The sequence below is a fragment of the Opisthocomus hoazin genome, chromosome 1, assembly GCF_030867145.1.
Source record: "Opisthocomus hoazin isolate bOpiHoa1 chromosome 1, bOpiHoa1.hap1, whole genome shotgun sequence".
NCBI classification, from domain to species: Eukaryota; Metazoa; Chordata; class Aves; order Opisthocomiformes; family Opisthocomidae; genus Opisthocomus; species Opisthocomus hoazin.
The window spans coordinates 3,924,382-4,036,722 of NC_134414.1; the positions used below are offsets into that span (position 1 = coordinate 3,924,382).

The 112,341-nt window shown below is 56.2% G+C and overlaps 7 protein-coding genes across 11 annotated transcripts; 1 reads left to right on the forward strand and 6 right to left on the reverse strand.

Moving 5' to 3' along the window:
• Positions 1 to 535: 535 nt before the first annotated feature.
• LOC142360641 (dnaJ homolog subfamily B member 13-like) lies at positions 536 to 2,236 on the reverse strand. Its single transcript, XM_075415033.1, has 3 exons — positions 2,088 to 2,236; positions 1,765 to 1,868; positions 536 to 906 (listed from the first exon to the last, which is right to left on the reverse strand). The coding sequence occupies exons 1-3, from the start codon at positions 2,153 to 2,155 to the stop codon at positions 674 to 676; spliced, it is 405 nt and encodes a 134-aa protein (XP_075271148.1). The 5' UTR covers positions 2,156 to 2,236; the 3' UTR covers positions 536 to 673.
• A 775-nt stretch (positions 2,237 to 3,011) lies between these two features.
• On the reverse strand, positions 3,012 to 19,573 carry LOC142360642 (proteasomal ATPase-associated factor 1-like). Of its 2 annotated transcripts, none has more exons than XM_075415045.1 (12): positions 19,504 to 19,573; positions 19,380 to 19,420; positions 17,858 to 17,961; positions 17,351 to 17,440; positions 12,799 to 12,897; positions 11,917 to 12,067; positions 9,543 to 9,737; positions 9,113 to 9,204; positions 6,299 to 6,414; positions 5,545 to 5,627; positions 4,892 to 4,974; positions 3,012 to 3,365 (listed from the first exon to the last, which is right to left on the reverse strand). In XM_075415045.1, exons 1-12 carry the CDS (start codon positions 19,548 to 19,550, stop codon positions 3,288 to 3,290), a joined length of 1,179 nt encoding a protein of 392 aa, XP_075271160.1. In that variant the 5' UTR covers positions 19,551 to 19,573; the 3' UTR covers positions 3,012 to 3,287. The 2 variants fall into 2 exon arrangements, with proteins under 2 accessions (XP_075271160.1, XP_075271169.1); XM_075415054.1 differs by having other exon boundaries at positions 4,892 to 4,994.
• A 2,822-nt stretch (positions 19,574 to 22,395) lies between these two features.
• LOC142360643 (large ribosomal subunit protein mL48-like) lies at positions 22,396 to 31,743 on the reverse strand. Its single transcript, XM_075415068.1, has 8 exons — positions 31,638 to 31,743; positions 29,629 to 29,681; positions 29,258 to 29,295; positions 28,191 to 28,276; positions 27,252 to 27,424; positions 25,020 to 25,122; positions 24,124 to 24,213; positions 22,396 to 22,649 (listed from the first exon to the last, which is right to left on the reverse strand). The coding sequence occupies exons 1-8, from the start codon at positions 31,656 to 31,658 to the stop codon at positions 22,575 to 22,577; spliced, it is 639 nt and encodes a 212-aa protein (XP_075271183.1). The 5' UTR covers positions 31,659 to 31,743; the 3' UTR covers positions 22,396 to 22,574.
• A 4,818-nt stretch (positions 31,744 to 36,561) lies between these two features.
• LOC104334944 (putative mitochondrial transporter UCP3) lies at positions 36,562 to 60,783 on the forward strand. 4 transcript variants are annotated; one of them, XM_075415122.1, is made up of 7 exons: positions 49,855 to 50,200; positions 58,377 to 58,518; positions 58,604 to 58,814; positions 59,620 to 59,817; positions 59,904 to 60,005; positions 60,082 to 60,262; positions 60,369 to 60,465. In XM_075415122.1, exons 1-7 carry the CDS (start codon positions 50,172 to 50,174, stop codon positions 60,463 to 60,465), a joined length of 960 nt encoding a protein of 319 aa, XP_075271237.1. In that variant the 5' UTR covers positions 49,855 to 50,171. The 4 variants fall into 4 exon arrangements, with proteins under 4 accessions (XP_075271228.1, XP_075271208.1, XP_075271237.1 ...); XM_075415113.1 differs by lacking the exon at positions 49,855 to 50,200 and adding an exon at positions 36,562 to 36,769 and having other exon boundaries at positions 59,904 to 60,262; positions 60,369 to 60,783; XM_075415093.1 differs by having other exon boundaries at positions 47,986 to 50,200; positions 58,377 to 58,506; positions 59,904 to 60,262; positions 60,369 to 60,783.
• Positions 60,784 to 60,795: 12 nt separating this feature from the next.
• On the reverse strand, positions 60,796 to 67,590 carry LOC142360647 (dnaJ homolog subfamily B member 13-like). The gene is made up of 9 exons (XM_075415133.1): positions 67,412 to 67,590; positions 67,089 to 67,192; positions 66,069 to 66,230; positions 65,414 to 65,571; positions 63,952 to 64,065; positions 63,178 to 63,291; positions 63,004 to 63,080; positions 62,378 to 62,576; positions 60,796 to 61,280 (listed from the first exon to the last, which is right to left on the reverse strand). The coding sequence occupies exons 1-8, from the start codon at positions 67,573 to 67,575 to the stop codon at positions 62,423 to 62,425; spliced, it is 1,047 nt and encodes a 348-aa protein (XP_075271248.1). The 5' UTR covers positions 67,576 to 67,590; the 3' UTR covers positions 60,796 to 61,280; positions 62,378 to 62,422.
• Positions 67,591 to 68,326: 736 nt separating this feature from the next.
• LOC142360648 (proteasomal ATPase-associated factor 1) lies at positions 68,327 to 85,472 on the reverse strand. The gene is made up of 12 exons (XM_075415134.1): positions 85,368 to 85,472; positions 85,244 to 85,284; positions 83,431 to 83,534; positions 82,924 to 83,013; positions 78,150 to 78,248; positions 77,268 to 77,418; positions 74,894 to 75,088; positions 74,461 to 74,552; positions 71,621 to 71,736; positions 70,867 to 70,949; positions 70,214 to 70,296; positions 68,327 to 68,687 (listed from the first exon to the last, which is right to left on the reverse strand). Exons 1-12 carry the CDS (start codon positions 85,412 to 85,414, stop codon positions 68,610 to 68,612), a joined length of 1,179 nt encoding a protein of 392 aa, XP_075271249.1. The 5' UTR covers positions 85,415 to 85,472; the 3' UTR covers positions 68,327 to 68,609.
• A 2,885-nt stretch (positions 85,473 to 88,357) lies between these two features.
• LOC142360650 (large ribosomal subunit protein mL48-like) lies at positions 88,358 to 97,736 on the reverse strand. The gene is made up of 8 exons (XM_075415145.1): positions 97,633 to 97,736; positions 95,622 to 95,674; positions 95,251 to 95,288; positions 94,184 to 94,269; positions 93,244 to 93,416; positions 91,012 to 91,114; positions 90,116 to 90,205; positions 88,358 to 88,640 (listed from the first exon to the last, which is right to left on the reverse strand). Exons 1-8 carry the CDS (start codon positions 97,651 to 97,653, stop codon positions 88,566 to 88,568), a joined length of 639 nt encoding a protein of 212 aa, XP_075271260.1. The 5' UTR covers positions 97,654 to 97,736; the 3' UTR covers positions 88,358 to 88,565.
• Between the last annotated feature and the right edge of the window lie 14,605 nt (positions 97,737 to 112,341).

The following is a 112,341-nucleotide window of genomic DNA, read 5'->3' on the forward strand; positions in this document are numbered from 1 at the left end:
CCGTGCAGATCCCCCTCCGCAGCGCAGACGTGGAGCCACCCCCCGACCCTGCCCAGCGTGCCCCCCCCCTTCAGCCCCACCGCCCCTACCCTGCGCGAGATCTTCATCTTCTTGGTGCAGCCGTAGAAGAGGTCTTCAAGGGAGAGGCAGAGATCCCGCACGACCGGGGGGTCTTGCTTCACCGCTCCTCGTCCTCGCAGCCCTCCGAAGGGCAGGGTCAACTCCGAGCCATCCTCAGCAAAGAACTCTGCAGGAGCGAGCAGAGGTGGGCTGAGGGGGGTCACCACGCTCGCATCAGAGGTCTAGGGGGGTCCCTTGGGGTCTCCTCATCATGGAAGCTGAGCGCCCTAAATCTGCCACCCAGAAACCTGCTTCTGCCTGGGACCACCTTCCCCCTCCAGCTGAAGAGTTTTCCTCCGGGAGCGTTTTTATCTTGCTCACGCCTTTACGGCAGCCTCGCCAACCCAACCCCTCTTTTTGCCGCAAATCCTCGAAGAAAAGGGGCCCAACGGTCGCTGGGGAGAGCTGACGGCCTGAACACGCGCCCCTCGGGCCTCTCACCCGCCTGGGACCGAGGGAAGTCAGGATCTAACCTCCAGGCAGCGGGGGACCAGCAGCCCCAGAGGGACCTGAGAGTAGCTGGGGCAGGGAAACATCTCCTAAAGCTTAAAGCTCAGAGGTGGTGGTGGCCACAGCCCCACACAGAGGGGGAGCCTGGGCCACCCCCCGGAGCCCCCCACCTACCCGCAAAGGGGTTGTCTCCACCAAAGAACTCCTTGAAGACTTTGTCCGGGTTGTTGTGAAACACGTAGCCAGTGCTCCAGAGGTTTTCACCGCCACACTCCAAGGGGATGCCGCCTTTGAGCCCCTCTTCTCCAAACTTGTCGTAGACGCCTTTCTTCGTGGCTTAGGGAAGGAGGAGGAGTTGGGAATGGCCATGAGAGGGGAGAGCCTGAGATCCAGGCTTTGCTTGGGTGGAGGATGGAGACGGGATGGGGCAGGGGGGGAGCACACCAGCTTGGGGACAGCAAGGTGGGATGGAAGCAGTAGGTTAGTAAGCATGGTGGGGATGGGTTGATGTCTGGGCTTGATGATTTTAGACATCTTTTCCAGTCTTAACACTGGAGAGAGTCCAGCGGAGGGCTACGAGGATGATGAGGGGGTTGGAGCATCTCTCCTCCGAGGAGAGGCTGAGGGAGCTGGGCTTGTTCAGCCTGGAGAATAGAAAGCTGAGCTGGAAGCTAATAAATGTTTATAAATATCTTCAGGGTGGGTGTCAGGAGGACGGGGCCAGACTCTTTCCAGTGGTGCCCAGCGACAGGACAAGGGGCAATGGGCACAAACTGAAGCCAAGGAAGCTCCAGCTGAACCCGAGGAAGAACTTCTTCCCTCTGAGGGTGACGGAGCCCTGGCCCAGGCTGCCCAGAGGGGCTGGGGAGTCTCCTTCTCTGGAGATATTCCAGCCCCGCCTGGCCGCGGTGCTGTGCAGCCTGCTCTGGGTGACCCTGCTTCGGCAGGGGGTTGGGCTGGGGGATCCCCAGAGGTCCCTGCCAACCCCCACCATGCTGGGATTCAGTGATTCTAGGATTCTATTCTAAGCAGGAACAGACGCCAGCACTCGGCCCGGCTGCGGGTCACGGAGCTGACGCCACCTGCCTGGGTGCACCAGCAGCTGCGGGCTCAGACCTCAGCACAACTCCGGCCACACCAGAGACCCTTTGCCCCCGGTCCCACTCCCTGGAAGAGAACCGTCTCCCCGCTTACGGTCGCTGAGGATGTCATAGGCCTCCGCCAGCTGCCTGAACCTCTCCGGCGCCCAAGGCTCCTTGCATTTTAAAGGATGGTTCTTCAAGGCCAGTTTCCGATAGCTGCGAAGGGAAAAGGACGGGAGAGCCGGGCCCCGGGCTGCCAGGACACCCCCAGCCTCGGCCGCTCCCTCACGGCTTCTCCCCGGCCCTCACCCCGCCTCAGGCCTGCGCTGCGGGGAGGCCGAGGGCACCCCCGCACAGTGCCCCCACCCCACTCCGCATCGCTCCCCGACCCCCGCACACCCCGCGGCTTCCCCCCGCAAGGCCGAGGCCCCTCACGCCTTCTTGATGTCGGCGAACGTGGCCCCGCGGTCCAGCTCCAGCACGGCGTAGTAGTCCCGGCCCATGGCGCCCGCTGCCCCGTTGCTATGGACACCGCGACGCTTCCAGGCCCCGCCGCGCGGGGCATCACGGGAGCTGTGATTCGCCGCCGCGCGGGGCATCACAGAACCAGAGAATGTTTGGGGTTGGCAGGGACCTCGGGGGGTCACCCAGTCCAACCCCCTGCCCAAGCAGGGTCACCCAGAGCAGGCTGCACAGGACCACGTCCAGGCGGGGCTTGAATATCTCCAGAGAAGGAGACTCCACAGCCCCTCTGGGCAGCCTGGGCCAGGGCTCCGTCACCCTCAGAGGGAAGAAGTTCCTCCTCATGTTCAGACGGAACTTCCTGTGCCTCAGTTTGTGCCTATTGCCCCTTGTCCTGTCACTGGGCACCACTGAAAAGATCTTGGCCCCATCCTCCTGACACCCACCCTTCAGATATTTATAAGCATTTATTAGGTCCCCTCACAGCCTTCTCTTCTTCAGGCTGAACAAGCCAGCTCCCTCAGCCTCTCCTCGTAGGAGAGATGCTCCAGTCCCCTCATCATCCTTGTAGCCCTATGCTGGACTCTCGCCAGTAGCTCTTCATCTTTCTTGAACTGTGGAGCCCAGCACTGGACACAGTACTCCAGATGGGGCCTCACCAGGGCAGTGTAGAGGGGAAGGAGAACCTCCTCACGGGAGTTGTAGTCCTCCCTGCGGCCCCCCCCACTCCATTCACTGCCTCTTGTATTGCATTTCTTTGTTTAAAAAGGGACGTTTTCCTGGAAAATATCTTTTCCACACAGGCGTAACCAAAGCAGTTGCTTTATTTCAGCCCTGTGCTGCGACATGGCCACCTTCACAGCCCCCCCCCCCCCCCAATTTATTTTTATTTGCCTCCCCCTACAAACAGTTTTTCAGCAGTGGAAACAAAAACTGCGGCAACACAAGCTCCTCTCGAACGCCACTCTCCAAATTAAAAACGATCCAAGTTGTGAGAAATGCTACCTGTCACCAAAAACTTCTGTAAGAGCCCGGTCTTCACGGCAGCCTCAGAAATTCCTGTGCACCTCAGAAATGTCCCTATGCACACACACCTCGACCACGCCGCGCAGGAAAACGAGCTTGGAAGAGCTATTTCCACACATCTCGCCGCATTCCGGGCGATCCAAACCCTCAGAGGTTGGATAGTTGGTATCTCCTCACTATCCCGTCTCTGCAGCACGTGTAGATTTGCTTCTCCCAGGAAGCCACCTGAAAAAGAGAGGGAGGGGGGGAAAAAGCAGTATTTAAGCACAGGATCTCTAAAATTCTCAGAGGTCAGCTTTCCTTTTGGACTTTCACGGAGGGAGGAGGCGGTGAGCGGCTCCTGGAACAGCGTTAGTGGGTTTTAAAGGACAGTGCAAGGTGGCACCAGGAGCTTCGGGAGCAGGTGAGTGCTCCCACAAGGGTTCTTCTGTCAGATCCGAAAGCGAAAATGACTTTTTCTCCACATTTTTCTCATGTTTTGCTCACACCAATGAGCTTTGCAGGTCAGATCTGAGCCTCCAGGCGAGGCTGAGCGTTAGCCCTTGAGCGTGTGTGCTGGCTAGGAGAGGGGGGAACTGGACTGGAGAGCTGGAACGGGTTAAAACCAAAAGCTGATTTCCACCAGTGCCACCAGTTTGAGAGCGCAGGTCACCCTCCCCGCTCTGCAGGGCGTCTGGAAACACAACAGCCAGACCCACCTTCTGGTCTGGAGTCACCAGGGGACAAAAAGAGACAGGCAGCACCACACAGCTGGCTGCTGCTTTCACCCCGATGATCTTCCCAGCACAATTAATTCACGCTTCGTCAGGGAAACACAGTTCTGCCACAGCTACTCCAACCACCCAGCTACTCCTCCGCTTCGGTTTTGCTACTGCACGACGGAGATAACTGCCGCCGGATACCGCAGAGGATTTGTTTATGCAAAATATGAAGATTATTCAGGTAGAAAAAAAACCCAAAAGCTTCAAAGTCAGCTGTGTGAAGGAAGCCGCTGTGCGGGCGGCCAAATCCTTAGGGAAAGGCGGCTGCCTATGCACCAGTACAGGCTTGGGGTGGACCTGCTGGAGAGCAGCTTTGTGGAGAGGGACCTGGGTGTCCTGGTGGACGACAGGGTGACCATGAGCCAGCAGGTCAAGGGAGGCTCTCCTTCCCCTCTGCTCTGCCCTGGTGAGGCCCCATCTGCAGTGCTGTGTCCAGTGCTGGGCTCCCCAGTTCAAGAAAGATGAGGAGCTACTGGAGAGAGTCCAGCGCAGGGCTACGAGGATGAGGAGGGGACTGGAGCATCTCTCCTACGAGGAGAGGCTGAGGGAGCTGGGCTTGTTCAGCCTGGAGAAGAGAAGGCTGAGAGGGGACCTTAGAAATGCTGATAAATCTCTTCAGGGTGGGGGTCAGCAGGATGGGGCCAGACTCTTTCCAGTGGTGCCCAGCGACAGGACAAGGGGCAACGGGCACAAACTGAAGCCGAGGAAGTTCCAGCTGAACCCGAGGAAGAACTTCTTCCCTCTGAGGGTGACGGAGCCCTGGCCCAGGCTGCCCAGAGGGGCTGTGGAGTCTCCTTCTCTGGAGATATTCAAGACCCACCTGGACGCGGTGCTGTGCAGCCTGCTGTAGGTGACCCTGCTTTGGGAGGGGTTTGGACAGGGTGACCCACAGAGGTCCCTTCCAGCCCCTGCCATGCTGTGATTCTGCCTGCTGCCTGGCACCACCTTTCCCTACAGCCTTTATTGCGGGCCATGCACCGCTCTCCTTACCTTGTACACAGGGTCGCAGTCCGCTGCCGTGAGATCGAGGACGTGATCAAGGTCCTGCTGGACGATAAAGCAGGTTCCGTCACCTGCATGAGCAGAAGAGATCCTAAGCGAGGAAGAAACATCAACTAATTAGTGAAATGAGCCACGTTCCCAACTACAAGCAGCACCAACAGGCCCTGCAGGAATGCTGAATCGTAGGGTATGGAGCCCCCAGCAAGGGGGAAAAAATGCCGTGAAGATGCCAGAGAGTTGGAAAAAGGCTCTAATAGTCGAGAGGCACCTTTGAGGCCCTGCTTTGGAGGAACAGAGGGAGGTGAGGGGCAGAAATCACAAGGCAACCACGTAATATAGCTCCTGCTACATCGTCTTTTGGCCACACTGTCCAGCCCCCAGTGCTTCCACGTCAGAGGGCAATCCCCAAAGAGCACAAAACTCCTCGATTCAATGATACTGGCCCAGGTTGCCCAGAGAAGCTGTGGCTGCCCCCTCCCTGGCAGTGCTCAAGACCAGGTTGGATGGAGCTCTGGGCACCCTAGGCTGGTGGAAGATGTCCCTGCTGATGGCAGGGGGGTTGGAACCAGATGAGCTTTAAGGTCCCTTCCAACCCAAACCATTCTATTGTTTCTACCGGTGTAACACAGCACTGGAGTTACCCTGGCTGGCAATAAATCCATCCCGGTACGGGAGCAGCGAAAGCACCGGTGCTCCTGATCTATGGATGACCTGGATCGGAGAGCTAGAAAAAGGAGCAGAAACAAGGGATGAGTATTATGGTCTATAGTCAGGAGCTTTCGACACTAATAAAAACTGACCTGGGGCAGCTCCTGCCCTCAGCCACAGCTCAGTTCCAGCCCTACACTGGAATGAGGATCAGGGTGAACGTCAGGATCCTACAAACACCCTCCAGTCTCACCAGTGAAGGGGAGGAAGGGGCTCTTCTTTTGGTGGGAGCAATGCTACTCTTAACGAGTTCTCTGTAAAGCTCTCGACATACATATGTACATAGATTACCCAATCACACAGACACTAATATGTAACATAATATGCACCGTACATTAACATAATTTTATATATACACATACTTAAAAAGCAATAATCTGCAAGGTAAGGCAGTGCCAAGAGCACCCCTGGTCACAGATCGAGGTTTTCAGGAACTAAGGCATCTGCGCAGAGCCCGCAGTCTTTTAGAAGGCACTTTCCAGAGAACATCCCATCAGACTGCCAACACGACCAAGAGTACCCTGCCCCAGCAAAAGAAACATCCCCAGGAGGCTCAGAAGCTCACTGTGCCACAGCAGTGCCTGTACCCAGCCTTTACAAGGGGCACTGTCTGCAGCACCCTCAGCCTGGCTCTTTCCCAAGCCAAAAAACCAGCCAGCGGTTCAAGACTCGCAGGCACGCACTCACTTGGTGTTTCTCACGTCCAGCTGATAGATGTTCCCATCCTGCGTCCCTGCCAGGATGTAGGTACCTGAGAGGAACGTGCAGCAGTTGAACGCGTCAGATCCGATGAAGAGGAACACCTGAGAACACAGGAACCAAGGCAAACGTCAGACACCTGCAGATGAGGATCACGGAATCACAGAATCCCAGCATCGCAGGGGTTGGCAGGGCCCTCTGGGGGTCACCAAGCCCAACCCCCTGCCCAAGCAGGGTCACCCAGAGCAGGCTGCACAGGACCACGTCCAGCCGGGGTTGGAATATCTCCAGAGAAGGAGACTCCACAGCCCCTCTGGGCAGCCTGGGCCAGGGCTCCGTCACCCTCAGAGGGAAGAAGTTCTTCCTCATGTTCAGACAGAACTTCCTCGGCTTCAGTTTGTGCCCGTTGCCCCTTGTCCTGTCGCTGGGCACCACTGAAAAGAGTCTGGCCCCATCCTCCTGACCCCCACCCTGAAGAGATTTATCAGCATTTCTAAGGTCCCCTTCTCAGCCTTCTCTTCTCCAGGCTGAACAAGCCCAGCTCCCTCAGCCTCTCTTCGTAGGAGAGATGCTCCAGTCCCCTCCTCATCCTCGTAGCCCTCCGCTGGACTCTCTCCATTAGCTCCTCATCTCTCTTGAACTGGGGAGCCCAGCACTGGACACAGCACTGCAGATGGGGCCTCACCAGGGCAGAGTAGAGGGGGAGGAGAACCTCCCTCGACCTGCTGGCCACACTCCTCCTAATGCACCCCAGGATCCCATCGGCTTTCTTGGCAGCCAGGGCACTGGAGAAGGAAGCAGTTATTTATTTAGAAGTCAGCACAGTCGTTTCCACGAGTCACAGCACAAACCAAAAACCCAGAGCTAGGTTAAAAACTCTTGAGCTCTGCTCCAGGATACGCAGAACCAGGATCAGTCCTGCCCGAGCTGAAGGCCAGAACTCCAGGATCAGTCTTGCCAAGCAGAGACAGAGCAGTCAGTGAAGGCTCCGAGCTCTCCTTTGGAACAAGGACACATCGCACAGCCACAGGAGAACCGATGCTGAGCTCGGAATGAGCTTCAGACACCCACGGAGCAGCGCAACCAGCTCCACACGGCAGGCTGGCGGGGACCGCTCCTTCCTCCCAGTTCTACTCGCCACAAACACCGCAAGCAGTTCCATCTGCTGTGTCATGAGGAGCTCCTGTCTACTGCCCGGGATGATCCTGGTGAGATCTCTGGCACCTAAGCAGTGTTCCCCAGGGCTCAGGTTTGGGTCCGGTCTTGTTCAACACCTTTATCAATGACCTGGATCAGGGGATCGAGTGCTCCCTCAGTCAGTTTGCAGATGACACCAAGCTGGGCGCGAGTGTCGATCTGCTGGAGGGTAGCAAGGCTCTGCAGAGGGATCTGGACAGGCTGGATCGATGGGCCAAGGCCAACTTTATGAGGTTCAACAAGGCCAAATGCTGAGTCCTGCCCTTGGATCACAACAACCCCACGCAATGCTCCAGGCGTGAGGAGGAGTGGCTGGAGAGCTGCCCGGTGGAAAAGGACCTTGGGGTGCTGGTCGACAGCCGGCTGACCATGAGCCAGCAGTGTGCCCACGTGGCCAAGAAGGCCAACGGCATCCTGGCTTGAATCAGGAATGGTGTGGCCAGCAGAGGCAGGGAGGGGATCGTGCCCCTGCACTCGGCACTGGTGAGGCCACACCTGGAGTGCTGTGTTCAGTTTTGGGTCCCTCACTCCAAGAAGGACATTGAGGGGCTGGAGCGTGTCCAGAGAAGGGCAACGAGGCTGGGGAGGGGTCTGGAGAACAAGTCTGATGGGGAGCAGCTGAGGGAGCTGGGGCTGTTGAGTCTGGAGAAGAGGAGGCTGAGGGGAGACCTTCTCCCTCTCTACAGCTCCCTGACAGGAGGGTGTAGTGAGGGGGGGTTGGTCTCTTCTCCCAAGGAACCAGCGACAGGACAAGAGGCAATGGCCTCAAGTTGCTCCAGGGGAGGTTCAGATTGGAGACTGGGAAAAATTTCTTCACCGAAAGAGTGGTCAGGCCTTGGCCCAGGCCGCCCAGGGAGGTGGTGGAGTCCCCATCCCTGGAGGGGTTAAAAAACCGTGTAAATGTGGCACTTTGGGATATGGTTTAGCAGGCACGGTGGGGTTGGGTTTGTGGTTGGACTTGATGGTCTTAGAGGTCTTTTCCAACCTATGATTCTGTGAGATCCAGCAGAGAGATGGACTGCAGACCTTTCACACCCTACTTCAAACAGCAACTTTACACCTCGGCTGCTTAAGGCAGCCCGCAGTTCCCACATTCACAATGACATCTACTGGCCACTGCTCAAACAGTCTCCCCCTACCTGGGCTAAACTAGTGAGCAGTTCTTGCTCCTCAAACCCCTCCACAGAAATCTGGCCAGCAGGAAGGAGAGGAAGCATCACTTCATTGTACCAGGTTTTAGTTTCTCCTCCATGGAATACACATGTGGGAGAACACCGCAGTGTAGGACCTCGGCCAAATGCAGGCAGATCAGCCCTCCCCTGCCTCCAGCCTGGTCCTGTCCCTTTCTGTTCCACGTGATGAACCTCACCAGGGCACCGGAACGGGATTAGCACTAACCAGTTTATCCATCTAGGTTAGTTTTACCCTGGCTCAATTCTGAATTTTAACCTGGCTCTGTACAGCCACGTGAACAGCAGCTTACAAACCGAGGAGCTGCTGCAGCAGCGATGGAAACGAAGGGACCAACACCTCGGAGGCCATTTTCTAGCAGCATCTCAGAGCTCTCTCCCAGTCAAGCACTTGTGACAGTCTCGGGCTCCTTACCGGCTGCCTGCTCTGCAGTCCCACCCCTTGCAGCTTCTTGTCTTCTCGAGCCAGCAGCAGGATTTTCCCTTCTGTCCCAACCTCACGTTCGCCTGACAAAAGGACAACAGTTAATTCCAGCAGCGGCTACACAAGTCTCGACGGCACAGTCTGGATCACCCCCGCTGCACCTGTAACGGCGTTCCTCCACACCCCAAGGCACCAGATGCAGCAGGGCAAGCCGGTAACCAAAGAGATCGCGCTCTTAAACTGCCTGATCAGGCTCAATTCCTCCGCAGGAGCGCAGGGCTCTGTTCTGGTGACCCCAGCTCCCCTCCCTAGGTGGTACGAGGGCACACAGCAGCAAGCTGCACAGTCAGGATTAGGGGTGACCAAGCTAAGCAAATCGGGGCAGGGGAATGAAGGTGAATTTTATGAGAAAGGTCCTTACTAGGAGCTTTTCCAGGCGTGCCCAGGTTCAGGGAGTTGTCAGCAGCGCCCACGGCAAGGCCATTGACCGGAGAGCCGCAGTCAGCGACGACGCCCAGACAGGAGGATTTTCCACAGTCCCAGAGGCGGGCAGTGCCGTCTCTCGAGCAGGAAAGGACATTTCTCCCCCGATCCACAATGGCAGCGTCCAAAATACCTGCATCAGAGCAAAGGCTGCGTTCAGACACACAGCGTGGAAGGCAGACAGACAAAGCACCTCATTTCCCGAGGCAAACTAACTACAAGCCCCAAGCTACAGTCCCCAAAGTGCCACCAGTCACACACAGCCAAAGTACCTCTCCTACGAGGACAGGCTGAGGGAGCTGGGGCTGTTCAGCCTGGAGGAGAGAAGGCTCCAGGGTGGCCTCAGAGCAGCTGCCAGTGCCTGAAGGGGCCAACAGGAAGGACGGAGAGGGGCTTTTCACAAGGGTGTGTAGTGATAGGACAAGGGGGAATGGCTCTAAACTAAAAGAGGGCAGGTTTAGATTAGATATTAGGAAGAAATTCTTCCCCATGAGGGTGGTGAAACACTGGCCCAGGTTGCCCAGAGAAGCTGTGGCTGCCCCCTCCCTGGCAGTGCTCAAGGCCAGGTTGGATGGAGCTCTGAGCAACGTGGTCTGGTGGAAGATGTCCCTGCTGATGGCAGGGGGGCTGGAACCAGATGATCTTTAAGGTTCCTTTCCAACCGAAACCATTCTATGATTCCATGAAACTGCGCGGGGCGCAACGTGGGGCAGGGAGCCACAGCATCTAGAAGGAGGTGTGTGGAAGGTAGCCAGCCAGCGTCGCTCTGACCAAAGCTCGGTCACACCGCCTGCCACGTTTGGGTTACAGGACATTCGCAGCGAAGCACTTGGAATCCATACAAATAGGTCACAGGAGAACAACGGCAGGTTCAGTGCAAGGCAAGTTTCTGATTCAGTTTTGGGCAGCCAGCCACGGGGCTTATTTACCTTTTTCAATCAAGTCTTGCGCCTTGTGAGACAGGGAAAACACAAGCCTGTACAGAGCAGGTAGGTACTCAGGGAGGAGATTATCTGGGGCAGGGTTTTGGGCATCTGATGCCACATCCACAACTCACTTGGACTTGCTCACGATCATAGAATGGTAAGGGCTGGAAGGGACCTTAAAGCTCATCTGGTTCCAACCCCCCTGCCATCAGCAGGGACATCTTCCACCAGACCACGTTGCTCAGAGCTCCATCCAACCTGGCCTTGAACACTGCCAGGGAGGGGGCAGCCACAGCTTCTCTGGGCAACCACCCAAGTGTTCAAGCTGTCATCCCTTAGGAAGCACCAGCCATGACAAGAAAGCACCACTGGACGCTGTGCTCTGGGCCAGAGGTAAAGAAAAACAGGAGTGAAAAACGGGAGTCAAAAGGGGACCCTGCTTAGGCATTACGCATAAACCCACGCTGCCTCTGAACGAGGGATCCTGGAAACCAAATCTTTTTTCCAGAGATTAACAGAGGCTCTGTCCAGAAATTGCCTCAATCACAGCTCTCAGGAACCTTTCCGGGTAGCTCGTTTTCCATCCCCAGCAGTTCTTCTCTGGGATTAACTGGCAATCAGAGGAGTTGGTAGCATGGTCCCTGAACACAGCATCTAACTGACCACATAAGGTGGCCAGCGCATCATCTACACGAGGACACGAGGAGCGTGAAGAATTTACTCTCATTTTAAGCAGCAAGACCACCAGCAGGCACAGAGCTGAACATCTGCCCTCGTACAAGGGTGAGCAAGCTTATTCCAGCCCTTCTTAAGAAATAATCACTTCAGCATCCTCGCAGCTGCTCTTCCTCTGCCTTATTTTCAACAGCACATGTCCTCGAGGCAGGTAACTCCCTGCATGAGTTCTGCAAGTCCATAATAAACTGCTACATGCTTTTCTGGGCAAGGGAAAAAAAACAAAAGGAAGAGGCTCTGGAGCAACTGCAGGCGAGCAGGATGAACTGGGTGCGAGCAGGAGGCATTCCCAGCGCAGGCTGCAAGGCTACTGAACGCAGGTCAGAGCTCTGCAGAGCTGAGACTGCCCTGGAGGAGCAGAATGCCCTCTGCCTCCACCTCTGGCACTCGCAACAGGCTAATGGACTGCATCCTCCCTCTTTTCACCTTAATTAACGAGGAAAACAGGTCAGCAAGAGAAATACTCTCATCCAATACAGCTACCATCAATCTTTTTCTTCACATCCTAGGAGCTTGAAAAAGCTACTCCGGACATCTACTACAAATGCACAGCGCAGAGTGCAGCAGGGTGGTGACCGAACATTAGCCCTTGGGTGCAACACAATTACACACACGGCAGATCAAGCATTTCAAAGACTAAGTACTCTGTACCTCCTTTGTGACCTTTAAATGTTACTACGCAGCTGGCATCTTCTGCTGACCAGATCTTTAGCTGGGCATCCATTCCCCCACTCAGAACCACGAGGCCCGATGGGAAAAACCTGCAACAATTCACATCATACACATGGCCTTCCAATAGTCTCTGGAAAAACAAAGAACTGCGTGCTAGTTCCATTGTTAGCACCCTCACGCCGAGCAATCTTTGAGCTATGACACCTGAAAACTTGGTATTCCTATGCGGGCAGAGGAATCAAACCCTCCGTGTTTGCGTTCCTGCAGCAGACTCCTCTGAATGTGAGGCAGTCAAAGAGCCAGCAGGTTCGCTTTGGGCCTCCCTCTGCCATCTGAGCAGCTAACGACATCGCAAAGGATACCACATTTCTTGCTAATAACAGGTTAGATGTCTCCATCCTCTGCCAAACTAGCAGCTGGCAGGTCAAGCTCCACAAGAAACACCCGAACTGGGAAGGCAGCCAGCCACGATGTGGTTAATCCATCACGGGCAGGAGTCTTTTTTCCCCACCTCTTCTCTACTGCAGATGAAGAAGAACTCTACTGGTTCTTGGACCACGAGGACTAGCAGCTGTCAGTTACCTTCTGCACTCTAGCTGTCATTCCTAACTACCCATTCTTATTTTCACCCTGGCACTCCTCTCCAGATTGCTGAGCATCATTTCCCTTGGGAGAAGTCACGCTTTCCGACAGCATTGACTTAAAACCTCCGAGATGTCAAATTTCAACCAGCTTTTCAATCAAAAGCCAGATTCTTGCCTGCCCTAGACCACAGCGCGCAGATAGCCTGGCCAAAGTCACGGCCGAATGACTTCAGTCACGTCACAGACAACACACAACATCCACGCTAGACGCTCTTACTCTTATTTCTCCATTCGCAGCCTGCCAGATTTTCATGGTCCCATCTGTGCTGGTAGACACGCCGAGCCCTCCACCACTGGAAATATCGAGACAGGTAATCTGCAGGAGGGTAAAAAACACCCAAATGTTAGCTTTACATGACCCTGTCTGTAGGTATTTCTGCTCAAGAGCCTAACTGGGCTGTGGGAGGCCTGCTAAGTACATCATTCAGTGCTATCATCTCCCCAGGACACACTGCTGGAGTCATTTAAAGCCCCTGAAAGAGTTTCCACATGCCTAGCTTAACAGTTTCAGCCTCATAAGAGTCTTCTAACACTTAATAGCCTTATGCAAGGACTTCACAGGCTTTCTCTCCTCAACCTCTCAGTAAGTTTTAGGAGATATTAATTAAACCCTTAAGAAATAAACACACAAGAGGATCCTGAAGAGCAGGCTTTTTCTACAGGGCAGCATAAAAAGAAATTCTCTTCAGTTTATCTGTTTATACAGATTGCTGCATCCCTGCTTCCAGAGCGAGCTGCTGAGCTGGGCTGACCCGCAGCCAGGGCTCAGACGAGTTGGGTGACTGGAACCTGGCACGAAGCACCCCAGATTTCTCGTAATTGCCAACCAAATTTGACAAAGAAATTGCTATTCTCTGCCTGTGACTCTGCAGACACCTGCAAAGCAGGGAGAAAAAGAAACGCTGAGTCAGGAGCCTGCAGACAGCAGCTGTATTTCAGGTTTACCCCGGGAGAAGCAGAAATGTGGATTTTTCTAGCACCTCCTGGACACAGGTAAGAAACTGAGCCTCGCTGTTCCACGTCAGTCCAAGACAACTGGCCAGCCTGAGAGCACCCTGACTCACAAGCCCACAAGGCACTGTTTGAGAGATTTACAACAGCACAGCCTAAATTTGCCGGAACACTGGCTCCAAACTAGCTCCTTACACAGGCAGGCGAACTGCTCACACAGTGGTATTAACAACTGCCTGCTTTGCACAAAGCCTGGGAGAGCTGAATGCTTGTGAAGAGAGCAGACACTGAGCTCATATTCTTGCGAAAGGGCAGCCTTTCCCGTGATGCCAGACCTCACTGCTGCCTTTTGGGAAAGGCAGACGCATTTCAGTTGTGGATAAATGCAGCTGGACTAGACAATCATCGTAGGTCCCTGACATATTCTATGCTATTCAAAAATAATTTAATGTGACAGGTACTCTAGCCTTGACTAAACGATTACATCTTCTAAGTGAGAGAGATATTTCCACTACAGATTGCAGCAGCACTGAACAGGCTGAAAACAACAACAACTATACAGCTTTTGTTAGAACAAAGGTTAACACTCAGAATCACAGAATGGTCAGGGTTGGAAGGGACCTCTGTGGGTCACCCAGCCCAACCCCCTGCCCAAGCAGGGTCACCCAGAGCAGGCTGCACAGCACCGCAGCCAGGCGGGTCTTGAATATCTCCAGAGAAGGAGACTCCACAGCCCCTCTGGGCAGCCTGGGCCAGGGCTCCGGCACCCTCAGAGGGAAGAAGTTCTTCCTCGTCTTCAGCTGGAACTTCCTCGGCTTCAGTTTGTGCCCGTTGCCGCTTGTCCTGTCGCTGGGCACCACTGGAAAGAGTCTGGCCCCGTCCTCCTGACACCCACCCTGCAGATATTTAGAGGCATTTCTAAGGTCCCCTCTCAGCCTTCTCTTCTCCAGGCTGAAGAAGCCCAGCTCCCTCAGCCTCTCCTCGTAGCAGAGATGCTCCAGTCCCCTCCTCATCCTCATAGCCCTCCACTGGACTCTCTCCAGTAGTTCCTCAGCTTTCTTGAGGTGGGGAGCCCAGCACTGGACACAGCACTGCAGATGGGGCCTCACCAGGGCAGAGCAGAGGGGGAGGAGAACCTCCCTCGACCTGCTGCCCACACTCCTCTTAACACATCCCACTCACGTTGCATCCTGCAAAAAGCAATAGAGCTATCAACTACGTAGTGGAACAGCTGCCTTGCCTTGCACTGTTTGGATACTGGAGCCATGCTGTGTTACCTCCAAAAGCTTCCTAACAAATGCATCCACGCTCCCTGGATTAGAGGAAAACGCTACAGCGGTAAAATCCACTGACAGAAACGAGAAAAGCAGGTGACAGTTCCCTCACTACTCCAACCCCTCCCCACCACGACAAAGCACAGGTTTCTGGTCTCAACCCGCACAGTCTGGTGTGCTTGCAGGTCCCAGCCACCTGGTCAGGTACGTCAGGGGTGAGAGGCTGCTCATCTTCATCCCACGCTTCACATTAAATGCTCTTCTGAACAATCAACTGCTCTTGGACAGGACCAGGCTTTGTTGATCTCCTTGCAGGTGCTCAGCCTTCCCAGGGAAGGAAGTTTCCCAGGGAAACTCCAAGATATCAGTAGACTGAGAGACTTTGCCAAGAAAGACGACAGCTAGAGGCCCGAGACTGAAGCCCTCAGGCAGACCAGGTACCCAACAGACCCGCCTCAATCTCCAGCTGTTTCCAGATGTTAAGGAGGACATCTTACAGCATCCCACTGCTGCACGTGCGTCAGCCAGGGCTTGGGGGGACACAATATGCCACACTTAGAATCTCAGAATCACTAAGGTTGGAAAAGACTTCTAAGATCATCAAGTCCAACCACCAACCCAACCCCACCAGGCCTGCTAAACCATGTCCCCAAGGGCCACAGCCACACAGGTTTTGAACCCCTCCAGGGATGGGGACTCCACCACCTCCCCGGGCAGCCTGGTCCAACGCCTGACCACTCCTTCAGGAAAGAAATTTTTACAAATACCCAATCTAAACCTCCCTGACGCAACTTCAACCAGAAGTTCTCCCATCCAAGTGACTCTGACCAAACTGCTCCCCTGAAAAGCTCTGACAGCTCAAATCACAGCTCATTTTAACAGGGTGCAGGATCAATACTCAACCTCCACTTGAAAAAAAAAAAAAGGGAATTAAAGCAGGAATTAGAAGATTCAAATAAAGGCACAAGGTAACGGTTTAGCTGTTTCAACAGCCATTAACTACGTATCAGCAATGTGAGAAACACATTAGCAACATGAGTGGCATTTTCTATAACAAACCAATCTATGGAAATTTCCTCCCTACTTTAAACAAAAAAAAAGCAGCCTGTGAGGGCCATTCAAGCAGGAACGAAAAGCCTGACCGACATCTGACACATCCCCAGGTTTCCAGGAGGGATATGTACACAGGCAAGGCCAAGCACGAGTGCTCGGAAGCAGCGGTGGCAGGCAAAAAGGATAACTGGAACTTAGTTCACACCAGCTTTAAGCCCATCTACATATCACAGATATTGCTTCGGCTGCTTTCCAGCGGAGAGATCTGCCGTGCAGCTGCCCCCCAGCCCACCCGTCTGACAGCAGACTGAACACTCCTGCCCGCATTTCCATTTCGCTGCGCTTTGAATGTCGATTCCATTCCTCAGACAAAAGGGCAGCTGGGGACTCTCAGGCAGCACGGAGCTCGGAGCAGCGATTCACCTCTGTCTCCGGAGCTGCCTTGCTGCCGAGCGCCGTCTCTCAGCAGAGCCCCGCTTCCTCTTAGCACAGCTGCAGAGACGCGGAATTGCCTTTACGTCAAAACGCACCTTGATTTACGCTGCTTTTGAGCTTCATTAACACCCAGACCGACTTTTCAGCTGGCTTTAGCACAACAATTTACTCAATAAATCATGGGACAATGTGCTAAAACGTCTCCAGGAGCCTTCAGGGGACTCCCTTCAGGGCAGCCAGCTGTACCTGCAGAATACACACTCCCTAGTTACTCGGGCCATTTCCACGCAGCGGTTAAGCGCTCAGCGAAAGCACCGGTTACTTTCCAGCAAAGCCAAGTTACGCGCTTCTCTTCAGTGAAGAAATGGAATTTCAGGTCAGAGTCAGCCGTTCTGTATCGCTGTTCAGTGAGAAGCTGTACTTGTTGCACCCCCAGAGTAACACGAGTGCAGTAAGAAAGAAGATCATTCAGCAAAACGAGCACGGTTGTTTTTAAATAAGTGAGACAGTGGTGCAATTTATTTAGTTTTTTAAATACAAGCTGGGCCTTTCTGGTCTCTGAATTCCCACCAAGTCGAGCTGACACAACGTTCAATTCCCAGCCCCGCAAAGAGAAATTCCTGATTCCACGGAACAAATTCATATGGCAAATACCAAAGACAGATGACTTCACTGCACGGCAGCAAACAGCTGCTACAAACCGGGGACAGTTTTGAACCAGAGGTGAAGGGCTCCGTGCCCGGAACCTCTTATTTTTATCTCCATTTTTGACACACTAATTCACACATCTTACTCCTTTACAGGGGCATCTGTCCCGGGCCTGAAGCGCACACAAATCAGAGCACTTGCAAGAGAACAGTTTAAAGAATTGGAGAGATTATTCCGAGGGGGGAAAGTTAACCACCATCAAATTTCCCAAGTTTCTACGGTCTGGTACGTTGCACTACCCAGTTCACACACAAAGCCATGCTGCGGGCCGCCCCTCAGCACGGGCACGCCGCAGCGGGACACATCGCTTCCAGTTATCTCCCCCGCTCCCTTCACAAGGTTACTTACGCTTTTCTGATGAATTCTGCTAAAAGTTGTGTAGGGGGCCAGGAACTTTGTGGACACGTTTTCATGAGGACAAGAAATGAGAATGCTTTTCTGGAGGAGGAAAGACAGGGGAAAAAAGAATTAGAAGGGCTGTCAGTCCCGCTGAGTCACGGAGGCTGCCAAGGTAGAACTACGATCCGGGCCCGGCTGTGGTTTCTCACAGCCTCAAGACTGACAGAAGGTGCAGCGCTGGGCTCTTCTCCTTACACCTCCTCAACACGCGAGCTCCGAGGGGCAAGCGATGGCCGCTGTGGCCTGGCCAGCCACCAGACACAGCCCCAGCCCCACTACAGGATGCTGCAGACCAGGTCCAGGGCACTTCACTGGTGGGAGGCCTGCGAGAGCTGGACAGGACCATGCAGGGGACTGGGCGACAGCTTCAGGCTGCTGTTTTGACTGGCGTAAGCGTACGGCCCCTTCACGCGTGGAGGGCGGTTACCGACCCCCGCTCCCCCCGAGCCCTGGCACCTTGGTGACTTCCCCAACCACGAAGCCCTCGGAGGCAGCGATGTCGGGGACGCCCTCGGTGCTGAGCCCGCGGCGGGTCAGGCTGCCGTAGAGGGTCGGCTTCCCTGGGGGAGAGCGGCCATCAGCTCAGCTGCCCCTCACGCACCACATCCCCCCTCAGCTCAGCTGCCCCTCCCCTCAAACACAGAGCACCCCCAAACTCCCTCACCCCCTCGAACCCACAAGGCTCCCCAACCTCCCTCCCTCACCCCCAACGCACACGGCCCCCCCAAACTCCCCCACCTTCTCCTGACCCACAGGGCTCCCCCCAACCTCCACCACTCCTCTCCAACCCACAGGGCCCCCGCAACCTCCTTCACCCTTTCTAACCCACATGGCCCCCCCCAACCCTCTCCTAACCCACAGGGGCCCCTCAACTCCCCTCACTCCCTGCAACCTCCCACAATCTTCCCCCCCCCCCCAAACCCACAGGGCCTTCTCAACACCCCGAGCCCTACCCCAACCTCCACTACCCCTTCCTAACCCACAGGACCCCTCCAAGCTCCCTCACTGCTTCTCAACCCACAAAGACCCCTCCAGACACCCAGACTCCCTCCTAACCCACAGGGCCACCCCAAACCTTCCTCACCCTCTCCTAACCCACAGCGTCCCCCCCAACCTCTGCCACAGGGCCGCCACCCCCCCCCAACCCACAGGGCTCCCCTAGCCTCCCTCACCCCCTCCTAACACACTGGGACCCCTCGAGACCCCCACACCCCCTCCTAATCCAGAGAACACCCTAAACTCCCCCACCTCCTCCTAACCCACAACGTCACCCCAGCCTCTCCCACCGGCCCCAACCCACAGGGCCACCCAAGCCTCCCTTAACCTCTCCTAACCCACAGGGCTCCTCCAACTTCCCTCACCCCCCAACCCACAGGGCCCCCCCCAACCTCCCTCACACACCCCCACCCCACAGAGCCCCCTCGAGTCCCCCAGACTCCCTCCTAACCCACAGCCCCCCCCACCAACCTCCCTCATCCACTCCTAACCCACGGGGCACCCCCTAACCTCTCCCACTGGCCCCAACCCACAGCCCTCCCCCCCCCCCCCCAACCCACAGGGCTCCCCCAGCCTCCCTCACCCCCTGCTAACACACTGGGACCCCTCGAACCCCCCAGACCCCTTCCTAACGCACACGGTGCCCTCAACCTCTCCCATCTCCTCCTAACCCCCAAGGCCATCCCAACCTCTCCCACCGGCCCCAATCCACAGGGCCCCCTCCTAACCTAGAGTGCTCCCCCAATCTCCCCCCCCAACCCATAGGACCCCCCCAACCTCCCCCACTCCCCCCCATCCTCCCCCACCCTCTCCTAACCCACAGGGGCCCCTCCAGCCCCCCAGACACCCTCCTAGCCCACAGGGGCCCCCCCATTTCCCTCACTCCCCCAACCTCCCTCCCCTCTCCTAACCCACAGGACCTCCTCAAGCCCTCCCCTCAGCCGCCCCCCTCCGAGGCCTCCTCAGGCCCCTCAGCGCTCACCAGGGCTCCGGCAGCTCAGCCAGGCCTCGCCCTCGTCCCTCCTGCGGACAGAAAGGGCGGCGGTGAGCGCGGGGCAGGGGAAGGGGAGCGCGGAAGGGGAGCGGAGCGGGAGGGCCCTGCCCACCTCAGCGCCTCGCTCCAGTCGCTCTGGATGCGCAGCGTCGCCGCCATCTTCTCCAGGCGCCCGCACCCACTTCCACCTCCTTCCTTCCCGTCACCCCCCGCGGGGAGGCGGAAGCGGAATGCGCCCTCCAATGAGCGAGCGCTCCCGCCGCCACGCCCCGCCCCGGCAGCGCCTGCCCCGCCTCCACCCTTAAAGGGGCCGCGCCGCCGAAAAAAAAAGCAACCGGTGACCCAAAGAGGAAAAGGCAGCGATGGCGCGGCCCGGACACGCCAGGAACCGTCCGTCGCTGGAGAAAGACGAGGAGGCCGAGGACCCGTTGGACGCCATGATCTCGCGGACGGGCTGCGCGAGGCAGCACCGGGAGCTGCAGGAGTGCATGGCGGAGCGGCAGGACTGGCGGCACTGCCAGGCCCAGGTCCGGGCTTTCGGCGAATGCATGGCCCGGCGACGGAGCGTCGAGGAGCCCGGCCGGGCGTCAACCTCGCGCCAAGCCCACGCCGGGCAGTGAAACCGCCGGGGATCCCCGGGAACGCGGCGGCCGCGGCCTTCGACCCTTCCTGGGCGTTATTTTTTGACTCAAGCGGGGAAATCCACGCCGCCTTGTTTGGAAATTACAATCTGTCGGCGTTTGTCGTCCTGGCCGAAGGGCTCGTCTCCATCTGCGCCATCTGAGGGAATTCACTGGCAGCTGGGAGGTTGCGGGGTCGGATAGGGATTTCCAGCCCAAAATGGCCCAAAATCGGGAGCATCCGCACATGGCGCCAAGGCTTGGCTGCGTGACAGCCCCGCCGCGGATTTTTGGGGGGGCTGGGTTAGATGACCTCGAAAGGTCCTTTCCAACCCAAAGCTTTCCATGATTTCACTCCACGTCCTTCCCTGCGTCGTCCCCTTCCCCGGCAGCGATGACCTCGCATCCCACGGGACAGGGTCTGGGGGGGAAGAGGGGGATTGATCTCCTGGGAAGCCCCAGGAGCATTAGGGATGGGGGCAAAAAGGGGCTCTTGCGGGGTGGGATGCTCCTCCGAACGCCACCTCCTAGCAAATAAATCGGGAAAAATACAAAAATAGCGCTTTTCGAGGGCTGGAAAGGGGAGGGCGCCCATGGCTTTTGCCAGGGGGGAGCTTTCCAGGCTGTCTGCCAGGGAGGTGGGTGCTGCTGCCAACGAAGGGCTGGGGTTTGGTGGTGACAGCCAAAAATCACAGCCGGTGCAGGACCACCAATATCCAGCAACCCCCGGGCAGCCCCAGTTCGGGGGGGCAGTGCTGATGAGTTGTTTTCCCTCTTACAGAGCTGATGCTTAGAAGGAGGGGGAAAAAAAACAATCAAACCAACCAGTTTTGGGGCAGGAACAGAACCTCTCTTAGCACCCATCAAACCAGGGCTGAGCTTTGGTTACAACGTACTTCACAGACTCACAGAATCCCAGCATGGCGGGGGTTAGAAGGGCCCTCTGGGGATCCCCCAGCCCAACCTCCTGCCCAAGCAGGGTCACCCAGAGCAGGCTGCACAGCACCGCGGCCAGCCAGGGTTGGAATATCTCCAGAGAAGGAGACTCCACAGCCCCTCTGGGCAGCCTGGGCCAGGGCTCCGTCACCCTCAGAGGGAAGAAGTTCTTCCTCATCTTCAGCTGGAACTTCCTCGGCTTCAGTTTGTGCCCGTTGCCCCTTGTCCTGTCGCTGGGCACCACTGAAAAGAGCTTGGCCCCGTCCTCCTGACCCCCACCCTGAACAGATTTATCGGCATTTCTAAGGTCCCCTCTCAGCCTTCTCTTCTCCAGGCTGAACAAGCCCAGCTCCCTCAGCCTCTCCTCGTAGGAGAGATGCTCCAGTCCCGTCCTCATCCTCGTAGCCCTCCGCTGGACTCTCTCCAGTAGCTCCTCATCTTCCTTGAACTGGGGAGCCCAGCACTGGACACAGCACTGCAGATGGGGCCTCACAGGATGGCACGATTGGGCGTCCTCTCAGCTCCAGCCTCAGAAAAAACAGCCACGTGCGCCCGGTCTCAGAAAGAACGAGGACTGGAGCAAAAACCCCAGCACCACGACCCGTGTGACCCCGTACGCACCACCCGAAAGCCACAGCGCCTGCAGACTCTGGGTTTTGCAGGATGGGGGTAAGCGGCTGAGGAGCTCAGCCAAATTTGGGGCGTCCTTGGTCCCACATACCTCAAAAAAAAAAAGCATTTTCCCTTTTTCCTGGGAAAAGCATCTGGCACCATCCTGGGTTTGTCCTTTCCAAGGCACGAGTAATTCCTCCCTTTCCAAAGGGCTGTTGTAAAAAGCAGACTGACTGCGCGGATCCAGGGGAAATTTTATCCTTTATAGCTCAAAAGGCAAATCAGAAATTAAGGAGAAATTTTGCATACAGCACCTGACACAGCTCCAACCTTCCTGCCTCTGCCCTCCAAGGCTTTTTTTCCTGGCAAGCTGCTCGGGGACGATCATCCCCAACCCTCTCAGGGCTCGGAGGCTCCACTCTCTTCAGCAAAGCTCCAATTTAAGCAGCTCTACGAGAGCTGCCTTCGGCTGAGGAAGAGCAGGACAGTCGCTTCTGTGTCTGGGATAGCTGCAGCACAGCGTTATTAGGGTGGTGAAACACTGGAACAGGCTGCCCAGAGAAGCTGTGGCTGCCCCCTCCCTGGCAGGGTTCAAGGCCAGGTTGGATGGAGCTCTGAGCACCTTGGTCTGGTGGAAGATGTCCCTGCTGATGGCAGGGGGGTTGGAACCAGATGATCTTTAAGGTCCCTTCCAACCCAAACCATTCTGTGATTCTATGATTCTAACTCACAGAGATTTCTGCAGAGTGAAACTTGCAGGAATCCTCACATACTGAAACATAAAGGGGTGGAAGAACTGAGAAAAGCCACCTTTCATTCTGGACTCCAGTCAGATATAAACACCTGTATTTGTTTTTATTAAGACAAGCTGCTTGACAACAGTGGAAATTTCTTCCAATTCACCAAATTATCAGTACAGAGCTCACGAAGTCGCCTTCTGGAGGCTTGAGCGGCTGAGGAGGAGAAGCCTCGCGCTCCCAGGGGCGGCTCTGAAATGGACGGAGCCTTCTTCACCTCAGTTCATCTGCGCTAGCAGCTCTTCAAGTTCGGGGCGAGACTTTAATCGGCTCTTGAAGTCGGCTTCTGTGTGCTGTGGAGGGAGGGGAAAAAACAAACCCTGAGCAAATCAGAATCACCTCTTGAGTACTTTTTGAAATCAAGAGGAGGACAAACCCTCTCCCAGAGAATCACTTGAGTGGAAAAAACAGAGACCTGAATGTCTACTGAAGCCAGGGAGTGGGAAGAGCCGGTGGAAAGCTGCTGCAGACCACGATCTTGCGGGCAGCTCAAGCTGGAAGCTGGTGGCAGAGCTCTGAGCCTCCCCTCTACAGGAGCAGCTGCTGGGGGTAAAGCACCGAGGGCAGAAAGCTTCCGGCAGCAAGCGAGCGTGGCAGCCACGGACACGCGTGGTCACCGCAAAGGCTCTAAAACTCGGCCTTGTGGGCTCCTCCTGAGGTGCCAAGTGCTTTGGGAAAGAGCGAACAGTGGCATCGCGCTCATGGCCAACTGGACACCTTCAGCTCTGCCACTGCTGATCACCGGAGCATCTGCTTCGCTAACGAGACTGGCCACTTTCTCCAGAACTTCTCAAGAGCACCCCAAAGCTTCGCTCTCTCTTCTCGACTGCGAGTTGCACGAAGCCGGCTTGGGTCCCTCCCCTGGGCTTCCTGCATCGGACTGCAGTGACTCTGCGAATGGCGCAATGTCACAGATCTCCCTCCAGAGAGAAAGCCATCAGCCAAAATCAAAAAAAAGAAATGGCAGCCCTAAGGCGGAGACTGGACTGCGACCAAAGCAGAGAAGATTACGGGACTCGGGAGACCTTCTCCTGTATTCCTTCTGGTTTTGCAGAGCTGAAGATAACTCAACATTCTTCAAAGGCCACTTCAGAAGCCACCTGTGATTTCATGTTTGAATTTACTATGCTGCCTTCCCTTTCCAGCTACGAAAATCTTTGAGTCCCTGAATGAAAAGGGCCTCCTGGGACTGTTTTATCCGAATGTAAAGTGACAGAAGCTTAAATAGCTCCTTATGCCTGGGCCACCGGTGAGTGGAGTTCTGTCCTAAGTCCTCAGCACCGAGAAAACTGTTGGGCCTCTCTGCAGAAAGCAAGCTGAATCCCTCCCAGCGCAAATTCCGTCAGAACAGGGCACAGCGTTTGCGTTTCCAGCCTCTGCCGGCTGCTCCATGAAGTTCCTGGCGATTCCCAGGTAAGAGGTGGGGAAGCACTGCTGAAGGAAAGCGTCCCCCTCCGAGTCGCAGGGAACCTGTGGCAGCAAAGGAAAGCACCTTGCAACCTGCCATCTCCTATAGATCTATAGGATTAGCGGGGCCAGTACCTTCTGTGGCACTAATTATCAGAGGCTAAATGGAAAATGAAACACTCATCAAGAATTAATGTTTTTTCACAGACCAAGCGAGGGCCTGGTTCGGGGAGATCCTGGGTATCCATAAGGCTAGAGGAGACAGCAGCCTCAGCACCGGCTCTGTATTTTCAAAGCAAATTCATGTCACGCATCGCATTTGCTTCCTAAATGCAAAGGCACTGGTAAAATTAACCATACCTCCTTCACTGACAGATGGACCCCTTCAGGCTGACTACTCTGAATAACTTCCAGGAGTATCGGAGCAAACGTCGAACTCAAACCGCTGATCTGCAAGAAGAAAGAAGAGCGCTGCAGGAACAGAACACCACACACAAAATGGACTCGTTATATTAACGGCAGAGGAAGAGAGTCCGCTTCGGCACGAGCCTGGGGCAGGCAATCACTTCATCAGAGCAGCACTCTGCTTCGTGCGCACGCCGCTCATACACAGCGCAGCCCAGAGCTCTCATTGCGGCACTCCTCGGTGAATATCGCGCTTCCCATCCCTGCCTGCGTCATCTCCTGCAGGTAAAGAGACCTGGCCACGCATGAAGACCTTCATTTCGGGGAGAGACTAACACAAAGGCTGCCACGGCAAAGCTGCAAGCCCCAGCGTCAGCCACACGTCAGCTCTCTCCAGTGGAAAAAGGCGACCTCTCGGTTTAAAATGCAATTCAGCAGAGGTTCAGCACACGGCAAGGGAACGCACTACAGACTAGCGAAAAGAAGCACCTATTGACCTCAACCCTGGACGCTTTTGAAGCTGGCCCTGGCACTGATGGGATTTTTAAATTTTCATCGAGTTTGTCCAATCATTCATCCTTAAACATGCCTTTTCCACCCCTTGTATGGAGTATTTTGCATAAAATGGGTATTAAATCTTCTGGCTGAAATACAGAACCTGGGAACCCCTCCTCTGCTTCTACGCTGTGAGTAGCCTTTAGCAAAAAATGTAATTAAACTTCTTTGTGCTTCAATTTACGCACAAATTACGCCTCTCATCTGTCCGAGGGACTTCACTCCAACTGTTCAGGGGTTCTGAGAGCCTGCGCTGCACGAGAGCCGCAGTGCTGTCAGCGAACACCAGCTCCTACCTGGACAACCCTCTGGTGGGTAGTGAGGACGGCATCCAGCTGCATCTTGGAACCTCGCTCCTCCAAGAACAGCACTTCGTTGGTTTTGGTGGGCATCGCGTAGCTGCAGGAACCACAGGGCAGTGCTTAGGACGGGGAGGACAGGCTCGCACTGCTTTACAGGAACGAACCAACCTCCAGCGGCAGAGAATGTGGAAGGAGATTAACTTTTCATGAGAAATTAATTATGCAAACAATGCATCTTGCAAATCAAGCACTGGCAGGAGCCGGGTGTTTTACTGGAAAGACGTAAGGGAGCAGCTTGCGGCACTACTGCCAGCAAAAACCTGTTTCAGCTGCAAGCGCCAGCCGGAGAAGAGAGCTTTTAGCTTCTTCATAGTGGAAGGAGACCTTTAAAGCAACGTTTCTGATTTATTTTGTAACAGCCTGTCTGTTCTGATCGGGAACAGAGCTAAAACCCACTGCTGCAACACACCACCAGAAGACATCATTTTCTGTGAATTTAACAGGAATTTAACGGTCAGGCACTGCATCAGATCCTGCCCTCCGGTGAGCGTCGCTCCAGAGACCTGGGCACCTCCATCTGCACAGCACCAATAACAACCCGCTGCACCCTACTGCCCACGTTTTACCCTGGGAATTCCGCTCTGAAAGGGTAAAGAATTTCCTTCCGTGCACACTGAGCTCTGCACACCAAGTCCAGCCTCAGAGGGCACAAGTCTGACACGAGGTAGTAACGCTTTACCCTGGAAGTGCTATCAACAGTCTCAGGCTGCGGGATTTCTCTGCAAATGTTTTCCAGCGCGTTGCTGCCGACAGAATTCGAATTTCTTAGCGTTGCCGGGCATCCCTCTCGAAACAAGCACCTATCACTCACCGATGTGTCAGTTTTTAGTGCTGTTTGGTGCAAAAGACACCACTGAGAGACCACAAGCGACTGATCTGTGGGCACAGCGTTTCAGATCCACGGCTGACAGTTCAGCTAAGCGGATGAACATAAAGAAAACAATTTTTCACGGAATCACAGGATGCTCGGGGTTGGAAGGGCCCTCTGGGGATCACCCAGTCCAACCCCCGGCCGAAGCAGGGTCACCTACAGCAGGCTGCAGAGGACCTTGTCCAGGCGGGTCTTGAATATCTCCAGAGAAGGAGACTCCACAACCTCCCTGGGGAGCCTGGGCCAGGGCTCTGTCACCCTCAGAGGGAAGAAGTTCTTCCTCATGTTCAGCTGGAACTTCCTCGGCTTCAGTCTGTGCCCGTTGCCCCTTGTCCTGTCGCTGGGCACCACTGGAAAGAGTCTGGCCCCGTCCTCCTGACACCCACCCTGAAGAGATTTATCGGCATTTCTAAGGTCCCCTCTCAGCCTTCTCTTCTCCAGGCTGAACAAGCCCAGCTCCCTCAGCCTCTCCTCGTAGGAGAGATGCTCCAGTCCCCTCCTCCTCCTCGTAGCCCTGCGCTGGACTCTCTCCAGTAGCTCCTCATCTTTCTTTTTCATAGGTTTAATCAGCATGACCAGGAACGAGCATTTACACTCAGAGGTACAGTTACAGGTACGCATTTTAGACAATCACCATGAAGCGTTTTTACTGCCTTGTGGCAACGCAGCGCTTCTCCCAGTGACTACAGCTCCTGGGGTGCAGTGCAGGCAGCACCGAGCTGCATCACGCTCCCCAGACTCACTAAAACCAACAAAGCTGCTCTCAGGGTACACCTGCTTCGGAGATCTAGTGTGCAACTGCAGCATCCTCTGCTACTGAACTAAAGCAGCGGGTGGCTCTCCCACAGTCGTCAGGGGCTTCCCAAGCTCATTCTAGCTTGCACAATCATTATCACTTGCTTACTGCAAGCAGAGCCTGGGTGAAACACTATAAAGAAAAAAACAGCAGCAAAAGTCAGCAATACTTAAGCCTACATCCCCGGGCTCAGCACCCACAGGCTTAAGCCTTTTTCTCAAAGGAATGAAAAGTGGCAGCTATTTTATTGCTTGAGATCTGTTCAGTCAGTGCCTGAACAACTCCACTTCAGCCTCCCTTATACGAATAAAGCACTCAAAACCGTACAGACACACAAAAACACCAGGCAGATGACAGAAGATTTGGATTTCCACGTGGGAATCCAGCAGGGAGATCCGATTACGTCCTCGCCTGCAAGGCAGCGTCATCCCCGAGCCTCACGCGGCCCAACGCAACGCGATGGCGAGGGACGACAAACGCAGAGCCGCGCTCCTCGTACCTTTCATTCACTTTAACGGCGAGGCGGTTGCAGAGTTTATGCACGTACTGAGCAAAATGCTCCACGAGACACATGTCATAGGAAGTCATCTGGATGTTGACATCTCCGTACTCATATTCGGTCCCAACATTTATCTCTTTCATCTGCACTTTCTCCTTTCTCTTCTTAGGAGGCTGTATTAAAAAAAAAAAAAAAGGGAGGAAAAAACAGAAACCATTACCTGTTTTGAACAAGGCTGGAAATAAAAACCATTGAGTCTTGCCCACACAGGAGACCACGCTAGGGTACTCTCTTCCTACAAAGGTTTGCTGAACTATGGTGAACATATCCCAGCCCATCTGTGCTCCCTCTCCCTGACTACAGAACCGGGATGACATTATCTTGACAGATGTTCTCGAGTTGAGCAGTTCAGTTCTTGGATGGCAGCACCGCAGAAGTCACACAGAAAATACATGCATGCCATGATTAAATTCTTCCAGAAGAAACCGAGGAGGAGGAAACAAACTGCTTTTTGTTTCAGTTCCTGCCTTCGAGGCAGCTGTCCAGATGAGTTGTTGTTTCCTCCTTCCACAAAAACTGTCGTCTTTCCAAATTGCAGGGAACGTAAAAAGTTTAAATGCAAATAAGACCTGATCACAATATTCCACAATAATTTGAAGTTGGGGCGTTAAATTCAGCATCAGGAAGAGACTCCTTCCTCCCAGAACTACTCAGTAACTTAAACAAGAACGAACCGGACAAAAGAATGCATTTATGCAGTGCTGTGAGCGGGTACTTCATGCGACATAACACTCTCTACCGAGAAAAGCAGCAGTAAACCACATAATCCCTTTTTAATACGATTCCTCTGCTACAGAATTAATAATGCCAACATTTAAATCAGACTTTAAAAAGATGGGTCAGCTAAAAGCAAGCACAGAGGGGAGTTCTTAAGCCTACCTCCTTCGGGAGCAGGTATTTAAACCTCCCAATGCCATGCGTAGGACGGGACTTGTAGTGTCTGTGGCAGCTCACGAGTGCATCACCTTCAAATCAAAGCAGAGCAAACACGTTTTCGGCTGCGTGGCAGAGAGCCCTTCTTCTAACAGACATACACAGGCGCTTCGAGAGCCCCACACCCACACCGGGGGCACGAGTTTGTCCTCGGTTCTTTGACAGAAGGCAAAGGCAGGCTGAGGCTCCGGCCGATCTCTGCCCCACGCAGGCAGCCTGCGCACCACAGCAAGAGTCTTACAATTCACAGTTGGTGACGGTGAACAACAAATAAGGGAGGAAGAGATTAAAAGTGACTCATTTCCCCGGTGAATTCTCAATCAAACCAACAAAAAAACAATGAAACAAAGACAGACTTGTCAGCACCAGTGGATGGCGAGGATACCGACGAAACATCACATCTGCCTCCTCTTCTGTGACAGCAGCGATGCTGCTACGATGGATCTGAGCCCCACTTAATTTCAAATCCAGCCCTGTTCAAATATTCATGTGCTAGGAAGCCAAATCAAAACGGCACCAGCTTTTATTTGTACTTCCTTCTCCAGGGTAAAATGAAACCCTCCATAACCCTCATTTTAATAAACGAAGCTCAGAGCAGCAGAGAGAACCTGAACAGCAAGGATCTCAGCCACTCAGTTACACTTCGCCTCCACAGCAAAATCAAATTCTATTTTAAATTGTAACAGTGGACTCCACCACCTGAATAAATGTTAAAGTGGGACCTCACAGGGGTGCAAGTCCCTTCCTGGACATTAATATAATGAATGGTATCCAGCTGGTGTCACTCCCCAGCGTAACATCATGACTAGGAGTACCTGCTAAACCAGGAACAGGGAAACAGAAGAAAAGGCTAAGAAAAAAGCTATGAAATTGGAAAAACATCCGCTGAGGGTATTTAACCAGTCCAAAATTGGCTAAAAAAATTTTAAAAGGAGACACAAACTCTGCAATATGTAATATTTATTGGGGACAAATGAAGATTTGCCTTGCATCGGATTAATAAGAGGCCTCACCTGCAGCACACAGACGGCTTTCTCTGGGTGTTGCTGCTCTGTAGGAAACAAGACAATCATGAAAAGCTCTGATTTCACCCACCTGTGGAAACACAACCTATCTGGCCAATCTCCTTGAACAAAGGCTCATGCCCCAAGCCCCTCAGACACAGACAGATCCCATCAGCAGAGACTTTCTCTCCTTCACACCATACAGCCCCTTCAGTTCCCAGACATCTGCTGAAAGTCTTCCCTCCACAATTAAAAGATTTTCCTTGGCAAAAAGACTTTTTGATTTGTCATGTATGTTTTCGGACACTGTAAAAGCGACCGAGTGTTTTCAATGCCTTACAGGGTGTTTTACTTACTGGGTTTGACTTCAGACCACTCACCTGCCCAGCACAAACACCTGCTTTAGCAACGCTCCCTTCTGCGAGCACAGCACCTGCAAGCAGCCACCACAGTCAAAATGCAAACAGCATGGCAGACACTCAGTGAGTTTTCACCAGTGCTTGCCCAAATACAGCCACCAAAACAACACCTGAGGCCCTCTGAATGTACCAATAACCCTCCCAATCTCTCCAGGGCCTCCAGCCACTGTCAAGCCCCACAATACCACTGCAACACGGAGGAATGGGATGGAGGAGGAGGAAGATGATGACTGCAATAACCTTTTCTTGCACCCCCTCGTTTTGCTTCAGGATCCAAGCTGGGGTGGGAGGCTCTCCTCCTCTCGGTTACAGATCATACTCATCCCACGCACCGTCCCACGGCCTCCAGGTTACAACAGCCGCGCGAACAGCCTTCGTGCTCGTTCCAGCTCCACAGAGGGAGGGAAACGCAGCTCACCCATCCCCAAGGCAGCGCCAAGCAAAGAGCTTTGCTGTCACCACAACCCTGGCAGGCAGGAGCTGCATCACGTGTGGGGATAATTACCAACGTCCCCAAAGAGTGACCAGAGGGACAGGGAGGACCAGGGATCGGACGGTCCCTGAAGCCAGTGACCAGGCTGTCACGGGCCCTGTGTCACTGGGTGATCCCTGGCGGCCTGAGGAAGGGTGTGGGTGGATCGAGAACTGGCTGAATGGCAGAGCTCAGAGGGCTGTCATCAGTGGCGCTGAGTCTAGTTGGAGGCCGGTAACTACTGGTGTTCCTCAGGGGTCAGTACTGGGCTCAGTCTTGTTCAACTTCTTCATCAACGACCTGGATGAAGAGTTAGAGTGGACCCTCAGCCAGTTTGCCGATGACACCAAACTGGGAGGAGTGGTGGATACACCAGCAGGCTGTGCTGCCATTCAGCGTGACCTGGACAGGCTGGAGAGCTGGGCAGAGAGAAACCTGATGAGGTTCAACAAGGGCAGGGGCAGGGTCCTGCACCTGGGGAGGAACAACCCCAGGCACCAGTACAGGCTGGGGCTGACCTGCTGGAGAGCAGCTCTGTGGAGAGGGACTGGGAGTGCTGGTGGATGACAGGGTGACCAAGAGCCAGCAGCATGCCCTAGGTGCCAAGAAGGCCAGTGGGATCCTGGGGTGCATTAGGAGGAGTGTGGCCAGCAGGTCGAGGGAGGTTGTCCTTCCCCTCTGCTCTGCCCTGGTGAGGCCCCATCTGGAGTACTGTGTCCAGTGCTGGGCTCCCCACTTCAAGAAAGATGAGGAGCTACTGGAGAGAGTCCAGTGGAGGGCTACAAGGATGAGGAGGGGACTGGAGCATCTCTTCTACGAGGAGAGGCTGAGGGAACTGGGCTTGTTCAGCCTGGAGAAGAGAAGGCTGAGAGGGGACCTTAGAAATGCCAATAAATATCTGCAGGGTGGGGGTCAGGAGGACTGGGCCAGACTCTTTCCAGTGGTGCCCAGCGACAGGACAAGGGGCAACGGGCACAAACTGAAGCCGAGGAAGTTCCAGCTGAAGACGAGGAAGAACTTCTTCCCTCTGAGGGTGACGGAGCCCTGGCCCAGGCTGCCCAGAGGGGCTGTAGAGTCTCCTTCTCTGGAGATATTCCAACCCCAGCTGGACGCAGTCCTGTGCAGCCTGCTCTGGGTGACCCTGCTTCGGCAGGGGGTTGGGCTGGGTGACCCACAGAGGTCCCTGCCAACCCCGACCATTCTGTGATTCTGTGATCCCTGGCCCAGGTACACAAGGGTAGGTGACCCAGTGCACTCAGAGTCAGGCCAGTGTCCCCCCAAAAGACACAGCCCCCCCTCCGACCCGAATCCAGGGCAGGGCCTGCGTGTCCCCCCCCGCCCCCGACTCCCCACTACCACGCCCAGGCCTGACCCTCCCGACCCCAGTCCCAGAACCAGGCCCCCGGTGCCCGAGCCTGTCCGTGTCACCCCCCCACTCTCCCGTCCTCCCCCGCTACCCAGCCCAGTGTCCCCAGCGCCGGTCTCGACCCGCCGCTACCTTCGCCAAGGCCGCGCTCATCCCCGCGCCCGGGCCGGAGCCGCGTCCGTCCCTCAAAGCGTTCCCCCGCCCGGGTCCCCGCGACTCCCGCCCCCGCGTTCCGCCCCCCGGGGGGAACCGGCAATTCTTTGGACAACCCGCCCTCGCTGCTCGCAGGGCCCCGGTTTGCTGAAGGAGGGGTGGGCAGGGCGGTAATGGCGGACTGCTTGACCCCGTCCCCCCCCCACCGGGGCCGCCTCACGGAGCGGACGTGGCAACAGCCCCGCGGCGCACCCAACCGTGCGCCCAGCGCCGCCAACCCTGCTCGGCCGCGGACCGCTCCCCGCCCGCTCCTCGCACGCTGATTGGCCGTCCGCCGCCGTCCATCGGCGGCCATGTTGAGCGTGGCGACGCGGCTGTGGTGCGGCCGCCATCTTGAGTGCGGCCTGGCCTGCGGCGGCCATGTCAGGGCTGTGAGGGGGAGCGGGCGTGGAGGACGGCCGGGGCCGGGCAGGGCCGAGGCATCGGCGTTGCGGATCCCTCAGGCGGCTCACGTTGTCCCCGCTGGCTGAGGGATAGAGGCGGGGAGCCAGCGGGGGCTCAGCAGGCCCCTGCTCCAGCCTGGGGACAGGCCCGGTGGGGTGTGAGGGCGCCGAGGGTCGGTCTGGGTGTGCAGGCCTGAAGCAGGGCCAGAGGATTCGGTGCTAAACCTGCGTGGTTTGGCCACGAGCACTGCAAAGGGGTTATTTTGCGGTTGCAGAGGCAGGGCTGGACCTTAACCTGCAGTCAGCAGCCGTGTGTTTGTCCGGGGTTGGCTGTGTCCGTGCTGGCAGGCCGCCACAGGCCTTTGAAATGAAGGATTGTGTCATGGTGAGGTGTTCGGGCTCCACGGCAGGCACGGTTTAGGCTTGTGGGGGAAGCAAAGCCAAACTCTTCTTTCAGCAACCAGCTGCTCCCTCTGAGGACGGGGTGAATCCTGCCTTAGTGCCAGCATTTTGATCCCAGGACATTTTAGGTGGGAAGACTTGCAGGAAGGATGGACGGGCAGGGACCTCCCCAATTTGCAGCAATTTGTTCCCAGTGGGAGCGGAGGTGGGCAAGGGGCTCTGCCTGGCAGGCCAGGGTGGGAAGAGGTGGGCGCTGCGTAGCCTTTCACCACCTGAACCTGGCAGTGTGGACTTGGCTTAGGAAAACGCATCCCTTTGCAAACTGTCCCCTCCTGTCTTTTCCACCTTCCTCTTCTTCACCAGGCCATCTCTCAACACAAACTTTCATTTCTCCTAGGCTATTGTCCACTCCTTTCCTGTCTGGCCCCAGTTTACCCCTTCTGGGTAAGCCCTTCAGCAAGGGCTGGCAGAGGTGATGCTCGAGCGATTTGCGGCCTATGCAGAAAGCTGTTGTAGGCTCCCTGCCTCTTCTCCATCTGCTCTCTATTGTGCTGTCTGGAGGAGTGAAGCGGTCCTGGGAGAGTTGAGATCCAGCCCTGAAAGTCTCCCATTTCTTTTTGGACCTGTGTGATTACAAAAAACATTCAGAAAGCTTTTAAAAATAACCTAGAAGAAAACCTCTGACATCTGTGTCTCCTCTTCTACCTTCTGCAGCTCTTCTCAGGGCCGTGCCTAAGGCCTGCAGGAATTGGCAGGATGATGGATCTCTCCTGGCTTGAGTGAGTGCGGGCAGGTCCCTCAACTGCTTTGTCTTGAAAGCCTCATCCCTATCCCCTGCCAGCCCCGCGGGCTGAAGCCTCTTTGGCAGGCGATGCAGGAGTGTTTCCTTCTCCCAGTGCGAAGAGACAGAATCCCAGCATGGCAGGGGGTGGAAGGGACTCCTGGGGATCCCCCAGCCCAACCCCCTGCCGAAGCAGGGTCACCCAGAGCAGGCTGCACAGCACCGCGGCCAGCCGGGGTTGGAATATCTCCAGAGAAGGAGACTCCACAGCCCCTCTGGGCAGCCTGGGCCAGGGCTCCATCACCCTCAGAGGGAAGAAGTTCTTCCTCGTCTTCAGCTGGAACTTCCTCTGCTTCAGTTTGTGCCCGTTGCCCCTTGTCCTCTTGCTGGGCACCACTGAGAAGCATCTGTCCCCGTGGTCCTGACACCCACCCTGCAGATATTTATCAGCATTTCTAAGGTCCCCTCTCAGCCTTCTCTTCTCCAGGCTGAACAAGCCCAGCTCCCTCAGCCTCTCCTCCTAGGAGAGATGCTCCAGTCCCCTCCTCATCCTCGTAGCCCTCCGCTGGACTCTTTCCAGTAGCTCCTCATCTTTCTTGAACTGGGGAGCCCAGCACTGGACACAGTACTGCAGATGGGGCCTCACCAGGGCAGAGCAGAGGGGGAGGAGAACCGCCCTCGACCTGCTGCTCACACTCTTGTCAATGCACCGCAGGATACCATAACGCTGAGCCTGAGCAAAGCTTTGGTGATAAAAATAATTTTTACCAACAGTTGAGAGTTCTGCCTGACTTGTTTTCCCTGGGATCAGCGGGAAAGATCCCCGAATCCATACTGACACATAAACAAGGACAATATATATATTTAAAATTATGTTGGAATGTTTTGAGCCGATCTGGATTCCATTTCCCTGTGGTGTAGGAGAGCAGCCACACGACCGGTGCCACAGCAAGGGGAAAGCGCTCCCAAGTCGCGGGTGCAAAGCTGAAGGTGAGCTCCAGCTCATATCTTTATTAAAACTTCTTTAAATTTAATCACCTTATTAAATACACATTTTCCCTTTCAGTTCACTGGCAGTTCAAGGCCTGGGAAAAAAAAAAAACCAAAACCTCGGAGAAGCAGTTAATCATGCTGAGGGAGTACAAATGAAATGATCAAAAATAGAAAGCGTAGACCGTTTGGTTTTCAAAACGCCGTCTGTTTCTGTGCCTGGGTTGCGCGCGCTGGTAGGGGTGAGGCTCACGTCTGAGAACAAGGTCCCCGGAGCGGGGAGGTTCAACGAGCGTTTCCGTTCACCAGGCAGAGACGGAGCACGGAGACCGTGGCTGGAGACACCGAACAAAGGACGTTCACGGCCAAGGTGACCTACCTGCAGGCAAATCCTTGCCGAGAGCCTGTGCCCCCTTCGGCTGCAGGGACCATTTATAAATCCAGGACAGGGGGTCATGTGGAGGTGGAATAAGATTAGTTTCAACCCATGATCTTTTTCAAAGAAGAGACAAAGAGTTGGTGCGTGGTGTTCCCTGTAGCGGAAGAGACACCGTGCTGAGACATAGCCCTCAGGCCTTGGAGGGGAAGGTGTTGAGGTGTGAGAGGGCACGAGAGAACAAAATTCACTGGCAGCAGCTATGTTCATGGGGACTAAATCACAGAATCCCAGAATCCCAGCATGGCAGGGGGTGGAAGGGACCTCTGGGGATCCCCCAGTCCAACCCCCTGCCGAAGCAGGGTCACCCAGAGCAGGCTGCACAGGGCCACATCCAGCCAGGGTTTGAGTATCTCCAGAGAAGGAGACTCCACAGCCCCTCTGGGCAGCCTGGGCCAGGGCTCCGTCACCCTCAGAGGGAAGAATTTCTTCCTCATCTTCAGCTGGAACTTCCTCTGCTTCAGTTTGTGCCCGTTGCCCCTTGTCCTGTCGCTGGACACCACTGAGAAGCATCTGTCCCCATGCTCCTGACACCCACCCTGAAGAGATTTATCGGGATTTCTAAGGTCCCCTCTCAGCCTTCTCTTCTCCAGGCTGAACAAGCCCAGCTCCCTCAGCCTCTCCTCGTAGGAGAGATGCTCCAGTCCCCTCCTCATCCTCGTAGCCCTCCGCTGGACTCTCTCCAGTAGCTCCTCATCTTTCTTGAGCTGGGGAGCCCAGCACTGGACACACGGTCATTTCCCTGACCGTCAGAGCAGGAGCAATCTCCCAGATGGGGAAATGGTGGAAAACTGACCCATTTGCAGGTGGAAAATACCCTGTGGAGCATATCGTTGAGTGGATCACAGGAGATCTGCATCAACATCAATGTAAACACAACGGTGGGGCAGGAGCTGCAGACCCCGAGGGCTCCATCGCTGAGCATGTTCTCGTTTTGGGCGGCGAAATTGGGATATTCTTGTGCGCAGCAGGCGATGACCCTGGCAGCTGAAGCCCGGGGCGGGGTGAGCGCTTCTGAAAATCACGTTTTCCGTTCAAATTCAAGCAAGGGAGTATCGAGCGGTGCAGGTTTGCACCAGCGTGGGAGAGGAGCGAGCGAGGCTGCGTGGACGAGAGACATCCCGAAGGTTGAAACAGGAGTGGCCACAATGCCGCTGGGAGCCTCCTCATCTGCTGAACCGCGAGGGCAAGCTGAGAAAAACGGGGAGAAACGGGCAAAAAGTAGCTAAAGGGAGGGCAGGCCCTCTGGCGGGGTTCTTTCCTGTCTGCCAGGTGGGGAGGGAGCACCGAGCCATTTCTGAACGACAGCCGCTGCGGAAGGGTGACATGGAAAACGTCACCCCGCGGTGAGGGATCTCCCAGGGACACCACGGAGAGAGTGTCCCCAAGGAGATGCTCCTCCGAAAGGAACATCTGTAGCGGTTTAGGGCAAGGCCTTTTGGTCATCAGGACTTTGGTTGTTCCTCGCAGCGTTGAGATCCCCCCCCCCTTCCCCCTCGCAGCTCAGCGAGGTCATCTGGAAACGCGCGCAGCCATCGTTAGGCTCCAGAGTGAACCCCCCCCCCAGGCAGAAGCCGGCAAGCCGCGCCCCCTCCCGCATCGCCCCGCCCCTCCCGCGCTGATTGGCCCCGCTGCGGACGGAGTGGGCGGGGCGCGCCGTGCAGCTGCGGGGCGGGGCGGCGCGCGTGCGCAGCGGAGCGCGCGGCCGCGGCGTGAGGCGGCGGGGAAGGAGCCGGGCCCTGAGGGGAGCGGCGGCGGCGGGTAGAGCTCACCCGACCGGCTGCGCCTTGCACCGGGGCTGCGCGCCCGGCCCCGCGCCGCTGCCCGCCGCCTTCGCCTCAGAGCGGTGTAGCGGGGGGGGGGGGGGGGGCGTTGGGCAGGCGGAAAGGAAGCGAAGGAGAAGCGGTCGCGGAGTCCCGCCGCAGGGGAGCGGAGCGAGCCCGGGGCGGCGGCGGCGGCGGCGGCGGAGGAGGAGGCGGCTCCTCCATCATGTCGGCGGGCGGGGACTTCGGCAACCCGCTGCGGAAATTCAAGCTGGTGTTCCTGGGCGAGCAGAGCGGTGAGTCACCGCCCGGCCCCGGCTCGGGTCTCCCTCGCACGGCGGCGGCGGGGCGGGCTCCTCCCTTCCCCCCCCGCCCTCACCGCGGCGGACCCACCCTTGAGGGGCCGGGGTCGCGCCTGAGGGGATCCCCCCCTCCCCCATCCTATGGGGCCGTACCCCGACGTTGTGAGGGGAAAAGGGGGCCTCCGGGGGGTGGGGGGGCTGCCTCTGCCTTGCGGTCGCCGCTGCTTCGGTGATGGGTGTGGGGGGGAACGAGGAAGGGTTTATCTATGGCTCCAAAATCCCAAAACCCCACCGCCCCATCTGCAGAAGCAGCTGCTGATTCATTTGATCCCGGCTGCTCTGGTTTTTTTGGGTGGCAGGGGTCTCAATCCCCGGTGTTTTCTGTGCAAACAGAGCATTTATCGAAAATGGAGTTCTGGTCTTGGCAAAGTGGGACCCAACGCTTTAAATACTGAATTCAGTCAGTGAGATTGTGCTCCCTGTCTTTGGAAAAAAAACCAAACACAACCCCAAAAAATAACCCACCACCCAAACTATGTCTCCTCCCTCCTCAGTAGAAGGCCTCTCTCTCCAGCACTGCCTTTCAAATCTTTCACTTCGGAGAGTTTTCTGAGAAAATGCCTGTTTGTCGGATGCTTTGTGTAATCCAGGTCCGATACGGAGTGATCTTTGACATCATGGGTAGGTGCAAAATATGCTCTGTCTCAGGGCGGGGTATTTGCTCCCTCAGCCACCTTTGGTCTCTATGTGGCAGGAGATGATGAAATAGTAGTCATCTTTTTTTTCCCCCCCCCCCCAAATAATGACTTACATCTTGGTCTTTCCTCACTTATATGTAGATGAGATTGGTGATAAGGCTGCTATTAAGATGTATTTACCTATACATTGGCGGTTTCCTTTAGTCTGGTCCTTCCTTTTTTTTTTTTCCCTCTTCATATTAGGGATTCAGGGAGCACAAGTTCAACTTGGCTATTTTTATTTTTTTTTTTTTTTTAAGTCACCTGATCTGCTTGGTGAGGTGCTGTTTGGCCAGCCATTTTATGAGGATTTTGGAACCAGGGTTCTGTGTAGAAGATGCTGGGCGATTTGTTTGTTTTTTTCCCCGAGGTATTTGATAACAGCAATCTGAAGTATTAGCTATGCGTTTGCAGAATGCTTGGGTGCTTTGACTGTATTTCTGATTTCACAAAGCTTTTTGAATACCTTCATGGAAGGTTGTAGCACCTGGTGCAGATCTTAAATCTCAGCATGGAGCTTACACGTGGATTTCTTGTCTATCTGCTGTAGCAGACATAACATCAGATATCTGCTTCCTCCAGTCGTGTCATCTTTTTTTTTTTTTTCCTCTCAGCTAATCATCTGTGTTTATGCTGGAAGGTTTTAAATAATCCCTGTTCCTAGCATCAAATCTAGGGAGGAGAAAAGGGGTTTTATGGGTATAGCGTGGCAAAATGCTCCTAACTAAATATACATCTCACTGCAACCGCTGTCTTGGCTGTGGCTTATGGATGGATTCAAGCTGATTTGAATCTCGCTGGTTAGGGCCCGGCTAGCAGCTGCGGTGTGGGTTTCAGCCCTGCCTTTGTCTCGGATCCCGGGCGCTGACTCCCTGGCTGGTCTGCGCCGAACCCGGTGCTAAACGTGGTGATGTCGACGGCAGCGGAGCCCTCGGTGTGTCCACGCAGCCCACGGGTGCTGCAGCGTGGGCATGCTCTGATACGGTGCTCGGATGATTCTTCTCTGTGGTGGAGAAACGGCTTTTTTCTGAATTCGGCTCGAATCGCTTCAGATACTGCTGTCATGATGTCATTCTGTGCAATTTTTTTACTGTCCAAAGGGTGAATAGCTCCCATTGCAAATGGCTTCTGGAAGAATAAACGTCCTTCTTCCATAGGACAGAAATAATTACGGAAGCATCTCTGATGCTGCAAAGGGAGTTTGAGTGGGTTTTACTTACACGTAGCTCCCTTTGTCATTCTTTATTTTGAAGGTTAAGGGAAATGTAGAAATAAAGTTTTTATAATAGCAGCTTTCATAAATGAGAAGATCTTTGTGCAACTGTTGCGCTGGATTGCTGCATTCGCCTCCTGTTTAGCTAAAAGGTTGTCTGCCCTGTTGGAAGGCCAGAATTAAAGATACCCTACTGCTGCTGGTAGGGAGGCTGAATGCTGCTGTTTCATTTACATTCAGAGACTTCAGAATGACAAATGAAATGTTACAAAGAGCTACAATGTTGATCAGCTGCCTCAGCAACCGAAGCTGGCTAATATCAGACCTTCTGTGCCAACTGCATACCGTCTCTTCAACAAATGTGTTTGCTATGGCTAAGAAATTCTGAGCTGGAGTTGGTTACTGTGCAGGCTTTACAGCCCTTCCATGCCACTGTGTGAGCAAAGACAGTGTCATTCCATGTGAGATCTGGAAGCATCTCTAGATGTTTGATTCTTATTTGAAAGTGGGATTGCACAGTGGATGCAGTCTGTGATGTAATTTTTTTTTTTTCTTTTTTTTTTTTCCTGCTGGTGTCTCAGCCATATTGTGGGAGTTTAATGCCGTATACCTAGGCGTTCGTGTGGACTGCAGTGATTCTTCCTAGTTACACCATTCATCACTAGCTGCAGATTCTCTTTCCTATGCTAAGATGCAGATTTATTTTTTTTTAAAAGCCCCTTCTTTCCCTGCTCCCCCAAATCTTCTTGTCTCCAGTGTCCATTACTCGCATTGTCTGCCTTTTCTGCCTTCATTGCGCCAACTCCTGGAGCGCTCGGTGCCGCGGCGAGCGAGCTGACACACCGCTGCAGCTCTCTGTCCGTGGGTCCTGGTCGGTCAGCGGTGGTGGTGTGTCTTGGCTAAATGACATCAGGTCACTCACGGCTCCTGACAGGATTTTACTGCAAGTCATTGCCTCTCAGGAGCAATATGGATGTTGTGTCCCCCACGCCCCTCCCCAGCCGAGCCTGGATACTTGCCGCATGTACGGTGGATTCATCACGAGCCTGCAATATAATCCCTGCCCAGCTAGAAGAAGCTTCTCTTTCTTTCTCTCATTTTTTTTTAACTTGTAGTACAAGGATATAGCATTGGGTGGCTAGCAAGAAGGCAACTTCACCAGCGCTTGCCGAGAGAGAGAGGAGACCCCAGCCCCCCCCCCTCAGCGGGAAAGCGGGAAGTGCCAACGAGCAGCAGCTCTGACTCAGCGGGGGCGGAGTCGAGTGTGACAGCGGCCAAACCCCCTCAGGGATAAGAGCAGCCCCCAGGGAGCGCGAGCGACCAGGAGCGTGGGCGAACAGAGCCGGCAAACAGAGGCGGCGCAGCAGCCCGGGAGCGGCGCAGCAGTTTGCGCAGCAGTTTGCGCGGGCAGGGCGAGCGGGGAAGGCGACTGGCAGGGTGCAGCCGCCCCTTCTGGCAACTCAAGTAGTGGGCATCGCTCTTCCAGGAGATACTCTAGCCATGGTTACCACCCGTGGTAAAGCTGTTGCTCGAAGGAGTGTGGGGACCCAGACGGAGGCCCCATGCAAGAACGCGGGTGTCCAGGTCTCCGGCTGCAGGGAGTGCCTGAGCCTGGCGCTCGTACCGGAGGACAGCAGAGACAACGGCTGTGTTCGGTGCGAGCAGGTGAATGACCTGCTCAGCCTGGTGGCAGAACTGAAGGAGGAAGTGGAGAGGCTGAGGAGCATCCGGGAGTGTGAGAGGGAGATCGACTGGTGGAGCCGCACCCTGCCCTCCCTGAGGCAGCGGCAGCAGGAGGCGGCTCCACAGAAAGCAGAGAACCCCCTACCCTCTTGCCACCGAGCAGAAAGAGGGGGCCTAAGAGATGGGGGGGAATGGAAACGGGTCCCTGCTCGGGGGGGCAAGCGAATTTCCCCCCGGCCTCCCTCACCTGCTCAGTTGCCCTTAAGCAACAGGTATGGGGCTCTGGAATGTGAGGGACTGGCCACAGAGGATGTGGGTGAAGGTGAGGCTCCATCCAGGGGGTTGCCTAGAACGAGTCAGACAGCCCCACGTATTACAACTGCCTCAACTAAGAAAAAAAGGAGGGTCATTGTCATAGGCGATTCCCTTCTGAGGGGAACAGAGGGCCCGATCTGCCGACCGGACCCATCCCACAGGGAAGTCTGCTGCCTCCCTGGGGCCCGGGTGAGGGATGTTGCGAAGAAACTCCCTGGTCTGGTGCGGCCTTCTGATTACTACCCCCTCTTGGTAATGCAGGTTGGCGGGGACGAGGTAGCAGAAAGAAGTCCCAAGGCCATCAAAAGGGACTTCAGGGCACTAGGGCGACTGGTTGAGGGATCAGGGGCGCAGGTGGTGTTTTCCTCCATCCCATCAGTGGCAGGGGACAGCACTGAAAGGGGCAGGAAAACTCACCTGGTTAACAGGTGGCTTAGGGACTGGTGCCATCGGTCAAATTTTGGCTTTTTTGATCATGGGGAGGTATACACAGCACCGGGCCTGCTGGCAACAAGTGGAGTTCAGCTATCACAAAGGGGGAAAAGAATTCTTGGCCACGAGCTGGCGGGGCTCATTGAGAGGGCTTTAAACTAGGTTCGAAGGGGGAAGGGGATATTGCCCAGCTCACTAGGGATGAGCCTAGGCTTGGAGTGCCAAGGCCAGGGGTGAGATTGACAGCCCAGCTCAAGTGTGTTTACACCAATGCACGTAGTATGGCCAATAAACAGGAGGAGCTGGAAGCCATTATACAGCAGGACAGCTACGACTTGGTCGCCATCACAGAAACGTGGTGGGACAACTCGCATGACTGGCATGCTGTCATAGATGGCTACAGACTCTTTAGGAAAGACAGGTCAACAAGGAGAGGTGGGGGAGTTGCTCTATATGTGAGGGAGCAACTGGAATGCATTGAGCTTGGCCTGGGGGCGAGTGAAGAAGGAGTTGAAAGCTTGTGGGTTAGAATTAAGGGACAGGCTCATAAGGGTGACATTACGGTGGGTGTATACTACAGGCCACCCGACCAGGAGGAGGAGGTTGATGAAGCCTTCTACAGGCAGCTGCAAGCAGCCTCACCGTCACAGGCTCTGGTTCTCATGGGGGACTTCAACCACCCTGACATCAGCTGGGAAGACCATACAGCTAGGCAGGCGCAATCCAGGAGGTTCCTACAGAGCATCAATGATAACTTTCTGATGCAAGTGGTGGAGGAACCAACAAGGAAAGGCGCACTGCTGGACCTCGTGTTAACAAACAAGGAGGGACTGGTGGAGGACGTGAAGGTTGGAGGTAGACTCGGCTGCAGTGACCATGAAATGGTCGAGTTCAGGATCCTGCGTAAAGGAAGCAGGGCGATAAGCAGGATCAAAACCCTGGACCTCAGGAGGGCTGACTTTGCCCTCTTCAAGGAGCTACTGGGAGGAATCCCGTGGGCCAGGGCTCTCGAAGGCAGGGGGGTCCATGAGTGCTGGTCGCTTTTTAAACAACACTTCTTCCATGCACAGGAGCAATGCATCCCCCTGAGAAAGAAATTTAGCAAAGGAGGAAGGAGACCTGCATGGTTAAACAAGGAGCTTCTAGCGGAGATCAGGCAGAAGAGAAAGGTGCATGGCATGTGGAAAGAGGGACAGGCCACTTGGGAAGAGTACAGAAACGTAGTGAGAGCATGCAGGGATGCGACGAGGAAGGCCAAGGCTCACCTGGAATTGAAGCTGGCAAGGGATGTCAAAAACAACAAGAAGGGCTTCTTCAACTACATCAGCAGCAAAAGGAAGGCTAGGGACAACGTGGGGCCGCTGCTGAATGAGGCGGGTGTCCTGGTGACGGAGGATGCGGAAAAGGCAGAGCTAATGAATGCCTTCTTTGCTTCAGTCTTCAGTGCTAAGACTGGCCCTCAGGAATCCCAGGCCCCGGAGGTAAGAGAGGAAGCCTACAGAGAGGACGACTTTCCCTTGGTCGAGGAGGACTGTGTGAGGGATCGCTTAAGCGATCTGGATGTCCACAAATCCATGGGCCCCGATGGAATGCACCCACGAGTGCTGAGGGAGCTGGCGGATGTCATTGCCGAGCCACTCTCCATCATCTTTGAGAGGTCCTGGAAGACAGGAGAGGTGCCCGAGGACTGGAGAAAGGCCAATGTCACTCCAATCTTCAAAAAGGGCAAGAAGGAGGACCCAGGGAACTACAGGCCGGTCAGCCTCACCTCCATCCCGGGAAAGGTGATGGAGCAGCTTATCCTGGAGGCCATCATGAAGCAAGTGGAAGAAAAGAAGGTTATCAGGAGTAGTCAGCATGGATTCACCAAGGGGAAATCATGCCTGACCAATCTGATAGCTTTCTACGATGACATGACTGGCTGGGTAGACGAAGGGAGAGCTGTGGATGTTATCTACCTTGACTTCAGCAAGGCTTTCGACACAGTCTCCCATGATATCCTCCTGGGGAAGCTGAGGAAGTGTGGGCTGGATGAGTGGTCGGTGAAGTGGATAGAGAACTGGCTGAATGGCAGAACTCAGAGGGTTGTCATCAGCGGCGCTGAGTCTAGTTGGAGGCTGGTGACAAGTGGTGTCCCTCAGGGGTCAGTACTGGGCCCAGTCTTGTTTAACTTCTTCATCAACGACCTGGATGAAGAGTTAGAATGTACCCTCAGCAAGTTTGCTGACGACACCAAACTGGGAGGTGTGGTAGATACACCAGAAGGCTGTGCTGCCATTCAGCGTGACCTGGATAGGCTGGAGAGCTGGGCAGAGAGGAACCTGATGAGGTTCAACAAGGGCAAGTGCAGGGTCCTGCACCTGGGGAGGAACAACCTCATGCACCAGTACAGGCTTGGGGTGGACCTGCTGGAGAGCAGCTCTGCGGAGAGGGACCTGGGTGTCCTGGTGGACGACAGGTTAACTATGAGCCAGCAGTGTGCCCTGGCTGCCAAGAAGGCCAATGGGATCCTGGGGTGCATCAAGAAGAGTGTGGCCAGCAGGACAAGGGAGGTTCTCCTTCCCCTCTACACTGCCCTGGTGAGGCCTCATCTGGAGTACTGTGTCCAGTTCTGGGCTCCCCAGTTCAAGAAGGATGAAGAGCTACTGGAGAGAGTCCAGCGGAGGGCTACAAGGATGGTGAGGGGACTGGAGCATCTCTCCCAGGAGGAGAGGCTGAGGGAGCTGGGCTTGTTCAGCCTGGGGAAGAGAAGGCTGAGAGGGGACCTTAGAAATGTCGATAAATATCTGCAGGGTGGGTGTCAGGAGGACGGGGCCAGACTCTTTGCAGTGGTGCCTAGTGACAGGACAAGGGGCAACGGGCACAAACTGAAGCCGAGGAAGCTCCAGCTGAAGATGAGGAAGAACTTCTTCCCTCTGAGGGTGATGGAGCCCTGGCCCAGGCTGCCCAGAGGGGCTGTGGAGTCTCCTTCTCTGGAGATATTCCAACCCCGGCTGGACGTGGTCCTGTGCATCCTGCTCTGGGTGACCCTGCTTGGGCAGGGGGTTGGGCTGGGGGATCTCCAGAGGGCCCTGCCAACCCCACCATGCTGGGATTCTGTGAACCGTCGCTGCTCCCATGCAGGAGTGGAGCTGGGAGTACTGCAACCCGCCCCCCCCCCCCCCCCCAAATCCTCCAGCACCCCTCATGGGGTGGCAGGGATGGAGCCGACTCCTCGCTGAGGCCCAGGGGAAACAGGCACAAGGGTGCTGCGTTTTGGGGTGCTGGGTGCCGGGAACCCCCTCTACCTGCTCCCAGGGCTTTATTGGAGGGAGGGCGGAGGCCGTCGCTCCCTAGGACAGGAGAGCGCTTCTCAGGAGCGTCTTCTTCTCCGGCGTGAGCTTCTTGGGAAAGCAGATGTTGAAGTAGATGAGGAGGTCACCTCTGCGCCGGGGGTCCTGGAGCAGCGGCATCCCCTCCCCCGGCACCACTTTGCAGTACGTGGGGCTGCGAAGGGAAGGACGGAGCTGGGAGGAGCCGCGGGACCCAGCTCCCCGACCGCAGAGCCCCCCCATCCCCGCACGCTTCCCAGCGGGTTTCTCAGGGCGAGGTTGCTCCTCCAGCTCCAAGCGGAGGCCTGCCTTGTGTCCCCAGGCTCCTCGGGTCTTCCACCCACCCACACCAAGCCCTCTCCCAGAAGATCAGCCCGTGGTGGGCACCCTCCTCCTCCAGGCTGGTTTCCCCCCAGCCCCACAGCTCCTGGAAAAGCTTTGGAGCACCAAAATCGCGCTAATTCCGGCAACGGGGACGCGCTCGGGAAGCGCCGAGCTCTCACCGGGGAGCAGCGCGCCAACGCCGAGTTTCCTCCCAAGCGCCCCGTCCGCCTCCTCGGCCACCGCGCCGGCCCCGCAGCCGCTTGCCCCACGGCGCTTACTCCACGATGTCGTTGATGGGGATGTTCAGCAGCCTCCCGTCCAGCGTCCTCACCTCCACCGCGCAGCCGACCAGCGCCTGCAAGGCACACAGCGGGTCCCGCAGCTGCCACGCACAGCCCCAGGGGGCAAACGTAAGCCGGGGCCGGCTCCGGCCTCTCGCTTGGGCTCTTTACCTTCCCCAGGGGGACGGTGGCGATGTACACGAGGTTGTCGTTGGCTCTTTTGAACCTCGGGTGGGGTTTCTCCTGGACAATGAAGGTGATGTCAGCTGGAATGACGTTTGGGCCCTAAAATTGAGAGGAAAAAAACCCCAAAAATGAACATCGTGTGGAGTTTCTCCTGCACAACGAAGGTGATCTCAGCTGGAGTGATATTTGGGCCCTAAAATTGAAGGGGGAAAAAAACCAAACCAAAAACTAACATCACGTAGAATTTCTCCTGGACAATGAAGGTGATGTCAGCTGGAATGATGTCTGGGCCCTAAAACTGAGGGGAAAGAAAACCCCAAAAACGAACATTGTGTGGAGTTTCTCCTGCACAATGACGGTGATGCGAGCTGGGGTGATGTTTGGGCCCTAAAATTGAGGGGAAAAATAAGATATCTGGATTTTTTCGGTCTAAACCATATGATCTTACAGAGGGAAAGGTGACACGAATGCCTGTCCCTTGGTGGCTGCTTTCAGCTGGCTACGGAGAAGGGGAAGGTGTTTTGTTCATTTAATAAAACAAAACAGCCAAGAGAAATCAGACCGGGGTTCACAAAGGTGACACCAGGCAGCAAACCACCCCTTTTCAATTCTGTTTTTAACCATCCTACGGAAAACCCGGGCAGGAAGGGTTCCTCAGCGCGTTTCTGAGCGCGGTGACGCTGGATCGCCCCGTTCGCCGCGCTGCCGACCGCCCGCAGCAACGGGCAACCCGCAAAGAGCTTCCGCCAGGGTCGTTACCTGGTCTCCTTCCTTCTCGAAGGTGATCCTGGTGCCCTGCTTCCAGCCCGGCTGCACGTCGATCGTGAGGATTTTATCTCTGATGGTGCTCGTTTGGCCGTCTTCGTTCATCACCTGGGGGGTAGATGAGGGGGTGAGCAGAACCGGGTGCCCTTGGGAGAGGTTGGGTCTGCGGCCAGGTGGGAGCTCGGCTCGGCCGGCAGAGCAGCCAGCACCGGGCTCCGGTTCCCCCAGCCCGGATGAGGACCCTGCGGTGCCGGACACGGCCCGGCTGGTGGGGCAGCCACCTCCAGGCTGTCACAGAATGGTTTGGGCTGGAAGGGACATGGCAAGGCCATCCAGTCAAGGCCCCTGCCACAGGCAGGGACATCTCCAACTGGATCAGGTCGCTCAGAGCCCTGTCCAACCTGGCCTGGAATGTTCCCAGGGATGGGGCATCGACCACCTCTCTGGGCAACCTGGGCCAGGGCCTCACCACCCTCACCATAAATTAATTTCTCCTCATATCCAGTCTAAATCTCCCCTCTTTTAGTTCAAAACCGTTCCCCTTGTCCTATGCTACAGGCCCTGCTGAAACGTTTGTCCCCAGCCCCCTTTAAGCACTGGAAAGCTGCCTTCTCTTCCCCAGGCTGAGCAGCCCCAGCTCTCCCAGCCTTTCCTCCCAGCAGAGGGGTTCCAGCCCTCGCATCATTGCTGGGGCCTCCTCTGGCCCCGCTCCCACAGCTCCAGCTCTGTCCTGTGCTGAGGGCTCCAGAGCTGGACGCAGGACTCCCGGGGGGTCTCAGCAGAGCGGGGCAGAGGGGCAGAATCCCCTCCCTCACCCCGTGCCCACGCTGCTGGGGATGCAGCCCGGGGCACGGTTGGCCTTCAGGGCTGCCAGCGCACACTGCCGGGTCCTGGCCAGCTTCTCATCCCCCAGCACCCCAAGTCCTTCTCAGCAGGGCTGCCACCCCACCGAGGGACAACACAGAGAGGTGATCTGTGACGCCATGGTGCCCAAAGACAGGGTTGTAGCTGCTCTGCTCATCCAGCCACACGTGAGCCAGTGGTGACAAGGACGGCTCCTGCTCCACAGCTAGGCAGCTGCAGGTACAAATGGGATCAGATCAAGCAGGAGAAACTCAGGGCTGGAACCAGGAGATTTGGGACAGCGAGAGGAGGGACGCAGGTCACTGGGAGCAGAGAGGAGACACAGCGCGGTGTAAAAATTCAACTGTGCGAGCCCAGGAAACGCTGTGCTGCTCCTCACCCTGCTCCGAAACCAGCCCTGCCTTCCCACCAGCTTCCACCTCACCCCTCGCGCCGAATTCCCTTTGGCAAGCCAGGAGAGGAGAGCACCCGTTCGGATCCTGCCGGTGTTTGTGCCGGGTTCCGTGCAGATCCCCCTCCGCAGCGCAGACGTGGAGCCACCCCCCGACCCTGCCCAGCGTGCCCCCCCCCTTCAGCCCCACCGCCCCTACCCTGCGCGAGATCTTCATCTTCTTGGTGCAGCCGTAGAAGAGGTCTTCAAGGGAGAGGCAGAGATCCCGCACGACCGGGGGGTCTTGCTTCACCGCTCCTCGTCCTCGCAGCCCTCCGAAGGGCAGGGTCAACTCCGAGCCATCCTCAGCAAAGAACTCTGCAGGAGCGAGCAGAGGTGGGCTGAGGGGGGTCACCACGCTCGCATCAGAGGTCTAGGGGGGTCCCTTGGGGTCTCCTCATCATGGAAGCTGAGCGCCCTAAATCTGCCACCCAGAAACCTGCTTCTGCCTGGGACCACCTTCCCCCTCCAGCTGAAGAGTTTTCCTCCGGGAGCGTTTTTATCTTGCTCACGCCTTTACGGCAGCCTCGCCAACCCAACCCCTCTTTTTGCCGCAAATCCTCGAAGAAAAGGGGCCCAACGGTCGCTGGGGAGAGCTGACGGCCTGAACACGCGCCCCTCGGGCCTCTCACCCGCCTGGGACCGAGGGAAGTCAGGATCTAACCTCCAGGCAGCGGGGGACCAGCAGCCCCAGAGGGACCTGAGAGTAGCTGGGGCAGGGAAACATCTCCTAAAGCTTAAAGCTCAGAGGTGGTGGTGGCCACAGCCCCACACAGAGGGGGAGCCTGGGCCACCCCCCGGAGCCCCCCACCTACCCGCAAAGGGGTTGTCTCCACCAAAGAACTCCTTGAAGACTTTGTCCGGGTTGTTGTGAAACACGTAGCCAGTGCTCCAGAGGTTTTCACCGCCACACTCCAAGGGGATGCCGCCTTTGAGCCCCTCTTCTCCAAACTTGTCGTAGACGCCTTTCTTCGTGGCTTAGGGAAGGAGGAGGAGTTGGGAATGGCCATGAGAGGGGAGAGCCTGAGATCTCTCGGAAGAGGAAACCAAAAGAATCGCCAGGATCTTCTCTGCTCAGCTGTCCAAGAAGGAGTAGCGCTGGCGAGAGGCCGGCGGCTGCTTCCCGAGCCGCGGCCCAACACGGCGGCAAAGGCCGAGTCCTCCGGGAAGAGGAGGTGGAAGCCGTAGGTTTCGGGCTCTGATTTTTAATTTGCTTGGTTGGTGTCCCCTCAGCGGGACCTGAAGCCCGGCGGCCGACCACGGGGAGCTGAGCGAGCGTTGTGTCCTGCGAGGGCAGGTCCCCGCTGAGACTCACCGCTCCGGTGACCAACAAGCTGATGTTGGCTCTCCAGAAGCTCCATTTCTCAGATTTATTCGTATGAACTTTCTCTGTTTAACCTTCTTTTGTACTTCTGGAGTGAACACAAAGCATCCCGGTGTGAGACGGCTCCTTGGGTGGAGCAGAGCGGGAGTTTGCCGTCCCAGCGGCGAGCAGTGACCTGTTGCCTCCCCGCTGTGAAGACGAGCTCCCTCCCTGGTGGCCTTTCAAAAATCCTTGGTGGGAAGCGTAATTCTCCGCTTCTCGAGGAACGCGTGTGCCCGAGCTGCTCCTGTAAATATGGGCCAAGGGTACTGCAACGTCCTGACGTGTGTACAAAAGGGTTTTACTACAAATATGTAACTTTTTTTCTATCCTAAATTATTTTTGTACATTTTTATGTCAGGTACCTTTTGGGTAACGGACTTTGGTACAAACCAAGCTAAGTTATTTTTGTACTGCTCTCCAGTCTTTGCCTTTCAATAAAATTCCCCCGGTTTCTTGCTGGCTGCTGCAAGGTGCCCCGAGCCGGTGGGCACCGGGCGGACGGGACCCCTTCCCCTGGAGAAACTCCTTCCCCCGGGGACGGCGCAGGTCCGCGGCCGGGCAGGGGGCACGCGGGAAGCTCGCCGCGTTGCAGACAGATGATGGCCGGATAGCGCAGCCGGCGCGGAACGAGTCGGACCTCGGAGGCGAGCGGGTGCTCCGAATTCAAGCTCCTTTTCACACCATGCTTTGAATTCAGGATTTAAAGAACGGAAGTGGCAGCATCCCTGTTTCCTCCCGCCTCTGCAGGGTTGGTTTTTCACAGGGGAAATCCTGAATGCGTCACTCGCTGCTGACGACTCGCCCGTGCTGCGTTAGACCCCGGTGGGGAAAATCTCTTGGGCCCTGCCTTGGGCCTCATCTGGAGTACTGTGTCCAGTTCTGGGCTCCCCAGTTCAAGAAAGATGAGGAGCTACTGGAGAGAGTCCAGCGGAGGGCTACGAGGATGAGGAGGGGACTGGAGCATCTCTGCTACAAGGAGAGGCTGAGGGAGCTGGGCTTGTTCAGCCTGGAGAAGAGAAGGCTGCGAGGGGACCTTAGAAATGCCGATAAATCTCTTCAAGGTGGGTGTCAGGAGGACGGGGCCAAGCTCTTTCCAGTGGTGCCCAGCGACAGGACAAGGGGCAACGGGCACAAACTGAAGCCGAGGAAGTTCCAGCTGAAGACGAGGAAGAACTTCTTCCCTCTGAGGGTGACGGAGCCCTGGCCCAGGCTGCCCAGAGGGGCTGTGGAGTCTCCTTCTCTGGAGATATTCAAGACCCGCCTGGTCAAGGTCCTCTACAACCTACTGTAGGTGACCCTGCTTCGGCAGGGGGTTGGACTGGGTGACCCACAGAGGTCCCTTCCAACCCCAAACATTCTGTGATTCGGTGCCCGCACGCTGCCGCAGAGCTCGGAGCCTCCCGCCAGCCGCCCGAAGCGGGGCCATCAGCGCGGCCCTGTGACTCCCGGCGAGGGCAGCTGGGTCGTGAACACGGTCACGGAGGAGGTGATGATGTCGACAGCTGAGTTGCATCTGAGGTATGAGATCAACAGCTTCTTCCCCTTGCGTTTGGGTCAGCGGTGGAGCATGGGCCAGGAAAACGAGCCGGCAGCGAGCCGGAGAGGGGAGTTGGCGCCGGACGAGCTGCCTGGAGCCCGATGGATGCAGCAAAGGCAGCGTCAAACCAGCTCAGAATCGCTCTTGCGTGCGGGCGGGCAAGAGCCGAGGCTTTCTGCACAGCGAGGGGGACGTGCGGGCTGCCGGGAGCGCGTCGCGTGGCGGGGGGTGCCTGTAGTGCGGGATGGCTCCCGGGGACAGACGGGGCGAGTTTTAAGAAAACGGAGAAGAGGCATTTCTTGAATCTCCGAATCATTAAGGCTGGAAAAGACCTCCAAGATCATCAAGTCCAACTGCCAACCCAACCCCACCATGTCTGCTCAACCATGTCCCCAAGGGCCACATCCACATGGTGTTTGAACCCCTCCAGGGTTGGGGACTCCACCATTGCCCTGGGCAGCCTGGGCCAAGGCCTGACCACTCTTGCAGGAAAGAAATTTTTCCCAATATCCAATCTGAACCTCCCCTGACGCAGCTTGAGGCCATCTCCTCTCATCCTGTCGCTGGTTCCTGGGGAGAAGAGACCAACCCCCCCTGTCCTGGGTTTGGCCAGAACAGGGTTAATTTTCACCGGACTCCAGGAAGGGGCACAGCCGGGGGGTGGGGGCTGACCCCACCTGGCCATACAGAGCCGGGTATTCCATACCATGTGCCGTCACGCGGGGTTCCGGTGGGGGGGGGGGCGGTGCGGCGGGAAGGCTCTCGCGGCTTGGGCGGGCGCAGCGCCGGTCCGGTTTCGGGAGAGCGGCTGTTGTACGGTTCGTGGTTGTGTTTTCTCCTTATTTGTATCGTTGTTGTTCCTGTTTTCCCTCTGTTTGCTGTTCTGTTAAACTGCCCTTATCCCGACCCACCAGTTTCTGCCTCTTTCCTTCCATTCTCCTCCGCACGCCGGCGGGGGGAGGGGCGGCCGCGTGGCGCTTTTGTTGCCGGCGGCAGCCGAAACCAAAACATTAAATTGGCGCCCAGACGTGGGGCGGGGATAACGGCAGGGCTGAGCAGCGGGTGTTAAAACTGCTTTCTTACATTTTGTTAAATTTTGTTATACGCATTTTTCTGTGTTAAAATAGTCGCCGGTAAAAATGTTTCTGACTTTGATCAAATATCTCTGCTACGTAAATCCTTACTTGCTGTATGTGTTTGCCGCCGTGCTGTTTGTTACCTCGGGAAAGAAGATCAGGATGATGATTTTGCTCTACCTTACGATATCGACTTATGATATGATAACATCACTGTGCATGAAATTAGTCTTGTATTTGCATGCGGCACTGCGGTCATTTCCGTACCTCGGATCCTATGTCTTAGATTTTGTTAATAATCAAACCCAGTCTGCGGGGAAAGCCGAAGGGGATACCTTCCCCCACTCTTTCGCCCCCCCTCTCTTCCTCAGGCTGGTCCTAACTGCTTTTGAGAATTTCGAGTACCCGTGGGATGCTCAGGGCAGCACTCTCCTTTTGTTCTGCCTGCTGAACGGGTTCTGGGTTTTGTTTAGGGTTAAGCAAGTCGTTAAGAACATCCTGCAGAGACCTGCCCCGGGGCTGGATAGCTGTGAGTGGCTGGGTGTGTGGGACAGCATGGGCAGATGTCTAGAGCAGTGGGCACCACCGGTGTGTTTTAAACTCACCCCTGAACAAATACAGAATCCGGATAATCTGGTAAAATATCTGAAAAAAGTGTGCTGCCACCCTGGGAACTCCAGAGAGACACAGATCACCACAATGTGCTGGGGTCTGGCCCACGCCTACCGAGCCATGTTCAACACTGTTCAGTGCCTTAAAGGGGAAAGGGGGGGAAGCGAAGCGGCAGGCGCTGCAACTGGCGCTGCCCCCCCAGCCGGCCCTGCAGCCCCTCCAGCCCAGCAGGCAGTCACAGCCCCCCAGACTGGCACCGCCGCTGCCACAGCTGCAGGGTCTGCCTCGGTTTCCCTGGCAGGCACAGCAGCTGCTCCAGCCCCAGCTCCAGCTGCAGGCAGCGTGGCTGAGCCCAATGACCAACCTGTGCCCGTAGCAGTCGCCCCTGTAAAACTAAAGAAAGACGCAAAGAGAGCAGATCGCTCTGGGAGGGATGACGATGAGCCAGGGTCATCACGGGAGATAGAGACAGAGATCATCACCCGGTCCCTGTCCCTGGGCGAGCTGCGAGACATGCGGAAAGATTTCAGCCGCCACCCAGGCGAGCACATTGCCACCTGGCTGCTGCGGTGCTGGGATAACGGGGCCAGCAGCTTGGAATTAGAGGGCAAGGAAGCCAAGCAGCTGGGATCCCTGGCCAGGGATGGGGGCATTGACAAGGCCATTGGGAAAAAGGAACAAGTCCTCAGCCTCTGGAGGAGACTTCTGTCAGGGGTGAGGGAGAGGTACCCCTTCAGTGACGATTTTGTATGCTATCCTGGCAAGTGGACCAATATGGAAAGGGGTATTCAGTACTTGAGGGAATTAGCTGTGCGGGAGCTGGTTTACTGTGACACAGACGATGAGCAGGTACCCACAGACCCAGATGAACTCCAGTGCTCACAATCCATGTGGAGGAAGTTTGTGCGGAGCGCACCCTCCTCGCATGCCAACTCACTGGCAGTTGTAAACTGGAAAGGTAAAGACGCACCAACAGTGGACGAGGTGGCTGTCAGACTCCGCCAATATGAGGAAAGTCTCTCTTCCTCCCTTGTCTCAGCTGTAAATAAATTGTCCCAGAAGGTCCAGCGACTCGAACAGAGTATGTCCTACTCCCCACCTGTACGGGCCAGTGTCTCAGCTATTAGGGGCAAGCGTTTCTCTGCTCAGGAGAGGGAATACAGAGGCTATACACCCCGAGGCACCCTGTGGTTTTACCTGCGTGACCACGGAGAGGACATGAGGAAGTGGGATGGAAAACCCACCTCAAGTCTAGAGGCCCGAGTACGTGAGTTGCGAGGTAAAACAATCACAAAAGGGGACTCTGTTAGGAAAAATGCCGCTCCAGTTTCCAAAAGCCAGCTCTCCAGACCAGGTAGACAGTTTGACCTTGATTCCGATCCTCTGGAGGGGACCTCCAAGTCATTTTTACAGCAGGTGAGCAGCAATTTCTCTGACGAGGATTAGAGGGGCCCTGCCTCCAGCCAGGTGGAGGAAAGGGACAACCGTGTCTATTGGACGGTGTGGATTCGGTGGCCTGGCACGTCAGATCCACAAGAGTATAAAGCTCTAGTGGACACTGGTGCACAGTGTACTTTAATGCCATCAGAGTTCAAAGGGTCAGAGTCCATTTGCATTTCGGGAGTGACAGGGGGGTCCCAAGAGCTGAGTCTACTGGAGGCTGAAGTGAGCCTCACTGGGCAGGACTGGCAGAAGCACCCCATTGTAACTGGCCCCGAGGCTCCGTGCATCCTTGGCATAGACTATCTTAGGAGAGGCTATTTCAAGGACCCAAAGGGGTATCGGTGGGCTTTTGGCATAGCTGCTGTGGAGACGGAAGAAATTAAACAGCTGTCCATTTTGCCTGGTCTCTCGGAGGATCCTTCCGTTGTGGGGTTGCTGAGGGTTGAAGAACAACGGGTACCCATCGCGACCACAACGGTGCACCGGCGACAGTATCGTACCAACCGAGACTCCCTTCTCCCCATTCATCAGCTGATCCGCCAGCTGGAGAGTCAAGGAGTGATCAGCAAAACTCGCTCACCCTTTAATAGTCCCGTATGGCCAGTGAGAAAATCTACTGGAGAGTGGAGACTGACAATAGACTACCGTGGCCTGAATGAAGTCACACCACCGCTGAGTGCTGCTGTGCCAGACATGCTAGAACTTCAATATCAGCTGGAGTCAAAGGCAGCCAAGTGGTACGCTACAATTGACATCGCTAATGCATTCTTCTCCATCCCTTTGGCAGCAGAGTGCAGGCCACAGTTTGCTTTCACCTGGAGGGGCATCCAGTACACCTGGAATCGACTGCCCCAGGGGTGGAAACACAGTCCCACCATTTGCCATGGACTAATCCAGACTGCACTGGAAAAGGGTGAAGCCCCAGAACATCTGCAGTACATCGATGACATCATTATATGGGGCAACACAGCAGAGGAGGTTTTTGAGAAAGGGGAGAAAATAGTTCAGATCCTTCTGAAAGCCGGTTTCGCCATTAAGCGAAGTAAAGTAAAGGGACCTGCGCAAGAGATCCAGTTTTTGGGAATAAAATGGCAGGATGGGCGCCGTCAAATCCCAATGGATGTCATCAACAAAATAGCAGCTATGTCTCCACCAACCAGCAAAAAGGAAGCACAGGCCTTCCTGGGTGTTGTGGGTTTTTGGAGGATGCACATCCCAAATTACAGCCAGATCGTGAGTCCTCTGTACCACGTGACCCGGAAGAAGAATGATTTTGAATGGGGCCCTGAGCAACGACAGGCATTTGAACAGATTAAACGGGAGATAGTTCATGCCGTAGCCCTTGGTCCAGTCCGGTCAGGGCAAGATGTCAAAAACGTGCTCTACACCGCAGCCGGGGAGAATGGCCCAACCTGGAGTCTCTGGCAGAAAGCACCAGGGGAGACTCGAGGTCGACCCCTGGGGTTCTGGAGCCGGGGATACAAAGGATCTGAGGCCCGCTATACTCCCACTGAAAAAGAGATTCTGGCAGCATATGAAGGCGTTCGAGCTGCTTCAGAAGTGGTCGGCACTGAAGCACAGCTCCTCCTAGCTCCACGATTGCCGGTCCTGGGCTGGATGTTCAAAGAGAGGGTCCCTTCTACGCATCATGCCACCGATGCTACGTGGAGTAAGTGGGTCGCTCTGATCACCCAGCGCGCCCGAATGGGAAACCCCAGTCGCCCAGGAATTCTGGAGGTCATCATGGACTGGCCAGAAGGCAAAGATTTTGGAGCATCGCCAGAGGAGGAGGTGACACGTGCTGAAGAGGCCCCACTGTATAACCAGCTGCCAGAAGATAAGAAACAGTATGCCCTGTTCACGGATGGGTCCTGTCGCATTGTGGGGAAGCAGCGGAGGTGGAAGGCTGCTGTATGGAGCCCTACACGACAAGTCGCGGAAACTGCCGAGGGAGAAGGTGAGTCCAGCCAGTTTGCAGAGGTGAAAGCCATCCAGCTGGCTTTAGACATTGCCAGTCGAGAGAAGTGGCCAGTGCTCTATCTTTACACTGACTCTTGGATGGTGGCCAATGCCTTGTGGGGGTGGCTGCAGCAATGGAAGAAGAACAACTGGCAGCGCAGAGGCAAACCTATCTGGGCTGCCCCATTGTGGCAAGATATTGCTGCCCGGCTAGAGCAGTTGCCTGTAAAAGTCCGTCACGTGGACGCCCACGTCCCTAAGAGTCGGGCCACTGAAGAACATCAAAACAACCACCAGGTAGATCAGGCTGCTAAGATTGAAGTGGCTCAGGTGGATCTGGACTGGCAACATAAGGGTGAACTCTTTATAGCTCGGTGGGCCCATGACACCTCGGGCCACCAAGGAAGAGACGCGACATACAGATGGGCTCGTGACCGAGGGGTGGACTTGACCATGGACACTATTGCACAGGTTATCCATGAATGTGAGACATGCGCTGCAATCAAGCAAGCTAAGCGGGTAAAGCCTCAGTGGTATGGAGGACGATGGCTAAAATATAAATATGGGGAGGCTTGGCAGATTGACTACATCACACTGCCACAAACCCGCCAAGGCAAGCGCTATGTGCTCACAATGGTGGAGGCCACCACCGGATGGCTGGAAACCTACCCTGTGCCCCATGCCACCGCCCGGAATACCATCCTGGGCCTGGAAAAACAAGTCCTGTGGCGACATGGCACTCCCGAAAGAATCGAGTCGGACAACGGGACTCATTTTCGCAACAGCCTCATAGACACCTGGGCCAAAGAACACGGTATTGAGTGGGTGTATCACATCCCCTACCATGCACCAGCCTCTGGAAAGATCGAACGTTACAATGGGCTGCTAAAAACCACTTTGAGGGCAATGGGGGGTGGGACTTTCAAAAATTGGGATACCCATTTAGCAAAGGCCACCTGGTTGGTTAACACCAGAGGGTCCACCAACCGGGCTGGTCCTGCCCAGTCAAAACCTCAGCGCCCCGTAGAAGGGGATAAAGTCCCTGTAGTGCACATGCGGAACATGTTAGGGAAGACGGTTTGGGTTAGTCCTGCCTCGGGCAAAGGCAAGCCCGTCCGCGGGATTGCTTTTGCTCAAGGACCTGGGTGTACCTGGTGGGTAATGCGGAAGGATGGCGAAGTCCGATGTGTACCTCATGGGGATTTAATTTTGGGCGAGAATAGTCCATAAATAAATTGTATAAAGTTAATTGTTAAATAACCCTGTCACTGTCTGTTATCACTGTTATAATTGTTATATTTTGTACCAGTAGTAGCATAGTAAGAACCGTCCAGATTAAAGAAGGATGGACTTTTTCGATGAAAACCTAGCAGAGCACAGCAATGATGGAACTGGACCTGGTTTTCAACAACTGGCATCCAGCAACTTCATCAAGATCAACATCTCCTGCAGACTGTGGGCACGGGCTGCACCAGATACATCAGCCGTGAGCTCTGGATGCAGCAAGTGACCGCCCATCACCACACATCACCTCCCCTGCCACGGAAGACCATTACGACAGATGGAGCCCGAAGTCATGGATTAAATGAACTCAACGGACACTTTAGAGTGATGATCCATAGACTAAGGGAATGATATCTGGAGACAGGAGAAGTGGTGGTGATCGACCGGACAATGGGGGACCTGGGCATGACGTAGATGGTATGGAATAAGGGGTGGATAATGTCCTGGGTTTGGCCAGAACAGGGTTAATTTTCACCGGACTCCAGGAAGGGGCACAGCCGGGGGGTGGGGGCTGACCCCACCTGGCCATACAGAGCCGGGTATTCCATACCATGTGCCGTCACGCGGGGTTCCGGTGGGGGGGGGCGGTGCGGCGGGAAGGCTCTCGCGGCTTGGGCGGGCGCAGCGCCGGTCCGGTTTCGGGAGAGCGGCTGTTGTACGGTTCGTGGTTGTGTTTTCTCCTTATTTGTATCGTTGTTGTTCCTGTTTTCCCTCTGTTTGCTGTTCTGTTAAACTGCCCTTATCCCGACCCACCAGTTTCTGCCTCTTTCCTTCCATTCTCCTCCGCACGCCGGCGGGGGGAGGGGCGGCCGCGTGGCGCTTTTGTTGCCGGCGGCAGCCGAAACCAAAACACCCCCTCACTACACCCTCCTGTCAGGGAGCTGGAGAGAGCGAGAAGGTCTCCCCTCAGCCTCCTCTTCTCCAGACTGAGCAGCCCCGTCTCCCTCAGCCGCTCCCCATCAGACTTGTTCTCCAGACCCCTCCCCAGCCTCGCTGCCCTTCTCTGGACACGCTCCAGCCCCTCAATGTCCTTCCTGGAGTGAGGGGCCCAAAACTGAACACAGCACTCGAGGTGCGGCCTCACCAGTGCTGTGTCCAGGGGCACGATCCCCTCCCAGGATTACGGCTGCGGGGTCCATGCCGGGGTCGAAGGGCTCCGACCTGCCCCGCTCTGCCACCAAACCATCATCGCAAAGCCCTGGGCACTCGTTGCCTGCGCCGCGCCCTTCCCAGCACGTGTTTAGCCTAAAAATCCGCACCCGTGGGTGCTGGAGGTCGGGGCAGGACCCCCCCTCCCAACCCGAGCCCTGTGGGGGAGCGGAGGGTTGGAAACACAGCAGCCCCGTCACGAGTGCTGGGTGGCCCCACCGTCACCGTCTCAAATGCCAGCGGGGGAACTGGGTTTGGCTGTCACCCGACGCCCGCGGCCGCTGGAATGTCCTCCCGCGCGCGATATAAGGCGAGGGCCAAGGCGCCGGCAGCCGGGCGATGGCTGCGCGGCGAGGGGCGTGAGGCAGAGGACGCGGTGCCGAGGTCCCACGGTGCGGCCCCGGGGAGGTCACGGCGGGGGAGAGGCTTTCACCCAGCTCCTCTGTTTTGCCCTGGGTGGGACTGGACGGGGTGGGGGGGGACATCGGTGAACCCCGTGCCGAGCGAGGACGCCCCGAGCCTCGGCTTCCCCCGGGCTGCGGGCGAGGAAATGGGAAATTTGGCTTTCGGGGTTGTCCGAAGTTGTCCCACAGCCATCGCGTCCCTAAACCGGGCTCCCCCTTTTTCCTCCCAGCGCCCACCCCACCACGATGGTGGGTCTGAAGCCCCCCGAGGTGCCCCCGACAGCCGCCGTGAAGTTCTTCAGCGCGGGGACGGCCGGCTGCATCGCCGACCTCGTCACCTTCCCCCTGGACACCGCCAAGGTGCGGCTGCAGGTACGATCCCCACCTCCGGCCCCCCGCAGCGGTGGGGTGACAACCCCCCCCCAAACCCCCATCACCCCATTTCTGCATCCCGCAGATCCAGGGCGAGGTGCGGATCCCCCGCGGCGCCGGCACCGTGCAGTACCGGGGCGTTTTGGGGACGCTGAGCACCATGGTGAGGACGGAGGGACCCCGCAGCCTGTACAGCGGGCTGGCGGCCGGCCTGCAGCGCCAGATGAGCTTCGCCTCCATCCGCATCGGGCTCTACGACTCCGTCAAGCAGCTCTACACCCCCAAGGGTGCCGAGAGTGAGTGGCCAGCGGGGGGGGTCGGGACCCTGTCCCCAAAGCAACGACCCTCTCCCGGGGGAGGGGGTCCCCAAACTGCTCACCCCCCAGGGGTCCCGACGGGGTGGGGGGTTCCTGGGTGTGCTGGTGGACAACAGGTTGACCATGAGCCAGCAGCGTGCCCTGGCTGCCAAGAAGGCCGATGGGATCCTGGGGTGCATCAGGAGGAGTGTGGGCAGCGGGGCGAGGGAGGTTCTCCTCCCCCTCTGCTCTGCCCTGGTGAGGCCCCATCTGCAGTGCTGTGTCCAGTGCTGGGCTCCCCAGTTCAAGAAAGATGAGGAGCTACTGGAGAGAGTCCAGCGGAGGGCTACGAGGATGGTGAGGGGACTGGAGCATCTGTCCTACGAGGAGAGGCTGAGGGAGCTGGGCTTGTTCAGCCTGGAGAAGAGAAGGCTGCGAGGGGACCTTAGAAATGCCTACAAGTATCTGCATGGTGGGGGTCAGTAGGATGGGGCCAGACTCTTTCCAGTGGTGCCCAGCGACAGGACAAGGGGCAACGGGCACAAACTGAAGCTGAGGAAGTTCCAGCTGAACCCGAGGAAGAACTTCTTCCCTCTGAGGGTGATGGAGCCCTGGCCCAGGCTGCCCAGAGGGGCTGGGGAGTCTCCTTCTCTGGAGATATTCAAGACCCGGCTGGATGCGGTGCTGTGCACCCTGCTCTGGGTGACCCTGCTCTGGCAGGGGGTTGGGCTGGGGGATCCCCAGGGGTCCCTGCCAACCCTGACCATCCTGTGATTCTGGGATTCCCAGCGCCTGCCCTCTCCAGGCGCAGGGCTGGGGGCGCGGGTGCTGGCGGGCTGCACCACGGGCGCGGTGGCGGTGACGTGCGCCCAACCCACCGACGTGGTCAAGGTGCGGTTCCAGGCCAACGGGGCGCTGCCGGCGGGCGCCCGGCGGTACAGCGGGACGGTGGACGCCTACTGCACCATCGCCAGGGAGGAGGGCGTCCGCGGGCTGTGGCGAGGTAGGGACGGAGGAGAACTGGGACGGGGACTGGGAAGGGGTGGGAATGGGGACACCCACCTGGGATGCCACCACCCTCCTGCACAGGGACGCTGCCCAACATCGCCCGCAACGCCATCATCAACTGTGGCGAGCTCATCACCTACGACCTCGTTAAGGACGCGCTGCTGCGGGCGCAGCTGATGACAGGTGAGGACGGCGCTGGGGAGGGGACACACAGCCGGGCGCCGTCCCCCTCCCCACGACGCTCAGCTCTGCCCTGCAGACAACGTCCCCTGCCATTTCGTGGCCGCCTTCGGCGCCGGCTTCTGCACCACGCTGGTGGCGTCGCCGGTGGACGTGGTGAAGACGCGGTACATGAACGCCGGCCCCGGGCAGTACCGCAACGTGCTCAGCTGCCTCCTCGCCCTGCTGATGCAGGACGGCCTCGCCGGCTTCTACAAGGGGTGAGCTGGGGGACGTCGCGCTGACACCGACGCCGCGCTTCACCCCGCGGCATCGCCCGGCGCTCCCCGGCCATCCCGACGCCGGCGGCTGCTCTTCCCGGCGCAGGTTCGTCCCGTCCTTCCTGCGGCTCGGCTCCTGGAACATCGTGATGTTCGTCTCCTACGAGCAGCTGCAGCGCGCCGCGGTGCTGGCACAGTCCTGACCCGCCCCGGCCCCTCTCGTCAGCGTTGGCGAGACGCAAGAGTAAATTACATTAATTGGCGAAGCGGTGGGAGAGCAGCGATGGCCAACGCCCCCAGCCCGACGGAGACTCCGGAGAGGGAGCGACGAGACGGACGGAGAAACGACGAGAAGGTTTCCGGAGAGAAGTTTAAGGTGGAAAAAAAGGAAAAAAAAATACAGGTTTTTTTTTTTCCAGCTGGGAAGAGCAGCGCTTCCCGGCAGCGGCGGGACCGAGCCGGGGGATGCGGCCATTCCTGCAATTCCTTCCAATAAACCGCCCCTATGGGGTGCGAGCGCAGCAGGGCTCCTTGCTTTGCTTCAGGGGGGGATTTTATTTTGATCTCCCGATAGAAAAAGGCAAATCCGAAAGCAAAAGAGGCGCTCGAAGTCTTCCCAGGGTGTGGCGGAGAGGGTTTCCAAGTAGGATGAAATACGGCCACAACCGCTGCCCCGGGGGGGGACGCTGCCCCCTCCGTGCCCTCAGCTCGGTTTCACCCCCCGCCCATGCCACAAAATCCAGATTTTCTCCCGTTCTCATCCTGAAAAGGCTGCGGGGTGGAGGGGGTTGAAAAAAACCCAGGATTTCTGCCCACATTCCTGCAGCTCAGCTCCTGGAATGCCGTGATGTTTGTCACCTATGAGTTGGTGACACGGGGCCCGACGGCCACTGGCAGGAGCGCAGCGAGGGTTGAAGTAAATCCTGCGGTCTTTTTTTTCCCTGGTTTTGTCCTTGCCCTCACGTCCCTGCGTAGTCACCCCCGAACCACAGTCTTGTTCAACTTCTTCATCAAGGACCTGGATGAAGAGTTAGAGTGGACCCTCAGCAAGTTTGCTGATGACACCAAACTGGGAGGAGTGGTGGATACGCCAGAAGGCTGTGCTGCCATCCAGCGAGACCCGAACAGGCTGGAGAGTTGGGCAGAGAGGAACCTGATGAGGTTCAACAAGGGCAGGGGCAGGGTCCTGCGCCTGGGGAGGAACAACCCCAGGCACCAGTACAGGCTGGGGCTGACCTGCTGGAGAGCAGCTCTGCGGAGAGGGACTGGGAGTGCTGGGGGACGACAGGGTGACCATGAGCCAGCAGCGTGCCTTGGGTGCCAAGAAGGCCAATGGGATCCTGGGTGCATTAGGAGGAGTGTGGCCAGCAGGTCGAGGTAGGTTCTCCTCCCCCTCTGCTCTGCCCTGGTGAGGCCCCAGCTGCAGTGCTGCGTCCAGTGCTTGGCTCCCCAGTTCAAGAAAGATGAGGAGCTACTGGAGAGAGTCCAGCGGAGGGCTACAAGGATGAGGAGGGGACTGGAGCATCTCTCCCAGGAGGAGAGGCTGAGGGAGCTGGGCTTGTTCAGCCTGGGGAAGAGAAGGCTGAGAGGGGACCTTAGAAATGTCGATAAATATCTGCAGGGTGGGTGTCAGGAGGACGGGGCCAGACTCTTTGCAGTGGTGCCTAGTGACAGGACAAGGGGCAACGGGCACAAACTGAAGCCGAGGAAGCTCCAGCTGAAGATGAGGAAGAACTTCTTCCCTCTGAGGGTGATGGAGCCCTGGCCCAGGCTGCCCAGAGGGGCTGTGGAGTCTCCTTCTCTGGAGATATTCCAACCCCAGCTGGACGTGGTCCTGTGCATCCTGCTCTGGGTGACCCTGCTTGGGCAGGGGGTTGGGCTGGGGGATCTCCAGAGGGCCCTGCCAACCCCACCATGCTGGGATTCTGTGAACCGTCGCTGCTCCCATGCAGGAGTGGAGCTGGGAGTACTGCAACCCGCCCCCCCCCCCCCCCCAAATCCTCCAGCACCCCTCGTGGGGTGGCAGGGATGGAGCCGACTCCTCGCTGAGGCCCAGGGGAAACAGGCACAAGGGTGCTGCGTTTTGGGGTGCTGGATGCCGGGAACCCCCTCTACCTGCTCCCAGGGCTTTATTGGAGGGAGGGCGGAGGCCGTCGCTCCCTAGGACAGGAGAGCGCTTCTCAGGAGCGTCTTCTTCTCCGGCGTGAGCTTCTTGGGAAAGCAGATGTTGAAGTAGATGAGGAGGTCACCTCTGCGCCGGGGGTCCTGGAGCAGCGGCATCCCCTCCCCCGGCACCACTTTGCAGTACGTGGGGCTGCGAAGGGAAGGACGGAGCTGGGAGGAGCCGCGGGACCCAGCTCCCCGACCGCAGAGCCCCCCCATCCCCGCACGCTTCCCAGCGGGTTTCTCAGGGCGAGGTTGCTCCTCCAGCTCCAAGCGGAGGCCTGCCTTGTGTCCCCAGGCTCCTCGGGTCTTCCACCCACCCACACCAAGCCCTCTCCCAGAAGATCAGCCCGTGGTGGGCACCCTCCTCCTCCAGGCTGGTTTCCCCCCAGCCCCACAGCTCCTGGAAAAGCTTTGGAGCACCAAAATCGCGCTAATTCCGGCAACGGGGACGCGCTCGGGAAGCGCCGAGCTCTCACCGGGGAGCAGCGCGCCAACGCCGAGTTTCCTCCCAAGCGCCCCATCCGCCTCCTCGGCCACCGCGCCAGCCCCGCAGCCGCTTGCCCCACGGCGCTTACTCCACGATGTCGTTGATGGGGATGTTCAGCAGCCTCCCGTCCAGCGTCCTCACCTCCACCGCGCAGCCGACCAGCGCCTGCAAGGCACACAGCGGGTCCCGCAGCTGCCACGCACAGCCCCAGGGGGCAAACGTAAGCCGGGGCCGGCTCCGGCCTCTCGCTTGGGCTCTTTACCTTCCCCAGGGGGACGGTGGCGATGTACACGAGGTTGTCGTTGGCTCTTTTGAACCTCGGGTGGGGTTTCTCCTGGACAATGAAGGTGATGTCAGCTGGAATGACGTTTGGGCCCTAAAATTGAGAGGAAAAAAACCCCAAAAATGAACATCGTGTGGAGTTTCTCCTGCACAACGAAGGTGATCTCAGCTGGAGTGATATTTGGGCCCTAAAATTGAAGGGGGAAAAAAAACCAAACCAAAAACTAACATCACGTAGAATTTCTCCTGGACAATGAAGGTGATGTCAGCTGGAATGACGTCTGGGCCCTAAAATTGAGGGGAAAAAAACCCTAAAAACTAATATCGTGTGGAGTTTCTCCTGGACAACGAAGGTGATGCGAGCTGGGGTGATGTCTGGGCCCTAAAATTGAGGGGAAAAATAAGATATCTGGATTTTTTCGGTCTAAACCATATGATCTTACAGAGGGAAAGGTGACACGAATGCCTGTCCCTTGGTGGCTGCTTTCAGCTGGCTACGGAGAAGGGGAAGGTGTTTTGTTCATTTAATAAAACAAAACAGCCAAGAGAAATCAGACCGGGGTTCACAAAGGTGACACCAGGCAGCAAACCACCCCTTTTCAATTCTGTTTTTAACCATCCTACGGAAAACCCGGGCAGGAAGGGTTCCTCAGCGCGTTTCTGAGCGCGGTGACGCTGGATCGCCCCGTTCGCCGCGCTGCCGACCGCCCGCAGCAATGGGCAACCCGCAAAGAGCTTCCGCCAGGGTCGTTACCTGGTCTCCTTCCTTCTCGAAGGTGATCCTGGTGCCCTGCTTCCAGCCCGGCTGCACGTCGATCGTGAGGATTTTATCTCTGATGGTGCTCGTTTGGCCGTCTTCGTTCATCACCTGGGGGGTAGACAAAGGGGTGAGCAGAACCTGGTGCCCTTGGGAGAGGTTGGGTCTGCGGCCAGGTGGGAGCTCGGCTCGGCCGGCAGAGCAGCCAGCACCGGGCTCCGGTTCCCCCAGCCCGGATGAGGACCCTGCGGTGCCGGACACGGCCCGGCTGGTGGGGCAGCCACCTCCAGGCTGTCACGGAATGGTTTGGGCTGGAAGGGACATGGCAAGGCCATCCAGTCCAAGCCCTCTGCCACAGACAGGGACATCTCCAACTGGAGCAGGGTGCTCAGAGCCCCGTCCAACCTGGCCTGGGATGTTCCCAGGGATGGGGCATCGACCACCTCTCTGGGCAACCTGGGCCAGGGCCTCACCACCCTCACCATAAATTAATTTCTCCTCATATCCAGTCTAAATCTCCCCTCTTTTAGTTCAAAACCGTTCCCCTTGTCCTATGCTACAGGCCCTGCTGAAACGTTTGTCCCCAGCCCCCTTTAAGCACTGGAAAGCTGCCTTCTCCTCCCCAGGCTGAGCAGCCCCAGCTCTCCCAGCCTCTCCTCCCAGCAGAGGGGTTCCAGCCCTCGCAGCATTGCTGGGGCCTCCTCTGGCCCCGCTCCCACAGCTCCAGCTCTGCCCTGTGCTGAGGGCTCCAGAGCTGGACGCAGGACTCCCGGGGGGGTCTCAGCAGAGCGGGGCAGAGGGGCAGAATCCCCTCCCTCACCCCGTGCCCACGCTGCTGGGGATGCAGCCCAGGGCACGGTTGGCCTTCGGGGCTGCCAGCGCACACTGCCGGGTCCTGGCCAGCTTCTCATCCCCCAGCACCCCAAGTCCTTCTCAGCAGGGCTGCCACCCCGCCGAGGGACAACACAGAGAGGTGATCTGTGACGCCATGGTGCCCAAAGACAGGGTTGTAGCTGCTCTGCTCATCCAGCCACACGTGAGCCAGTGGTGACAAGGACGGCTCCTGCTCCACAGCTAGGCAGCTGCAGGTACAAATGGGATCAGATCAAGCAGGAGAAACTCAGGGCTGGAACCAGGAGATTTGGGACAGCGAGAGGAGGGACGCAGGTCACTGGGAGCAGAGAGGAGACACAGCGCGGTGTAAAAATTCAACTGTGCGAGCCCAGGAAACGCTGTGCTGCTCCTCACCCTGCTCCGAAACCAGCCCTGCCTTCCCACCAGCTTCCACCTCACCCCTCGCGCCGAATTCCCTTTGGCAAGCCAGGAGAGGAGAGCACCCGTTCGGATCCTGCCGGTGTTTGTGCCGGGTTCCGTGCAGATCCCCCTCCGCAGCGCAGACGTGGAGCCACCCCCCGACCCTGCCCAGCGTGCCCCCCCCCTTCAGCCCCACCGCCCCTACCCTGCGCGAGATCTTCATCTTCTTGGTGCAGCCGTAGAAGAGGTCTTCAAGGGAGAGGCAGAGATCCCGCACGACCGGGGGGTCTTGCTTCACCGCTCCTCGTCCTCGCAGCCCTCCGAAGGGCAGGGTCAACTCCGAGCCATCCTCAGCAAAGAACTCTGCAGGAGCGAGCAGAGGTGGGCTGAGGGGGGTCACCACGCTCGCATCAGAGGTCTAGGGGGGTCCCTTGGGGTCTCCTCATCATGGAAGCTGAGCGCCCTAAATCTGCCACCCAGAAACCTGCTTCTGCCTGGGACCACCTTCCCCCTCCAGCTGAAGAGTTTTCCTCCGGGAGCGTTTTTATCTTGCTCACGCCTTTACGGCAGCCTCGCCAACCCAACCCCTCTTTTTGCCGCAAATCCTCGAAGAAAAGGGGCCCAACGGTCGCTGGGGAGAGCTGACGGCCTGAACACGCGCCCCTCGGGCCTCTCACCCGCCTGGGACCGAGGGAAGTCAGGATCTAACCTCCAGGCAGCGGGGGACCAGCAGCCCCAGAGGGACCTGAGAGTAGCTGGGGCAGGGAAACATCTCCTAAAGCTTAAAGCTCAGAGGTGGTGGTGGCCACAGCCCCACACAGAGGGGGAGCCTGGGCCACCCCCCGGAGCCCCCCACCTACCCGCAAAGGGGTTGTCTCCACCAAAGAACTCCTTGAAGACTTTGTCCGGGTTGTTGTGAAACACGTAGCCAGTGCTCCAGAGGTTTTCACCGCCACACTCCAAGGGGATGCCGCCTTTGAGCCCCTCTTCTCCAAACTTGTCGTAGACGCCTTTCTTCGTGGCTTAGGGAAGGAGGAGGAGTTGGGAATGGCCATGAGAGGGGAGAGCCTGAGATCCAGGCTTTGCTTGGGTGGAGGATGGAGACGGGATGGGGCAGGGGGGGAGCACACCAGCTTGGGGACAGCAAGGTGGGATGGAAGCAGTAGGTTAGTAAGCATGGTGGGGATGGGTTGATGTCTGGGTTTGATGATTTTAGACATCTTTTCCAGTCTTAACACTGGAGAGAGTCCAGCGGAGGGCTACGAGGATGCTGAGGGGGTTGGAGCATCTCTCCTACGAGGAGAGGCTGAGGGAGCTGGGCTTGTTCAGCCTGGAGAAGAGAAAGCTGAGCTGGAAGCTAATAAATGTTTATAAATATCTTCAGGGTGGGTGTCAGGAGGACGGGGCCAGACTCTTTCCAGTGGTGCCCAGCGACAGGACAAGGGGCAACGGGCACAAACTGAAGCCGAGGAAGCTCCATCTGAACATGAGGAAGAACTTCTTCCCTCTGAGGGTGACGGAGCCCTGGCCCAGGCTGCCCAGAGGGGCTGTGGAGTCTCCTTCTCTGGAGATATTCCAACCCCGCCTGGCCGTGGTGCTGTGCAGCCTGCTCTGGGTGACCCTGCTTCGGCAGGGGGTTGGGCTGGGGGATCCCCAGAGGTCCCTGCCAACCCCCACCATGCTGGGATTCAGTGATTCTAGGATTCTGTTCTAAGCAGGAACAGACGTCAGCACTCGGCCCGGCTGCGGGTCATGGAGCTGACGCCACCTGCCTGGGTGCACCAGCAGCTGCGGGCTCAGACCTCAGCACAACTCTGGCCACACCAGAGACCCTTCGCCCCCGGTCCCACTCCCTGGAAGAGAACCGTCTCCCCGCTTACGGTCGCTGAGGATGTCGTAGGCCTCCGCCAGCTGCCTGAACCTCTCCGGCGCCCAGGGCTCCTTGCATTTTAAAGGATGGTTCTTCAAGGCCAGTTTCCGATAGCTGCGAAGGGAAAAGGACGGGAGAGCCGGGCCCCGGGGTGCCAGGACACCCCCAGCCTCCGCCGCTCCCTCACGGCTTCTCCCCGGCCCTCACCCCGCCTCCGGCCTGCGCTGCGGGGAGGCCGAGGGCACCCCCGCACAGGGCCCCCACCCCACTCCGCATCGCTCCCCGACCCCCGCACACCCCACGGCTTCCCCCCGCAAGGCCGAGGCCCCTCACGCCTTCTTGATGTCGGCGAACGTGGCCCCGCGGTCCAGCTCCAGCACGGCGTAGTAGTCCCGGCCCATGGCGCCCGCTGCCCCGTTGCTATGGACACCGCGACGCTTCCAGGCCCCGCCGCGCGGGGCATCACGGGAGCTGTGATTCGCCGCCGCGCGGGGCATCACAGAACCAGAGAATGTTTGGGGTTGGCAGGGACCTCGGGGGGTCACCCAGTCCAACCCCCTGCCCAAGCAGGGTCACCCAGAGCAGGCTGCACAGGACCACGTCCAGGCGGGTCTGGAATATCTCCAGAGAAGGAGACTCCACAGCCCCTCTGGGCAGCCTGGGCCAGGGCTCTGTCACCCTCAGAGGGAAGAAGTTCTTCCTCATGTTCAGACGGAACTTCCTGTGCCTCAGTTTGTGCCCATTGCCCCTTGTCCTGTCGCTGGGCACCACTGAAAAGATCTTGGCCCCATCCTCCTGACACCCACCCTTCAGATATTTATAAGCATTTATTAGGTCCCCTCTCAGCCTTCTCTTCTCCAGGCTGAACAAGCCCAGCTCCCTCAGCCTCTCCTCGTAGGAGAGATGCTCCAGTCCCCTCATCATCCTTGTAGCCCTACGCTGGACTCTCTCCAATAGCTCTTCATCTTTCTTGAACTGTGGAGCCCAGCACTGGACACAGTATTCCAGATGGGGCCTCACCAGGGCAGTGTAGAGGGGAAGGAGAACCTCCTCACGGGAGTTGTAGTCCTCCCTGCGGCCCCCCCCACTCCATTCACTGCCTCTTGTATTGCATTTCTTTGTTTAAAAAGGGACGTTTTCCTGGAAAATATCTTTTCCACACAGGCGTAACCAAAGCGGTTGCTTTATTTCAGCCCCGTGCCGCAAAAAAGCCACCTTCACAGCCCTCCCCCCCCAATTTATTTTTATTTCCCCCCCCTTACAAACAGTTTTTCAGCAGTAGAAACAAAAACTGCGGCAACACAAGCTCCTCTCGAACGCCACTCTCCAAATTAAAAACGATCCAAGTTGTCAGAAATGCTACCTGTCACCAAAAACTTCTGTAAGAGCCCGGTCTTCACGGCAGCCTCAGAAATTCCTGTGCACCTCAGAAACGTCCCTATGCACACACACCTCGACCACGCCGCACAGGAAAACGAGCTTGGAAGAGCGATTTCCACACATCTCGCCGCATTCCGGGCGATCCAAACACTCAGAGGTTGGATAGTTGGTATCTCCTCACTATCCCGTCTCTGCAGCACGTGTAGATTTGCTTCTCCCAGGAAGCCACCTGAAAAACAGAAGGGGGGGGGGGAAAGCAGTCTTTAAGCACAGGATCTCTAAAATTCTCAGAGGTCAGCTTTCCTTTTGGACTTTCACGGAGGGAGGAGGCGGTGAGCGGCTCCTGGAACAGCGTTAGTGGGTTTTAAAGGACAGTGCAAGGTGGCACCAGGAGCTTCGGGAGCAGGTGAGTGCTCCCACAAGGGTTCTTCTGTCAGATCCGAAAGCGAAAATGACTTTTTCTCCACATTTTTCTCATGTTTTGCTCACACCAATGAGCTTTGCAGGTCAGATCTGAGCCTCCAGGCGAGGCTGAGCATTAGCCCTTGAGCGTGTGTGCTGGCTAGGAGAGGGGGGAACTGGACTGGAGAGCTGGAACGGGTTAAAACCAAAAGCTGATTTCCACCAGTGCCACCAGTTGGAGAGCGCAGGTCACCCTCCCCGCTCTGCAGGGCGTCTGGAAACACAACAGCCAGACCCACCTTCTGGTCTGGAGTCACCAGGGGACAAGAAGAGACAGGCAGCACCACACAGCTGGCTGCTGCTTTCACCCCGATGATCTTCCCAGCACCATTAATTCACGCTTCGTCAGGGAAACACAGTTCTGCCACAGCTACTCCAACCACCCAGCTACTCCCCCGCTTCGGTTTTGCTACTGCACGACGGAGATAACTGCCGCCGGATACCACAGAGGATTTGTTTATGCAAAATATGAAGATTATTCAGGTAGAAAAAAAACCCCAAAAGCTTCAAAGTCAGCTGTGTGAAGGAAGCCGCTGTGCGGGCGGCCAAATCCTTAGGGAAAGGCGGCTGCCTATGCACCAGTACAGGCTTGGGGTGGACCTGCTGGAGAGCAGCTTTGTGGAGAGGGACCTGGGTGTCCTGGTGGACGACAGGGTGACCATGAGCCAGCAGGTCAAGGGAGGCTCTCCTTCCCCTCTGCTCTGCCCTGGTGAGGCCCCATCTGCAGTGCTGTGTCCAGTGCTGGGCTCCCCAGTTCAAGAAAGATGAGGAGCTACTGGAGAGAGTCCAGCGGAGGGCTACGAGGATGAGGAGGGGACTGGAGCATCTCTCCTCCGAGGAGAGGCTGAGGGAGCTGGGCTTGTTCAGCCTGGGGAAGAGAAGGCTGAGAGGGGACCTCAGAAATGCCTCTAAATCTCTTCAGGGTGGGTGTCAGGAGGACGGGGCCAGACTCTTTCCAGTGGTGCCCAGCGACAGGACAAGGGGCAACGGGCACAAACTGAAGCCGAGGAAGCTCCAGCTGAACATGAGGAAGAACTTCTTCCCTCTGAGGGTGACGGTGCCCGGGCCCAGGCTGCCCAGAGGGGCTGTGGAGTCTCCTTCTCTGGAGATATTCCAGCCCTGCCTGGCCGCAGTGCTGTGCAGCCTGTTCTGGGTGACCCTGCTTCGGCAGGGGGTTGGGCTGGGTGACCCACAGAGGTCCCTTCCAGCCCCTGCCATGCTGGGATTCTGCCTGCTGCCTGGCACCACCTTTCCCTACAGCCTTTATTGCGGGCCATGCACCGCTCTCCTTACCTTGTACACAGGATCGCAGTCCGCTGCCGTGAGATCGAGGACGTGATCAAGGTCCTGCTGGACGATAAAGCAGGTTCCATCACCTGCATGAGCAGAAGAGATCCCAAGCGAGGAAGAAACATCAACTAATTAGTGAAATGAGCCACGTTCCCAACTACAAGCAGCACTAACAGGCCCTGCAGGAATGCTGAATCGTAGGGTATGGAGCCCCCAGCAAGGGGGAAAAAATGCCGTGAAGATGCCAGAGAGTTGGAAAAAGGCTCTAATAGTCGAGAGGCACCTTTGAGGCCCTGCTTTGGAGGAACAGAGGGAGGTGAGGGGCAGAAATCACAAGGCAACCACGTAATATAGCTCCTGCTACATCGTCTTTTGGCCACACTGTCCAGCCCCCAGTGCTTCCACGTCAGAGGGCAATCCCCAAAGAGCACAAAACTCCTCGATTCAATGATACTGGCCCAGGTTGCCCAGAGAAGCTGTGGCTGCCCCCTCCCTGGCAGTGCTCAAGACCAGGTTGGATGGAGCTCTGGGCACCCTAGGCTGGTGGAAGATGTCCCTGCTGATGGCAGGGGGGTTGGAAGCAGATGAGCTTTAAGGTCCCTTCCAACCCAAACCATTCTATGGTTTCTACCGGCGTAACACAGCACTGGAGTTACCTTGGCTGGCAATAAATCCATCCCGGTACGGGAGCAGCGAAAGCACCGGTGCTCCTGATCTATGGATGACCTGGATCGGAGAGCTAGAAAAAGGAGCAGAAACAAGGGATGAGTATTATGGTCTATAGTCAGGAGCTTTCGACACTGATAAAAACCGACCTGGGGCAGCTCCTGCCCTCAGCCACAGCTCAGTTCCAGCCCTACACTGGAATGAGGATCAGGGTGAACGTCAGGATCCTACAAACGCACTCCAGTCTCACCAGTGAAGGGGAGGAAGGGGCTCTTCTTTTGGTGGGAGCAATGCTACTCTTAACGAGTTCTCTGTAAAGCTCTCGACATACATATGTACATAGATTACCCAATCACACAGACACTAATATGTAACATAATATGCACCGTACATTAACATAATTTTATATATATACATACTTAAAAAGCAATAATCTGCAAGGTAAGGCAGTGCCAAGAGCACCCCTGCTCACAGATCGAGGTTTTCAGGAACTAAGGCATCTGCGCAGAGCCCGCAGTCTTTTAGAAGGCACTTTCCAGAGAACATCCCATCAGACTGCCAACACGACCAAGAGTACCCTGCCCCAGCAAAAGAAACATCCCCAGGAGGCTCAGAAGCTCACTGTGCCACGGCAGTGCCTGTACCCAGCCTTTACAAGGGGCACTGTCTGCAGCACCCTCAGCCTGGCTCTTTCCCAAGCCAAAAAACCAGCCAGCGGTTCAAGACTCGCAGGCACGCACTCACTTGGTGTTTCTCACGTCCAGCTGATAGATGTTCCCATCCTGCGTCCCTGCCAGGATGTAGGTACCTGAGAGGAACGTGCAGCAGTTGAACGCGTCAGATCCGATGAAGAGGAACACCTGAGAACACAGGAACCAAGGCAAACGTCAGACACCCGCAGATGAGGATCACGGAATCACAGAATCCCAGCATCGCAGGGGTTGGCAGGGCCCTCTGGGGGTCACCAAGCCCAACCCCCTGCCCAAGCAGGGTCACCCAGAGCAGGCTGCACAGGACCACGTCCAGCCGGGGTTGGAATATCTCCAGAGAAGGAGACTCCACAGCCCCTCTGGGCAGCCTGGGCCAGGGCTCCGTCACCCTCAGAGGGAAGAAGTTCTTCCTCATGTTCAGACAGAACTTCCTCGGCTTCAGTTTGTGCCCGTTGCCCCTTGTCCTGTCGCTGGGCACCACTGAAAAGAGTCTGGCCCCGTCCTCCTGACCCCCACCCTGAAGAGATTTATCAGCATTTCTAAGGTCCCCTTCTCAGCCTTCTCTTCTCCAGGCTGAACAAGCCCAGCTCCCTCAGCCTCTCTTCGTAGGAGAGATGCTCCAGTCCCCTCCTCATCCTCGTAGCCCTCCGCTGGACTCTCTCCATTAGCTCCTCATCTCTCTTGTACTGGGGAGCCCAGCACTGGACACAGCACTGCAGATGGGGCCTCACCAGGGCAGAGTAGAGGGGGAGGAGAACCTCCCTCGACCTGCTGGCCACACTCCTCCTAATGCACCCCAGGATCCCATTGGCTTTCTTGGCAGCCAGGGCACTGGAGAAGGAAGCAGTTATTTATTTAGAAGTCAGCACAGTCGTTTCCACGAGTCACAGCACAAACCAAAAACCCAGAGCTAGGTTAAAAACTCTTGAGCTCTGCTCCAGGATACGCAGAACCAGGATCAGTCCTGCCCGAGCTGAAGGCCAGAACTCCAGGATCAGTCTTGCCAAGCAGAGACAGAGCAGTCAGTGAAGGCTCCGAGCTCTCCTTTGGAACAAGGACACATCGCACAGCCACAGGAGAACCAATGCTGAGCTCGGAATGAGCTTCAGACACCCACGGAGCAGCGCAACCAGCTCCACACGGCAGGCTGGCGGGGACCGCTCCTTCCTCCCAGTTCTACTCGCCACAAACACCGCAAGCAGTTCCATCTGCTGTGTCATGAGGAGCTCCTGTCTACTGCCCGGGATGATCCTGGTGAGATCTCTGGCACCTAAGCAGTGTTCCCCAGGGCTCAGGTTTGGGTCCGGTCTTGTTCAACACCTTTATCAATGACCTGGATCAGGGGATCGAGTGCTCCCTCAGTCAGTTTGCAGATGACACCAAGCTGGGTGGGAGTGTCAATCTGCTAGAGGGTAGCAAGGTTCTGCAGAGGGATCTGGACAGGCTGGATCGATGGGCCAAGGCCAACTGTGTGAGGTTCAACAAGGCCAAATGCTGGGTCCTGCCCTTGGGTCACAACAACCCCACGCAATGCTCCAGGCTTGCGGAGGAGTGGCTGGAGAGCTGCCTGGCGGAAAAAGACCTTGGGGTGCTGGTCAACAGCCAGCTGACCATGAGCCAGCAGTGTGCCCAGGTGGCCAAGAAGGCCAACGGCATCCTGGCTTGGATCAGGAATGGGGTGGCCAGCAGAGGCAGGGAGGGGATCATGCCCCTGGACTCGGCACTGGTGAGGCCGCACCTCGAGTGCTGTGTTCAGTTTTGGGCCCCTCACTCCAAGAAGGACATGGAGGGGCTGGAGTGCGTCCAGAGAAGGGCAGTGAGGCTGGGGAGGGGTCTGGAGAACAAGTCTGATGGGGAGGGGCTGAGGGAGCTGGGGCTGTTGAGTCTGCAGAAGAGGAGGCTGAGGGGAGACCTTCTCGCTCTCTACAGCTCCCTGACAGGAGGGGGGAGTGAGGGGGGGGGTTGGTCTCTTCTCCCAAGGAACCAGCGACAGGACGAGAGGCAATGGCCTCAAGCTGCTCCAGGGGAGGTTCAGATTCAAGATCGGGAAAAATTTCTTCACTGAAAGAGTGGTCAGGCCTTGGACCAGGCCGCCCAGGGAGGTGGTGGAGTCCCCATCCCTGGAGGGGTTCAAAAACCGTGTGGATGTGGCACTTTGGGATATGGTTTAGCAGGCATGGTGGGGTTGGGTTGGCGGTTGGACTTGATGGTCTTAGTGGTCTTTTCCAACCTATGATTCTGTGAGATCCACCAACTCCATTGCCCTGTGCCAGGAGCAGAGAGATGGACTGCAGACCTTTCACACCCTACTTCAAACAGCAACTTTACACCTCAGCTGCTTAAGGCAGCCCGCAGTTCCCACATTCACAATGACATCTACTGGCCACTGCTCAAACAGTCTCCCCTACCTGGGCTAAACTAGTGAGCAGTTCTTGCTCCTCAAACCCCTCCACAGAAATCTGGCCAGTACGAAGGAGAGGAAGCATCACTTCATTGTACCAGGTTTTAGTTTCTCCTCCATGGAATACACACGTGGGAGAACACCGCAGTGTAGGACCTCGGCCAAATGCAGGCAGATCAGCCCTCCCCTGCCTCCAGCCTGGTCCCGTCCCTTTCTGTTCCACGTGATGAACCTCACCAGGGCACCGGAACGGGATTAGCACTAACCAGTTTATCCATCTAGGTTAGTTTTAACCTGGCTCAATTCTGAATTTTAACCTGGCTCTGTACAGCCACGTGAACAGCAGCTTACAAACCGAGGAGCTGCTGCAGCAGCGATGGAAACGAAGGGACCAACACCTCGGAGGCCATTTTCTAGCAGCATCTCAGAGCTCTCTCCCAGTCAAGCACTTGTGACAGTCTCAGGCTCCTTACCGGCTGCCTGCTCTGCAGTCCCACCCCTTGCAGCTTCTTGTCTTCTCGAGCCAGCAGCAGGATTTTCCCTTCTGTCCCAACCTCACGTTCGCCTGACAAAAGGACAACAGTTAATTCCAGCAGCGGCCACACAACAAGTCTCGACGGCACAGTCTGGATCACCCCCGCTGCACCTGTAACGGCGTTCCTCCACACCCCAAGGCACCAGATGCAGCAGGGCAAGCCGGTAACCAAAGAGATCGCGCTCTTAAACTGCCTGATCAGGCTCAATTCCTCCGCAGGAGCGCAGGGCTCTGTTCTGGTGACCCCAGCTCCCCTCCCTAGGTGGTACGAGGGCACACAGCAGCAAGCTGCACAGTCAGGATTAGGGGTGACCAAGCGAAGCAAATCGGGGCAGGGGAATGAAGGTGAATTTTATGAGAAAGGTCCTTACTAGGAGCTTTTCCAGGCGTGCCCAGGTTCAGGGAGTTGTCAGCAGCGCCCACGGCAATGCCATTGACCGGAGAGCCGCAGTCAGCGACGACGCCCAGACAGGAGGATTTTCCACAGTCCCAGAGGCGGGCAGTGCCGTCTCTCGAGCAGGAAAGGACATTTCTCCCCCGATCCACAATGGCAGCGTCCAAAATACCTGCATCAGAGCAAAGGCTGCGTTCAGACACACAGCGTGGAAGGCAGATAGACAAAGCACCTCATTTCCCGAGGCAAACTCAACTACAAGCCCCAAGCTACAGTCCCCAAAGTGCCACCAGTCACACACAGCCAAAGTACCTCTCCTACGAGGACAGGCTGAGGGAGCTGGGGCTGTTCAGCCTGGAGGAGAGAAGGCTCCGGGGTGGCCTCAGAGCAGCTGCCAGTGCCTGAAGGGGCCAACAGGAAGGACGGAGAGGGGCTTTTCACAAGGGTGTGTAGTGATAGGACAAGGGGGAATGGCTCTAAACTAAAAGAGGGCAGGTTAGATTAGATCTGAGGAAGAAATTCTTCCCCATGAGGGTGGTGAAACACTGGCCCAGGTTGCCCAGAGAAGCTGTGGCTGCCCCCTCCCTGGCAGTGCTCAAGGCCAGGTTGGATGGAGCTCTGAGCAACGTGGTCTGGTGGAAGATGTCCCTGCTGATGGCAGGGGGGCTGGAACCAGATGATCTTTAAGGTTCCTTTCCAACCGAAACCATTCTATGATTCCATGAAACTGCGCGGGGCGCAACGTGGGGCAGGGAGCCACAGCATCTAGAAGGAGGTGTGTGGAAGGTAGCCAGCCAGCGTCGCTCTGACCAAAGCTCGGTCACACCGCCTGCCACGTTTGGGTTACAGGACATTCGCAGCGAAGCACTTGGAATCCATACAAATAGGTCACAGGAGAACAACGGCAGGTTCAGTGCAAGGCAAGTTTCTGATTCAGTTTTGGGCAGCCAGCCACGGGGCTTATTTACCTTTTTCAATCAAGTCTTGCGCCTTGTGAGACAGGGAAAACACAAGCCTGTACAGAGCAGGTAGGTACTCAGGGAGGAGATTATCTGGGGCAGGGTTTTGGGCATCTGATGCCACATCCACAACTCACTTGGACTTGCTCACGATCATAGAATGGTAAGGGCTGGAAGGGACCTTAAAGCTCATCTGGTTCCAACCCCCCTGCCATCAGCAGGGACATCTTCCACCAGACCACGTTGCTCAGAGCTCCATCCAACCTGGCCTTGAACACTGCCAGGGAGGGGGCAGCCACAGCTTCTCTGGGCAACCACCCAAGTGTTCAAGCTGTCATCCCTTAGGAAGCACCAGCCATGACAAGAAAGCACCACTGGACGCTGTGCTCTGGGCCAGAGGTAAAGAAAAACAGGAGTGAAAAACGGGAGTCAAAAGGGGACCCTGCTTAGGCATTACGCATAAACCCACGCTGCCTCTGAACGAGGGATCCTGGAAACCAAATCTTTTTTCCAGAGATTAACAGAGGCTCTGTCCAGAAATTGCCTCAATCACAGCTCTCAGGAACCTTTCCGGGTAGCTCGTTTTCCATCCCCAGCAGTTCTTCTCTGGGATTAACTGGCAATCAGAGGAGTTGGTAGCATGGTCCCTGAACACAGCATCTAACTGACCACATAAGGTGGCCAGCGCATCATCTACACGAGGACACGAGGAGCGTGAAGAATTTACTCTCATTTTAAGCAGCAAGACCACCAGCAGGCACAGAGCTGAACATCTGCCCTCGTACAAGGGTGAGCAAGCTTATTCCAGCCCTTCTTAAGAAATAATCACTTCAGCATCCTCGCAGCTGCTCTTCCTCTGCCTTATTTTCAACAGCACATGTCCTCGAGGCAGGTAACTCCCTGCATGAGTTCTGCAAGTCCATAATAAACTGCTACATGCTTTTCTGGGCAAGGGAAAAAAAACAAAAGGAAGAGGCTCTGGAGCAACTGCAGGCGAGCAGGATGATCTGGGTGCGAGCAGGAGGCATTCCCAGCGCAGGCTGCAAGGCTACTGAACGCAGGTCAGAGCTCTGCAGAGCTGAGACTGCCCTGGAGGAGCAGAATGCCCTCTGCCTCCACCTCTGGCACTCGCAACAGGCTAATGGACTGCATCCTCCCTCTTTTCACCTTAATTAACGAGGAAAACAGGTCAGCAAGAGAAATACTCTCGTCCAATACAGCTACCATCAATCTTTTTCTTCACATCCTGGGAGCTTGAAAAAGCTACTCCGGACGTCTACTACAAATGCACAGCGCAGAGTGCAGCAGGGTGGTGACCGAACATTAGCCCTTGGGTGCAACACAATTACACACACGGCAGATCAAGCATTTCAAAGACTAAGTACTCTGTACCTCCTTTGTGACCTTTAAATGTTACTACGCAGCTGGCATCTTCTGCTGACCAGATCTTTAGCTGGGCATCCATTCCCCCACTCAGAACCACGAGGCCCGATGGGAAAAACCTGCAACAATTCACATCATACACATGGCCTTCCAATAGTCTCTGGAAAAACAAAGAACTGCGTGCTAGTTCCATTGTTAGCACCCTCACGCCGAGCAATCTTTGAGCTATGACACCTGAAAACTTGGTATTCCTATGCGGGCAGAGGAATCAAACCCTCCGTGTTTGCGTTCCTGCAGCAGACTCCTCTGAATGTGAGGCAGTCAAAGAGCCAGCAGGTTCGCTTTGGGCCTCCCTCTGCCATCTGAGCAGCTAACGACATCGCAAAGGATACCACATTTCTTGCTAATAACAGGTTAGATGTCTCCATCCTCTGCCAAACTAGCAGCTGGCAGGTCAAGCTCCACAAGAAACACCCGAACTGGGAAGGCAGCCAGCCACGATGTGGTTAATCCATCACGGGCAGGAGTCTTTTTTCCCCACCTCTTCTCTACTGCAGATGAAGAAGAACTCTACTGGTTCTTGGACCACGAGGACTAGCAGCTGTCAGTTACCTTCTGCACTCTAGCTGTCATTCCTAACTACCCATTCTTATTTTCACCCTGGCACTCCTCTCCAGATTGCTGAGCATCATTTCCCTTGGGAGAAGTCACGCTTTCCGACAGCATTGACTTAAAACCTCCGAGATGTCAAATTTCAACCAGCTTTTCAATCAAAAGCCAGATTCTTGCCTGCCCTAGACCACAGCGCGCAGATAGCCTGGCCAAAGTCACGGCCGAATGACTTCAGTCACGTCACAGGCAACACACAACATCCACGCTAGACGCTCTTACTCTTATTTCTCCATTCGCAGCCTGCCAGATTTTCATGGTCCCATCTGTGCTGGTAGACACGCCGAGCCCTCCACCACTGGAAATATCGAGACAGGTAATCTGCAGGAGGGTAAAAAACACCCAAATGTTAGCTTTACATGACCCTGTCTGTAGGTATTTCTGCTCAAGAGCCTAACTGGGCTGTGGGAGGCCTGCTAAGTACATCATTCAGTGCTATCATCTCCCCAGGACACACTGCTGGAGTCATTTAAAGCCCCTGAAAGAGTTTCCACATGCCTAGCTTAACAGTTTCAGCCTCATAAGAGTCTTCTAACACTTAATAGCCTTATGCAAGGACTTCACAGGCTTTCTCTCCTCAACCTCTCAGTAAGTTTTAGGAGATAAGTCGCTTTTTAAACAACACTTCTTCCATGCACAGGAGCAATGCATCCCCCTGAGAAAGAAATTTAGCAAAGGAGGAAGGAGACCTGCATGGTTAAACAAGGAGCTTCTAGCGGAGATCAGGCAGAAGAGAAAGGTGCATGGCATGTGGAAAGAGGGACAGGCCACTTGGGAAGAGTACAGAAACGTAGTGAGAGCATGCAGGGATGCGACGAGGAAGGCCAAGGCTCACCTGGAATTGAAGCTGGCAAGGGATGTCAAAAACAACAAGAAGGGCTTCTTCAACTACATCAGCAGCAAAAGGAAGGCTAGGGACAACGTGGGGCCGCTGCTGAATGAGGCGGGTGTCCTGGTGACGGAGGATGCGGAAAAGGCAGAGCTAATGAATGCCTTCTTTGCTTCAGTCTTCAGTGCTAAGACTGGCCCTCAGGAATCCCAGGCCCCGGAGGTAAGAGAGGAAGCCTACAGAGAGGACGACTTTCCCTTGGTCGAGGAGGACTGTGTGAGGGATCGCTTAAGCGATCTGGATGTCCACAAATCCATGGGCCCCGATGGAATGCACCCACGAGTGCTGAGGGAGCTGGCGGATGTCATTGCCGAGCCACTCTCCATCATCTTTGAGAGGTCCTGGAAGACAGGAGAGGTGCCCGAGGACTGGAGAAAGGCCAATGTCACTCCAATCTTCAAAAAGGGCAAGAAGGAGGACCCAGGGAACTACAGGCCGGTCAGCCTCACCTCCATCCCGGGAAAGGTGATGGAGCAGCTTATCCTGGAGGCCATCATGAAGCAAGTGGAAGAAAAGAAGGTTATCAGGAGTAGTCAGCATGGATTCACCAAGGGGAAATCATGCCTGACCAATCTGATAGCTTTCTACAATGACATGACTGGCTGGGTAGACGAAGGGAGAGCTGTGGATGTTATCTACCTTGACTTCAGCAAGGCTTTCGACACAGTCTCCCATGATATCCTCCTGGGGAAGCTGAGGAAGTGTGGGCTGGATGAGTGGTCAGTGAAGTGGATAGAGAACTGGCTGAATGGCAGAACTCAGAGGGTTGTCATCAGCGGCGCTGAGTCTAGTTGGAGGCTGGTGACAAGTGGTGTCCCTCAGGGGTCAGTGCTGGGCCCAGTCTTGTTTAACTTCTTCATCAACGACCTGGATGAAGAGTTAGAATGTACCCTCAGCAAGTTTGCTGACGACACCAAACTGGGAGGTGTGGTAGATACACCAGAAGGCTGTGCTGCCATTCAGCGTGACCTGGATAGGCTGGAGAGCTGGGCAGAGAGGAACCTGATGAGGTTCAACAAGGGCAAGTGCAGGGTCCTGCACCTGGGGAGGAACAACCTCATGCACCAGTACAGGCTTGGGGTGGACCTGCTGGAGAGCAGCTCTGCGGAGAGGGACCTGGGTGTCCTGGTGCACGACAGGTTAACTATGAGCCAGCAGTGTGCCCTGGCTGCCAAGAAGGCCAATGGGATCCTGGGGTGCATCAAGAAGAGTGTGGCCAGCAGGACAAGGGAGGTTCTCCTTCCCCTCTACACTGCCCTGGTGAGGCCTCATCTGGAGTACTGTGTCCAGTTCTGGGCTCCCCACTTCAAGAAAGATGAAGAGCTACTGGAGAGAGTCCAGCGGAGGGCTACAAGGATGGTGAGGGGACTGGAGCATCTCCCCTACGAGGAGAGGTTGAGGGAACTGGGCTTGTTCAGCCTGAAGAAGAGAAGGCTGCGAGGGGACCTTATAAATGCCTGCAAATATCTGAAGGGTGGGTGTCAGGAGGATGGGGCCAAGCTCTTTTCAGTGGTGCCCAGTGACAGGACAAGGGGCAATGGGCACAAACTGAGGCACAGGAAGTTCCGTCTGAACATGAGGAGGAACTTCTTCCCTCTGAGGGTGACGGAGCACTGGAACAGGCTGCCCAGGGAGGTTGTGGAGTCTCCTTCTCTGGAGATATTCAAGACCCGCCTGGACAAGGTCCTGTGCAGCCTGCTGTAGGTGACCCTGCTTCGGCGGGGGGGTTGGACTAGATGACCCACAGAGGTCCCTTCCAACCCCTACTATTCTGTGATTCTGTGATTCTGTGAAATAAACACACAAGAGGATCCTGAAGAGCAGGCTTTTTCTACAGGGCAGCATAAAAAGAAATTCTCTTCAGTTTATCTGTTTATACAGATTGCTGCATCCCTGCTTCCAGAGCGAGCTGCTGAGCTGGGCTGACCCGCAGCCAGGGCTCAGACGAGTTGGGTGACTGGAACCTGGCACGAAGCACCCCAGATTTCTCGTAATTGCCAACCAAATTTGACAAAGAAATTGCTATTCTCTGCCTGTGACTCTGCAGACACCTGCAAAGCAGGGAGAAAAAGAAATGCTGAGTCAGGAGCCTGCAGACAGCAGCTGTATTTCAGGTTTACCCCGGGAGAAGCAGAAATGTGGATTTTTCTAGCACCTCCTGGACACAGGTAAGAAACTGAGCCTCGCTGTTCCACGTCAGTCCAAGGTAACTGGCCAGCCTGAGAGCACCCTGACTCACAAGCCCACAAGGCACTGTTTGAGAGATTTACAACAGCACAGCCTAAATTTGCCGGAACACTGGCTCCAAACTAGCTCCTTACGCAGGCAGGCGAACTCCTCACACAGTGGTATTAACAACTGCCTGCTTTGCACAAAGCCTGGGAGAGCTGAATGCTTGTGAAGAGAGCAGACACTGAGCTCATATTCTTGTGAAAGGGCAGCCTTTCCCGTGATGCCAGACCTCACTGCTGCCTTTTGGGAAAGGCAGATGCATTTCAGTTGTGGATAAATGCAGCTGGACTAGACAATCATCGTAGGTCCCTGACATATTCTATGCTATTCAAAAATAATTTAATGTGACAGGTACTCTAGCCTTGACTAAACGATTACATCTTCTAAGTGAGAGAGATATTTCCACTATAGATTGCAGCAGCACTGAACAGGCTGAAAACAACAACAACTATACAGCTTTTGTTAGAACAAAGGTTAACACTCAGAATCACAGAATGGTTGGGGTTGGCAGGGACTCTATGGGTCACCCAGCCCAACCCCCTGCCCAAGCAGGGTCACCCAGAGCAGGCTGCACAGCACCGCGGCCAGCCGGGGTTGGAATATCTCCAGAGAAGGAGACTCCACAGCCCCTCTGGGCAGCTTGGACCAGGGCTCCGTCACACTCAGAGGGAAGAAGTTCTTCCTCATCTTCAGCTGGAGCTTCCTCGGCTTCAGTTTGTGCCTGTTGCCCCTTGTCCTGTCGCTGGGCACCACTGGAAAGAGTCTGGCCCCGTCCTCCTGACCCCCACCCTGAAGAGATTTATCAGCATTTCTAAGGTCCCCTCTCAGCCTTCTCTTCTCCAGGCTGAACAAGCCCAGCTCCCTCAGCCTCTCCTCGTAGGAGAGATGCTCCAGTCCCCTCCTCATCCTCGTAGCCCTCCGCTGGACTCTCTCCAGTAGCTCCTCATCTTTCTTGAACTTTTCAGCTGGGTTTAGCACAACAATTTACTCAATAAATCATGGGACAATGTGCTAAAACGTCTCCAGGAGCCTTCAGGGGACTCCCTTCCGGGCAGCCAGCTGTACCTGCAGAATACACACTCCCTAGTTACTCGGGCCATTTCCACGCAGCGGTTAAGCGCCCAGCGAAAGCACCGGTTACTTTCCAGCAAAGCCAAGTTACGCGCTTCTCTTCAGTGAAGAAATGAAATTTCAGGTCAGAGTCAGCCGTTCTGTATCGCTGTTCAGTGAGAAGCTGTACTTGTTGCACCCCCACAGTAACAGGAGTGCAGTAAGAAAGAAGATCATTCAGCAAAACGAGCACGGTTGTTTTTAAATAAGTGAGACAGTGGTGCAATTTATTTAGTTTTTTAAATACAAGCTGGGCCTTTCTGGTCTCTGAATTCCCACCAAGTCGAGCTGACACAACGTTCAATTCCCAGCCCTGCAAAGAGAAATTCCTGATTCCACGAAACAAATTCATATGGCAAATACCAAAGACAGATGACTTCACTGCACGGCAGCAAACAGCTGCTACAAACCAGGGACAGTTTTGAACCAGAGGTGAAGGGCTCCGTGCCCGGAACCTCTTATTTTTATCTCCATTTTTGACACACTAATTCACACATCTTACTCCTTTACAGGGGCATCTGTCCCGGGCCTGAAGCACACACAAATCGGAGCACTTGCAAGAGAACAGTTTAAAGAATTGGAGAGATTATTCCGAGGGGGGAAAGTTAACCACCATCAAATTTCCCAAGTTTCTACGGTCTGGTACGTTGCACTACCCAGTTCACACACAAAGCCATGCTGCGGGCCACCCCTCAGCACGGGCACGCCGCAGCGGGACACATCGCTTCCAGTTATCTCCCCCGCTCCCTTCACAAGGTTACTTACGCTTTTCTGATGAATTCTGCTGAAAGTTGTGTAGGGGGCCAGGAACTTTGTGGACACGTTTTCATGAGGACAAGAAATGAGAATGCTTTTCTGGAGGAGGAAAGACAGGGGAAAAAAGAATTAGAAGGGCTGTCAGTCCCGCTGAGTCACGGAGGCTGACAAGGTAGAACTACGATCCGGGCCCGGCTGTGGTTTCTCACAGCCTCAAGACTGACAGAAGGTGCAGCGCTGGGCTCTTCTCCTTACACCTCCTCAACACGCGAGCTCCGAGGGGCAAGCGATGGCCACTGTGGCCTGGCCAGCCACCAGACACAGCCCCAGCCCCACTACAGGATGCTGCAGACCAGGTCCAGGGCACTTCACTGGTGGGAGGCCTGCGAGAGCTGGACAGGACCATGCAGGGGACTGGGCGACAGCTTCAGGCTGCTGTTTTGACTGGCGTAAGCGTACGGCCCCTTCGCGCGTGGAGGGCGGTTACCGACCCCCGCTCCCCCCGAGCCCTGGCACCTTGGTGACTTCCCCAACCACGAAGCCCTCGGAGGCAGCGATGTCGGGGACGCCCTCGGTGCTGAGCCCACGGCGGGTCAGGCTGCCATAGAGGGTCGGCTTCCCTGGGGGAGAGCGGCCATCAGTTCAGCTGCCCCTCACGCACCACATCCCCCCTCAGCTCAGCTGCCCCTCCCCTCAAACACAGAGCACCCCCAAACTCCCTCACCCCCTCGAACCCACAAGGCTCCCCAACCTCCCTCCCCCCAAACGCACACGGCCCCTCCAAACTCCCCCACCTTCTCCTGACCCACAGGGCTCTCCCCAACCTCCACCACTCCTCTCCAACCCACAGGGCCCCCGCAACCTCCTTCACCCTTTCTAACCCACATGGCCCCCCCCAACCCTCTCCTAACCCACAGGGGCCCCTCAACTCCCCTCACTCCCTGCAACCTCCCACAATCTCCCCCCCCCACCCCCAAACCCACAGGGCCCCCTCAACACCCCCAGCCCTACCCCAACCTCCACTACCCCTTCCTAACCCACAGGACCCCTCCAAGCTCCCTCACTGCTTCTCAACCCACAGGGACCCCTCCAGACACCCAGACTCCCTCCTAACCCACAGGGCCACCCCCAACCTTCCTCACCCTCTCCTAACCCACAGCATCCCCCCCAACCTCTGCCATAGGGCCGTCACCCCCCCCAACCCACAGGGCTCCCCCAGCCTCCCTCACCCCCTCCTAACACACTGGGACCCCTCAAGACCCCCAGACCCCCTCCTAATCCAGAGAACATCCTAAACTCCCCCACCTCCTCCTAACCCACAAGGCCACCCCAGCCTCTCCCACCGGCCCCAACCCACAGGGCCACCCAAGCCTCCCTTAACCTCTCCCAACCCACAGGGCCCCCCCCAACCTCCCTCACACCCCCCCCACCCCACAGAGCCCCCTCGAGTCCCCCAGACTCCCTCCTAACCCACAGCCCCCCCCACCAACCTCACTCACCCTCTCCTAACCCACGGAGCACCCCCTAACCTCTCCCATTGGCCCCAACCCACAGCCCTCCCCTCCCCCCCCCAACCCACAGGGCTCCCCCAGCCTCCCTCACCCCCTGCTAACACACTGGGACCCCTCGAGACCCCCAGACCCCTTCCTAACTCACAGGCCCCCCAACCTCCCTCCCCCTCAACCCACAAAGCCCCTTCAGTCTCACCCACAAAGCCTCAACCCACAGAGCCCCCCCTAACCTCCTTTAGCCTGTCCTAACCCACACAGCTCCTCCAAGCACCCTCACCCCCCAACCCACGGCCCCCCCCAACCTCCCCCAGCTCCTCCTAACCCACAGGGCACCCCCTAACCACTCCCACCAGCCCCAAACCACAGGCCCCCTCCCCCAACCTCCCCCACCCTCTCCTAACCCACAGGGCCCCCTCAAGTCCCCCAGACCCCCTCCTAAACCAGAGTGCTCCCCCAATCTCCCCCACTCCCCCCAACCCATAGGGCCTCCTCTAACCTCTCCCGCTCCCCTCAACCCATAGGGGCCCCCCCAACCTCCCCCGCTCCCCTCAACCCATAGCGGCCCCCCCAAGCTCCCCCACTCCCCCCCAACCGCCCTCACCCCTCCTAACCCACATGACCCCCCACAACCTCCCCCACCCTCTCCTAACCCACAGGGGCCCCTCCAGCCCCCCAGACACCCTCCTAGCCCACAGGGGCCCCCCCATTTCCCTCACTCCCCCAAGCTCCCTCACCTTTCCTAACCCACAGGGCCTCCTCAAGCCCCCCACCCCCCAGCCGCCCCCCTCCGAGGCCTCCTCAGGCCCCTCACCGCTCACCAGGGCTCCGGCAGCTCAGCCAGGCCTCGCCCTCGTCCCTCCTGCGGACAGAAAGGGCGGCGGTGAGCGCGGGGCAGGGGAAGGGGAGCGCGGAAGGGGAGCGGAGCGGGAGGGCCCTGCCCACCTCAGCGCCTCGCTCCAGTCGCTCTGGATGCGCAGCGTCGCCGCCATCTTCTCCAGGCGCCCGCGCCCACTTCCGCCTCCTTCCTTCCCGTCACCCCCCGCGGGGAGGCGGAAGCGGAACGCGCCCTCCAATGAGCGAGCGCTCCCGCCGCCACGCCCCGCCCCGGCAGCGCCTGTCCCACCTCCACCCTTAAAGGGGCCGCGCCGCCGAAAAAAAAAGCAACCGGTGACCCAAAGAGGAAAAGGCAGCGATGGCGCGGCCCGGACACGCCAGGAACCGTCCGTCGCTGGAGAAAGACGAGGAGGCCGAGGACCCGTTGGACGCCATGATCTCGCGGACGGGCTGCGCGAGGCAGCACCGGGAGCTGCAGGAGTGCATGGCGGAGCGGCAGGACTGGCGGCACTGCCAGGCCCAGGTCCGGGCTTTCGGCGAATGCATGGCCCGGCGACGGAGCGTCGAGGAGCCTGGCCGGGCGTCAACCTCGCGCCAAGCCCACGCCGGGCAGTGAAACCGCCGGGGATCCCCGGGAACGCGGCGGCCGCGGCCTTCGACCCTTCCTGGGCGTTATTTTTTGACTCAAGCGGGGAAATCCGTGCTGCCTTGTTGGGAAATCCATCCCCAGCACCGTCAGCACCCCAGGAACGTGGCAGCCACGGCCTTCGACCCTTCCTGGGCGTTATTTTTTGACTCAAGCGGGAAAATCCACGCCGCCTTGTTTGGAAATTACAATCTGTCGGCGTTTGTCGTCCTGGCCGAAGGGCTCGTCTCCATCTGCGCCGTCTGAGGGAATTCACTGGCAGCTGGGAGGTTGCGGGGTCGGATAGGGATTTCCAGCCCAAAATGGCCCAAAATCGGGAGCATCCACACATGGCGCCAAGGCTTGGCTGCGTGACAGCCCCGCCGCGGATTTTTGGGGGGGTTGGGTTAGATGACCTCGAAAGGTCCTTTCCAACCCAAAGCTTTCCATGATTTCACTCCGCGTCCTTCCCTGCGTCGTCCCCTTCCCCGGCAGCGATGACCTCGCATCCCACGGGACAGGGTCTGGGGGGGAAGAGGGGGATTGATCTCCTGGGAAGCCCCAGGAGCATTAGGGATGGGGGCAAAAAGGGGCTCTTGCGGGGTGGGATGCTCCTCCGAACGCCACCTCCCAGCAAATAAATCGGGAAAAATAAAAAAATAGCACTTTTCGAGGGCTGGAAAGGGGAGGGCGCCCATGGCTTTTGCCAGGGGGGAGCTTTCCAGGCTGTCTGCCAGGGAGGTGGGTGCTGCTGCCACCGAAGGGCTGGGGTTTGGTGGTGACAGCCAAAAATCACAGCCGGTGCAGGACCACCAATATCCAGCAACCCCCCGGGCAGCCCCAGTTCGGGGGGGCAGTGCTGATGAGTTGTTTTCCCTCTTACAGAGCTGATGCTTAGAAGGAGGGGAAAAAAAAAAAACGAAACCAGTTTTGGGGCAGGAACAGAACCTCTCTTAGCACCCATCAAACCAGGGCTCAGCTTTGGTTACAACGTACTTCACAGACTCACAGAATCCCAGCATGGCGGGGGTTGGCAGGGCCCTCTGGGGATCCCCCAGCCCAACCCCCTGCCGAAGCAGGGTCACCCACAGCAGGCTGCACAGCACCGCGTCCAGCCGGGGTTGGAATATCTCCAGAGAAGGAGACTCCACAGCCTCCCTGGGCAGCCTGGGCCAGGGCTCCGTCACCCTCAGAGGGAAGAAGTTCTTCCTCATCTTCAGCTGGAGCTTCCTCAGCTTCAGTTTGTGCCCGTTGCCCCTTGTCCTGTCGCTGGGCACCACTGGAAAGAGTCTGGCCCCGTCCTCCTGACACCCACCCTGAAGATATTTATCAGCATTTCTAAGGTCCCCTCTCAGCCTTCTCTTCTCCAGGCTGAACAAGCCCAGCTCCCTCAGCCTCTCCTCGTAGGAGAGATGCTCCAGTCCCTTCGTCATCCTCGTAGCCCTCCGCTGGACTCTCTCCAGTAGCTCCTCATCTTCCTTGAACTGGGGAGCCCAGCACTGGACACAGCACTGCAGATGGGGCCTCACAGGATGGCACGATTGGGCGTCCTCTCAGCTCCAGCCTCAGAAAAAACAGCCACGTGCGCCCGGTCTCAGAAAGAACGAGGACTGGAGCAAAAACCCCAGCACCACGACCCGTGTGACCCCGTACGCACCACCCGAAAGCCACAGCGCCTGCAGACTCTGGGTTTTGCAGGATGGGGGTAAGCGGCTGAGGAGCTCAGCCAAATTTGGGGCGTCCTCGGTCCCACATACCTCAAAAAAAAAAAGCATTTTCCCTTTTTCCTGGGAAAAGCATCTGGCACCATCCTGGGTTTGTCCTTTCCAAGGCACGAGTAATTCCTCCCTTTCCAAAGGGCTGTTGTAAAAAGCAGACTGACTGCGCGGATCCAGGGGAAATTTTATCCTTTATAGCTCAAAAGGCAAATCAGAAATTGAGGAGAAATTTTGCATACAGCGCCTGACACAGCTCCAACCTTCCTGCCTCTGCCCTCCAAGGCTTTTTTTCCTGGCAAGCTGCTCGGGGACGATCATCCCCAACCCTCTCAGGGCTCGGAGGCTCCGCTCCCTTCGGCAAAGCTCCGATTTAAACAGCTCTACGAGAGCTGCCTTCGGCTGAGGAAGAGCAGGACAGTCGCTTCTGTGTCTGGGATAGCTGCAGCACAGCGTTATTAGGGTGGTGAAACACTGGAACAGGCTGCCCAGAGAAGCTGTGGCTGCCCCCTCCCTGGCAGGGTTCAAGGCCAGGTTGGATGGAGCTCTGAGCACCCTGGTCTGGTGGAAGATGTCCCTGCTGATGGCAGGGGGGTTGGAACCAGATGATCTTTAAGGTCCCTTCCAACCCAAACCATTCTGTGATTCTATGATTCTAACTCACAGAGATTTCTGCAGAGTGAAACTTGCAGAAACCCTCACATACTGAAACATAAAAGGGGGAAAAAAAAGGGGTGGAAGAACTGAGAAAAGCCAACTTTCATTCTGGACTCCCTTCAGTCAGATATAAACACCTGTATTTGTTTTTATTAAGACAAGCTGCTTGACAACAGTGGAAATTTCTTCCAATTCACCAAATTATCAGTACAGCGCTCACAAAGTCGCCTTCTGGAAGCTTGAGCAGCCGAGGAGGAGAAGCCTCGTGCTCCCAGGGGCGGCTCTGAAACGGACGGAGCCTTCTTCACCTCAGTTCATCTGCGCTAGCAGCTCTTCAAGTTCGGGGCGAGACTTTAATCGGCTCTTGAAGTCGGCTTCTGTGTGCTGTGGAGGGAGGGGAAAAAACAAACCCTGAGCAAATCAGAATCACCTCTTGAGTACTTTTTGAAATCAAGAGGAGGACAAACCCTCTCCCAGAGAATCACTTGAGTGGAAAAAAACAGAGACCTGAATGTCTACTGAACCCAGGGAGTGGGAAGAGCCGGTGGAAAGCTGCTGCAGACCACGATCTTGCAGGCAGCTCAAGCTGGAAGCTGGTGGCAGAGCTCTGAGCCTCCCCTCTACAGGAGCAGCTGCTGGGGGTAAAGCACCGAGGGCAGAAAGCTTCCGGCAGCAAGCGAGCGTGGCAGCCACGGACACGCGTGGTCACCGCAAAGGCTCTAAAACTCAGCCTTGTAGGCTCCTCCTGAGGTGCCAAGTGCTTTGGGAAAGAGCGAGCAGTGGCATCGCGCTCATGGCCAACTGGACACCTTCAGCTCTGCCACTGCTGATCACCGGAGCATCTGCTTCGCTAACGAGACTCGCCACTTTCTCCAGAACTTCTCAAGAGCACCCCAAAGCTTCGCTCTCTCTTCTCGACTGCGAGTTGCACGAAGCCGGCTTGGGTCTCTCCCCTGGGCTTCCTGCATCGGACTGCAGTGACTCTGCGAATGGCGCAATGTCACAGATCTCCCTCCAGAGAGAAAGCCATCAGCCAAAACTGAAAAAAAGAAATGGCAGCCCTAAGGCGGAGACGGGACTGTGACCAAAGCAGAGAAGATTACGGGACTCGGGAGACCTTCTCCTGTATTCCTTCTGGTTTTGCAGAGCTGAAGATAACTCAACATTCTTCAAAGGCCACTTCAGAAGCCACCTGTGATTTCATGTTTGAATTTACTATGCTGCCTTCCCTTTCCAGCTACGAAAATCTTTGAGTCCCTGAATGAAAAGGGCCTCCTGGGACTGTTTTATCCGAATGTAAAGTGACAGAAGCTTAAATAGCTCCTTATGCCTGGGCCACCGGTGAGTGGAGTTCTGTCCTAAGTCCTCAGCACCGAGAAAACTGTTGGGCCTCTCTGCAGAAAGCAAGCTGAATCCCTCCCAGCGCAAATTCCGTCAGAACAGGGCACAGCGTTTGCGTTTCCAGCCTCTGCCGGCTGCTCCATGAAGTTCCTGGCGATTCCCAGGTAAGAGGTGGGGAAGCACTGCTGAAGGAAAGCGTCCCCCTCCGAGTCGCAGGGAACCTGTGGCAGCAAAGGAAAGCACCTTGCAACCTGCCATCTCCTATAGATCTATAGGATTAGCGGGGCCAGTACCTTCTGTGGCACTAATTATCAGAGGCTAAATGGAAAATGAAACACTCATCAAGAATTAATGTTTTTTCACAGACCAAGCAAGGGCCTGGTTCGGGGAGATCCTGGGTATCCATAAGGCTAGAGGAGACAGCAGCCTCAGCACCGGCTCTGTATTTTCAAAGCAAATTCATGTCACGCATCGCATTTGCTTCCTAAATGCAAAGGCACTGGTAAAATTAACCATACCTCCCTCACTGACAGATGGACCCCTTCAGGCTGACTACTCTGAATAACTTCCAGGAGTATCGGAGCAAACGTCGAACTCAAACCGCTGATCTGCAAGAAGAAATAAGAGCGCTGCAGGAACAGAACACCACACACAAAATGGACTCGTTATATTAACGGCAGAGGAAGAGAGTCCGCTTCGGCACGAGCCTGGGGCAGGCAATCACTTCATCAGAGCAGCACTCTGCTTCGTGCGCACGCCGCTCATACACAGCGCAGCCCAGAGCTCTCATTGCGGCACTCCTCGGTGAATACCGCGCTTCCCATCCCTGCCTGCGTCATCTCCTGCATGTAAAGAGACCTGGCCACGCATGAAGACCTTCATTTCGGCGAGAGACTAACACAAAGGCTGCCACGGCAAAGCTGCAAGCCCCAGCGTCAGCCACACGTCAGCTCTCTCCAGTGGAAAAAGGCGACCTCTCGGTTTAAAATGCAATTCAGCAGAGGTTCAGCACACGGCAAGGGAACGCACTACAGACTAGCGAAAAGAAGCACCTATTGACCTCAACCCTGGACGCTTTTGAAGCTGGCCCTGGCACTAATGGGATTTTTAAATTTTCATCGAGTTTGTCCAATCATTCATCCTTAAACATGCCTTTTCCACCCCTTGTATGGAGTATTTTGCATAAAATGGGTATTAAATCTTCTGGCTGAAATACAGAACCCGGGAACCCCTCCTCTGCTTCTACGCCGTGAGTAGCCTTTAGCAAAAAATGTAATTAAACTTCTTTGTGCTTCAATTTACGCACAAATTACGCCTCTCATCTGTCCGAGGGACTTCACTCCAACTGTTCAGGGGTTCTGAGAGCCTGCGCTGCACGAGAGCCGCAGTGCTGTCAGCGAACACCAGCTCCTACCTGGACGACCCTCTGGTGGGTAGTGAGGACGGCATCCAGCTGCATCTTGGAACCTCGCTCCTCCAAGAACAGCACTTCGTTGGTTTTGGTGGGCATCGCGTAGCTGCAGGAACCACAGGGCAGTGCTTAGGACGGGGAGGACAGGCTCGCACTGCTTTACAGGAACGAACCAACCTCCAGCGGCAGAGAATGTGGAAGGAGATTAACTTTTCATGAGAAATTAATTATGCAAACAATGTATCTTGCAAATCAAGCACTGGCAGGAGCCGGGTGTTTTACTGGAAAGAGGTAAGGGAGCAGCTTGCGGCACTACTGCCAGCAAAAACCTGTTTCAGCTGCAAGCGCCAGCCGGAGAAGAGAGCTTTTAGCTTCTTCATAGTGGAAGGAGACCTTTAAAGCAACAGTTCTGATTTATTTTGTAACAGCCTGTCTGTTCTGATCGGGAACAGAGCTAAAACCCACTGCTGCAACGCACCACCAGAAGACATCATTTTCTGTGAATTTAACAGGAATTTAACAGTCAGGCACTGCATCAGATCCTGCCCTCCGGTGAGCGTCGCTCCAGAGACCTGGGCACCTCCATCTGCACAGCACCAATAACAACCCGCTGCACCCTACTGCCCACGTTTTACCCTGGAAATTCCGCTCTGAAAGGGTAAAGAATTTCCTTCCGTGCACACTGAGCTCTGCACACCAAGTCCAGCCTCAGAGGGCACAAGTCTGACACGAGGTAGTAACGCTTTACCCTGGAAGTGCTATCAACAGTCTCAGGCTGCGGGATTTCTCTGCAAATGTTTTCCAGCGCGTTGCTGCCGACAGAATTCGAATTTCTTAGCGTCGCCGGGCATCCCTCTCGAAACAAGCACCTATCACTCACCGATGTGTCAGTTTTTAGTGCTGTTTGGTGCAAAAGACACCACTGAGAGACCACAAGCGACTGATCTGTGGGCACAGCGTTTCAGATCCACGGCTGACAGTTCAGCTAAGCGGATGAACATAAAGAAAACAATTTTTCACAGCATCACAGAATGGTCGGGGTTGGCAGGGCCCTCTGGGGATCACCCAGCCCAACCCCCTGCCCAAGCAGGGTCACCCAGAGCAGGCTACACAGCACCGCGGCCAGCCGGGGTTGGAATATCTCCAGAGAAGGAGGCTCCACAGCCCCTCTGGGCAGCCTGGGCCAGGGCTCCGTCACCCTCAGAGGGAAGAAGTTCTTCCTCAGGTTCAGCTGGAACTTCCTCAGCTTCAGTTTGTGCCCGATGCCCCTTGTCCTGTCACTGGGCACCACTGAAAAGAGCTTGGCCCCGTCCTCCTGACACCCACCCTGAAGATATTTGTAAGTATATATTAGGTCCTCTCTCAGCCTTCTCTTCTCCAGGCTGAACAAGCCCAGCTCCCTCAGCCTCTCCTCGTAGCAGAGATGCTCCAGTCCCCTCACCATCCTCGTAGCCCTCCGCTGGACTCTCTCCAGTAGCTCCTCTTCTTTCTTTTTCATAGGTTTAATCAGCACGACCAGGAACGAGCATTTACACTCAGAGGTACAGTTACAGGTACGCATTTTAGACAATCACCATGAAGCGTTTTTACTGCCTTGTGGCAACGCAGCGCTTCTCCCAGTGACTACAGCACCTTGGGTGCAGTGCAGGCAGCACCGAGCTGCATCACGCTCCCCAGACTCACTAAAACCAACAAAGCTGCTCTCACGGTACACCTGCTTCGGAGATCTAGTGTGCAACTGCAGCATCCTCTGCTACTGAACTAAAGCAGCGGGTGGCTCTCCCACAGTCGTCAGGGGCTTCCCAAGCTCATTCTAGCTTGCACAATCATTATCACTTGCTTACTGCAAGCAGAGCCTGGGTGAAACACTATAAAGAAAAAAACAGCAGCAAAAGTCAGCAATACTTAAGCCTACATCCCCGGGCTCAGCACCCACAGGCTTAAGCCTTTTTCTCAAAGGAATGAAAAGTGGCAGCTATTTTATTGCTTGAGATCTGTTCAGTCAGTGCCTGAACAACTCCACTTCAGCCTCCCTTATACGAATAAAGCACTCAAAACCGTACAGACACACAAAAACACCAGGCAGATGACGGAAGATTTGGATTTCCACGTGGGAATCCAGCAGGGAGATCCGATTACGTCCTCGCCTGCAAGGCAGCGTCATCCCCGAGCCTCACGCGGCCCAACGCAACGCGATGGCGAGGGACGACAAACGCAGAGCCGCGCTCCTCGTACCTTTCATTCACTTTAACGGCGAGGCGGTTGCAGAGTTTATGCACGTACTGAGCAAAATGCTCCACGAGACACATGTCATAGGAAGTCATCTGGATGTTGACATCTCCGTACTCATATTCGGTCCCAACATTTATCTCTTTCATCTGCACTTTCTCCTTTCTCTTCTTAGGAGGCTGTATTAAAAAAAAAAAAAAAGGGAGGAAAAAACAGAAACCATTACCTGTTTTGAACAAGGCTGGAAATAAAAACCATTGAGTCTTGCCCACACAGGAGACCACGCTAGGGTACTCTCTTCCTACAAAGGTTTGCTGAACTATGGTGAACATATCCCAGCCCATCTGTGCTCCCTCTCCCTGACTACAGAACCGGGATGACATTATCTTGACAGATGTTCTCGAGTTGAGCAGTTCAGTTCTTGGATGGCAGCACCGCAGAAGTCACACAGAAAATACGTGCATGCCATGATTAAATTCTTCCAGAAGAAACCGAGGAGGAGGAAACAAACTGCTTTTTGTTTCAGTTCCTGCCTTCGAGGCAGCTGTCCAGATGAGTTGTTGTTTCCTCCTTCCACAAAAACTGTCGTCTTTCCAAATTGCAGGGAACGTAAAAAGTTTAAATGCAAATAAGACCTGATCACAATATTCCACAATAATTTGAAGTTGGGGGCGTTAAATTCAGCATCAGGAAGAGACTCCTTCCTCCCAGAACTACTCAGTAACTTAAACAAGAACGAACCGGACAAAAGAATGCATTTATGCAGTGCTGTGAGCGGGTACTTCATGCGACATAACACTCCCTACCGAGAAAAGCAGCAGTAAACCACATAATCCCTTTTTAATACGATTCCTCTCCTACAGAATTAATAATGCCAACATTTAAATCAGACTTTAAAAAGATGGGTCAGCTAAAAGCAAGCACAGAGGGGAGTTCTTAAGCCTACCTCCTTCGGGAGCAGGTATTTAAACCTCCCAATGCCATGCGTAGGACGGGACTTGTAGTGTCTGTGGCAGCTCACGAGTGCATCACCTTCAAATCAAAGCAGAGCAAACACGTTTTCGGCTGCGTGGCAGAGAGCCCTTCTTCTAACAGACATACACAGGCGCTTCGAGAGCCCCACACCCACACCGGGGGCACGAGTTTGTCCTCGGTTCTTTGACAGAAGGCAAAGGCAGGCTGAGGCTCCGGCCGATCTCTGCCCCACGCAGGCAGCCTGCGCACCACAGCAAGCGTGTTACAATTCACAGTTGGTGACGGTGAGCAACAAATAAGGGAGGAAGAGATTAAAAGTGACTCATTTCCCCGGTGAATTCTCAATCAAACCAACAAAAAAACAATGAAACAAAGACAGACTTGTCAGCACCAGTGGATGGCGAGGATACCGACGAAACATCACATCTGCCTCCTCTTCTGTGACAGCAGCGATGCTGCTACGATGGATCTGAGCCCCACTTAATTTCAAATCCAGCCCTGTTCAAATATTCATGTGCTAGGAAGCCAAATCAAAACGGCACCAGCTTTTATTTATACTTCCTTCTCCAGGGTAAAACGAAACCCTCCATAACCCTCATTTTAACAAACGAAGCTCAGAGCAGCAGAGAGAACCTGAACAGCAAGGATCGCAGCCACTCAGTTACACTTCGCCTCCACAGCAAAATCAAATTCTATTTTAAATTGTAACAGTGGACTCCACCACCTGAATAAATGTTAAAGTGGGACCTCACAGGGGTGCAAGTCCCTTCCTGGACATTAATATAATGAATGGTATCCAGCTGGTGTCACTCCCCAGCGTAACATCATGACTAGGAGTACCTGCTAAACCAGGAACAGGGAAACAGAAGAAAAGGCTAAGAAAAAAGCTATGAAATTGGAAAAACATCCGCTGAGGGTATTTAACCAGTCCAAAATTGGCTAAAAAAATTTTAAAAGGAGACACAAACTCTGCAATATGTAATATTTATTGGGGACAAATGAAGATTTGCCTTGCATCGGATTAATAAGAGGCCTCACCTGCAGCACACAGACGGCTTTCTCTGGGTGTTGCTGCTCTGTAGGAAACAAGACAATCATGAAAAGCTCTGATTTCACCCACCTGTGGAAACACAACGTATCTGGCCAATCTCCTTGAACAAAGGCTCATGCCCCAAGCCCCTCAGACACAGACAGATCCCATCAGCAGAGACTTTCTCTCCTTCACACCATACAGCCCCTTCAGTTCCCAGACATCTGCTGAAAGTCTTCCCTCCACAATTAAAAGATTTTCCTTGGCAAAAAGACTTTTTGATTAGTCATGTATGTTTTCGGACACTGTAAAAGCGACCGAGTGTTTTCAATGCCTTACAGGGTGTTTTACTTACTGGCTTTGATTTCAGACCACTCACCTGCCCAGCACAAACACCTGCTTTAGCAACGCTCCCTTCTGCGAGCACAGCACCTGCAAGCAGCCACCACAGTCAAAATGCAAACAGCATGGCAGACACTCAGTGAGTTTTCACCAGTGCTTGCCCAAATACAGCCACCAAAACAACACCTGAGGCCCTCTGAATGTACCAATAACCCTCCCAATCTCTCCAGGGCCTCCAGCCAATGTCAAGCCCCAGAAAATCACTGCAACACGGAGGAACGGGATGGAGGAGGAGGAAGATGATGACTGCAATAACCTTTTCTTGCACCCCCTCGTTTTGCTTCAGGATCCAAGCTGGGGTGGGAGGCTCTCCTCCTCTCGGTTACAGATCATACTCATCCCTCGCACCGTCCCACGGCCTCCAGGTTACAACAGCCACGCGAACAGCCTTCGTGCTCGTTCCAGCTCCACACAGACAGAGGGGAACGCAGCTCACCCATCCCCAAGGCAGCACCAAGCAAAGAGCTTTGCTGTCACCACAACCCTGGCAGGCAGGAGCTGCATCACGTGTGGGGATAATTACCAACGTCCCCAAAGAGTGACCAGGGGGACAGGGAGGACCAGGGATCGGACGGTCCCTGAGGCCAGTGACCAGGCTGTCACGGGCCCTGTGTCACGGGGTGATCCCTGGCGGCCTGAGGAAGGGTGTGGGTGGATCGAGAACTGGCTGAATGGCAGAGCTCAGAGGGCTGTCATCAGTGGCGCTGAGTCTAGTTGGAGGCCAGTAACGAGTGGTGTCCCCCAGGGGTCAGTACTGGGCTCAGTCTTGTTCAACTTCTTCATCAACGACCTGGATGAAGAGTTAGAGTGGACCCTCAGCCAGTTTGCCGATGACACCAAACTGGGAGGAGTGGTGGATACACCAGCAGGCTGTGCTGCCATTCAGCGTGACCTGGACAGGCTGGAGAGCTGGGCAGAGAGAAACCTGATGAGGTTCAACAAGGGCAGGGGCAGGGTCCTGCACCTGGGGAGGAACAACCCCAGGCACCAGTACAGGCTGGGGCTGACCTGCTGGAGAGCAGCTCTGTGGAGAGGGACTGGGAGTGCTGGTGGATGACAGGGTGACCAAGAGCCAGCAGCGTGCCCTAGGTGCCAAGAAGGCCAGTGGGATCCTGGGGTGCATTAGGAGGAGTGTGGCCAGCAGGTCGAGGGAGGTTGTCCTTCCCCTCTGCTCTGCCCTGGTGAGGCCCCATCTGGAGTACTGTGTCCAGTTCTGGGCTCCCCACTTCAAGAAAGATGAGGAGCTACTGGAGAGAGTCCAGTGGAGGGCTACAAGGATGAGGAGGGGACTGGAGCATCTCTCCTACGAGGAGAGGCTGAGGGAACTGGGCTTGTTCAGCCTGGAGAAGACAAGGCTGAGAGGGGACCTTAGAAATGCCAATAAATATCTGCAGGGTGGGGGTCAGGAGGACTGGGCCAGACTCTTTCCAGTGGTACTCAGTGACAGGACAAGGGGCAACGGGCACAAACTGAAGCCAAGGAAGTTCCAGCTGAACATGAGGAAGCACTTCTTCCCTCTGAGGGTGAGGGAGCCCTGGCCCAGGCTGCCCAGAGGGGCTGTAGAGTCTCCTTCTCTGGAGATATTCCAACCCCAGCTGGACGCAGTCCTGTGCAGCCTGCTCTGGGTGACCCTGCTTCGGCAGGGGGTTGGGCTGGGTGACCCACAGAGGTCCCTGCCAACCCCGACCATTCTGTGATTCTGTGATCCCTGGCCCAGGTACACAAGGGTAGGTGACCCAGCGCACTCAGAGTCAGGCCAGTGTCCCCCCAAAAGACACAGCCCCCCCTCCGCCCCGAATCCAGGGCAGGGCCTGCGTGTCCCCCCCCGCCCCCGACTCCCCACTACCACGCCCAGGCCTGACCCTCCCGACCCCAGTCCCAGAACCAGGCCCCCGGTGCCCGAGCCTGTCCGTGTCACCCCCCCACTCTCCCGTCCTCCCCCGCTACCCAGCCCAGTGTCCCCAGCGCCGGTCTCGACCCGCCGCTACCTTCGCCAAGGCCGCGCTCATCCCCGCGCCCGGGCCGGAGCCGCGTCCGTCCCTCAAAGCGTTCCCCCGCCCGGGTCCCCGCGACTCCCGCCCCCGCGTTCCGCCCCCCGGGGGGAACCGGCAATTCTTTGGACAACCCGCCCTCGCTGCTCGCAGGGCCCCGGTTTGCTGAAGGAGGGGTGGGCAGGGCGGTAATGGCGGACTGCTTGACCCCGTCCCCCCCCCCCACCGGGGCCGCCTCACGGAGCGGACGTGGCAACAGCCCCGCGGCGCACCCAACCGTGCGCCCAGCGCCGCCAACCCTGCTCGGCCGCGGCACGCCCCCCGCCCGCTCCTCGCACGCTGATTGGCCGTCCGCCGCCGTCCATCGGCGGCCATGTTGAGCGTGGCGACGCGGCTGTGGTGCGGCCGCCATCTTGAGTGCGGCCTGGCCTGCGGCGGCCATGTCAGGGCTGTGAGGGGGAGCGGGCGTGGAGGACGGCCGGGGCCGGGCAGGGCCGAGGCATCGGCGTTGCGGATCCCTCAGGCGGCTCACGTTGTCCCCGCTGGCTGAGGGATAGAGGCGGGGAGCCAGCGGGGGCTCAGCAGGCCCCTGCTCCAGCCTGGGGACAGGCCCGGTGGGGTGTGAGGGCGCCGAGGGTCGGTCTGGGTGTGCAGGCCTGAAGCAGGGCCAGAGGATTCGGTGCTAAACCTGCGTGGTTTGGCCACGAGCACTGCAAAGGGGTTATTTTGCGGTTGCAGAGGCAGGGCTGGACCTTAACCTGCAGTCAGCAGCCGTGTGTTTGTCCGGGGTCGGCTGTGTCCGTGCTGGCAGGCCGCCACAGGCCTTGAAAATGAAGGATTGTGTCATGGTGAGGTGTTCGGGCTCCATGGCAGGCACGGTTTAGGCTTGTGGGGGAAGCAAAGCCAAACTCTTCTTTCAGCAACCAGCTGCTCCCTCTGAGGACGGGGTGAATCCTGCCTTACTGCCAGCATTTTGATCTCAGGACATTTTAGGTGGGAAGACTTGCAGGAAGGATGGACGGGCAGGGACCTCCCCAATTTGCAGCAATTTGTTCCCAGTGGGAGCGGAGGTGGGCAAGGGGCTCTGCCTGGCAGGCCAGGGTGGGAAGAGGTGGGCGCTGCGTAGCCTTTCACCACCTGAACCTGGCAGTGTGGACTTGGCTGCGGAAAATGCATCCCTTTGCAAACTGTCCCCTCCTGTCTTTTCCACCTTCCTCTTCTTCACCAGGCCATCTCTCAACACAAACTTTCATTTCTCCTAGGCTACTGTCCACTCCTTTCCTGTCTGGCCCCAGTTTACCCCTTCTGGGTAAGCCCTTCAGCAAGGGCTGGCAGAGGTGATGCTCGAGCGATTTGCGGCCTACGCAGAAAGCTGTTGTAGGCTCCCTGCCCCTTCTCCATCTGCTCTCTATTGTGCTGTCTGGAGGAGTGAAGCGGTCCTGGGAGAGTTGAGATCCAGCCCTGAAAGTCTCCCATTTCTTTTTGGACCTGTGTGATTACAAAAAACATTCAGAAAGCTTTTAAAAATAACCTAGAAGAAAACCTCTGACATCTGTGTCTCCTCTTCTACCTTCTGCAGCTCTTCTCAGGGCCGTGCCTAAGGCCTGCAGGAATTAGCAGGATGATGGATCTCTCCTGGCTTGAGCAAGTGCGGGCAGGTCCCTCAACTGCTTTGTCTTGAAAGCCTCATCCCTATCCACTGCCAGCCCCGCGGGCTGAAGCCTCTTTGGCAGGCGATGCAGGAGTGTTTCCTTCTCCCAGTGCGAAGAGACAGAATCCCAGCATGGCAGGGGGTGGAAGGGACTCCTGGGGATCCCCCAGTCCAACCCGCTGCCGAAGCAGGGTCACCCAGAGCAGGCTGCACAGCACCGCGGCCAGCCGGGGTTGGAATATCTCCAGAGAAGGAGACTCCACAGCCCCTCTGGGCATCCTGGGCCAGGGCTCCATCACCCTCAGAGGGAAGAAGTTCTTCCTCGTCTTCAGCTGGAACTTCCTCGGCTTCAGTTTGTGCCCGTTGCCCCTTGTCCTCTTGCTGGGCACCACTGAGAAGCATCTGTCCCCGTGGCCCTGACACCCACCCTGCAGATATTTATCAGCATTTCTAAGGTCCCCTCTCGGCCTTCTCTTCTCCAGGCTGAACAAGCCCAGCTCCCTCAGCCTCTCCTCGTAGGAGAGATGCTCCAGTCCCCTCCTCATTCTCGTAGCCCTCCGCTGGACTCTTTCCAGTAGCTCCTCATCTCTCTTGAACTGGGGAGCCCAGAACTGGACACAACACTGCAGATGGGGCCTCACCAGGGCAGAGCAGAGGGGGAGGAGAACCTCCCTCGACTTGCTGGCCACACTCTTCTCAATGCACCGCAGGATACCATAACGCTGATCCCGAGCAGAGCTTTGGTAATAAAAATAATTGTTACCAAGAGTCGAGAGTTCTGCCTGACTTGTTTTCCCTGGGATCAGTGGGAAAGATCCCCGAATCCATACTGACACATAAACAAGGACAATATATATATTTAAAATTATGGTTGAATTGTTTGAGCCGGTCTGGATTCCATTTCCCTGTGGTGTAGGAGAGCAGCCACACGACCGGTGCCACAGCAAGGGGAAAGCGCTCCCAAGTCGCGGGTGCAAAGCTGAAGGTGAGCTCCAGCTCATATCTTTATTAAAACTTATTTAAATTTAATCACCTTATTAAAGACACATTTTCCCTTTCAGTTCACTGGCAGTTCAAGGCCTGGGAAAAAAAAAAACCAAAACCTCGGAGAAGCAGTTAATCATGCTGAGGGAGTACAAATGAAATGATCAAAAATAGAAAGCGTAGACCGTTTGGTTTTCAAAACGCCGTCTGTTTCTGTGCCTGGGTTGCGCGCGCTGGTAGGGGTGAGGCTCACGTCTGAGAACAAGGTCCCCGGAGCGGGGAGGTTCAACGAGCGTTTCCGTTCACCAGGCAGAGACGGAGCACGGAGACCGTGGCTGGAGACACCGAACAAAGGACGTTCACGGCCAAGGTGACCTACCTGCAGGCAAATCCTTGCCGAGAGCCTGTGCCCCCTTCGGCTGCAGGGACCATTTATAAATCCAGGACAGGGGGTCACGTGGAGGTGGAATAAGATTAGTTTCAACCCATGATCTTTTTCAAAGAAGAGACAAAGAGTTGGTGCGTGGTGTTCCCTGTAGCGGAAGAGACACCGTGCTGAGACGTAGCCCTCAGGCCTTGGAGGGGAAGGTGTTGAGGTGTGAGAGGGCACGAGAGAACAAAATTCACTGGCAGCAGCTATGTTCATGGGGACTAAATCACAGAATCCCAGAATCCCAGCATGGCAGGGGGTTGGAAGGGACCTCTGGGGATCCCCCAGTCCAACCCCCTGCCGAAGCAGGGTCACCCAGAGAAGGCTGCGCAGGGCCACATCCAGCCAGGGTTTGAGTATCTCCAGAGAAGGAGACTCCACAGCCCCTCTGGGCAGCCTGGGCCAGGGCTCCGTCACTCTCAGAGGGAAGAAGTTCTTCCTCGTCTTCAGCTGGAACTTCCTCGGCTTCAGTTTGTGCCCGTTGCCCCTTGTCCTGTCGCTGGACACCACTGAGAAGCATCTGGCCCCATCCTCCTGACCCCCACCCTGAAGAGATTTATCGGCATTTCGAAGGTCCCCTCTCAGCCTTGTCTTCTCCAGGCTGAACAAGCCCAGCTCCCTCAGCCTCTCCTTGTAGGAGAGATGCTCCAGTCCCCTCATCATCCTCGTAGCCCTGCGCTGGACTCTTTCCAGTAGCTCCTCATCTCTCTTGAACTGGGGAGCCCAGCACTGGACACACGGTCATTTCCATGACCGTCAGAGCAGGAGCAATCTCCCAGATGGGGAAATGGTGGAAAACTGACCCATTTGCAGGTGGAAAATACCTTGTGGAGCATATCGTTGAGTGGATCACAGGAGATCTGCATCAACATCAACGTAAACACAACGGTGGGGCAGGAGCTGCAGACCCCGAGGGCTCCATCGCTGAGCATGTTCTCGTTTTGGGCGGCGAAATTGGGATATTCTTGTGCGCAGCAGGCGATGACCCTGGCAGCTGAAGCCCGGGGCGGGGTGAGCGCTTCCGAAAATCATGTTTTCCGTTCAAATTCAAGCAAGGGAGTATCGAGCGGTGCAGGTTTGCACCAGCGTGGGAGAGGAGCGAGCGAGGCTGTGTGGACGAGAGACATCCCGAAGGTTGAAACAGGAGCGGCCACGATGCTGCTGGGAGCCTCCTCATCTGCTGAACCGCGAGGGCAAGCTGAGAAAAACGGGGAGAAACGGGCAAAAAGTAGCTAAAGGGAGGGCAGGCCCTCCAGCGGGGTTCTTTCCTGTCTGCCAGGTGGGGAGGGAGCACCGAGCCATTTCTGAACGACAGCCGCTGCGGAAGGGTGACATGGAAAACGTCACCCCGCGGTGAGGGATCTCCCAGGGACACCACGGAGAGAGTGTCCCCAAGGAGATGCTCCTCCGAAAGGAACATCTGTAGCGGTTTAAAGCTAGGCCTTTTGGTCATCAGGACTTTGGTTGTTCCTCGCAGCGTTGAGATCCCCCCCCCCTTCCCCCTCGCAGCTCAGCGAGGTCATCAGGAAACGCGCGCAGCCATCGTTAGGCTCCAGAGTGAACACACACACACCCCCCCCCCCCCCCGGCAGAAGCCGGCAAGCCGCGCCCCCTCCCGCATCGCCCCGCCCCTCCCGCGCTGATTGGCCCCGCTGCGGACGGAGTGGGCGGGGCGCGCCGCGCGGCCGCGGGGCGGGGCGGCGCGCGTGCGCAGCGGAGCGCGCGGCCGCGGCGTGAGGCGGCGGGGAAGGAGCCGGGCCCTGAGGGGAGCGGCGGCGGCGGGCAGAGCTCACCCGACCGGCTGCGCCTTGCACCGGGGCTGCGCGCCCGGCCCCGCGCCGCTGCCCGCCGCCTTCGCCTCAGAGCGGTGTAGCGGGGGGGGGGGGGCGTTGGGCAGGCGGAAAGGAAGCGAAGGAGAAGCGGTCGCGGAGTCCCGCCGCAGGGGAGCGGAGCGAGCCCGGGGCGGCGGCGGCGGCGGCGGAGGAGGCTCCTCCATCATGTCGGCGGGCGGGGACTTCGGCAACCCGCTGCGGAAATTCAAGCTGGTGTTCCTGGGCGAGCAGAGCGGTGAGTCACCGCCCGGCCCCGGCTCGGGTCTCCCTCGCACGGCGGCGGCGGGGCGGGCTCCTCCCTTCCCCCCCCGCCCTCACCGCGGCGGACCCACCCTTGAGGGGCCGGGGTCGCGCCTGAGGGGATCCCCCCTCCCCCATCCTATGGGGCCGTACCCCCACGTTGTGAGGGGAAAAGGGGGCCTCCGGGGGGTGGGGGGGCTGCCTCTGCCTTGCGGTCGCCGCTGCTTCGGTGATGGGTGTGGGGGGGAACGAGGAGGGGTTTATCTATGGCTCCAAAATCCCAAAACCCCACCGCCCCATCTGCAGAAGCAGCTGCTGATTCATTTGATCCCGGCTGCTCTGGTTTTTTTGGGTGGCAGGGGTCTCAATCCCCGGTGTTTTCTATGCAAACAGAGCATTTATCGAAAATGGAGTTCTGGTCTTGGCAAAGTGGGACCCAACGCTTTAAATACTGAATTCAGTCAGTGAGATTGTGCTCCCTGTCTTTGGAAAAAAAACAAACACAACCCCAAAAAATAACCCACCACCCAAACTATGTCTCCTCCCTCCTCAGTAGAAGGCCTCTCTCTCCAGCACTGCCTTTCAAATCTTTCACTTCGGAGAGTTTTCTGAGAAAATGCCTGTTTGTCGGATGCTTTGTGTAATCCGGGTCCGATACGGAGTGATCTTTGACATCATGGGTAGGTGCAAAATATGCTCTGTCTCAGGGCGGGGTATTTGCTCCCTCAGCCACCTTTGGTCTCTATGTGGCAGGAGATGATGAAATAGTAGTTGTCTTCCCCCCCCCCCCCCCCCCCCCCCAAATAATGACTTACATCTTGGTCTTTCCTCACTTATATGTAGATGAGATTGGTGATAAGGCTGCTATTAAGATGTATTTACCTATACATTGGCGGTTTCCTTTAGTCTGGTCCTTCCTTTTTTTTTTTTCCCTCTTCATATTAGGGATTCAGGGAGCACAAGTTCAACTTGGCTATTTTTATTTATTTTTTTTTTTAAGTCACCTGATCTGCTTGGTGAGGTGCTGTTTGGCCAGCCATTTTATGAGGATTTTGGAACCAGGGTTCTGTGTAGAAGATGCTGGGCGATTTGTTTGTTTTTTTCCCCGAGGTATTTGATAACAGCAATCTGAAGTATTAGCTATGTGTTTGCAGAATGCTTGGGTGCTTTGACTGTATTTCTGATTTCACAAAGCTTTTTGAATACCTTCATGGAAGGTTGTAGCACCTGGTGCAGATCTTAAATCTCAGCATGGAGCTTACACGTGGATTTCTTGTCTATCTGCTGTAGCAGACATAACGTCAGATATCTGCTTCCTCCAGTCTTGTCATCTTTTTTTTTTTTTTTCCTCTCAGCTAATCATCTGTGTTTATGCTGGAAGGTTTTAAATAATCCCTGTTCCTAGCATCAAATCTAGGGAGGAGAAAAGGGGTTTTATGGGTATAGCGTGGCAAAATGCTCCTAACTAAATATACATCTCACTGCAACCGCTGTCTTGGCTGTGGCTTATGGATGGATTCAAGCTGATTTGAATCTCGCTGGTTAGGGCCCGGCTAGCAGCTGCGGTGTGGGTTTCAGCCCTGCCTTTGTCTCGGATCCCGGGCGCTGACTCCCTGGCTGGTCTGCGCCGAACCCGGTGCGAAACGTGGTGATGTCGACGGCAGCGGAGCCCTCGGTGTGTCCACGCAGCCCACGGGTGCTGCAGCGTGGGCATGCTCTGATACGGTGCTCGGATGATTCTCCTCTGTGGTGGAGAAACGGCTTTTTTCTGAATTCGGCTCGAATCGCTTCAGATACTGCTGTCATGATGTCATTCTGTGCAATTTTTTTACTGTCCAAAGGGTGAATAGCTCCCATTGCAAATGGCTCCTGGAAGAATAAACGTCCTTCTTCCATAGGATAGAAATAATTACGGAAGCATCTCTGATGCTGCAAAGGGAGTTTGAGTGGGTTTTACTTACACGTAGCTCCCTTTGTCATTCTTTATTTTGAAGGTTAAGGGAAATGTAGAAATAAAGTTTTTATAATAGCAGCTTTCATAAATGAGAAGATCTTTGTGCAACTGTTGCGCTGGATTGCTGCATTCGCCTCCTGTTTAGCTAAAAGGTTGTCTGCCCTGTTGGAAGGCCAGAATTAAAGATACCCTACTGCTGCTGGTAGGGAGGCTGAATGCTGCTGTTTCATTTACATTCAGAGACTTCAGAATGACAAATGAAATGTTACAAAGAGCTACAATGTTGATCAGCTGCCTCAGCAACCGAAGCTGGCTAATATCAGACCTTCTGTGCCAACTGCATACCGTCTCTTCAACAAATGTGTTTGCTATGGCTAAGAAATTCTGAGCTGGAGTTGGTTACTGTGCAGGCTTTACAGCCCTTCCATGCCACTGTGTGAGCAAAGACAGTGTCATTCCATGTGAGATCTGGAAGCATCTCTAGATGTTTGATTCTTATTTGAAAGTGGGATTGCACAGTGGATGCAGTCTGTGATGTAATTTTTTTTTTTTCTTTTTTTTTTTTCCTGCTGGTGTCTCAGCCATATTGTGGGAGTTTAATGCCGTATACCTAGGCGTTCGTGTGGACTGCAGTGATTCTTCCTAGTTACACCATTCATCACTAGCTGCAGATTCTCTTTCCTATGCTAAGATGCAGATTTATTTTTTTTAAAAGCCCCTTCTTTCCCTGCTCCCCCAAATCTTCTTGTCTCCAGTGTCCATTACTCGCATTGTCTGCCTTTTCTGCCTTCATTGCGCCAACTCCTGGAGCGCTCGGTGCCGCGGCGAGCGAGCTGACACACCGCTGCAGCTCTCTGTCCGTGGGTCCTGGTCGGTCAGCGGTGGTGGTGTGTCTTGGCTAAATGACATCAGGTCACTCACGGCTCCTGACAGGATTTTACTGCAAGTCATTGCCTCTCAGGAGCAATATGGATGTTGTGTCCCCCACGCCCCTCCCCAGCCGAGCCTGGATACTTGCCGCATGTACGGTGGATTCATCACGAGCCTGCAATATAATCCCTGCCCAGCTAGAAGAAGCTTCTCTTTCTTTCTCTCATTTTTTTTTAACTTGTAGTACAAGGATATAGCATTGGGTGGCTAGCAAGAAGGCAACTTCACCAGCGCTTGCCGAGAGAGAGAGGAGACCCCAGCCCCCCCCCCTCAGCGGGAAAGCGGGAAGTGCCAACGAGCAGCAGCTCTGACTCAGCGGGTGCGGAGTCGAGTGTGACAGCGGCCAAACCCCCTCAGGGATAAGAGCAGCCCCCAGGGAGCGCGAGCGACCAGGAGCGCGGGCGAACAGAGCCGGCAAACAGAGGCGGCGCAGCAGCCCGGGAGCAGCGCAGCAGTTTGCGCGGGCAGGGCGAGCGGGAAAGGCGACTGGCAGGGTGCAGCCGCCCCTTCTGGCAACTCAAGTAGTGGGCATCGCTCTTCCAGGAGATACTCTAGCCATGGTTACCACCCGTGGTAAAGCTGTTGCTCGAAGGAGTGTGGGGACCCAGACGGAGGCCCCCTGCAAGAACGCGGGTGTCCAGGTCTCCGGCTGCAGGGAGTGCCTGAGCCTGGCGCTCGTACCGGAGGACAGCAGAGACAACGGCTGTGTTCGGTGCGAGCAGGTGAATGACCTGCTCAGCCTGGTGGCAGAACTGAAGGAGGAAGTGGAGAGGCTGAGGAGCATCCGGGAGTGTGAGAGGGAGATCGACTGGTGGAGCCGCACCCTGCCCTCCCTGAGGCAGCGGCAGCAGGAGGCGGCTCCACAGAAAGCAGAGAACCCCCTACCCTCTTGCCACCGAGCAGAAAGAGGGGGCCTAAGAGATGGGGGGGAATGGAAACGGGTCCCTGCTCGGGGGGGCAAGCGAATTTCCCCCCGGCCTCCCTCACCTGCTCAGTTGCCCTTAAGCAACAGGTATGGGGCTCTGGAATGTGAGGGACTGGCCACAGAGGATGTGGGTGAAGGTGAGGCTCCATCCAGGGGGTTGCCTAGAACGAGTCAGACAGCCCCACGTATTACAACTGCCTCAACTAAGAAAAAAAGGAGGGTCATTGTCATAGGCGATTCCCTTCTGAGGGGAACAGAGGGCCCGATCTGCCGACCGGACCCATCCCACAGGGAAGTCTGCTGCCTCCCTGGGGCCCGGGTGAGGGATGTTGCGAAGAAACTCCCTGGTCTGGTGCGGCCTTCTGATTACTACCCCCTCTTGGTAATGCAGGTTGGCGGGGACGAGGTAGCAGAAAGAAGTCCCAAGGCCATCAAAAGGGACTTCAGGGCACTAGGGCGACTGGTTGAGGGATCAGGGGCGCAGGTGGTGTTTTCCTCCATCCCATCAGTGGCAGGGGACAGCACTGAAAGGGGCAGGAAAACTCACCTGGTTAACAGGTGGCTTAGGGACTGGTGCCATCGGTCAAATTTTGGCTTTTTTGATCATGGGGAGGTATACACAGCACCGGGCCTGCTGGCAACAAGTGGAGTTCAGCTATCTCAAAGGGGGAAAAGAATTCTTGGCCACGAGCTGGCGGGGCTCATTGAGAGGGCTTTAAACTAGGTTCGAAGGGGGAAGGGGATATTGCCCAGCTCACTAGGGATGAGCCTAGGCTTGGAGTGCCAAGGCCAGGGGTGAGATTGACAGCCCAGCTCAAGTGTGTTTACACCAATGCACGTAGTATGGCCAATAAACAGGAGGAGCTGGAAGCCATTATACAGCAGGACAGCTACGACTTGGTCGCCATCACAGAAACGTGGTGGGACAACTCGCATGACTGGCATGCTGTCATAGATGGCTACAGACTCTTTAGGAAAGACAGGTCAACAAGGAGAGGTGGGGGAGTTGCTCTATATGTGAGGGAGCAACTGGAATGCATTGAGCTTGGCCTGGGGGCGAGTGAAGAAGGAGTTGAAAGCTTGTGGGTTAGAATTAAGGGACAGGCTCATAAGGGTGACATTACGGTGGGTGTATACTACAGGCCACCCGACCAGGAGGAGGAGGTTGATGAAGCCTTCTACAGGCAGCTGCAAGCAGCCTCACCGTCACAGGCTCTGGTTCTCATGGGGGACTTCAACCACCCTGACATCAGCTGGGAAGACCATACAGCTAGGCAGGCGCAATCCAGGAGGTTCCTACAGAGCATCAATGATAACTTTCTGATGCAAGTGGTGGAGGAACCAACAAGGAAAGGCGCACTGCTGGACCTCGTGTTAACAAACAAGGAGGGACTGGTGGAGGACGTGAAGGTTGGAGGTAGACTCGGCTGCAGTGACCATGAAATGGTCGAGTTCAGGATCCTGCGTGGAGGAAGCAGGGCGATAAGCAGGATCAAAACCCTGGACCTCAGGAGGGCTGACTTTGCCCTCTTCAAGGAGCTACTGGGAGGAATCCCGTGGGCCAGGGCTCTCGAAGGCAGGGGGGTCCATGAGTGCTGGTCGCTTTTTAAACAACACTTCTTCCATGCACAGGAGCAATGCATCCCCCTGAGAAAGAAATTTAGCAAAGGAGGAAGGAGACCTGCATGGTTAAACAAGGAGCTTCTAGCGGAGATCAGGCAGAAGAGAAAGGTGCATGGCATGTGGAAAGAGGGACAGGCCACTTGGGAAGAGTACAGAAACGTAGTGAGAGCATGCAGGGATGCGACGAGGAAGGCCAAGGCTCACCTGGAATTGAAGCTGGCAAGGGATGTCAAAAACAACAAGAAGGGCTTCTTCAACTACATCAGCAGCAAAAGGAAGGCTAGGGACAACGTGGGGCCGCTGCTGAATGAGGCGGGTGTCCTGGTGACGGAGGATGCGGAAAAGGCAGAGCTAATGAATGCCTTCTTTGCTTCAGTCTTCAGTGCTAAGACTGGCCCTCAGGAATCCCAGGCCCCGGAGGTAAGAGAGGAAGCCTACAGAGAGGACGACTTTCCCTTGGTCGAGGAGGACTGTGTGAGGGATCGCTTAAGCGATCTGGATGTCCACAAATCCATGGGCCCCGATGGAATGCACCCACGAGTGCTGAGGGAGCTGGCGGATGTCATTGCCGAGCCACTCTCCATCATCTTTGAGAGGTCCTGGAAGACAGGAGAGGTGCCCGAGGACTGGAGAAAGGCCAATGTCACTCCAATCTTCAAAAAGGGCAAGAAGGAGGACCCAGGGAACTACAGGCCGGTCAGCCTCACCTCCATCCCGGGAAAGGTGATGGAGCAGCTTATCCTGGAGGCCATCATGAAGCAAGTGGAAGAAAAGACGGTTATCAGGAGTAGTCAGCATGGATTCACCAAGGGGAAATCATGCCTGACCAATCTGATAGCTTTCTACGATGACATGACTGGCTGGGTAGACGAAGGGAGAGCTGTGGATGTTATCTACCTTGACTTCAGCAAGGCTTTCGACACAGTCTCCCATGATATCCTCCTGGGGAAGCTGAGGAAGTGTGGGCTGGATGAGTGGTCGGTGAAGTGGATAGAGAACTGGCTGAATGGCAGAACTCAGAGGGTTGTCATCAGCGGCGCTGAGTCTAGTTGGAGGCTGGTGACAAGTGGTGTCCCTCAGGGGTCAGTGCTGGGCCCAGTCTTGTTTAACTTCTTCATCAACGACCTGGATGAAGAGTTAGAATGTACCCTCAGCAAGTTTGCTGACGACACCAAACTGGGAGGTGTGGTAGATACACCAGAAGGCTGTGCTGCCATTCAGCGTGACCTGGATAGGCTGGAGAGCTGGGCAGAGAGGAACCTGATGAGGTTCAACAAGGGAAGTGCAGGGTCCTGCACCTGGGGAGGAACAACCTCATGCACCAGTACAGGCTTGGGGTGGACCTGCTGGAGAGCAGCTCTGCGGAGAGGGACCTGGGTGTCCTGGTGGACGACAGGTTAACTATGAGCCAGCAGTGTGCCCTGGCTGCCAAGAAGGCCAATGGGATCCTGGGGTGCATCAAGAAGAGTGTGGCCAGCAGGACAAGGGAGGTTCTCCTTCCCCTCTACACTGCCCTGGTGAGGCCTCATCTGGAGTACTGTGTCCAGTTCTGGGCTCCCCAGTTCAAGAAGGATGAAGAGCTACTGGAGAGAGTCCAGCGGAGGGCTACAAGGATGGTGAGGGGACTGGAGCATCTCTCCCAGGAGGAGAGGCTGAGGGAGCTGGGCTTGTTCAGCCTGGGGAAGAGAAGGCTGAGAGGGGACCTTAGAAATGTCGATAAATATCTGCAGGGTGGGTGTCAGGAGGACGGGGCCAGACTCTTTGCAGTGGTGCCTAGTGACAGGACAAGGGGCAACGGGCACAAACTGAAGCCGAGGAAGCTCCAGCTGAAGATGAGGAAGAACTTCTTCCCTCTGAGGGTGATGGAGCCCTGGCCCAGGCTGCCCAGAGGGGCTGTGGAGTCTCCTTCTCTGGAGATATTCCAACCCCGGCTGGACGTGGTCCTGTGCATCCTGCTCTGGGTGACCCTGCTTGGGCAGGGGGTTGGGCTGGGGGATCTCCAGAGGGCCCTGCCAACCCCACCATGCTGGGATTCTGTGAACCGTCGCTGCTCCCATGCAGGAGTGGAGCTGGGAGTACTGCAACCCGCCCCCCCCCCCCCCCCCCCAAATCCTCCAGCACCCCTCGTGGGGTGGCAGGGATGGAGCCGACTCCTCGCTGAGGCCCAGGGGAAACAGGCACAAGGGTGCTGCGTTTTGGGGTGCTGGGTGCCGGGAACCCCCTCTACCTGCTCCCAGGGCTTTATTGGAGGGAGGGCGGAGGCCGTCGCTCCCTAGGACAGGAGAGCGCTTCTCAGGAGCGTCTTCTTCTCCGGCGTGAGCTTCTTGGGAAAGCAGATGTTGAAGTAGATGAGGAGGTCACCTCTGCGCCGGGGGTCCTGGAGCAGCGGCATCCCCTCCCCCGGCACCACTTTGCAGTACGTGGGGCTGCGAAGGGAAGGACGGAGCTGGGAGGAGCCGCGGGACCCAGCTCCCCGACCGCAGAGCCCCCCCATCCCCGCACGCTTCCCAGCGGGTTTCTCAGGGCGAGGTTGCTCCTCCAGCTCCAAGCGGAGGCCTGCCTTGTGTCCCCAGGCTCCTCGGGTCTTCCACCCACCCACACCAAGCCCTCTCCCAGAAGATCAGCCCGTGGTGGGCACCCTCCTCCTCCAGGCTGGTTTCCCCCCAGCCCCACAGCTCCTGGAAAAGCTTTGGAGCACCAAAATCGCGCTAATTCTGGCAACGGGGACGCGCTCGGGAAGCGCCGAGCTCTCACCGGGGAGCAGCGCGCCAACGCCGAGTTTCCTCCCGAGTGCCCCGTCCGCCTCCTCGGCCACCGCGCCGGCCCCGCAGCCGCTTGCCCCACGGCGCTTACTCCACGATGTCGTTGATGGGGATGTTCAGCAGCCTCCCGTCCAGCGTCCTCACCTCCACCGCGCAGCCGACCAGCGCCTGCAAGGCACACAGCGGGTCCCGCAGCTGCCACGCACAGCCCCAGGGGGCAAACGTAAGCCGGGGCCGGCTCCGGCCTCTCGCTTGGGCTCTTTACCTTCCCCAGGGGGACGGTGGCGATGTACACGAGGTTGTCGTTGGCTCTTTTGAACCTCGGGTGGGGTTTCTCCTGGACAATGAAGGTGATGTCAGCTGGAATGACGTTTGGGCCCTAAAATTGAGAGGAAAAAAACCCCAAAAATGAACATCGTGTGGAGTTTCTCCTGCACAACGAAGGTGATCTCAGCTGGAGTGATATTTGGGCCCTAAAATTGAAGGGGGAAAAAAACCAAACCAAAAACTAACATCACGTAGAATTTCTCCTGGACAATGAAGGTGATGTCAGCTGGAATGATGTCTGGGCCCTAAAACTGAGGGGAAAGAAAACCCCAAAAACGAACATTGTGTGGAGTTTCTCCTGCACAATGACGGTGATGCGAGCTGGGGTGATGTTTGGGCCCTAAAATTGAGGGGAAAAATAAGATATCTGGATTTTTTCGGTCTAAACCATATGATCTTACAGAGGGAAAGGTGACACGAATGCCTGTCCCTTGGTGGCTGCTTTCAGCTGGCTACGGAGAAGGGGAAGGTGTTTTGTTCATTTAATAAAACAAAACAGCCAAGAGAAATCAGACCGGGGTTCACAAAGGTGACACCAGGCAGCAAACCACCCCTTTTCAATTCTGTTTTTAACCATCCTACGGAAAACCCGGGCAGGAAGGGTTCCTCAGCGCGTTTCTGAGCGCGGTGACGCTGGATCGCCCCGTTCGCCGCGCTGCCGACCGCCCGCAGCAACGGGCAACCCGCAAAGAGCTTCCGCCAGGGTCGTTACCTGGTCTCCTTCCTTCTCGAAGGTGATCCTGGTGCCCTGCTTCCAGCCCGGCTGCACGTCGATCGTGAGGATTTTATCTCTGATGGTGCTCGTTTGGCCGTCTTCGTTCATCACCTGGGGGGTAGATGAGGGGGTGAGCAGAACCGGGTGCCCTTGGGAGAGGTTGGGTCTGCGGCCAGGTGGGAGCTCGGCTCGGCCGGCAGAGCAGCCAGCACCGGGCTCCGGTTCCCCCAGCACGGATGAGGACCCTGCGGTGCCGGACACGGCCCGGCTGGTGGGGCAGCCACCTCCAGGCTGTCACAGAATGGTTTGGGCTGGAAGGGACATGGCAAGGCC

Coding starts and splice junctions, on each gene's coding strand:
- LOC142360647 (XM_075415133.1), bottom strand. CDS start 67,575: ATGCCCCGCGCGGCGGCGAATCACAGCTCCCGTGATGCCCCGCGCGGC. Junction 64,066..65,413: donor AGATGAAGATCTCGCGCAGG/GTAGGGGCGGTG, acceptor TCTACCCCCCAG/GTGATGAACGAAGACGGCCA. Junction 63,292..63,951: donor TCGAGAAGGAAGGAGACCAG/GTAACGACCCTG, acceptor TCTCAATTTTAG/GGCCCAAACGTCATTCCAGC.
- LOC142360642 (XM_075415045.1), bottom strand. CDS start 19,550: ATGGCGGCGACGCTGCGCATCCAGAGCGACTGGAGCGAGGCGCTGAG. Junction 9,205..9,542: donor CACGCCTGGAAAAGCTCCTA/GTAAGGACCTTT, acceptor TCCTTTTGTCAG/GCGAACGTGAGGTTGGGACA. Junction 4,975..5,544: donor TGGATTTATTGCCAGCCAGG/GTAACTCCAGTG, acceptor CTGCTCATGCAG/GTGACGGAACCTGCTTTATC.
- LOC142360650 (XM_075415145.1), bottom strand. CDS start 97,653: ATGAGCGCGGCCTTGGCGAAG. Junction 93,417..94,183: donor AATACCTGCTCCCGAAGGAG/GTAGGCTTAAGA, acceptor TTTTTAATACAG/CCTCCTAAGAAGAGAAAGGA. Junction 88,641..90,115: donor TCCATCTGTCAGTGAGGGAG/GTATGGTTAATT, acceptor CTCCCTCCACAG/CACACAGAAGCCGACTTCAA.
- LOC104334944 (XM_075415093.1), top strand. CDS start 50,172: ATGATGTCGACAGCTGAGTTGCATCTGAG. Junction 58,507..58,603: donor TCCCCCTGGACACCGCCAAG/GTGCGGCTGCAG, acceptor TGCATCCCGCAG/ATCCAGGGCGAGGTGCGGAT. Junction 60,263..60,368: donor CTCGCCGGCTTCTACAAGGG/GTGAGCTGGGGG, acceptor TTCCCGGCGCAG/GTTCGTCCCGTCCTTCCTGC.
- LOC142360641 (XM_075415033.1), bottom strand. CDS start 2,155: ATGGGCCGGGACTACTACGCCGTGCTGGAGCTGGACCGCGGGGCCACG. Junction 1,869..2,087: donor TTCGCCGACATCAAGAAGGC/GTGAGGGGCCTC, acceptor TTCCCTTCGCAG/CTATCGGAAACTGGCCTTGA. Junction 907..1,764: donor CTATGACATCCTCAGCGACC/GTAAGCGGGGAG, acceptor TCCTTCCCTAAG/CCACGAAGAAAGGCGTCTAC.
- LOC142360643 (XM_075415068.1), bottom strand. CDS start 31,658: ATGAGCGCGGCCTTGGCGAAG. Junction 28,277..29,257: donor AAGCCGTCTGTGTGCTGCAG/GTGAGGCCTCTT, acceptor TTTGATTTGAAG/GTGATGCACTCGTGAGCTGC. Junction 27,425..28,190: donor AATACCTGCTCCCGAAGGAG/GTAGGCTTAAGA, acceptor TTTTTAATACAG/CCTCCTAAGAAGAGAAAGGA.
- LOC142360648 (XM_075415134.1), bottom strand. CDS start 85,414: ATGGCGGCGACGCTGCGCATCCAGAGCGACTGGAGCGAGGCGCTGAG. Junction 83,014..83,430: donor TGGTTGGGGAAGTCACCAAG/GTGCCAGGGCTC, acceptor TTCCTCCTCCAG/AAAAGCATTCTCATTTCTTG. Junction 68,688..70,213: donor ACTGCGATCCTGTGTACAAG/GTAAGGAGAGCG, acceptor TCTGTTTTTCAG/GTGGCTTCCTGGGAGAAGCA.